This window comes from Macaca nemestrina, chromosome X (genome assembly GCF_043159975.1).
Source record: "Macaca nemestrina isolate mMacNem1 chromosome X, mMacNem.hap1, whole genome shotgun sequence".
Classification (NCBI taxonomy): domain Eukaryota; kingdom Metazoa; phylum Chordata; class Mammalia; order Primates; family Cercopithecidae; genus Macaca; species Macaca nemestrina.
This window is the reverse complement of record NC_092145.1, coordinates 147578384-147722562: the sequence shown is the minus strand read 5'-3', so window position 1 is coordinate 147722562 and position 144179 is coordinate 147578384. Positions and strand designations below refer to the sequence as shown.

General features: G+C 41.0%; 2 long non-coding RNA genes across 2 annotated transcripts; both read right to left on the bottom strand.

Moving 5' to 3' along the window:
* Window positions 1-34704: 34704 nt before the first annotated feature.
* On the bottom strand, window positions 34705-56351 carry LOC105478134 (uncharacterized). Its single transcript, XR_985174.2, has 4 exons — window positions 56173-56351; window positions 48944-49146; window positions 47375-47545; window positions 34705-36434 (listed from the first exon to the last, which is right to left on the bottom strand). It is a non-coding gene; the product is annotated as an uncharacterized lncRNA (long non-coding RNA).
* Window positions 56352-86515: 30164 nt separating this feature from the next.
* Window positions 86516-137075, bottom strand: LOC105478133 (uncharacterized). Its single transcript, XR_985173.3, has 3 exons — window positions 136965-137075; window positions 131450-131539; window positions 86516-87472 (listed from the first exon to the last, which is right to left on the bottom strand). It is a non-coding gene; the product is annotated as an uncharacterized lncRNA (long non-coding RNA).
* Between the last annotated feature and the right edge of the window lie 7104 nt (window positions 137076-144179).

Below are 144179 nucleotides of genomic sequence, written 5' to 3'. Positions count from 1 at the left end.
TTAGTAGCAACTGCGTAGTAGAAAATAGCAACCCTGCTAATGAAAATACAGAGTTAATTTTCTGTAGTCTGAACTTCGACCCATTGTGAAGACAGAATTAGAAGTCCTTGGCAATTAGAGTAGGAACTTGCTGTGAAGGAAGTGAGCATTCATTTGAGACTGGGTGTGGTGGGAAGTAAGCAAAGGATGACTCACAGACAGATCAGTGGACAAGGCGAGGCTGGGCCTGGGAGGAGCGGGGAGATCTGAACGAAGCTAGCCAGGCGCTTCTCTGTTCAGACTCGCTAGGCATCACTGGCTCACTCTGGACACGGAATATCTTTACTTATAGCTGCACATCATTATTATTTCATTTTAAAAGTTACACAACTGGCATATTCCCACTGTAGAATAGTTTTAAAGTAGAGATGAATAATAAGAAAGTAAAGTGAAATCCATCCATCACCTTAAACATTCTTAGATACCCATATTAAGAGTTGGCATATTATTTTCACATTATTTTCCTACATACTTTAAAAACAAAGATGGGATTTTCACCACTCAACAATAAACATATAATTGCATCATTTTTCATATAATGGGATGCTATGTAGGCATTAGAAATGATAAAAATATGTTATTTGACCAAATAGTAATGGGCATTGTACCTACATAGTCTTAACTAGCCAGTAGCCATTTTTCCTTTGGTTCATGGAATTCGTGAATTCCACAAAGTTAATCTTATCTTGGGGTGATCTCATTGACTTTTAAGTGCTGCTGCAATTAAGTAAGAGTGGGGATGGGGTATGAACTTCAGGAGTAAAACAAAAACAAAAACAAAAACAAAACAAAACGCTTTATTACAATATCTTTTCCAAACTACTTTGGCTGGCCCAGAGGAGGTCAGGAAACGAGGAGAGCGATTATCATTAAATCTTATTCCTCTCTTTACAGCCATATTAACCTGAAAGAACAAAAATGTAGAATACTTTCCTCATCTTCTCACTTTTTCTCTAACTATCACATAGTAAGGAATCCAGAAGAATAAGGCTACAAAGCTACAGGCAAAACAGTAACAGGAATGGCAAGCGTGTCCTGTTTATGGACTAAAAACACAGAGCATTCCTTGGAAAGCCAACCTTTTGATAGTGAGATTAGAAAGAGGTTTTCTAGGGCAGCACAGGTCCAAATATTAAACACGAGTCAGATCTTATGAAAATCTAAGCAGGTCATAGAACAACCCAATGAGCTTAGAAGAGAGGAGAGCTATAGTTAGAATGCATGGACCCTTGATTATCTTATTTCCATGAGCTCTAATTAGCATAGTACAGAAGACATTAATGCAATCAGCCACAATATTTATTGAGTTTCTACTATGTGCCAGATGTTTTTGTGGGTGGTGGGTATGCAATGCTGAACAAAAGTATCATGGTGACTACCCTCACAGAACTTATAAATTAGCAGCAGGTTGGGGGGTGGGGGATGGTAAACAAGTGAACAGGTAGACAAATAAATCATTCTAAAGAGGGACAAGATTCTAAATAGACATTTTTCCAAATAAGCTATTCAAATGGCTAATACCCACATGGAAAGATCCTCAATTAGTCATTAGGGAAATACAAATCAAAATCACAATGAGATATTTCATCAAACATACAAGAAGGACTATTATAAAAAAAAAGACAAACAACAACAAATGTTGGTGAGGATGTGGAGAAATTAGAACTCTTTTATACTGCTGATGGGATTGTAAAATGGTAGAGCCACTTGGGAAAACAGATTGACAGTTCCTCAAAAGTTTAAACACAGAGTTACCATATTGTTTCCTTATGCAATAAAGAATTTGGGGCAAACCCATAGGGTAAAGTGAAAGAAAGCAAAGGAATAAAAGAATGGCTACTTCATAGGAGTAGGATCACTCCATAGCAGTGGCATGAGCTGCCCGACTGAGTATACTTATAGTTGTTTCTTGATCATATACTAAACAAAGGGTGGATTATTCATGAGGTTTCTGGGAAAGAGGTGGGCAATTCCTGGAAGTAAGGGCTCCTCCCGTTTTTAGATCATTTAGGGTAACTTCTGGACATCGCCATGGCATTTGTAAACTGTCGTGGTGCTGGTGGAAGTGCCTCTTAGCATGCCAATCCATTATAACTAGTGTATAATGATCAGTGAGGACAACCAGAGTTCACTTACGTTGCCACTTTGCTTTTGGTGGGTTTTGACAAGCTTCTTTACTGCAACCTGTTTTATCAGCAAGGTCTTATTGACCTGTATCTTTTGCTGACCTCCTATCTCACCCTGTGACTAAAAATGCCTAACCTACTGGGAATGCAGCCCAGCAGGTCTCAGCCTTATTTTACTCAGCCCCTATTCAAGATGGAGTCACTCTGGTTTGAACGTCTCTGACAAGATGACCCTGCAATTCCTGTCCTAAAGAAAACAAAAACATACATCCACACAAAAACCTGTACACAAATGTTCATAGCAGCATTATTGATAAAAGACAAGAAGCAGAAACAACCCAAATGCCCAGCAACAGATGAATGGATCAACAAAACGTGAATAAATAAAATATACATACGGTGGAATATTATTCAACCATAAAAAGGATTGAATTATTGATACATGCTACAACATGGATCAACCTTGAAAGCATCATGCTAAGTGAAAGAAATCAGTCACAAAATACCAGAAATTGTATAATTCCATTTATAAGAGATGTCCAAAATAGGCAAATCCATAGAGACAGAAAGTAGGTTAATGGTTGCCAGGGACTGAGGGTATGGGGGAATGGGGCGAGACTGCTAATGGATATGGGGTTTTCTTTGGAGGTGATAAAAATGTTCTAAAGTTGATCATGGTGACAGCTACACATCTTTGTGAACGTACTAACAGCCACTGAATTGTACACTTTAACAGGATCAATTGTACGATTTGTGAGTTATTCCTTAATGAAGCTCTAAAAAACAAAAGGTGATGAAGTGTGTTGAGGAAACAGAAAGAGGCCCTGAGGCACGAAAGCGCCTTGTGTGCTCCAGGAATGAAAGAGGAGGCCCATGTGATCAATGTTCTAGAAGACTTGGAGGGGACAGCGGATCTCGTGCTTAGGCACATGAAGTCAGTAATTATGGCACTTTGGGATTATGTTCAATGGGCAGTGGAAAGTCCTTGAAGGCTGTAACACCCAGCAGTTATGTGACTCAACTTTTATTTTTAATAGCTCTTTGTTCCTGAATTGTTAGGGCAGAATTAGATTGCTGTTATAGCTCCTAAAACCAGATAGAGATCCTTAACTTAAAAATTTGGTGTTAAAATTAGCAAGGGGCTATTTTCTTTTGATTTAGTACACATACTAGGAAAATGAGGATATCAAAATGCTTATTCCTTAATAGCACAAAAGAAGAGCCTTATTATAGTAAATAATGTAAGTTTTTCATTTTTTTAAACCTGAGCATATTCTGTTGCTTCTATAGGACACAAGTTGAGAATTAAACCATTTATTCACGCTCAGTATCACACTTATATTACACATAGGTTCAGGTTTAATTGCATTGAAGAGAAGGAGGGAGTAGAAGATGTCTAGCAAAAGTCATGGTGGAGCGAGCCAAGGCATTCCTGTATGTCAAATGTGGGATCATCAGTCTATCTGCACAGGGCACAGGGGACTGGGAATTCTTCTGGCTTCTTTTTTTTTTTTTTTTTTTTTTTTTGAGACGGAGTCTCGCTGTGTCGCCCAGGCTGGAGTGCAGTGGCCGGATCTCAGCTCACTGCAAGCTCTGCCTCCCGGGTTTTTACGCCATTCTCCGGCCTCAGCCTCCCGAGTAGCCGGGACTACAGGCGCCCGCCACCTCGCCCGGCTAGTTTTTTGTATTTTTTAGTAGAGACGGGGTTTCACTGTGTTAGCCAGGATGGTCTCGAACTCCTGACCTCGTGATCCGCCCGTCTCGGCCTCCCAAAGTGCTGGGATTACAGGCTTGAGCCACCGCGCCCGGCCTTTCTTCTGGCTTCTTGGTTGAAAATGTGAAGATGTTTTTGGGACTAATGATTGAATTGCACAGATTTGGAGACTAATACTCCCAGATGAAAAGAGATGGGCTTTGCCAACCTCAGGGAGGGCAAGTAAACAGCTCAGGAAAATGAGGAGCAGAACTGTGCTGGAAGGCAGCTGAAGGCAGTGTGCTCAGCCTGGGACAGCAACTCAGAGCCCAGCAGTGGGGAATGAACAAGCTCCACTGTGGCACCTGCCAGGGGTCCCAAAAATGCCCAGGTTTTTGTTTTTGTTTTTGTTTTTTTAATGGAGTCGCACTCCATTACCTAGGCTGGAGTGCAGTAGCACAATCTCGGCTCATTGCAACCTCTGCCTTCTGGGCTCAAGCGATTCTTGTGCCTCAGCCTCCCGAGTAGCTGAGACTACCGGCACATGCCACCACGGCCAGCTAATTCTTGTATTTTTAGTAGAGACGGGGTTTCACCATGTTGGCCAGTCTGGTCTTGAACTCCTGACCTAAAGTGATCTGCCCACCTCAGCCTCCCAAAATGCTGGGATTACAGGCGTGAGCCACCACGCCCGGCCAGATGCCCAGGTTTTTGTGAACCCTTCCCAAGTTCTTCAACAGCATGAGGCTTGTGAAACTTCCGGAAACAATTTCCCTTCACAGCTCCTGGTAATGACATGAGCAAGACAAGAAACAAAATATAGGAGGAGTGGCACTTAACAATTTTAGTAGAACATTCAGGTACACACATGTGCGCACGTGCACACACACGCAGGCCCCCCGCAAGCACCATGCTAGGGAATTCCAAATATGTTAAAACCTGGTGAAGAGAATCCATGGGGAGGAGAGAAGATTGGTGAGCCTGATTCTTCATAATTTAATTACCATTATCTTTGAATGCATTCCATTGCTTGATTGTATTATAATTTACTTAGTCTTGTAACTATAGACCTTCAGGTTTCTTTCAACTTTTTAGCATGACAATGTTGAAACATGTATCTATCTGTCTACCTCTCTGCTGGGACTACAATCATGTGCCATATAATCTTTAAAAGAAGTCACCAAATTGCTGTCCAAAAACATTGAAAAACTTTATTTGTCCATCAACAAGTGTATATAAATGTATGCTAACACCCTTGCCATTACTAGGTGTTATAAAATTTAAACTTTTTGGACAACCCATAGTTTAGTATAATATCTCATTGTTGTTTTGATTTTCGTTTTGATTTTTCTTTTTTTCTTTTTGAGACTGGGTCTTGCTTCATCACCCAGGCTGAAGTGCAGTGACACAATCAAAGCTCACCTCAGCCTCGACCTCCCAGGCTCAAGTGATCCTCCCACCTCAGCCTCCTGAGGAGCTGGGACCACAGGAACGTGCCACCACACCCAGCTTTTTATAATTTTTTTTTTTTTTTTTTGTAGAGACAGCATCTCACTATGTTCTCCCAGACTGGTCTCAAACTCCTGAGCTCAAGTGATCCCCCTGCCTCAGCCTCCCAAGATTTTTGATTCTTAAATTATAAGTCAGAATGAGTTCACTGGCCATTTGTTTTTTTCCCCTCCCTTCCCTTCCAGAAACTTCCTGCTTGCCTGTTTTCTATTGGATTATCCATCTGCTCTTAATGATTTGTGTGAGCTTACTGTCATATCTGTTGCAGTATTTGCTCCAGTCTTTTGGTTTAGAAATAACGTTTTCTGAAATAAAGAAGTTTATATTTTTTATGTAGTTAGATTTATAAATAATTCCCTTTATGGCTTCTGGATTTTATGTCTGGCCTAGAAGGCTGTTTTTTCCACCAAGATTAAAAATACATTCACTCCATAGAATTACCATATGATCCAGCAATTCCACTTTTAGGTACATGCCTTAAAAAATTGAAAACAGGAACTCAAACAGACACTTACACACCAATCTTCATAGCAGCACTGTTCACAATGTGCAAAAGGTAGAAATAATCCAAATGTCCACCAACAGATGAATGGATAAATAAAATGTGCTCTATATACACAATGGGATATTGTTAAGCCTTACAAAGGAAGAGAGTACTGATCATGCTACAATATGGATGAACCTCAAAAACATGCTGAGTGAAAGAAGCCAGACACTTCTGACAAATATTTTACAATTCCACTTGTATGAAGTTTCTTGAATAGGAAAATTTATAGAGACAAAAAGTAGAATAATGGTTGCCTGGGGCTAAGGAGTAGGGGAATGGGGAATTGGTGTTTAATGGGTTCAGAGTTTCTTTTTTTATTTTTATTTTTTTTGAGACAAGAGTCTCGCTCTGTTGCCCAAACTAGAGTACAGTGGCAGGATCTCAGCTCACTGCAACCTCTGCATCCTGGGTTCAAGTGATTCTCATGTCTCAGCCTCCAGAATAGCTGAGATTACAGGTGCATGCCATCACATCTGGCTAATCTTTGTATTTTTAGTAGAGACGGGGTTTCGTGTTGACTAGGCTGGTCCTGAACTCTGACCTCAAATGATTTGCCTGCTTTGGTCTCCCAAAGTGCTGGCGTGAACCACTGCGCCCAGCCTGAAAGTTTCTGTTGGATATGATGAAAAAGTTCTGGAGATGAATAGTGTTGAGAACAGATTTAATGCCACTGAATTGTACACTTAAAAACTGTTAAAACTGTAAATTTTATGTTATGCGTATTTTATCACAATAAAACAATGGAATTAATTTAAAAATACAATCACTCAAATTACTTTCTAGGCCTTTATATTTTATTTCCTATATTTAAATCTTCCCATTTCTGCATTTACTATTTTTATTTTCTATCTCTCCTTGACTCAATTAAGGTAACGTTTTCTCTTAGGAAAACATTCATTTCATTGAAATTTTAAAATTTATTTGCATGAAATTATGGTGAATAGCAATTTAAAAAATGTTCTCTTTGCTCAATTATCTATTTTCATTCTTAATTCTGCACCTTCCCCATTTGTCTTGATGGAGCTAGCTAGCACCTTGTTTTATTTTATTACTTTTAAAAAGAGCCAGCTCTTCTGTTTCTTAGTTCTATGGTTTTCCTGTTTTCTAACTTATTGGTTTCTGCTTTTACATTTATTAATTCCTTTCTTCTCTTTTCTTAAGTTAATTTTATGGTTCTTTTTATAAATTCTTGAGCTAAATGTGCAATTAACTAATTAAAATTTTTAGTAAAGTAAGTGTTTAAATTCATAGCTTAAAGGTATAGAACAGCCATATTCCACACATTTTGACATGTATTATTTTTGTTATCATTATTTTCTAGACATTCTAGTATTTTAGTTAATATTTTCATTTCAAGACAAATGTACTTAAAAGGAGAATTTTCTTTTAAATCTCAGTGTTGGATTTTTTTTCCTCTTTTTATAATTATTTTCTACTTTAATTTACCATGGGTACAGAATAGCCCTGTTTTCTTTTAATATTTGGGAAGCTGTTGAAGTTTACTTTTGTCACAGTGGGTGAAAAACATCCATTGTTTCCAAGAAGGTGTATTCCCTGTTACTGATTAACTCAGTGCACTCACTTTCTCTGCATTATCTGAGTTGAGAAAAGTGAATTAAAGTGTGGTTTCAAATTGATTATGTTATTTATTTTAGTATCTGATATGGTTTGGCTCTCTGTCTCCACCCAAATCTCATATTGAATTGTAATCTCTAGTGTTGGGGGAGGAAACTGGTGGGAGGTAATTGGATCGGGGGCAGACCTCCCACCTTACTGTTCTCATGATAGTGAGTGAGTTCTCATGAGATCTGGTTGTTTAAAAGTACGTAGCACTTTCCCGTTGGTTCGCTCTCCTGATCCACCATGTGAAGATGCGCCAGCTTCCCCTTTGCCTTCTGCCATGATTGTAAGTTTCCTGAGGCCACCCAGCCATGCTTCCTGTAAAGCCTGCAGAACCATCAGCCAAGAAACTGCTTGAGTCCTTGTTTTCAATTCTTTTGGGTATAGAGCTAGGTGTGGAATTGCTGTGTCATATGGTAATTCTATGTTTAACTTTTTGAGGATCTGAGTTTCATTTTAGTGGTTTTTCTCTTTTCTTTTTTTTTTTTTTTTTTTTTTGAGGTGGAGTCTTGCTCTATTGCCCAGACTAGAGTGCAATGGTGCAGTTGCGGCTCACTGCAGCCTCCACCTCCCAGGTTCAAGTGATTCTCGTGCCTCAGCCTCCCGAGTAGCTGGGACTACAGGCACCCGCCACCACGCCCAGCTGATTTTTGTTTTAGTAGACACAGGGGTTCACCATATTGGCCAGACTGGTCTTGAACTTCTGACCTTGTGAACCACCCACCTCAGCCTCCCAAAGTGCTGGGATTACAGGCTTGAGCCACCACGCCTGGCCGTGGTTTTTCTTTTCTCCCATTCTATCACACTATTTCACAATAAGAACAACTAAAATAATCAGATAATGGAGAAGTTTCTCACTATTTAATATCTCTACCTATCACCCCACTGAATGCCTTTAGTTCTACCAGGTATTTAAATTAATACATTTCATTTTATATCATTTATTTTCATTATATAACTCAACGTAGCAGTTTCTAAAGGGCCAGAGATTTGTCTTAAGTCAGCAAGCAGGAAAGTGGATGAGGGAAAACACAGGGCCTGGGTAACCTTCAAATTGCCTGTGAATAATCAAGAATCAGGGCTGGCTTCATGAGTGTGCAACTTACACCGTCACATAAGGCCCTGTGCTTAGAAGAGCCCTGCACTGAGAAGCGCCCTGTGCTCAGAAGGACTTGGTGCTGGGCTTAATGATCTGCTGTGACTGTTTTGAAAATCTTTTTTTTTTTTTTGAGACGGAGTCTCGCTCTGTCGCCCAGGCTGGAGTGCAGTGGCCGGATCTCACTGCAAGCTCCGCCTCCCGGGTTTACGCCATTCTCCTGCCTCAGCCTCGAGAGTAGCTGGGACTACAGGCGCCTGCCACCTCGCCCGGCTAGTTTTTTTGTATCTTTTAGTAGAGACGGGGTTTCATCGGGTTAGCCAGGATGGTCTCGATCTCCCGACCTCGTGATCCGCCTGTCTCGGCCTCCCAAAGTGCTGGAATTACAGGCTTGAGCCACCGTGCCCGGCCTGAAAATCTTAATAATTTTTGAACAGGAGGCCTCACATTGTTATTTTGCACTGGGGGCCTCAAAAATCATGTAAACAACTCTATTAAGAAGTGATGGCATCTATCTATGCCCATCCTGTATACTAAAAAACAAATTGTAAATTCTAAAAACATTCTAAAATGGGAATTAAAAAAAGATATGTCTACCACTCAAGGTGGAAGCATTCCAAATGTGGGTGGCTACTAAATAGAATGGTAATAGAATAACTCAAGTGTATTTAAAAACACAGATGACAGACCAAAGTCAGGCAGAGTTTTTACAAATGAATTTACTGTGTCTCCTATTGTTAGCCTGATAAAACAATTCAAAAAGTCATTGCAGGAAACTGAGCTCAAGTAAGAACAAATAGCAAACACATTCCTTCTACTCTCCAAGAAAAAGTGGGGAGGTTTCAGTTCTTATGCCTTCAAGTAGAACTGAAGGATGCTTCCCCCACCCCCGCCCCTCCACCCGTGCTTGGAAGGGCCTGGTAAAATCAAGAGTAAAATGCAATCCCAAGAGATGAACTATAAAGAAAACATAATACTTTTGCAATAGCCTGCTAGACTTTTCCATCATGTTTTGATTGCAGGAAAGATCAGGCTTTATGGGCTAAAGGAAAAATAAATGAGTTTGTGATAAGCCTAAATCCTGCCCTTCCCTTTCCAGTATCAGCAGAGAGTAGAGGTTCTGGGTTTTTCCTAAGATCAGAGGGAACAGGTCTTAAATTCAGGGTGGAATCACAACTGGCCAAAAACCTCATCAAGGCCTTCTTATCTGCTCCATCTGCTGGCTCTGAGTAATCTTTAGCAATTGCTCAATGGTGACGTCTTTCAAGAAATCCTGCCAAGAGCACCCTTTCCCTAGCCTTTCCTTAGTTACAACAATCTACAAAAGACCAAGGGTGAATGTCTGGGTGGAAGAGCTGGCCACCTCTGTATTTGTTCCTTGCTACAAGTGGGTATGAGAAGTATCCTAGGAGACAGATTTTCCAGGACAATGATTAGCCAAACAGCCCTATCCAGAGGCCTTCCAATAAACCAGATTAGCTATGATGTGATTATGTAATTATATGGCATGTTTCAAGGAGACACCGTAAACTACAATCAACAATTTGGCATCACGCAGCAACTTGGGGTGTAACCTATTTCAGGAAGAGCCAAATTGGATACCAAAAATGGAAGGACTTGCTCTCATAGGAAAGAAGAGTGAAGGGAAGTGTTTGGTGATGGTGAAAAATATAACATATTTGGAATTTTTAATAAAGAGTTTCTTAGAAGCATCTTATAACATCTGTCCACATCCCTGATTCCCCTTTACAGCTCATGGCCTGAGTTTAAAAAGAAAAAAAACAAAGACTTAGGGTAGAAATAGCAGGGACAGGCTTACCTATCGTCTATGATTTTGTTGAGTTTTGTGGGAGGAAGACTCTCTAATATTGTTTTCATCCACTCTCATTCTCTATGGTGCAAATCCTAGGTTGGCTTTTTGTGGGTTTTTTGTTGTTGTTTTGTTTTAGTTTTTTAAAATGTATAATTGACACATAAAAATGGTTTTCACATAATCCTTCCTGCAACACAAAAGGCCCCAAGGGCACTTACCTAGCTTGCCTTCAGGGGTCAATTAATTCATGATGTGCCGGGTAGTCAGGTATACTCTATGGAGAAAAGCCTGTATCTTTGCATATCTAATTTATTTCCCAAGTTTAAAAAACAGTATTGCTTTTGATCTGACTAGAATGGCTTGAACTGGATTCTGTTGGAAAGTAAAGTGGTATTATAATTGCTTTTTTACTTAACTGTCTACCCCAGTGGAATGTACTCCTTGAGGGCAGGTATTACATGACAGTATGTTGATCATTATGTTCCCAGGGTCCCAGGGTCAGGTATAATGCCTGGCACACAATAAGTGCTTCATAAGTATTTCTTGAGTGGTTGCTGGATGAGTGAAGCAGACAGAGACCCTTTCAAGACCTTTTATAGCTGAGGCGTCTGTGACCAAGTAAGAATAGTGGTTAGAGGCAGAGTTTACAGAACTGGACAACTTGGTCTTGAATCCTGGCTCTGCCTCTTTCTATTGTGGCTAAATTATTTAACCTCTTCATGCCTCAGTTTTACCATCTTTAAACTGGGTGTAATAATGAGATCTATCTTATAGTGCTGTGAAGATTAAAGGAGTTGAGATTGGAAACGGTAGGTGCTCAACTGTGTTAGCTTTATTTCTTTAAAAAGTGAACAGATGACCCTTTTCATGTTCTTGCAGCTTTGTTCCATGCCCATTGCTCCCCAAAAAATTAATCATTGGGCAAAATATTTTATCATAATAAATTATTATATATCAAATCATCTCCCTTGTAATTGTTCCGTTATACAGGGCAAAAATCCTACAGGAAAAAGTGTCTCCAATCCACACTCAGTATGGCATGCTTACTAAATATACAACTGGCAAAAAAAAGTTGGTGGGGGAAGAGTGGGAGAAAATTTTGGAGCCATTTGAAGCTCTAAGTGACCTAAGCATTTGCACCATCTAATAAAATTTGATGAATCATTTTCAGTTATTAAACATAAAAAGGATTTGCTTATGCATGGCTATGTTTGAGCAGATTTGGTTGATACTTCATACTTTCCATTAATTATAAACTATAAAATGGGAACAAAATGAGAACAGTGAGTTAAGGCTTTTTTTTTTTTTCTTTCTTTCTTTTTTTTTTTGAGATGGAGTCTTGCTCTGTTGTCCAGGCTGGAGTGCAGTGGCGTGATCTCGGCTCACTACAACCTCTGCCTCCCGGGTTCAAGCAATTCTCCTGCCTCAGCCTCCTGAGTAGCTGGGATTACAGGCACGTGCCACATTACCTGGCTAATTTTTTGTATTTTTAGTAGAGATGGGGTTTCACCACATTGGCCAGGCTGGTCTCGAACTCCTGACCTCAAGTGATCCACCCACCTTGGACTCCCAAAATGCTGGGATTATAGGTGTGAGCCATTGCACCCAGTCAGAGTTAAGGCTTTTTAAAAATAAAATTTCTGACATCTCTACCACTTAAGAAAATGTCTGCCACCATCTTTGTGGAAGGTTTGAAAAATCATAAATATGCCAAGTGGATCTTTATCCATTCCTCCAAGCGTTCCTCTTATGCTGCTGGGATGGTTTAACTCTAATTATACTGGAAGTTCAAGTTCAAAAAAAGTTTAAGGGGGAAAGGTGTGGCTGTAAGCTGACTTCTATGAAGCAACCTGGATTAGGATGCCAGTGAAAGAGGGCCTGGGGGTTGGTTGGTGAGTGTGGCTGAAACTTCTCTGATATAAATCTATTCATTTGTGTGCCCTGAGGTGTGGGCACTCCTGGGGGCTCTGAGATGCCAGGCAATGGTCTCTCCTGACTTCCAGTCACCAACACCAGCTTGTCCTCGTGGTTAATCACCTATTCCCTTTCTACATATGTCATCAGACTCCTCAAACAGTTCTTAAACAGCAATATAGTATTACCAAATGAGGAAAGAAAAGAAGAAGCAACATACACAAAATGGTCTCAATTGTTTAAAAAACACACATAGGCCAGGTGTGGTGGCTCCCGCCTGTAATCCCAGCACTTTGGAAGGCTGAGGTGAATTGCTTAAGTCCAGGAGTTCAAGACCATTGTGACAGCCTGGGCAACATATCAAGACACCTGTATTTACTAAAAATAAAACAAAACAAACAAAAAACACACACACTGGGGAATGAGATTGGAAGATTGGACACTAAATGTTAGCAAATGTTAGCAGAGTTTACACTGGGCTTTTAATTTGTAGCTGATTTATATTTTTTCCTTTATGCTAGTCTGTATTTTCTAAAATGTTTATAATAGACTCATGCTGCTATAATCATAGAACAAGGAATTAAGGGTTGGATGTGGCTGAGTAGCACCTGTAATCCCAGCACTTTGGGAGGCCGAGGTGGGCAGATCACCTGAGGTCAGGAGTGCAAAACCAGCCTGGCCAACATGGTGAAACCCTATCTCTACTGAACATACAAAAATCAGTTGGGCATGGTGGTGGGCGCCTGTAATCCCAACCACTCAAGAGACTGAGGCAGGAGAATCGCTTGAACCTGGGAGGTGGGGGTTGCAGTGAGCCAAGATCGTGCCACGGCACTCCAGCCTGGGCAACAGAGTAAGACTCCATCTCAAAAATAAAATAAAATAAAATAAGATCTATTTAGAAAAATATCCATACGACATGGTGAGAACTGGCTGGGCAAGTCCTCCACATGGCCAGTTTGCAGCCCCGTGTAAGGGGCGATATCTTGTGAAAGCTGATTATACAAATTGAGTCATTATTGTCATGCCCAACTAAATCAGCATCAAGGGCCAGGGGGAAAAAGCAGTGGGGGAACATAGCCCCTGCTCCAAGAGTTGAATTTTCTACAAGCCCAGCTGCTGAAGCAACCGGCTGTGACTCCAAGACTGGTTTTACCTACCGCAGTCACTCACTGTATTCGTCCATTTTGTGTTGGTAAAAAGGAATACCTGAGGCTGAGTAATTTATAAAGAAAAGTTTATTGGGCTCATGGTTTTGCAGGCTGCACAAGCATGGCACCAGCATCTGCTTGGCTTCTGGTGAGACCTCAGGAAGCTTTTACTCATGGCAGAAGACAAAGATGGAACACACATGTCACATGGCGAGAGAGAGAGAGAGAGAGAGAGAGAGAAGGAGGGCATACTCTAACAACCAGATGTTGCAGGAACTAACTGAGTGAGAACTTGCTCATCACCAAGGGGATGACACCAAGCCATTTATGAGGGATCTGCCCCCTATGACCCAAATACCTCCCACCAGACCCCACCTCCAACATTGGGGATCACAATTCAACACAAGATTTGGAGGAGACAAACATCCAAACACCCACTCACCAATCAGAGCTTGCCAGCTCCCAAAAGCTTCTCTAGTGCCAATAAGCTCTCTTTCAAAATGATAACATAACATCTCTCTTTCTAATAAAACTCACAACCTTCTCTTTGTTCTTCAGACATACCGAAGACCACCCAGTCTGTGTGTATGCCCCGAACTGCAATCCCTGCTTCCCAAAATAAAATGTTAAATTTAGAGATTCATCTCTATACTTTATTTTGGCTTCGACAATCTGATTGAGAGAAAACTCAGCTGCCTCTCAGACAAACCCAAAAGTATTACCAAATGAGGAAAGAAAAAGATAAAGAATTTCTTACAAGCTTCTTATAACATCTGTCCATATCACTGATTCCCCTTTACAGCTAATGGACTGAGTTAAAAACAACAACAGAAAAAGACTTGAGGTAGAAATAGCAGGGACAGGCTCACCTGCCGAAAAGTCCTTACATCACACCCTGCTCCTAAGAGTTCTGCCTATTTACTTACTGGTAGTTTCCTGAGAACATGACCCCAGTCCTCCTCCATAGGTAACAATTGGGCTGCGGTTGGAGCTCAGAGCAGAACAAACAGCAACCAGGAAGGAAGCAGTGTGTGTTTCACAGTCCACTGTTGAGCTAATTATTCCCAGAGGCCTACGGGACTACACAGGCTTATACTGACCATCGTCAGCAGTCAGTGCCTCCCTTTTTTGAATATTGCTGGTTAACTCTGTAAGTTAAGAAGGGAGAGTATCCATTTCTTCACCTGCTGAACTAGAGCAATTTCCTTTCTTCAAGAAAAGGGAGAAGGTTATGGTTTCATAAAAGCTGCCACTTCTCTTTGGATGGAAGACTAGATTTGCTATAGACATTTTCACCTTGTTATGAATTTGTCGTTTGTTTTTGCTTTGGGAAATGGTATTTAGTGGACAAAAGGATAGCATATTTTTGAAGTGCCATTGTGGAAAACAATAGTTAAAATATTAATATCTATTGAAGAATCTATCAAAGAGTATACCATTTATAAAAACGGTAATGCCTTCGGAAAATATGGCTTCAAAGGGATTGTTATTATTTGTTTATAACTTAAGGAAAACCCCTATCTAGCAAGAGGAATTCCAATTACTTCACAGATTTCTTTCTTTCTCTTTCTTTCTTTCTTTCTTTCTTTCTCTTTCTTTCTTTCTCTTTCTTTCTTTCTTTCTTTCTTTCTTTCTTTCTTTCTTTCTTTCTTTCTTTCTTTCTCTTTCTTCTTCTTCTTTTCTTTTTTTTGTTTTGTTTTGAGACAGGGTCTCTCTGTTCCCCAAGCTGGAGTGCAGTGGCACTATCACAGCTAACTACAGCCTCGACCTCACAGGCTCAAGCAATCCTCCCACCTCAGCCTCCCTAGTAGCTGGGACTACAGGCACACACCACCATGCCTGGCTAAATTTTTTTGTATTTTTTGTAGACGTGGGGTTTCACCATGTTGCCCAGGCTTGTCTCAAGCTCCTGGACTCAAGTGACCTACCGACCTCAGCCTCCCAAAGTGCTGGGATTATAGGTGTGAGTTCCATGCCTGGTCATACTCCATGGATTTCTGATCTGACTTAAGAGTCCTCTTCCCCATCTGCTCCGCTGTGCTCTACCATTATTTCTTGTCTAGGCTTATATCATGTGATCTCCAAGGTCTCCCTTTGACTAAAGCAATTTGTGTATGTGTCTTGATTCCCTACTCAATCAGAAGCTCATCAGGGGCAAGTGACCGTACTGTTCCATTTGTCTAAGGTCCACATTGCTTATCTCAGTTCCTGCCACATATTGGTAGCTCAATCAGTTCTTATCAAACAAATGAATCTTAAATATATCCATTGGTCATTTATTCATTCATTCAGTTAGTCACTCAACAGATAATGTTTGAGCACAACTATATGCCAGTCATGTTCAAGGCGCTGAAGATACAAAATTAAACAAATGAGACTGAGATCCCCATCTTTAGGAAACATATTCTATTAAGTTTGACCTGTTATTGTGAAAACCTTTAATTTCCGTGTTTAAGGGTCTAATTGCTGATTCCTAGTAGTTCATCTGAAAGGAGGTGGGAGTATATATTTTTTATGGCCTTTCCTTTTTCCAAGGATGTGTTCAGGATCAGGAAGCAAATAAAGCCTTTAAAGAAAACCTGAGTTCAAAAGTTTGCCCCAGAACATCGTGTGGCTAAAAGTACAGCCCCAGATAGATCCCTCCCTCACTGAGGAGTTGGGGCCCTGTGCATGATCTGAAATGGAGGGGGTGAAACAAAAGGATGTAACTCACCTGTGATAAAAAAAAACAAAACAAACAAACAAAAAAACACCCTTGAGTCACCCTTTCTCCTCTCCCTCCTCTTCCTAAAGTTAAGAATTTAGGAACTCTGTGGACTTAGAAAATGAGGAGCCAGGATAAAGGTGTCTGTGTGAATTGAATGGTAGCTGGTAATTCCAGAGGTGTTCAGAAGCCTAGATATGACCTAGGAGGAGGGAGACCCACAGTACCTGAGCCCAGTCTGGAGTTGGGAGCAAGAAGAGGCAGGCAACCTCTGGAAAGTGGAAAGTAATCCACTGGGAATTCTCAGAAATTTTAGGATGAGTGCAAGGCTTCCTAGAGCCTGTGTGATTGAGCCCTAAGCTGTTTTATCTAAACATGAAAGGAAAACCTGGACCTGGAAAGCTGGAATGCATGGAGAATTCAGACTATTCTTCAGTCTCAACCTTCTTTTCCACGCTAAGGAAAGCAGTTCATTGGCAGCTCTGTATAGGATGCCAAACGTGTTTATCTGGTGGGTCTTCATGTTCCCTCACTTCCAGAAAACCTAAGAACTTTAAAAGATCTCTAATAGTAGAAGGATCTCATTTTAAAAACTTTTACTCATAGTTGGGAACAATCTTTCCCTATATTAAAAGGAGACAGAACATCAATCTGAGTGTACACAATGCAAAATTCTGAACCAATTCCTGTTTTGTGGAACTGTTTTCTGGATATGTTATATGCGGTGGACTGGTAGGTCCTCGTAGCCCACGGTTTTCTTTGAGGGATCCAGAACTAATCCCGAGAAAAAGCAGAAAGGCTCTCAAGCTTGTGGTTTTGATGCCTCCTTTGCCCATGAAGAAGACACTGTTTTCCATCAACAATCTATTTGCGCAAGCCACTTTGTACGTACAAACTGAAAATGAACAACATTGACCAAAACTCTCAGCAGTGGGGGCAATGTGACAAATGGATGATGACTCTTTCTCTCTCCCAGCCTCATCACCAAACCCCTCCATGTCAACGCTCAAAAAAGTAACTAAAATGAAGGAAACCTAAGGTTTCACAAAAATGACAAATTCAATTTGATTAGAACAAACTGCCGCTTTCCTCAAAGGTATACACTCCTGCACTGTTCTGGCTTTGAAATTGAACTTTGGGAATAAAGGTTCGAAAGATCACCTTGGTTTTGGGGGGACCCATGTGGCAAATTACCTCTCCTCTATTTCTGTAAAAAGTGAGGATTCAGAGAAAACTTGGAACCCCAAAACTTCCCTCTAAAAATGTAAACTTCTGCTGAAGAGGATGTCATGTTTACAACAATAACAACAACCAAAGCAGGTCATCACGATGACAGGCGGGTTAGTCACATGCCTGTTCACATTCCATCTGCAGCTCAGACTCTAAAACCCTTTGGCTTAACCTCTCCCCTTTGGAGGCTGAAAAGCAAATAGAATAATGGAGAACATTTAGCTCCAGAGGATTTAGTAATCTTTTCATCCATTTGATTTATAAAACTGATTGGAAGGAATGGAGAAGCTTCTCTTGTTGTTACCATTTAGCTCTTTACCGTGATGCTCTATTTTGCTCCCTTAAAGCTTTTAATGCTCCCAGATAAATCAGAGCTTTCACATCACCCTGCCACTTTCTACAGTCTGAATACTCTGTCCTAATCTAGGATCGAACAAATTTAAAAGATCATTTGCTTTTGAACGGGGTTTGCTGAGTCTTTCTACCCTCTATGGAGATCTTCTGAAAAATTCACAATTCTGGTTCAGCATGAACTTGGGTTTTCCAAAAGTTTCCCACTGGACTCCTTAAGGATGAAAAAGGGAAAGTCTTAGAGACAAGACAGAAGACAGGCGCTAAGGCCAGCCAGAGTGAAAAAGATTTCTAGGAGTTAGCAGCCAAATAAAACAACGCCAAACAAAACAAACCCAGGCTGCCCTTTCCTCTGCTCTGCAGGCTCTTATCTGCTGGTAAACTCAGCCTCCTCAGTCTAGAATACGCAGCTCCAGAGTCACTGAGAAGGCTGAGTTTGTGCCTGTCCGTCCCAGGTACCTCTCAGCACCCTGCACAGTCTTTGTTCCAGCACATTCCTCATAGTTTTATAACTATTTGTCCACTTGTCTCTCACCACTAACATCTAGCATCCTCTCCTCTAGTCTGTGTTACTTGTGTATATTCTTAACTAGCACTAGTGTGTTAACTAGTAGATAAATTCTATCAGAATTTAAATTCTTATTCTCATAGAACATGGATTTTCGACCTCAGTTCTTTTGACATTTGAGGCCAGATCATTCTTTAGGTGTGGGCTGTCTTATGTATTGTGGGATGTTTAGCAGCAGCCCTGGCCTCGGCCCACTGGACGCCAGGAGCACCCCCCACCCCCCAAATCACTGCAGTGGAAAATGTTTTCAGGCATTGCCAAATGTCCCCTGTGGAGCAAAATCTGCGCCGTTCCCCCAAACCTCTTGAGAACCACTGCTGCAGAGTAATACGAAAAACATGGGTTGAATGATTTAGTCCACATGGTCTCTAATCACAGGGACTCTCCAAAGCTATCAAAATTGTCCCTTATTTTTATTTTTTAGAAGAAAGCATCAACATTTTACTAATGTAACAACCAGATTCTACTTTAGACACGTATTTTAAAATCACATTAAAACCAAAGTTTTTTGTTTGTTTGTTTTTGTTTTTGTTTTGTTTTTTTTAAAGTATCCCTGAATCCCTGAGAGGTAGGTTTACTTAGCAGGGTCTCTGGGGTAGTAGTTAAGAGCATAGAGTGTGGAACCAACTGCTTCAGTTTAAAATCCTGTTCTACCATAAACCACCTGTGTGATCTTGGGGAAGTTACCTAACCTCTCTGTGCACCCTCAGCTATGTAATGATCCAAGTAATCTAAATTGGAATGTAGAATAATAATAATACTGCCTGCTGAATAGGGTTGTTGAGAGGGTTAATATTTGAGTTAATATTTGAAAAGCTCTTAGAACAGTTCCCAGCACAAAGTAAGCAAGATATAAACATTAGCTCCAAGCCAAGAAGTACAGGATTTTCAAAAAGTCTCTAAATTCAAGCACATTTGTTTAGAACTATTTGGATGCCTTATGTTTCTGCTGCCAAAGGGATCAGAGTAGATCTTGCAATATGTACAAAACATCTCTATACTTCCAACATTTTGGAACTGAATTATAAGTTTCCAGTCAGCTCTGTAACCTTCTACTCTTAAGACTTTACCTTCCTTCAGTTGTGACTTCAAGTACTCAATGTAGAAGTAAGAAATACAATGAGTCTCAGAAATAAAATGGGAAATCTCATTGCCTATTGAATGTGCTAGTCAGTGTTTCATACTTAACTACTAGAGGCAAACACAATGGAAACTTGTTGGCTGCCATTTTGATAACACATTCAAGTTGATTTGTGTTCTCTGGGCCATTCATCTCTAGGGAATTTCTCTTTGTTTATTCTTCTTCCCTTTTTGTGTACAAAAACAGAGTTTAAAATATGTCATGCCTTTGTCCTCACTGCGCAGTGGTGTTTAGACTGTCATCTGTGATAATAACAGTATTTGTTGCCATTCTTCAATATTGTATTTTGGAGGCAGCATGGTGCGGGGGTGAGGATATGGCTTTGGGGCTCAATTTCCAGTTTCACAACTAACTAGATATGTCACCTTGGGTGAGACACTTAATTTCTCAATGGCTGTTTCTCCACGTATATGGTAAAACTGATGTTACTACTATCATCAGAGAGTTTTAGTGACTGAAAGGAAAGTTCATCTTCAGAAGTCGGCACAGAGCAAGACTCATGGTTGAGGTTCTGTAGATATTAGTCATTACTATTCCTAATATCTCACAACCACAGTGGAGGTAATACTTTTTCAAGCAGTTTTATGCTTATTGTCTCATTTGACAATGAGAGTATTGTTCAAAACGTAGGAGAAGGTGATTTTAATGAACTGAATATTTACGTCCCTCCCAAATTAACATATTGAAATCCTAACATCCAATGTGATGGTATTAGCAGGTAGGGCCTTTGGGAGGAAATTAGGTCACGAGGGTAGAGTCCTCATGAGTGAGACACATGCCCTTATAAAAGAAACCCCAGGAAGCTGTCTCACCCTCTTTCCTCCTGAAGAAGGATCTCACCAGAATCCAATCATGTTGGCACCCTGATCTTGGACTTACAGCCTCCAGAACGATGAGAAATAACTTTTTGTTGTTGTTGTTTAAGAAGCCCGTTCTATAGTATTTTGTTATGGCAGCCTGAACTAAGACAGTGAATTTAGCAGCACATTAAAGAGAAGATGACCAAGGCAAAAAGATGGTGAAAAATTTGCCCAAGGTCACCAGTGAATTAGCATCAGTTCAATCTGGAACTGGATCCCCAAGACCCCAAGTCTCATGCACTTTTTTCCACCAGTGCTTCTGAAAAATTAATGTATACTCAGACAATCTGGGAATCCTGTTAAAACACAGATTCTGATTCAGCAAGTTTGGGGGAGGTGCCGAAATTCTGAATTTCTAACAAGCTCTGAGAAGGCGCCAATGCTGCTCGTTCATGGATCCCACTTGGAACAGCGAGGGTCTATGACTGGTTTCATCAACCTCTGGCACTTATGATGCCTTGAAGCTAATCTTTCATCAGAGTTCAAAGAAAAAAAAAAGTGTGCCAAAAAAAAAAAAATCACAAAACACATAATGAGATAACTCCCAAAGGTATCATAATCTCACTACTGTGAAGGGAGTTTATTACCAAAAGACCCATCGAACTTCAAAGTGTCAGTACAAACAGGCAACCCTCAATTTTGCCAAGACCCACAATCAATGAAAAGTTTCTATTCTGTTGCCTGATTGGAGGTCCTGCTGGGAGACACAAAAGTCCCTTCCCTCCTTCCCTTCATTTAGCACCAGGGAGTTCATTACCAATGGGGGCTCCATGCAAAAGAACATTTCTCTATGTTCTGAAAATTGATTGCTCCCTCTCTCTGTACATTTGTTTTTCATTTACACAGATATTTCAGCTATTTTTGATTTGTGGTGTAACCTAGGTAACCTAAATCAGCTAAAATTATCAACTAATTCCAACCTCCAGACCCCAAATGGCAAACCACACCTGAGCTTTGCACAGATCAAGTAGCAGAAAGAATAGCGAGGTTTTTGTGAGGAGGGCTGCCTTCTTTGATCTGATGTGGCTGGGACAGCATGGGAGCCAGTGCAGATGTGTAAGAGAGGCTCAAGTGCCACTTCGGAAGATTCACCACGAAGAGTGCATTCTTCCCTCTTCTGGTTTCTCCATAGTGTTCTTTTGAGTGTTCACTTTCAGATTAAGCTGGCCTTTGCATATTAGAGAAGGGGTTGGCAAACTTTGTCTGTAAAGGGCCAGACAGTAAATATTTTCGGCTTTGAAGGCCACATACACAGTCTCTGTCACAACTACTCAACTCTGCCCTTTGAGCTCAAAAGCAACCACAGACAATATGTAAACCATTGGGCGTGGCTACGTTCCAAATCAACTTTATTCATGGACACTGAAATCCTAATTTCAATTAATTTTCACTTGTCATGAAATATTATTTTTCTTTTGATTTTTTTCACCATTTAAAAATGTGAAAAACACTCTGCTTGCAGGCTGTATAAAACCAGGCGGCAGGCAGAAGGACTTGGCTCACAGGCCATAGTTTGTCTACCTTTATACATATTAGAGTCATACAAGTACAGCCAAATGCAACATTCTCATAAAACATAATGTTAAAAATCAGATGGAGAATAGACCTCCAGATTTCCTGCGTTTATGATGACAGCTTTACAGGAAACCAAAACTGTGTGCTGGGGACTGTTCTGGGTATTCTGTAAATGCTTTTTCGTGTTTGTCTTTGGTATATAATACATTCTCATTTCCTAGGGCTGTTTAGTTTGTGAATGTGAAACCGTCAACTTCCTGTGTCAACTTCAAGTAGCTAAGTTTTCCTATTTGTTTGAATTCCTTTAGTGGACCCTCATCTTATATTTATTTCTTTTGGCTCCAAAGACTGACCATATTCATAGTAAGAGTTTGGCAATGTGAGTAGTCATTTTCTGCAAAGAAATAGATTCTGACCGAATCATTTCACTGAAACCTCCTAAACCATGAACTTTTATTCTAGAACTATTAAATGTTTGTGGCGAAGTTCTTTAGCCCTTTGGCTTGTACATTTTATGGCTACAAAAAGGTAGTTGGATTTTTTTTTTTTCATGGAGGAATTTCATGCATAGCCCAGGAACTGTTTTAAGTGTAGAATTTATCTTTGCAACATGCATCTTCAATACGCATGTATGCTTTCTGAGTATGTGCAATTATGCTACTTTTCTGTTAGATGTTCTAAGCTTTTGTATCTTTCTTGTCACATCATATACAGATTTCTTTCAACCATTACCTTACACATGCCCTTTAACTTCAATAGCTTTAGCTGTAGGAATGTCTGCAAAGTCACAAAATTAATTTTCTCCAAACACCACATTCATTTATCCCTCCCCTTAGTGACACGAACTTAAGGCACATGAGCTTTCAGACTTGAGATTCTTTTTTTATGACTTCTGTAAACCATCACCTAATTGTTGATCTGACAGATTGCATACTCAGAGTAAGTTTATTAACCAAAGCATCTTTTTTGATACCATAAAATTAATTTATTTCTGCCCCAAGAGTGTGTTTTGGGAGTGGGTTAGTAAGAAACATCTGAATCATAATCATTTTTGGAACATCCCTTGTACTCCATAAAAATAACATTGTTTCAGAACCACTCCCAATTCTCTGCTCCTTCAGGAGAGAGGATAGTGGAATTGACTAGCACTCAGCTGCTGAATGCGAAGGACGCCCACAGACCTGGAAAAGACTTGGTCAGGCCTCTGCCAATGGAAGAAGGGAACATTGGTCGTCTCCTCTTCAGATAATGTGCTTGGGTTTTGCTGTACCTTTGAAAAGACATTGAGACATAAAGGCTTTGTCAGAAGAGGAGGAGGATGTAGGAGGGTGAAGGCTGCAGCCTTGGCCCAGCTGAAGTGCCCCACACAAATTTTCAGATCTCCGACATCTGTGTTTCCTCTGGCCTGACCTTTTCCTAGTCCTTCCCTGGCTAAGGGGTAGCACTCCCAAGAATGCAAGCCTATGTCACAACACCCTGAATGATCAAGGACGTCCCTGGGTGGCCTAACAATAAAAGGACAGCATTCCGGAGGAAAGAACAAAAAATGGACAAGAAGAATGCCAAATAAGCAAATCTGCAATGTCATAAGGGTCAAGCTAGTTAATGTCTGTTTTATTGAAAATTCACAGAACAGAAAAAAATGTAGTTTTAAAACTATAACAACAACAATAAAAGCATATCCACTGGCACATCTTCCTTGTTTTCAGTGATTAATGCTTTGAAGAAAGTTGATTGGAAGAGAAACACAGTCATCTTAAAATACAGAGAAGTGCTTTTTTGCTTATAAGCAACTGTAGCTCAGAACTCCTGTCACTTCAGGTTTGTCCTTCAAATTTCCACCCATGGTGGACATATCAAGAAGGAACATCCCCATTATTCTCAATTAGCTACCCTCCTGGAGGAGGTAGGTACACACGTGATGTCATTTCTGTTTGACTCAAGATTAATTATTATTGTTATTATTATTATTATTATTATTATTATTATTATTATTTTGACACAGAGTCTCGCTCTGTTGCCTAGGCTGGAGTGCAGTGGCACAATCTTGGCTTTACTGCAACTTCTGCCTCCTGAGTTCAAGTGATTCTCCTGCCGTAGCCTCCTAAGTAGCTGAGATTACAGACATGCCACCATGAATTTTTAGTAGAGACGGGGTTTGCCATGTTGGCCAGGCTAGTCTCGAACTCCTGGCCTCCTGCTATCTTTCTGTGTCGGCCTTCCAAAGTGCTGGGATTACAGGCGTGAGCCACTGCACCTGGCCAGCTCAAGATTAATTACATGGTATCAGTTGCACCAGATGTACCCTTCTGATCTTTGAATGATGCTTGCGTTAGACTAATGTTAGGTGCACTGCTATTCCCTGAGCACACCTTCTGATGAAATGTACCCAAACACAAAGTTCCCAGAGCTGTCCCATTGCAGCTTGAGGAACTTTTCATTGCTATGACCAGAGGAGCAGCAAGATTTCTTCTCTAAAGACCGTGCCCAGGAATCATGCGCTTTCCCATTTGCTTTTTTTGTAGTAACAACCCCTTATTCACACAATGTGTCAACTGAAGCAGAAATCAGTGGACAAGTCTGGTCATCTGTCGAAAGTGCACAAAGCCCTTTATTCTAGTGCAGGATTCTCGGCACTATTGACATCTTGGGCTGGAGCATTTTTTGCTGGGGCCGGGGGACTGTCCTGTGTGCTGTAGGATGTTTAGTAGCATCCCTGGCCTTCACCCACTAGATACCAGAAGCACTTTCCGCCCCTGCCCCTGCCCCTGCCATTTATGACAACTGAAATTGTCATGGAACTTTGCCCAATGTCCCCTGGGGGCAAAATTGCTCCTGATTGACCACCACTGCTCTGGTATGAGAGAATTGTGGGGGTACACAGGGCAGCCAATCTTATTTCTTGCAGTTTGGCTCAGTTTGAATCACCAGTCATTCTTTTCCAGACCTTTGAAGTATAGGACAGGCAGTCATGCAACTTAAACTGCCATCCCCATGAAGAAAGTGACCCTCCCTTATATCTAGCTCCTAGCCTGGTGATTAGTTGAATTACATTGTTTTTTGTTTTTTGTTTGTTTGTTTGTTTTTTCCTGTGCATTTTCTCTTTCCACTGTGCACTTAAAGTCTAGAAACTGTTGACTCACTTTTCTTGGTAACCGGGACCTTCGCTTCAGATTCCCAGTCCTGGCTCAGTTTCAGATGCCAATTTCCATTTCATACACAAATATCTTAACTCAAGGGTGCCTCCAGAATCTTGCTCACAGTATATGCTTGAAGGAACTTTTCTGTCCTGGGGAAGGTTTATCTCTGTACATTTTCTTCCTCATAGTGTTTCTTCAACTTTCTCTGTGAGCCTAGCTTTTCACAGTCCTTGTTGGCCATCAGTGATCTCCAAGTCTCTGTTGCCGGTCACCACATTCTCACTACTCAGGAAGCCCCCTTCTGGGACCTCAGTCCTGGGCATTGTCTCTTCACAGACAATCACTCATCCACAGTAGAGAGAAGAGGGTAAATCTTGGAATTATTGGCTGACTCTTTGTGGGCATCTAAACCTCCCTCAGCAGAATGTCCGCAGCTTTCACTGCATATCCAGAGGGATTTAGTATACACACAAATCTCCAGGCCCTAGCCCATCAGAGGTTAACTGCACTTCGAGATCCTTGGAATAGTGGCTCATACTGTATTAATGATCTTTATGGGAAGGCATTAATTTCATTATTTCAAAAATGCACATTGAGCACTACTGTGTACTAGGTACTGCGCTAAGTATTAGGGATTCAGCATTAGCAGGAGAAGCAGTCCCTACTCTCGTGGAGGTTATAATATTGGAATGAGCTGGCTCAAGGAGACGAGGGTCTGGCACACAACCCTGAATGTGGTCCGTGTCTCCGGTCATTTTAGAAAAATTAAAAAACAACAGCAACAACAACAAAAACTTGTGCAAGTTTCACAATGGAAGGATCCTTCCATGCATCCATATAGATCCAAAGCATTGCTAAGTTAAAGCAAATATCATGAGAAACATGGAGTCAAAGAAAGCAAACAGACAGAAAGGCACATGAACCTTTTGTATCAGGGAAAACTCATAAAGGACTTTTGGTCTAGGTTTTTGAAAGAGGAGTGTTAAGCTCAAATACTTCTTCAGAAAACTTAAAGAAAACCTGAAGAATTCATCGAAGTACAAATTGAACTAGAGAAACCTTCAATGATGATGTGAGGTGTTTTATCTTGGTTTTACCCCTTCATCTTACAGTGCTAGAAAAGAAAAGCTGCTAGATTTGGGGGAGTGGACAGGTCTCCTCAAACAACCTTGTTCCTTGATCATTTTGATCTCTTAGCCTTTGGTGACTTTATTCTGCATGGAGAATGGCTGTGGGAAAGGACATAGACCATTATTTCTCTTGATTGAGTCAAGTAAACATGCTATTGCAAAATATCAGAAGTTATGAGTCAGAAGTTATGCCAGAGACTATTATATAATAGGTTCCCCTATTTTAAGAAAAAAATATGGTCAAATCCCATTTTAAAAACTAGATTTTGATTTTTTGGCATACTATGCCTTGGGGGATCTGTAGCAAGACACAAAGCCATCATGCCCCACTCATGAACTGTTAAAGAAACTACTGTCCAGGAAAAGAAAATTGAGAGCACGATGATTGTATTTTAGATCAGAGAGACAAGCAATAGAACTAACATGGTTATTTCAGTAAAAACACCTAAGAAATAAGGTGTTTTTATTTCTTACATCACTAGACAAGAGAAGGAAGCTTTTTGACAGGGATATATGGAAATAACACCTTAAAAGACAGATGAGAGAGTTTCGGTTTTGGTGAGAATTATTTGACATACTTCAGAGTAGTCTCATTTTTTTCAAATATTTCCAAAATGTATGCATGCTAATATATTGTAAATATTTTTGAGTCTCCTTATTGGGATAAGAGACATGTTCAGGCACTGAGAAAGCTTAACCTGAGCCCTCTTACCCATCATCAAAGACTCAAAGAGAAGGGAATGGGCACTGGATGACTGAAGAATTGGGATTCTAATGGATAAGAGTCTAACATGATCACCAAAGGTTTGGTTTCTGAACTCCTAATAGAAAAAGCAATTATGATCAGAATTGAGTGAGGGTTCTCTGGGAGGAGTAATGTCAGACCAACCTAATATCTTTAAAAATATAAAGTTATTACATTGGTGGGACAGTGATAGGATAAACTCAGGGAGAAGACAATGAACCCATTGCTTTACAACAGACACGATTCAAAGATTTTCCAACACATTTATGATTTCCTACTGGTTGGTATCTAGGAATATGACAAAATACATAAAATATTATTTTTAGTGAGAGAGATGAAAGGCCCTATATTAAACACCACCAATGTTATTTTAAAAAGTCTTGTGATTATATGTATGGTTCTTGCTATTTTTCTTGGAATGACAGGCAAATTGTTTGAGGGCCCATGAAGCGACAGATAGTAAATAGATTGCAGACAGAAATAAAATATTATCATGTTAACTTACTATTTATAGGCATTTGGAAATTGCACGAAGCATGCATAACAGAAATTTGACATGGATTATCCCCAGAGCTCTTTCCTGTGACCCATCTGGTGGAAATCATCCCAGATATCCTAGAGGTTAGGTGTTTTTGCTGGGAGGAATAACACTACTGGAGTTAAACAAACCAACTATTTGGACACTCCCAGTCTCCCCACATGCAATTGCCTCAGCAGTGGAAACATGTGGCCAAAGATCAGAGGAACTCATGTGAAGATGCCTCTAAGTGGTTACTATTCTTGGAACAAATTTACCAACAAAACACATGGATCTTCAATTATCTCTGTTTAAATTTAAGGAGAAGTGCCAACACTGAAGGGTAACCTCAAATAGGAGCCCTCTTTTACACACACATGTGCACATGTACACACACACGATACACACATGATAAATAGCAGGACATAATTTGTTTATTTCTCTAACACTTCTCACTCACCAAACTGTCAGATCCATTACCAAGATGGTTGAAATAAATAAACACAATTGTAATCCTTTGTCACTAGATCACAGAGAAACCATTTCTAGAACCTGAAACCAGACGAGTCCCTGTTAGTGGACAGGGGCATCAAATGGGAGAAATAAAGACTGTTTAAGGCTTGTATTCATTTGAGATGGCACTGGCTTCTGGATCCTTACAATGTGTCTCCCCTCTCCTGAAGGAGAAAATGACTGCTGTGGAGATTAGGATAAAATGCACTTGATTCAGCTTGTTTTTCCTTTGCACCAGAAATTCCATCAAATGCACATGGCCTTGAAAATAGATGCTGGGCTTGGAAAGAAAAAGTAAGTACCTGCAGAGAGACAGAATTCAGAAGCAAGAAGGATCTTCTCTGGGTGGCCACCACTACCAGATTCCATTTTATTTCTAAAATTATGATTTCTGTGTTCATCCATTTGTTCGCATTGGGCTTTCTCATTTTGCATTGTTTTGTTTATTTTGATTTTGTTCTGTAGTCCAATACCAACACACTGAGGAATAGCTTGTAGGCAGTGTTTATGAACAGCTGAAGGCAAGGATCAAGTTAAATAGCACATATACTCCCAGTGAGATTTTCCTCTTTGCACTTTATAATCTTCACATTGCTAAATTCCTTAAACTACAATTGATTCTCTCTACAAGAATTGCCAAGACACTGTCAAAGTCAACTTCAAAAAGCTAGAAACATGACTTTTAAACAAATATATGGTGAGCATGTATCAAAGACATATTTAATTCATTAATGAGGAAACCAGCATGTAGGAGAAGCATAAACACACACACACACACTCAGTGGGAAAAAAGTTAAAATGTGATTGCAAAGATAGATACAAAACTTTTGTGTCCTACACGGCAATAAAACTGTAACCTTTGGGTTTTGGGGGGTTTTTATTTTGTTTTGTTTTGTTTTGTTTTTTACCAAATAGAAAGGAGCTGCAACTCTACTTTGCAAAAGTCATTTGTAACTTATCAAACTACCAGTTACAATCTACCTTCATAGAGTAGATGCTTCAGATCCTAGTCAGTGATAAATAGGTAAGTCAAGCCAAGATACATTTCCCTAGAGAATGAAATATTCTTGGATGGTTTTGGTAGACAGTGCTTCACTATGAGTTGGCAAGGACGTGCAGTCATCCTTCTGCTTATTTCCAAGTATTGTATGACTTTTCTTCACAGAGCCACACAAAGGCATTCTGTCTACAGTTTAGTGGATGGCGTTTTATGGGTCTTGGTCACTGAAATACCCTTGTAACTTCCCTCAAAGTCCTACATCATAAAAAGCTTCAGCAACCAAAGGAAAATGCTAATGTTTCAAAATGGAACTCTTGAAGGATTTGTCTTTCTAAAAACAAGCTTTTGTCATGCACCCAAGGCAAAGGTGGCCCCCCCCTCCACCCAGCACCTCACTTGACTCTAGGGCTGCAATCTGCCGTGGACTGTTGGTCAATGCTCCATTGTGTGCTGAGGTTCTGAGGGGTGTGACCGCCCACAGCTGGCCACAGCTCCTCCATCTACATTTGCTAGCCCACGCTTGCAGCCAGAAAGCCTTTTAGAATGTTGCAACAAACAAAACCAAAAGCCCACAGGCCATCTCAGGCAGAGGAAACCACAGACAGACATACTGTCTTCCACAGGCTCCCAACTCTAGTTGACCCTGTTTGTGTCTAGTATTTTAAGTCTATGACCTTAGCAAAGGTTCAACATGCAGTGCCAACTGAGCAGGCAGAACCAGAAATACAGTTCTTGCCGCAGGATTTGGAGGCACAAGAATTCGATTTGAGTTCTGTGTCCACCATGTACACATTATGTAGCTGTACCTGCCCTGAGTCTTGGTTTTTTCATCTGTACAGTGGGAATGATAAGACTTAACTTACTACTCTATAGAATTGGTTTAAGATCAAACAAAAATATGTGTTCAAAGGGCTTGCTGTAGTAAACATAGTTATCCTTATTGTTAAAAGCTATCCCATTCTGGATGCCAACTGTAAAGGGTGCTTTTTATACATTAACTGGGATCACATAAAGAGCCCCACAGCTGTTGGTTATTAGGAGCATGTATGACAAATACTGTCACTTGCATACAATATCTCTTGATCCCTTTCTTCCATGCTAACATAACCTCAATTCTCTTTGCAGTAGCAGTATGCCCAGCTCTGTTCCCTAGACCTTTTTGTAGCTAGGAGAAGCCATGTGACCTGATTCTGGGCAATGAGACCTAAACAGAAATCTTCCACGAAGCCTTTGCCTCTGTGATAATAATGGCAGCAGCCACTCCAGATGGCCTGCTGCTACCATCACATTGCCTGCAGCAGGGAGGTGCAGGTGAGGCTGCAGCTCTGTGGAGCCAGTGGGACCCCACCCCTTTTGAGTTGGGGCAGGAGCTCCTTGGGTGCTGCAGCAGCCACCCAAACCTTGGCTGCCGACCCAGGCCTCCCACTTCAAGGAGCAGGTGGGAGCCCTGCCCTCCTAGGCACAGCTGCATCTGCCCAAACCGCAGCTGCAGACCCAGGCATCCCTGCACTCTTGGGGGCCTGGGAAGGCCCCCGCCCTGCTCTCACAGGCTTGGAAGTGCCCGGTCCCACTGCCTGGTTTCTCCCTGCTGTTGGCACCTGCTCCAATTTTGGATCAAAGTTGGGCCGAGCCCAGGCACCATGAGCAACAGTGGGAGGCAGACAGGTTCCTGGGCAGAAGGGGGTGGGTCCCCAATGAAGCCCCACCTTCAGGCTGGGGAAGACCTGAAGCCTGGGGACCCAGCTTCCAGTCCTGTGGACCAGAGTAGGGGGGTTGTGGTGCTTTTTCCTGGGCCCGCCCATGGCTGCACATGAAGCAATCAGCACACACTTTCCCCTCTGAGGCCCATAAAAGCCCCAGGCGCAGACAGGGCAGAGCAGACGAGGGGACTACCATCTGCAGAGAGGACCTATCCTCTCACCCTCTCTGCTAGTAGCAGGAGACATCAGGATGACCAGCTGCATAGAGGAGCTACCCACTCTAGGGCCTCCTCTCTGGTAAGAGCTTCAGAGACGTCCAGAGATGATGGGATGAACTGCCTGCAGAAAGGAGCTTCCCACTCCAGGGTCTCCCCTCTGCTAAGAGCTGAACACTCAATGGGACACTTTGGCTGTGAAAGGAGCTGCTCCTGCAGGTCTTCTGTGAGCTGTTCTATTGCTTAATAAAGTTCCTCTTCATCTTGTTCACCCTCCACTTATCTGCGTACCTCATTCTTCTTGGTTGCAGGATAAGGACTCAGGACCTACCAAATGGCAGAACTAAAAGAGCTATAACATAAACAGGGCTGAAATGTGCCCCATGCTCACCACGCTGTGGGTGAAGAGAAGGAGAGAAGAGATGCAGCCACTCAGGGAACCCAGACCCGGGAGCTCCCCGAGCCTGGGCTGTGACTTCCTCTTGGAGGTCCTGTGGTTTCTGGTGTCGCTGAGCTTCTGAATGCCACCACATTCCCTGGTGCCAGCTGGGGAAGCTGCTTGCCATGCACCTGATCAAGCCACAGCCTCGCAGACAGCCAGTGTCTGTTTCAGCACCGGGAGCTGCCTGCCCCACTGCAGCACCCAGCGTGCCTGACTGTGTGCAGTGGCCAGACCCCAGGCTTGCTCATTCACACACCCCCGCCACTCCCTGCCTGGCTCACCCTTGGCAGGTGTGGAATCCAGGCTGGTAGTGTGAGCCAAGCACAGCCTGCCAGGCCAAGTGAGCAGAACGAGCTGAGCAGGCCTGAGCAAAAGTCAGGCAAAGGCACCACCAGCCACAGAGGTTTCTGGCCAGAAAAGCGACACCCCTAAGATCCCATGACAATAAAAGGAGACTGAGCCAGCTGGTGTGGCCTTTCCCTTTTCTCTTCCTATTTTCCTCCTGCTTGAATACAGAAGGGATGCTTGTTACCATGAAAATGAGGGAAAGACTAAGAGAACTGCACAGACATGGACCCAGCCAGAATGGGGCACAGCTTTGATCTGAACATTGACAACTGCCTATCTTCAAAATTCTTGTTACATAAGAAAAAAAAAACCTGTAGGTTTAAGTCATTCAAGTTGGGTTTTCAATTATTTGCAGCTGAACACAACACTAAGCATACAATGTGCATGAAGCAATAAAAGAGCTGTGTCTATGGAAGTTTGATTAGTCAACTAATGCCACCTTCTCTGTGAAATCCCAGAGACTTTGAGTTCTGGTCTCTGGCTTTTCTTTTTTTCTTTTTTTAAATGTTTTTTGTTTTTGAGACAGGGTCTCACTCTGTCACCCAGGTTGGAGTGCAGTGGTGTGTATGATCACGGCTCATTGCAGCCTCGAATGAGCAGGTGATCCTGTACCCTAGGAGCAGGTAATCCTCCCACCTCAGTTTCCCAAGCAGCTGGAACTAGAGGCATGCACCACCACGCCCAGCTAATTTTTTATTGTTTGTAGAGACAGGGTTTCACTACGTTGTCCAGGCTGGTCTCAAACTCCTGGGCTCAGGGGGTCCTCCTGCCTTAGCCTCCCAAAACGCTGGGATTACAGGCGTGAGCCACCATGCCTGGCTGGTCTCTGGCTTTTCTTATGGAACCACAACAGCCTCTATAACCTTCTCCCCACCAAAGACTTTAAAAGTTATCTTCTAATGGCCAATTCTTCAAAATTAAGCATGTATTTAGTTCCCAAAACTAAGATTGGCTCTTGACATGAAGCAACTGTTTCTAAGCACATTATCCATTATTTCTATAAATCATATAAATACTGTGGAATTTAAAATATTCTGCCATTCAAACTTAATTGATTTATTACATCAAACATTCATTGGATATTTGCTAAGTGACAGGCTTTTTGGAAAGATAGGCATAAAACAAATGGCATTCACAGTCCAAGGAAAAAGATAAACTTAAAAATAAATAATGTCAAAAAGACTGAAAGGAAAACCACTGAAATATTCTTTGTGGTTATCTTGAATAAGAAGGACCCATGGGTGATTTTAATTTTCTTTTTCTGTAATTATCTTTCTTTTTCTGTTATCACATTACTGTGAGAATTAAATTTATTAACACATATATTGTGTTATGGTTAGTGCTTAGTACAAATTAGCTATTAATAACATATTTATATGCTCAATTGTATTAACACATGCTTTTATTAACACATTAATACAGAAATATCCTTTCATTACTCAGGAGTTTTTCAATCAATGAATGAATATATATTTAAATTAATTTTTTTTAAATTTGGTATATATACACAATGGAGTACTCTTCAGCCTTAAAAAGGGGGGAATGTTGCCATCTGAAATAATATGGGTGAATTTGGAGGACATTATGCTAAGTGAAATAAACCAGGTACAGAAAGACGAATGTTGCATGAACTCACTTTTATATATGGAATCTAATAAACTGGAACTCAAAAAAGTAGAAAGTGAAATGATGATTCCCTGAGACTCGGGATGGTGGAGACGAATAGGGAGTTGTTGATCAAAGAGTACAAAGTTTCAGGTAGACAGGATAAGTAGGTTTTGAGATTTATTGCACAGTAGGGTGACTATAGTAAACAATCACGTGTATTTCAAAATAACTAAGAGTATATTTCAAACGTTTTACCCGAAAAAAATGATAGATAAGTGAGGTAATTGGTATGTTAGTTAACTTGACTTAATCATTCCATGTTATAAACATATATCAAAACATCACATTGTACCAGGTATGGGGTTTCTTCATGGGGTGATGAAAATATTCTGGAATTAGAAACTGGTAATGATTGAACAACTTTGTGAACCTACTAAAAACTGCTGAATTATATATTTTAACACCATGAATTTTATGATATGTGAATTATATCTCAATTTAAAAATGGATTCTTAGACTGGTTATCTTTTAAATTATATATTATAGGACTAGAGCCCTATAGCAAAGTCAACTCTGTATTTTACAAAATTGTAAGGGTTCCTTTTTCACCATAGTTCTCACTTAGATGTTAATAGTCCCTTAAATGGAAATGACATCGTATTTATATCCACCATGGTTTTTACTGACCTCTGTCTCATGAGTTGTGTTCCCTTCCTTTCACAGTGACATTTGGTGAGCATTTTTACAACTTTCTTCTGGAAGTTCAATAAAGGCCAGGAAATATAAAGCCTAAGATACCTGGTGAAAAATGGTCTCCTAAAATATAGTAATTATTTTGTATTTTTGATTTTGAAGTTGTATAAGTTTTATGGTTTGGGTTTTTTTTTTTGAAAGGGCTAATCCAGCTTCTTTCTTTTTATAGTTATAGGCCCAGAGATTGTAGTGAGGGCAGTAAAACACTCCCACTGCCGGCTGCTGCTGCTGCGAGGCACCTCCCAGGCACAGAGGCAGGTAGAGTAAACAGACTGCCTTATCAAAAGATAAAGCCAGAGGTTTGGCCCAGAGGGAGGCTGAGAAGGGCAGTGCCCGGAAGGTGAGGGTTTGCCCATGATAAACCATATCCTGGGGCCTCTCCCACTCCCCACAAGGGAGGGCCAATTTCATCATGACCACAGCTCCAAAGAATCTTCTTCTATTAGCAAGGCATCTCCAGGGTGAGAGCCAATACTGGAGGCCTGTGCTCCCCTCTGCTGTGTGGTTTTTAGACAACATGTCTTGAGGATCTCAAACATTCAAATACTGGTTTGTCATGTCAAGAAGTTTGCCCCAAGTGCCTTCATTGATGGACAGAGAAGGCATTTACTTCCGGGTTCTTGGGCGGGTAGGGGAGGGAGAGGTTACTTTTCTCCTTGAGCCGTGCGTGGAAAGTTCAATAAGGAATCAGACTCACTTTGCATGAGGGAGTTTGGGGACTCTCTGTCAGGAATTTTTAATTGTCCCAAGCCCTCTGTAAAGCAGGGATGGCCCTTCACCCAGGGTGGGACAGGGCCACACCTACAGTCCAGGAATGGCACATTGTGAGGGACATTTGACTCACTTCATGTAGCAACCTTGTTCTTGAAAAGTTCTGTTTAAATCAAATTGTTCTGGAAGGACTAGCTGCTTAGAAGAATCCAGAACTGTATTCCTTCATAATTGGAAAAACCATGGAGACCCCTATAAATCAGCAATTTGGAAAATTAGAATTATTTTCAGATGTGCTATCACTGAAGTCTGTCTGTCTGTATGGGGAGAACGATGAGGGGGATTGAATATCTTTTTTCCTCAATAAACTTGAAGTTGTGTGAGGTCAAAACACTGAGTCTTCCATCATTTCACCTCCAGTCCCCAGCCTAGTGCCTGGGGTATAGTAGAGGTTCCCAGATATGTGCTAAATGAACGAATACATAAAGATTACATTATTTTCCTTAATAGTCAAAATAACCTTTGAGGTATGTGTCATTATCTGTTTACAGGCGAGGAAGCTTTGGCTGTTGTGAATTAGCTAATTTGCTCAAGATCATCCAGTAGATGAGAACTAAGGATGGGATTAAACTCAAGTCTATGAGTTCTGAATCAATGCAAAAAAATGAGGTGTGGAGAGAAGATACTATGCACCCCACCTCCATAATCCTACCACTCAAAGATAACTAAGTTAACCACCGTTCAACTTTTGACATATTGTTATTAATTCACAAAATAGGTTTAAAGTACTTTTTGTCACATAAATTATCTTTTAAGGGTAATAATATAAAGAGATTATGTCATCACATATTCCTGTATAGCAGTGCTTCCTGAAGTGTGGTCCAAATATCAGCAGCATCACCATCCCCTGGGAACTTGATAGAAATACAAATTCCTAGACCCCATCCTAGATTTACTGAATCAGAAACTCTGAGGGGGTGGGGAGGAACAGCAATCTGTGTTTTATTTAACAAGCTTTCTGGTTTGAGCCCCACTGATGTATAGTATTTTATCATATACGTCTTAGCTCTGACTACTATAACAAAATACTACAGACTGGACGGCTTGAACAACAGATATTTATTTCTCACAATTCTGGAGGCTAGGAAGTCCAAAATCAAGGTTCCTGGTGAGGACACTCTCCTGGCTTGCAGATGTTTCTTGCTGTATCTTCCCACCTCATATTACAGAAAGAGGAAGAGAGGGAGATGAGGGCTCCACCCTCATTACATCATCTAAACCTAGTTACCTCCCAAAGGCTCCCACTTCTGAACACTATCACATTGGGGGTTAGGGCTTTAACATATGAATGTGGGGGAAACAAAAACAGGCCACTGAGCAGCCCTTAAACAATATTTTTTTTCTTGTAAAAATTGTGGTCATAAACATCCTTATAACCAAACCTTTGGGCATATCTACAATTATTTCTCTAGGATAGATGTAAGAGATATAATTGCTAGGTCAAAGGGTATGGACAATTGTAAACACCCATGATTTTTTTTGCTACAAGATTACAGGGTCAGTGCAAGGTGGACTGTGGTCTGGAACTAATATCGTCTCACTCCACAACTTCCTGATGCCTTTGTGCAGGTGACCTCATCAAAGATATGAACATTTCACAGCAGAATTTGGAGCAGGCTGTGGATATCCAGATGCCTGTGCAGGAAACCATTAGGTCATAAGGAAGGTTTTGAGGCTGAAGAGAATGGAGGAGAAAGATAAGATGAAAATCAGAGAGAGCACCCCATAAATAAGCAATAAGCCGAGGAAGTTATAGCAAATTCAGCTCGCTTGAGGATCAACTGTGATTAAATTTAAATGCAAGGAAAACCTAAAGCAAAATTTAAACCCCACAGTGATGAGGAATTTCATATTAGCACTTGCATTAAAATTCCTTACTTCATACAGATAAGGAAATTATTAAAACACAACATTCCAAACATTATAAATGTTTCCAGAGACATTTGAGTCATTTTATAAAAATAGACTTTTTTTCTTATTACTAAGAGTGGGTATCAAAAGTTAGAAATGGAAACCAGAAACCCCACTCCAGGGCTGGTGATACATGACAAGGGACTTACGTGTTCCTCGAGCAAGTCCCTGTTCAGATGAGGGTCATTGTTTGAGGCTCAAATGACAAAGCGAATGAGAGACAGAACAAAACCAAATTGACAATGAGCTTGTGCCCAGCAGATACTAAGAGCTAGACTGTGCTCTCTCTTAGATATCACTTCTGACCTGTAAAAAGTGCTGTTATCCCACAGAACAAAGTTCTATTCACAACTATGTTGCTTCCAGGTGCATGACCTTGGGCCAGATCACTCTCTTAGCCCCCATGTCCTCATTCATGAAGTGAGAACACAGATATCTGCCCTTGTTTATCTCCCAGGATTATGGTGGGCATGAAATAGTAGCTCTGAAAATGCTTCATAAAGAATGGCATACTGGTAGGTATTGCCATTGTAAAAAGTAGACTTGACAAGGCAGTGCCAAGGCTGAGAGATGGGTTTTAGTCTCGATTGTGCCACTAACTAATTTGTGGCTTTGGGTAAGCAACTAAAGTAGATCCTGGTGGTGCCCCCTACTCACCTTCTCTTTATTGGGCTCCTCCCCCAAATGCTAGGTGCTCACAGCTGTCCCCTTCTCCAGAGAATTGCTTCTGGTCAAAGGGAGTTGCCTTGTTTCCTCCCTACCTCCCTGCAGCCCACAGCTGAGGGGATGCTGAAAGCAGACCCTCCTGCCTCAAGACATGACTCTACAGTGCTTTTTATACACCAGAGCTCTCCATGCTGATCACACACTCACAGTTCCAGAGGCTGGGAAGTCCAAAAGCAAGGTTGAAACTAAGCTTAGCCCCCGCCCTTGGCTTGTTCCTTCCCCTGCTCTGCTGGCTTCCTTGCTCCTTTTCTCCTGAGAATATCCGGAGTGTCAACTCAATAATTCTCATGCACCTAAATCCTGATATCAGGGTCTGCTTCTAGAAAACCCAATGTAAGACATTACACTTTCTTAGCTTCCTTCTGCTTATTTCTATGGTTTTGCTTCAGAGCAATTCCTCAATTCAAAGAGTTTGAAAGTTCTGGTCACTATTGTGCTCTGTGATTCCTATACCAAGACAAGCATCATCAGTCTCCTGGTTAAACACTCATTTTTATACCAAATGTTGCTCTTTAAAATTACCTTGGTGCTTCTCATATTACTTGCATCTTGATTAGATTCTACTTTTCATACAAAATGGCCCCAAGAAATGACTGGAAAATGACTCTCTCTATATAGGTTATGGGGATTCAATCAGGATGGTGGAAGAAATTGTAAAATTATAAGGAAATAAACACAAACCCTCTTGGAATGCCTGGGGGTTTGCATAGCATTTGGCTGAAGGCAGCTGAATTCTCTTAAAAGCTTAGGGCCTAGATACAAAGAAATGTAAAGTAGTTTACCTAAATAACTTGTTTACAAATGTGGTCCTAAAACCAACCTTTGATGAACTGTGGGTGCATAATTGCTCTCTACTGGGGGGTTGGGGGGTGGCAACCAGGTCAATTACCCTCTAGTGGTGTTTACTCAAGACCTTTGTCATTTAATCTATACTGAATAAATGCAAGCTTCACTGGCTGAACGGGGCCATGGCTGCTACTCTTTACTATACCTTCCTTTGTGTCTGTGAGGGGCCCAGACCCTTAACTGGACTGACAGGCAGAATATCTGTGTCAATGTATTTTATTCATCCATCATTGGGTCAGGGCCTGTGGGACGGACCCCACAATAGGTGAAACACAAGTACAAATGATCCTCAATTTACAATGGGATTACATCCCAATAAACTCACTGTAAATTGAAAATATTGTAAGTTGATAATGCATTTAATACACTGAACACCATACCTTAGCCCAGGCTACCCTAAACATGTTCAGAACATTTACATTAGCCTACAGTTGAGCAACATCATCTGACACAAAGCCTATTTTATAATCTTTAGAATCTGATATTTATAATAATGTAATACTACAAGAATATCTCATATAATTTATTGAATACAGTACTGAAAGTGAAAACACAATGGTTTTGCACCATTGTAAAGTCAAAAATCATAGGTTCACCATCGTAAGTCAGGGACCATCTATAATCCTTAGCAAATTAACTCAAAAGTCAGTCAGTTTTGTTGAGCCAACCAAGTCATAGCCCTTATTGATTCTTTCCCCAGGAGTGTAAATGAACACCCTGTTCTTTTAGTTTTGTTTATAAAATGCTCTTTCCCCAACCAGGCAGTCTTCTATAGCTTGGATGAAATCCCAGAGGGCCATGTCTGTGAGCACAATAGTGTTGTTACTGGAACCTCCCAGGCTGCAGACATGACTACTGTTTCAGTAGGGAGAGTTTCCCATAGTAACCTTCACATGGGACCTGTTGACAGGAGAAGGCAGGAAAATGGTCTAGTCTGTGGCATTTAATAGAAGTCTTCCCATAATTACCTCTCAGTGGCCTATGATAAACACAATAATCATATCTGAAATGTTAGCACATCACATCATACTTCTAAGGAATTGTTAATACCTAGAAAATATAATTCACTAGCAAGTGTTTCTCTGCGCCTTCAAAAATGGACAACATAAGGCTATGAGCTTAGAAGCCTCACTAGATGGCTGTCAGGCAAGTGAATTCCCAAAGTCTCCGAGCTTCCCTGGAGTTTCCCTAGCTGCACAAACATTGGTGCTATACTCTATCCTTAAGCTAAGAAAATACAAAATAGAAGAAAATGGCAAAAAACAATTCTGATTTTTACATTTCTCCTGAACCCCAGAATCATCCCTTTGTTCCCTTCATTCTTCTAACAGGTAACTTGAAATAGACCAAATGGGCAAAGAAAGAGATGATTTTAAAAGCAAAGAAAACCCAGTCTTTGCTTTTAAGTTAGTAATAGTTAAGTTAGAGCAATAAGACAAGGCTAAGATGGACATCATTATGCACATTTCTCAGATATAGAAGTGGAGGCTGGAAGAACTTGACTGATTGGTATGGGGTCACCCAGCTGCCCGAGATACAGCTGAGACTCAAACCCAGACATCCCATTTTTGAAAAATACATTTTATTGTGTATATTTAAGGTTTATAACATGATGTTAAGAGATAGATATATACAGCCAAATGTTTACTATAATGAAGCAAATTAACATATCATCATCTCACATAGTTACTTTTTAAATGACAAAAGCAGCTATAATCTACTTATTTAACAAAAATCCTTAATACAATTTGTTAACTATAGTCCTTATAGTTGTACATTAGATCTCTAGCCTTGTTCATCCTACCTAACTGCTATTATTCAGCCATTAAAAAAGAGATCCTGCCATTTGCCACAAGATGTACAGACCTGGAGGACATTTTGCTAAATGAAATAAGCCAGGCACAGAAAAACAAATACTGCATGATCTCACTTATGTGTGGAATCTATAAAAAGCAACAAAGGTGAAATATACAGAGTTAGAGAATAAAACAGTGGTTGGTGAAGGGAGGGAGGAGAGGAAATGGGGAGTTCTGGTTCAATGGATATAAAGTAACAAGACTAGATCTCTGATTCTGGGTCAACCCTCTTTCTACTGACTCTAATTGACTGTACAGGAGTGAGGTGTATACTGGCTGTATTCTATGGCTATAGAATAAACTAGATAGAAAAGAGAGACAATCAAAGTCACAAGAAAAATCTAGGGATGACATGGTGGAAGTCTAGAATATGGTTGCTGTGAAGCTATTAAACATCTATATTCGAGGCACCATTTTCTGATCAGTGAGCAAACCAATTCTACCATCCAGGGATTCTATTGTGTATTTCTTTGGGGGAAAAAAAAGAAATGTACTATGTGTTCAACACTGTGCTAAGTGCTGTAAGTAGCTAAAGTATATAAGAGTGTGACCTCAAATAACTTACACTTTTCTTGGAAAGAAGTTTTATAAAACAACTGTAGTTACTAGGAAGAATTCCCACAATAGCCATGCCATCAGCTGCATGATCACATCATTCACAGTAGTATAGAAGACACTTAAGGAAGTTTAGTCCTATTGCAAGGATGGGGGCAAGGAGGGAGCTTGTCAGTTGGCCCAAGTTAAGTAAACTCTTGGAAGAATTTTTAAATTATACGTTACAGATGCTTACCAGGCACATTGTGCCCATGTTATGTGTGCCTGTCAGTGAATACATGCTGAGCTTTTTTCCTGAAGAAATAGGAGCTTCTTGCCTGTTACATCTGTTCAAGAAAATGATCTAAGTTAAAGCAGGCAACCCAAAGTGAAATATCTGAATAATTGGTGAAAGCAGCTCTAGGGAGGATCAGCTATAGAGGTCTGTATCTGTGCTGTAAGATGTCTGGTTTATGAAGTAACCAGAGGGAACGGATCAACTCCTCCACTCCATTCCACCAACTGAATATTCTACGAGCAATTGTTCTACCAGGTCCTCCATGAAATGGCATCTAAGGACATATTTTTTGCCAAGACATCAGTACATTGGATTTCATTCCTTAGGAATTTATGCCCCAAGATTTTTATTTGAAATGCTTCTGTTATTATTTAGACTTAGTTCTGGGGGAAAATAAAAAGAATACAGGAATAGATATTGGCAGACTAGCACTGACATTGTCTGGAACTTTTTGTGAAGTTTCCTCAGGCTTCTCCCAAGCATCTCTGTGCAAAAGTCACTTTTCTTTTCCTATTGTATCTCCCTCCCCCACTTCTTTAGGTGATAAATAAATGCAGTGAGTGGTTAATAAATATTACCTAAGATGAGTTGGGTCATGGTTCCCATAACCATCACCATAGCTTGCTGATTCCTCCCCCGGAACTTGCTACTGCTCATTCTGACCCAAACAGAATGCCAGTGTCTTCCTCTAGCTTACTCCAAATCCCACTCACTATAAGAGCCCAATCCCAGGCTCATCTTTCAGAAGCATCATGAGACCTAGAGCTAGACAGAAGGGTCTAGACTGTAGAGGATCCCTGGTTTACTACATATGAAGTGGGGCCCTGGTATTTATTAAATATTTTCCAGGTGATTCTGATGACCAGCCAGAGTTGGTAATGACTAGTTTAGCTTTTCCTCGGTGGTTCTCAGTGTGTGATGAGCCATCACCTTCACTGGGAACTTGTTAGAGATGGAAAATTTCAGGTCTCCCCCTTAGACCTACTGAATCAGAAACTATAGAAATGGGAACCAGCAATCTGAGTATTCGCAAGTCCCAGGGGGTTCAAGTCTGTGAACTACTGGTTCATTTCCAAGGTGCCGTCTCTCCAGCCATAGGGGAGTCTATGTTTTAAATGTTCCACAGACATTTGTGATGCCAGCTCAGTCTGGGGAAGCACTTAGCGAAGAAAGCCAAGACCCAGGAAGTTACATGGCATGGCCAAGTTCATAGTCATGTAGTGACCTAACCAAGGTCTAGACAGTTCTGACTCCTGATTCTCAGTTAGAACTCAGGCCTAGTCTGTGCTTTCAGCCTGCGAGGCATCCAGCTTCTGAGAGCTCTTCCATCTCTAAACTCTCATTAATATTTACTATGCTCTTTATCACTCCTTTGAACTCCAAACCAAATTCTGCCTTGCCTTTCTCATTAACTTTTCTTAAGATTCAAGCTGGGGCAGGGTGTGGCCTCCTAGTACAAGGCATGCTGTCAATATTTGTCTTCTATGAGCTCTTTGGGCAAAGCAGCTATCCCAACTCCCACTTTCCCACCCCTGCTCCTGTCCTTATCACAGCAGTGAGCAGTCTGTTTGCCTATCTCTCCCCCTCTAGTTGAGAACAGAAGGCTTAATATTAACAGAATGAATTGAATACACCTGTCTATCAGTCGGCTTTAATTATATAGTGTTATCAGTACTGCTTTACTTTTTATGGCTGAATAATTTTCCATTGTATGGATAGACCATATTTTGTTTATCCATTCATCCACTGATGAATATTTGGGTTGTTTCTACCTCTTGGCTATGGCGAATGGTGCTACTATGCACATGCATGTACAAGTATTTGTTTCTGTCCCTACTTTCAATTCTTTTGGTAGCCTACACAATTTTAAACATAGGGTGGATACATGTTTTGGTGGGTGATAAGGGACAGTAGGCACCTATTTCACCAGAGGGGTGGCCCCCAATGGACAATGCAGTGTCATGCTTACCTTCACAAACATAGTCACATACTTTGTCCTCTTTTGGGGTCTCACATCATTATTCTTTTGTAAAAACCCAAATAGCTATAGTGGAGAAGTTGCGGGGACTCTAACTCAAAGGTGGGGACCCAGAGCAGCTTTCAATTTACATGAGTGACTCATTCCTGATGAAGGACTTCCACAAAACTAGCACAGTGTCAAGGGAAGGGTTTTTTGCTTCCTCTACTTAATTATAACTTCCAGTTTTTTAGGAAGGAGAAAAAGATTATTATTAGTGTGAAAAAGCCCCAGATATTAGACAGCAGCTCAGAAAATATGTTCTGAGAATAGTTTTCATGACTGAGAAAATGAATTTCCATTTAACATGACTGTTAACTGAAGAATTCCAGTCTTAGGCCCATGTACCCAGCTGTGGTAAATAAAAATTTCCCTAGTTTTGGGGTGTGTAAAGAAAACACGGCTTATCTCCAGTGGCTACCAAAAGGAAACAAACACAAAAAGAAATGGAAGCTGTGAAATGCTAACATCTCTTCAGAGACTTGGAGCCATTTCCAGAAGCCTGGGCTTCTCTTTGTAGTCTGGTTGCTATGGCTCTGTCTTCGTTACTGCAAAATACCGTCTGATAGACTCTGGTAAGTGGTTACATGAAAGAGTCGATAACCACAGAGGTGCTGGCAGATCCCTATCTTTCAGGTTCTCCTCTCAGCCTGAAGCTTTCTGACAAAATCTTTCCTCCCAGCTTCTTATTGCTTCTGGAGCTCCCAGTAATTAAAGAGACACAGGAAGAAATCAAAGAAAATGCCACTCAGAAGGAATCAAAGAAAATAACACTCAGAACACATCAGCCAGTTCTCTGCTGAAGCTGTCAGGGGTTGTGTGTGGCAGGAATACCAAGCTGAAGGTGGGCTGAATTTTGATTTAAAAGAAGTTTAGACCTTGCAAATATTCTGTCTGGATAGCACACATTGTGGGTTAAGATGTGTGAGAGTCTCCAGTCTTCAGATGCAAGTTGAGCTCATTATGATCGATGTGAATCTGCATGTTAAAAGGAGACTCGTTGCTGTGGGCAGTAATGCAGGGAGCTTCTTGAAATTGCCTTTGCGAAAATTGTATCAGTGAGAAAAGTTTTAACAGTGAGCTGAGCTAACCCACCCCACATTTTGCCTTTCTCTTAATTACTCCTGGGCTTTTGGACCAAGCTGATTTTGAGAGACATTTAGGCTATAGTTTAAATGATGAAAAGCCTCCCATAAAACTGAATCGCTTTTGTAATGCTAATGGAAGGCCATCAGGCTGCAGGGAGGAGAGGAGCCTGAGTTCTGCTACGACGCAAACATGAACCATAGACAGCCATTATTCCAGAGGTTATAAGATATGCAATTTCCCCAGTTACTCCTGCAAATAACATCACTATTGTAGAACTTAAGATTGGCCTTTTGAGATATCTTTTCAGGCTTTTTGTATGTCTGACACCCATGGCTCCACCTGGACCCTCCAACCCTGCTCCTGTGGTCCCACCCAGAAGCGATTCAGCACACAGGAGAACAGCTGCAACTGGCTATGATTTCATCTCTGCTCCAACCAACCAGCTGCAAGCCTAGCCACCCCCACCCCTTCCCCCAAAGTTGCCTTTGAGGAACCCCTAACTTGTGAGCTTTGGAGAATGATTGGAGTACTGACTCCATCTCCCATGTGGTATGGCCAGCCTGTCTATTAAACTCTTTGCTACAATACCATGGTCTTTCTTTGTGCAGGGGCAGGAAAGAACCCCTTGGGCCATTACATCCTAAGAAAACATTAAGAGTATCGTGGCTAACCACTGTCTTCTCTCTGAAGCCTCTTCTCATCTATGAATGGATCTGTGACCATTTCTGCTTTGGCCTCCTTCTGAAACCGCCTTTGCAAACATCATGACAGTGAGAGAAGTCTAGCATGGCTGATTCCATCTTGCTTCTAGCCTCACAATCTGGCTATTCTTGCTCATTCCTGGGCATAGGCCAAGCTAACCGTGGGAGGAATTTAGTTTACAGTTTAACTTTGAAGCAAGGATGATAATAGTCCCTCCCAGACCCCCTCCTTGTTCAGGGACTAAAACTACTTTTGTAAAACTAATACAGGGCCACAAGATTAGGATTATGGGAGAGGCCTGAATTCTGCTGAGATATAGATATAAACGATAACCAGCCATTGTTCCCTAACTTGCTATTTTATTTTTATTTTTTAAAGAGACAGGGTCTCACTATATTGCTCAGGCTGGCCTTGAACTGCTGAGCTCAAGAGATTCTCACACCTCAGCCTCCCAAAGTGTTGGAATTACAGATGCAAGCCACCATGCCCAGCCTCCTAGCTTGCTTTTCTGTAATCCCTTACTACTCAGGAGTCATGTGGCAGAAATTACAAGATTTGTGACTTCCCCCAATTGCTCCTGTAGATAACATCACTGTTGTAGAATCTAAGATTGGTCTTTTGAGATGGTTTTCAGATTTTTTTATTCTGACAACCAACTGACTCTACCCCAACCCATGACTCATGACTCAATCAGTCCTGTGGCCCCCACCCAGAGGCTGAGTCAGCAGATAAGGATTGTTTTCCACACCCCTACAATCTCTTTCCTAACCAATCTGCATGCCCAATCCTTAGCCCCCTGCCTGCCAAACTATCCTTGAAAAACCCTACCCTCCAAGCTTTTGGGGAAGCTGATTTGAGTACTAAACTCTTGTTCTTCCACTTAGCTGGCCCTGTGATTATTAAAGTCTTTCTCTACTGCAATACCACTCTCTCAGTGAATTGGTTTTATCTGTGCAGTAGGCCAGAAGAACCCATCAGGTGATGTACTTTCCTTCTTTCCCAGTGGAAAAGGGGTTCCTCATCCAGTCCTTGGGCCCCCAAGAAGCTTCCCTCTTTTTGTAAATCAGTTTTATTGTAGTATAATTTATGTACAGTAAATGGTATCCATTTATATTATACAATTTGCTGAGTTTTGACATCCGTGAAACCACTGCCATGATCAAGATACAATATTTCCATCACCTCCAAAAGTTTCCTTGTGCCTCTTTGCTGTTCATTCCTTTCTCTCTGCTTCTAACCTTAGGCAACCACTGATCTCCTTTCTGTCACTATAAGTTAGTTCACATTTTCTAGAATTTCATGTAAGTGTACTTATGTAGTACGTACTCTTTTATGTCTGACTTTTTTACTCAGCATAATGATTTTACAAGTCATCCATTTTGTGGGTAGTGGCAGTTGATTGTGCCTTTTCATTACTGAGTTGTATTGCATTGTATGGATGCACCAGTTTTTGTTTAAGCATTTTCATGATGGTCGAGCTGTTTCTAGTTTGTGACTATTGTTTCTCCTCTATCTTTAATTGCTTTCCCTCTTCTGCCTCTACCCCTTAATACAGAGATATGCTCAAGTCTCTTTCATTTAAAAAAATATTTTCTTGACCCAGCAACTTTAGGTGCTCAGTCTCAGGACAGTTTGGGATTTTCTAGTGTATTCTGGGGATTTCTAGGCATAAATTCTGAATAAACCTGGCAGGTAAATTCAAGTGGTCTGTTGCAGTCATGGGACAAGATTATCTTTCCAGATATAGTCTATCTAATCTGGACATTTCTCAGAGCTGGCCCACAGTCTCTGGAAGTGGCTGCCTCAGACTGGCATCCCCCTGGGTTATTTTTCTTCCTCTTTCTGGACCGAATAACCATTCTGTGCCCCAGTTTATCCCCTGGAAATCAGGAAGGATCTTTACTTATAATTATTTAAAATTCTAACTAAGTTAAAATTAGTGAACCAGGTAAAAATCAAAGAATATTGTCATGGATGGTTTATTACTCCATTCTCACACTGCTATAAAGAAGTAGCTGAGACTGACTAATTTATAAAGGAAAGAGGTTTAATTGACTCACAGTTACACATGACTGAGGAGGCCTCAGGAAACTTACAATCATGATGGAAGGTGAAGAAGCAAGTACCTCTTCACAAGGCAGCAGAAGAGAGAAAAGTTTAGGGGAAACTGCCAGATCTCCTGAGAACTCACTATCATGAGAACAGTGTCAGGCCTCTGAGCCCAAGCCAAGCCATTGCATCCCCTGTGACTTGCACGTCCGCCCGCCCAGATGGCCTGAAGTAACTGAAGAATCACAAAAGAAGTGCAAATGCCCTGCCCTGCCTTAACTGATGACATTCCACCACAAAAGAAGTGAAAATGGCCGGTCCCTGACTTGAGTGATGACATTACCTTGTGAAAGTCCTTTTCCTGGCTCATCTTGGCTCAAAAAGCTCCCCCACTGAGCACCTTTTGACCTCCACTCCTGCCCACCAGAGGACAACCCCGTTTGACTGTAATTTTCCTCCCGAATAGCTGAGATTACAGGCATGCACCACCAAGCCCAGCCAATGTTCTAATTTTTTTTAGTAGAGACAGGGTTTCTCCATGTTGGTCAGGTTAGTCTCAAACTCCTGACCTCAGGTGATCCACCCACCTTGGCCTCCAAAAGTACTGGGATTACAGGTGTGAGCCACTGCACATGGCCAGGGCAGTCAAATCCTAAAGCTCCAAAATGATCTCCTTTGATTCCATGATGATGATGATGATGATGATGATGATGATGGTGATGATCACTAGTCAAGGAGTCTTCCTCTTTGTTGTGTCTCTGTGGTAGAATAAAGGCCTCCCAAAATGACCATATCTTAATCTCTGAAACCTGTGAATATGTTGCTTTACCTGAGAAATTGGACTTCACAGATGTGGTTAAGGTTCTTGAGATGGGAACATTATCCTGGATTACCTTGGCGGTGGGCCTGATGTACCACAAGGATCCTTATAAAAAGTGGGGATTGAAAGATGTTATGCTTTGCAGATGGAGGAAGGGGCCACAAACCAAGGAATGCCAGCAGCCTTTAGAAACTGAAAAGGGCAAGGAAATGGATTATCTCCTAGAGCCTCCGGAAGGAACCAGACCTGCTGACACTTTTATTTTAGCCTAGTGAAAGCCATTTCAGGTTTGACCTCCAGAACCGTAAGATAACAAATGTATTCTGTTGTAAGCCACTAAGTATGTGGTAATTTGTTATGGCAAAAAGAGGAAACTGAGTCTCTAAGTCAAAGCCAGTGCAATTGGCTAGGATTCCAATTTCTGAATCCTTGGTCACAACTATTATGAGTTCCCAGAGGAGATACAAAGAGAGGACACTCCAAGCAAATCAATGATGTTTTTACTAACTACAACCATGGTCCCATGTTTGTAGGTGGACACTGTGGCTTTTGGTGAGCTTTGGTGAGCCTTTTAACTGTGGGCTGAGTAACCTTGAAAATGAGGGTATAAAGCAATCTGTGGAAAACTGGCCTTTCAAGGGTCCTGCTTTGCCTATAGTTTTGACTTTTTATTTTCACCTGCTGAGAATTAGGTAATTCAAATAGAGACACTTGGGCGACAAATGGTGTTTGACTGCGCTCCCCCAAAGTCAAGCCTTAGAGTAATTTAATATATTGCTGCCACTTTACTCTGAATAGTATTCCTGGGTAGAAAGTCTTTTGGGGCCCTAGATTACTATTAATGTACTTTAACCCTTGTGTTGACAACATTTACTTGGATATAATTCATGGATGGATCATGGATGCTCTCCAGAGAAAATGCTAAACACAAACAGAATTGTATTGGTTTCCATATACTTAATTTCTTGCTGACCTAATCAATATGGGTTGAATATAGACCCATGATATACAGTTTGAAGTGTATTTTTTGATATTTTTCAAGAACCCATGTGCCAAATATAAGCATTTAGAAAAACTCTTAGCAAATGGAATGTAGAGTACCACATGCTTAGTATGCAGCAAGCTGACAGCCACACTAGCATGGTCATTTATTGCTTATTGAATTTACTCAGATCATCTTTGAGTCCAATGCCATGCACACAGTAGGTTCTTCATCAATAGTTGTTCAAGTAAATTTAAATTTAAAATTTAAAAAATAAATTTAAAAAATATACATGACTCCATTATATTTTGGGTTTATACATGGGGAAGCTGCAAAATAAGCATAACTAAATACCTTAATTTCCAGGCACTCTGCAGATCAGAAGGCCCATGTCCATTTGATCAAAGTCCGGGGGATACACAATGGTAAGTGCAAGATGTATCAATTCACCAGTGAAACTCCAGATGGCTTTCCTTCCCACTTCATCATGTCACATCAATATGGTAGCTTGTGAGTTGCTTGATATATTCACAGTTGACATCCTATAGTCTTCAGCTCTAGTAATTTAAATTATTGTACTTTATTTTGACTACTCAGAATTGTCTCCTGAATTAAATCAACAAACACAAGCATATTTATACACACACACACACATATATGAAAGTATGAGTTGGCCGGGCACGGTGGCTCACGCCTGTAATCCCAGCACTTTGGGAGGCCAAGGCGGGCGGATCATGAGGTCAGGAGATTGAGACCATCCTGGCGAACACGGTGAAACCCCGTCTCTACTAAAAATACAAAAAAAAAAAAAAATTAGCTGGGCGTGGTGGCAGGTGCCTGTAGTCCCAGCTACTCGGAAGGCTGAGGCAGGAGAATGGCATGAACCCGGGAGGCAGAGCTTGCAGTGAGCCCAGATCGCGCCACTGCACTCCAGCCTGGGTGACAGAGCAAGACTCTATCTCAAAACAACAACAACAACAAAAGTATGAGTTTACAATGTAGTTGGAAAATTAAAATATAGGCAGAAAAATATTACAGAGTAAAATATAATGTCAAGTGAGTAAAACAGATAATGTAGTTATAAAATAAAGATAATATTTTTAAAGGTCAAATTACAATGATTTGGCCACAAGCCTTTTAAAAATATATATTGAGCTTTAATACATATGCCATACAATTCACTTAAAGTTGCAATTCAATAATTTTTAGTGTATTCAGAGGGTTGTGCAACCATCACCACTATCAATTTTCAAATAGTTCATCAACCTTAAAAGAAACCTTCTACTCATTAGCAGTCACTCCTATTTTCTCTTGACCCTTCACTCCCACCCCAGCCCATCACAAATCTACTTTCAAGTTCTATAGATTTTCCTGTTCTGGGCATTTCATAGTAATAGGATCATATGACATGTGGGGATTTGTGTCTGACATCTTTTCCTTAGCATGTTTTCAAGGTCCATCCATATTATAGGATGTATCAAACCTTCATTCCATTTTTCTTTATTTTTTCTTTGAGATGGAGTCTTGCTCTGTTGCCCAGGCTAGAGTGCAGCAGCATGAATTTGGCTCACTGCAACCTCCGCCTCCCGGGTTCAAGCAATTCTCCTGCCTCAGCCTCCTGAGTAGCTAGGATTACAGGTGCATGCCACCACGCACAGCTAATTTTTTGTATTTTTAGTAGAGATAGGGTTTCACCGTGTTAGCCAGGATGGTGTTGATCTCCTGACCTCGTGATCAACCCAGCTCGGCCTCCCAAAGTGCTGGGATTACAGGTGTGAGCCACCGTGCCCAGCTCTGTTTTTTGCCCTAATATTATCTCATTGTATAAATAGACCACGTTTTGTTTATCCATTCATCAGTTGTCAGACATTTGGGATGTTTTTACTTTTTGGCTATTGTGAATAATGCTATTAATATTTGTGTACAGGTTTTTGTGTGGACATATGTTTTCATTTTGCTAGTGTGTATCTAGGAGTGGAATTGTTGAGTCACATGGTAACTCTATGTTTAACATTTTGAGGAACTGCCAGATTGTTTTTCCAAAGCAGTTGTATTATTTTACATTTCAACTAACAGCATAGGAGGGTTCCGATTTTCCACATTCTTGTCAACACTTGTTATTGTCAGTCTTTTTATGATAGTCACCCTAGTATAAGTAAAGTGGTATCTCAGTATGGTTGGTCATGAACTTTTTGATAGGTCCAGGGGTGCAGGAAAAGGATTTAATGGAGGAAAAGATCAAGAACAAAGGCATAGAGGTAGGAACTCCCTGCCTGCTCCCAGCATGTTAATTTCACCTGTTGAAGGCAAGTCATTTTGGTTTGCACAGAAAATGTGTGTCAGAAAATAGTGGAGAATGAAACTAGAAAACTCCCTCAGAGGCAAAACTGCATATATATAAATGCAGGGTGCTGCAGGCTGGGTTACTGTATGCAGGAAACAGTAGAGACCTTGAAGGGTGTTCTTTAATAAAAATCTTGCTTTAGGAAAATTAATTTGGATATGCAGAACTTTGAGGACAGGAGAGAGAGAGACAGATGCTGGATGCATTGCATTGGGGTACTGGTTTTGCACAAGGGATGACAAATGGAAACCAAGGAAACCCTTGGAGTTCCAGCTGGGACTCTGGGAGAATTCTGGTCTCCTAAGACAAAGAAGTCAAGAAAAACAGCTGTTTCGTGGGGTGGATAAAAGACAGAGCAATTTTCATATTAGAAACTTCAAGTCTGAGGGTGTTTTTGACAGCAGGATGCCTGGAACTTGGAGAACGGTATCGGTCAGAACAGAGGTTGACTGCCTGCTTTACTAAGGCCCATGAGCTAGAGAATAGTTTTCACATTGTCAAGTGGTTGGGGAAAAAAATCCAAAGAATAATATATTGTGACAAGTGAAAATTACATGAAATTGGAATTTCAGTGTTCATAAAGTTTATTGGAACACAGCCATGTCCATTCATTGACGTATGGTCTTTGGCTGATTTCATGCTGCAATAGGAGAGTTGAGTGGTTGCAATAGACTGCATGGCCTGCAAAGCCTGACAAATTTACTCTCTGGTCTTTTACAGAGAGAGTTTGTTGGCCCCTGGATTAGAGACAAACTTTGGAGGTACGGCCTCCCAATTGTGATTCTTAAACCTGAAAGAGTGAGAGTGATCCAAATTAATAGTGTATAGAAAAAAGGAGCCAGGGCCAGTCTTTGGGGCTGCTTATGTTTGGGGACCAGAGAGAGGTAAAAGAATCAGTGAAGATAGTAAATAAGTTGAAATAAACCTCAATTTAGTTAAACATGTCAATTCCCAGACTATTTTATTGCTTGGTACTTAAAACACACTCCCAAGAGGAAGATTAATTAATAAAGCTGCAACGTGGGATAGCTATCCAGCTGGAAGCAGCACAGGCCCCTAACAAGGTTTTTGGAAAATTCCTACCTCCAGTCTTCTTTTCTCCCACAATAGGGTGAAGCATCCCATTCCTGCCTTATCCCCGGAAGGCCCGGCTTCCAGACATTTGTATCAGAAAGAGGTATGAGGCAGAATGTTCCACTAGGTAAACTGTTGATAAAAGATCAAGTGCAATTCCTGCCCTAGGATTTGGACTTGAATAAGGGGACTCTCAAGACACTGAGGAATGACTCTCAATTCTGGAAAGTGTAGGCACTTGGAAAGGGGCAGAGAGTTGTGTGAGAATATGGAGGAGGATGATTCTTGGACGGTCCCTCCAATCAGGCCAGTTGTATGTGCTACGTATGTAGGGGTTGGACCCACACCGTTGTCCAGTGATCTTGGATAAGTTACTTAAATGTTCTCTTTTGGTAACTTATCTGGAATTAAGGAATAAATTCTAAGCAACTTTTAAATAAGAAGCATAAAAGCATTTGAGTCTTCAGATTTGCTTAATTGATCACTGCAGACTGGCTGTGTCAATAACAATGACGTTTAGAGGAAAAGGTGAAATTAGTTTCTTTTTCTTTTCTTGGACTTAGCTCCAGGAGTAGGGAACAGGAAGCCATTCCCAGAAGTTGCTTTCCCCTCCCACCCCTGAGTACGCGGCAGGGCCAACAGATGTGGCTGAATGCCCAGGCCCAGGGCCATGAGTACTAACCTATGCCCTGGAAAGCAGGAAACACATTGTCTTCATGTACTCTGCAATTTGGGAGCAAACACCAGCAGCTCTTGCAGGGGGCCTTTGTGGGCCCAAATTCAGTGGACTGCCTGCTCTCTCTCACCACTGCTCCACCTTTCGTTTGTCTGAACGTGGGGAAAACGAAAACACACACACACACACACACACACACACTCCAAGCACTTTTACTTTTCCTCACTCAACAACAATGCAGAAAACTTCTGTGACCAAATATGTGTGGGGGAGTGGGTGCGGGGGGGGGGTGGGGGTGGGGAGGCGTTCCTGTACACATCAAGGAGCAGATACCAGCTGCATGTCCTCTAATTCAGTTCTGACACTCTCTACCCAGAGCGTGTCAGATCCCACAGGTTGAGGACTCAGTCCCCAAGACTGCCCCCACCCCCACTTACGATACCAATTAAAAGCTGCAGGTTATTTTTCCTGTGCTTCTGACCGACTGACTATAATCAGGTTGCCCACAATCCCCCTTTCTTGGGTTCAATTAATTTGCTGGAGTTGCTCACAGAACTCAGAAAAACACTTACGTTTACTCATGTATTATAAAAGACATTACAAAGGATACAGATGAAGAGATGTCTAGGGCATGGTATGAGGGAAGGGGTGCAGAGCTTTGATATCCTCCCTGGGCACCACCCTCCAGGAACCTCTACATGGTCAGCTATCTGGAAGCTCTCTGAATCCTGTCTTTTTTGGGTTTTTCTAGAAGCTTTATTACTTAGGCATGATTGATCAAACCATTGGCCATTGGTGATACACTCAACATCTCCTCTCCCTTCCCTGGAGATTGGGAGTGGTGCTAAAAGTTAGTCTTTCTGGGTGACAAACCCCCATCCTGAAGCTGCCTAGGGGCTGCCTGCTATCAGTCAACTCATTAGGGTACAAAAAGACAACGTTTTAGAATTTCTAAGTAATTTAGGATTTGTATGCCAGGAAACAGGGTCAAAGACCAAATAGATACCACAATATCACAATTTGCTTGTTTTTTGTTTCAGCTTGGGATCAGCCTTATTTTTAATACGCAGATGCTCTCCTACACAGGAGCTCCTTTCTTATTAGGGACCTTTGGGCTTCCTTTTCAGATCCCCCTAATGCCATGGAATTGTAGCTGGAACATCCACTCCACTTCCTACTGACTGGCTCCTGACATTTCTCAGTCCCCAAATATCTCACCTTCTCCCAAAAGCCCGAATTTTTGTTTTCTTCACTCAATTTCTGTTTATAATGGCGTTTGTCAGATTTTCATATATCAACATCCTTCTTAATAATGAGAACATTTTAGGCATTCACATTCTAATATAGATCCACTCAATCAGATTGCTTTCCACTTAGCTGAAACAATCGTATAGAGAAAAGGAAGTTTCTATTGCAGGAGACAGAAGACAAGATGATTCTAGAACATGAAATATTGGTAATGGCTCATCAGGATGGGGTGCTTGTGGGAGTGATAGGAAAGCCTGGGAGCCCTGGGAAACCTGATAATCCCAAAAGAAAGGCAAAAGAACATGGCAAAGGAGCATAGGAAAGGAACTTGTTGACCCACACCTGTGCTGCACTATCTGTAAGAGTAGTTCTGCGACAGCACCATGCAGAGGAAACTCCTTTAATCCACTTCTTCACCTGCTCCTCTTGCCCTTGTTTTCTTATTTTCCCTCTGCCTCAGTAGAGTGAGTCAAAGCGGAGTCCTTTGAAATGTACTTTGGCCCTAGAGTCCTATAGATTCGTGTTCACATTTTGAACAAGTTACTAAATCACTCTGAACCCTAGTTTGTACATCTACAAAACGGGGGATCTACCCTGATGGGGTGCTGTGAGAATTAAGTGGAATAATACACGTAAAGGCATCTGCACAAGTTATTTTCTTCTCTGAAAGCACTGACTGGAGCTGGTCAGGAAGTACCAACTGGTGCCAGTTCCCCCATGAAGTATGTGTGTGATAAATTATCCTGCATATCTATATGCACACACCCATACTCACTTAGCTTATCCAAAAAACTAGAAGAAGCATAGAGGAAAAACATTAGCAGACTTTGCTTGGGGGAAATCAGACCTTGGATTCCCCTGCCCCCCACCCCCAACCTCACCAAATTAGTATATCCTCAGGTTTCATCTAAGTGTGCACCCATGGCAAATCTACTGTTTACTGGTAGTTAATGGAAATAATGCCTCAATGCCCATCCAATATGGGGCCACCAAAACTTTCATAATACAATGCAGTTGCTGACCTGGAAATGATCTCAGCAAGCATCTGGTCTGCTAACCATCAAACCCTCCCACTTCCTTCTATGTATAGGAAAATGGAGGCACAGAGAATTTAAGTGCTTATAGAAGGTAATAGTTGAGAAAAAACTAGGACTAGAACTGAAGGCACCTTGACTCATGATCCAAACTATCTTTCTACCACTCCTGGTTGAGTTCATGAATGTAAAAAGAGACTTTGTTAAAAAAAAAAAAAATTAAATATATAACACCTTGCAAGATGTTAACCACCATTACTTATTGTTCTAATTATAAATTATCCATCCTTCTAGATACTTCTGCAGGGATCTTGGCAAGTCATTTCTGATCCTGTCCTATCAAATAATCTCTCAGAGACTCAAGGAAGCTCCAGAGGCTACATCTGGAGAGATATAAGGGGGAAACTGAGCAAAGAGGAGGCAGTGGAACGTAATTTTGCAGGCAGAAATTTAAAAATATATATTTAGTGCAAACTCTACTTCTGTGTGATTTTCTGTTTGTTTTAAACCAAGAAAAAACATCATATTCTTGATTGCAAGGAATTTTTTAACAGAATAGGAGGCCATGAATTCCCATGAGCCACCCTGCCTAACAAAGCCAGAAAACCCCCTGGGTTAAAGGATGCAAGTTAAAGATTACAGGTCAAAACATTTTAAAAGCAGTGACAATGCAAACTTTATATAACAAATGACAAAGGTATATAACTATATAACAATAAAGAAATAGCTATATAAAAAGAGCTAGGTAGATGATGGATAAATGGATGCGAAAGAAGGAAGGAAAGAGGGGAGGAAGGAGGGAGGGAAGGAAGAAAGGAAAGAAGGTAAGGAAGAAAAAGGCCTAAATGCTGTAGTTGATCTCTGATGGCAAGCAATTTTAGTTTTCTAACTTTTGCTTCTCTGCATTTTACAAATTCTCGTACTTTCTTAAACAACAACAAGAATAACACCCACCCTAATCATCAATGTTATTTGCTAAAAGGGTTGACAATGACAAAAACAAACCCCTTGAAATTTCCAGTTCTCCTTTCCAGTAAATCTGCTTTCGCTTGGGCCCCTCCACATTCCTCATCCACATCAAGGATTCAAGAAATTCCACTCAATTGAAGTCCAGATCACATCTAAGACTGATCGTTCCACATTTAAACCTTTCTCTGATCCCTTCAGTGACTTTGCCTTGCTTGCGAGAAAATGACAACCGACTCACTGTTTCATTTTCCCTTCCATTCAGCCACAGCAATCCAGGGCCCTATTCGGTCGTTTGCTTTTCATCGATAGTGCGTCCAATTCACCCAGGTGAAAACATCTTTGCAATTACAGCCTTCACTCAGTGTCCCCAGGTTAACTTCAGGACCCTGATTGAAGAATCTGAAACCACTTGACAAACTAATTTGAATTGCAAACAGCTACCAACACAAATCCAAACCGTTTCTTTTAGCTCTGGGAAACTAGCTGTTTTGATGTGTTAATCATTTAGCTAGCAAGATAACTTAGCTCATCGTTTTATCTACGAATTACTTAACAAAATTCCTTTTAGTACTCTTAAGGCTAAAATACTGTTTGTGATATATATCTCAGCTACTACAAATGTCATGAAATAAAAATAAGCTTTGAATCCAAAGATTGTGAAAACAGGAAAATAAAGGTTTTAGTGATATTGGGATCTAGTTTATTTTAAAATCCAGATCTAAGAAGGCTACTTACGCTGGGAAAAATGTGTTACCCAGCATGTTCTGGAAAATTCCTTTTAGGGCCTTGGAAACATTTAGGTGGGATTGTAGGAATCTCTGAGAAGTATGAACTGTATTTTTTTAAACTTCTCTAGAGTTTATGACATTTGTGTTTAATTTTGTTTGGTTTCAGAGAGCGAAACATCAGCTATTTAAAATTTTTAAACATGTCTTTTTATCTCTGATATGTGCTAGGAACTGTGCTGTTATTACAGGGAAATTAACATTGAGTAAGACTTGGCACAGTGAATGGCACATTGTAGAGAGAAAATAAATATTCAATTAATGAATCACAGAAATCTGATATTATTCATGTACAACTGAAAGTGTTTCCTAGCCGTATTTAGTAGTAAGATTTTAAGATTTATGCACCAGGTTCCTGGAGGCCTAATGAGCCACATATATTCCTTGTAGAGAGTATTCTAACTACAGCCTTTGCTCTATCTGTGAGAAGAGCTCTTAATGTTATAATGACAATATAAACAATAATATCATCTGACATTTATCAAATGCTTACTTCTTGCAAGATGTTTCCCACTTATTATTTCACTTCATCCTCACCATCAGTATTTTTGTTGTTGTTACAGATGAGGAAACTGTGGAACAGGTAGGTTAAGTGACTTCCCGGCACCCAGAGCTAGCAAGTATTGAGGGCAGGAATCAAAACCGGGATTCAGATTTCGCAGCCAGGCCTCTAAGCTACTTTGTCTCTATTGTGTTTTTCTCATAACAATGCAAGGGAGTTTGATTTGAAAGGCAAATGTCCTGTGTGTCCCACTAGTCTGCAGCGCCCTGTCTTTCTCCTATCACACGCTGCTCTCAATTGCTTAACTACGTGCAAATGTCTGCTTTATCCACTAGACAAGGCCGTGCAGGCCTTGTATCTGTCGCTTCTTCTCTATATGCCACCCCTACCACTGGACCTGACACATTGAAGATGCTCAGCGTATATTTATGAATTTGTTTAAAAATCCATTAAATGGGAAAAACAATACCATGTGCTATTGTACTGTCTCTCTCATTGGGTTGTGAGCGTCAAGGAGAAAAATATCCATAATCCATATAGTAACATTTATTGAGGGTGGGCTCTGTGCCAATTATCATGTGGCCTGCTTTACACATTAGCCTCAATTTAGACTTTTTGAGTATATGATTTAGATGACAAATCATGAAATCAGTGTCATGTGGAAAAGAACCCAGAGTCTCAAGCAGCCTGGGGACTGGTTGACCAGAAATGTGGCCATTATAGTAATGCAAGGAACGGAAGATACGACCTAAGGAAGAATGTGGAGAGAAGGGGGCTCATTCAAGCAATAATTCTGGAAGAATTTGGTGAATCCATTGAAAAGGGGAAGAGGAAAGTAACATTACTTCAAGGTCTCTAGAGGGACACCTGGGTTAATGGTGGGCCATTTTCCTGAGAAGTTTAGAAATAGGGTGAGAGGAGGGAGTTTGGGGATGGTGGGCACAGGCTGGCAGATGAGGAGCTTGGGAGGTGTGTCTCTGGGAGTGATTCTCCACTGAAGAGGTGGAATGGCCAGAGGGCTGGGGATTAAGGGCACATAGGCTATAGTTTTAAAATTCTCCATCCCCAAACAGCACATATGTCAGAAAGTAAAAGGGCATGTCTATTAAATCTTAGGATTTCCTTTGGGATTTATTTTATTTTATTTTATTTTTTTGAGACAGAGTCTCGCTCTGTCACCCAGGCTCGAGTGCAGTGGTGCAATCTCGGCTCAATGCAACCCCTGCCTCCCAGGTTCAAGTGATTCTCCTGCCTCAGCCGGAGTAGCCGGAGTAGCTGGGGTTACAGGTGTAAGCCACCATGCCTGGCTAATGTTTTGTATTTTTAGTAGAGACAGGGTTTTGCCACGTTGGCCAGGCTGGTCTCAAACTCCTGACGTCAGGTGATCTGCCTGTCTCGCCTCACAAAGTGCTGGGATTACAGGTGTGGGCCACTGCTCCCAGGCCCTTTGAGTTTTAACTCTCAATGACGCTAGGTAGGAAGCCAAACTAGATGCTAGAAGTCAGTGTACTTTTACCAATTTTTGTTCAGAATGAGCTGCTTTCCATTCGCTCACCAAGCCACGCAAAAGCCTTCCCTGGCTTTGCCTGGCAAGTTTATGCAACTGCTTGAAAACATCCACTCTCCCAGATTTAAATAAAATTTCTCTCCCTGAGGGAAGGTAGAATTTTAACATCCTGAGGCTTGCCTGCTGGCTACTGTGTGTCCCTAGTAGGAGAAAGCCCCTTTGTTGCTGGGTTATGCTAGCTTGTAATTTGGACTTAAATTTAAAATTACAGTGTAGGTTGCAGCTGCAGCCTGGGGCTTTGTGCAAAGTCTGCTGCTTGGCCCTTTCCTCCATGACATCATCGCCTTTCTAATTACAGACAGCTTCGCTTTTACTTAAGAGAAGTGACACAACAGAACAATGGGTACTGGCATCAGTGAGGCCTTAGCGTGAAGAAATCAACAGCTAGCCTTGGGTGAGCAGACTTCCTTATCCCACTGGAAACTCACAGGAAAAAAAAAAGGTGTCCTTGTAGTTTAAAGGCAAAAAGTAGTTTTGACCGTCTCTGTGTATCATGGTACATTCTGGCTTCCACTGGGGCAGAAACTTCCCCGACCTTTGCAAGGGCAGACAGCTGCTTTTCATTATGAAGAATATATCCCTGATGAAGGTGATAATGTTTCCAGTGGAGCCTGTTCTGAACATCCTTCTGCATTGAACTTGTGAACCCTTCCGCTTCCTGTTCTCAGAGGAAGTCTGCCCTCTGAAATGCTCTTATATTTCTCCTTTCTTTACCCAAACTTTTAGTTGACTGTGGAGACTTTCCAGAGTTTACATTCTGGTCTCCACCTATCCTGCCCTCTCGGCAACCTGGAATGAGAGCGTAGGGAAAATCCACTAGTTTCCATGGTTTTTATATGAATTGTTAAAGCATACTTCCACACAGAATAATGAGAGTTAGTTTAGGAAATATTTGCTTCTCCATTCTGACTTGAAAATCTATTATTCACCCAACAAGGATTTCAAATTATATCAATAGGAAAGCGAAGGAGATGTTTGAAATTAAATAAACACTTTGGTGTTACGTGTTAGGCAACTGGACTCCGGTACCATTGTGTAAGGCTTTTGGGAAGAGAGCAATTCGATTTTGTAATTTAGTCATAACAATATTGAAAATTTAAGTTAATTCTTCTAAAGTTTAGCATAGACATGACTATCTCCCTAGGATTTCTTTCTCTTACACTTTTTTGTCAGATCCCCTGAATCACTGATCCCATATGCAGTGGTTTTAAAACATAGTTGTGTATTAATCTGTTCTCGCATTGCTATAAGGAACTACCTGAATCTGGGTAATTTATGAAGAAAAGAGGTTTAATTGACTCACAGTTCCACAGGCTGTACAGGAAGCATGGCTGGGGAGGCCTCAGGAAACTTACAAACATGGCAGAAGGTGAAGGATTCATGTGTACGGAGAAGAAGGGAGAGAGTGAAGGGGAAAGTGCTACACACTTTTAAGCAACCAGATCTTGTGAGAACTCACTATCACAAGAGCAGCAAGGAGGAAGTCTGCCCCCATGATCTAATCACCTCCCACCAGGCCCCTCCTCCAACATTGAAGATTGCAATTTGACATGAAATTTGGGCGAGGACACAGAGCCAAACCATATTAGGTTGCAAATTCTGTGACAATTTTTCCATCAATAATGGTATCTGTGTCCTGTCCTCTTGAATCAGGTGGGCTTGTGACAGCTTTAAACAATAGAGGAGACAGAAGTGATGTTATGTAAATTCTGAGGCTAGGTAATAAAAAGCTCTGAAGCTCTGTCTTGTTAATTGGGAACATTTGCTCTGAGAGACCTAAGCTACCATGTAAGAAGTCCAATTACCCTGAGATCACCATGTTGGAAGAACACATGTATAACATATGCCAATGTTCCAGTAGAGTTCCAGTAGACAGTCCAGTAGACAGTCCCACAATGTTCCAATAGACAGTCCCAGTAGACAGTTTCAGTAAACAGCAGACAGTTCCAGTAGACAGTAGACAGTTCCAGTAGACAGCCTCTTCAGCCATGGTGATCCAGGTGTCATATATGTGGATAAAGAACCCATTACAGAAATAGATTCTCTGGCTCCAGCTATTTCAGCCTCCAGCCATTTGAGTTACTGCTGGTCATTTGGATTATCCCAACTGAGACCCAAGATATCATGAAGGAGAAAAGAGCCATCCTTGCTCTGCTGTTTTTGGATCCCCGACCACATAATAATTTTTTTCATGCCCCTACTTATTGGGATATATAACCAACAAATCACATTTTTCTTCATTCTTTTGTCCTTTTTATTTGCATGTTTATTCTCTTGTTTTGGTAGAACATTTCCATCAGTGTTTTTCTGAGAAAGAATATATGAGAGGTAAATTTTTATGTATTTTTCTGACTGATAATGTTATTATTTTAACCACTCATTTGGTTGATGCTTTGGTTGGATATAGAATTATTTTAACATTTTAAGTCATTGTCCCTTTCACTTGTAGCATCCTATGTCTCTATTAAGAAGTACAAGGTAATCTGATTTCCAATCCATTATATGTTATCTTCACACTTCCACCCCTCCTACAGGAAGCTTTATGCATTTTTTCAAAAAAAAATTTCTGGTGGTATGAAATTTCACAATGCCCTGATGTCACTCAGGTCTTATCTATCTGTTTATCTACCTATGTATCTACTTACTATCTACTATCTATTATCTATTTATGCTAGGCTCTCAGTGAGTTTTAGTCTGGAGACCCTTCTGTTTTAGAACATATTAATATATTATTTTATGAGTTTTTTCCTCTGCTTTCCCCATTCCCTATTTCTAGAGCTTTTATTTATTAGATAGTGGACTTGCCAGACAGATTTTTTTTCTTTCTTTTTTTCTTTTTTTGTAAACTGGGTCACACTCTGTCACCCGGGCTGGTGTAATCATGTAATCATGACTCCCTGCAGCTTCAACCCTCCAGGCTCAAGCAATCCTCCCATCTCAGCCTCCCAAATAGATGAGACTACAGGTATGCACCACCGCGCCCATTCTTTCTTTCTTTTTTTTTTGTAGAGATGTGGTCTCACCATGTTGCCCAGGCTGGTCTCGAACTTTTGGGCTCAAGTGATCCTCCTTTCTTGGCTTCCCAAAGTGCTGGGATTACAGGTGTAAGTCACTGTGCCCAGCCACTGTGCCCAGACAGATTTTTCTTATCCTTTCTCTCACATTTTCCATCCATTTTGATTTTGGATTTTCTTACCCTATGGATTATTTAGTTGTACAATTTCATGGGACACCAGATAATGGCAGTGGTTTTCCAATGGTAATGAGTTTGTTCAATAGAGCAGTATGGCTGGGAGATCACCTTGACTTTATCTTCTAAAATTTTCACTGAATATTTTCCTTTGGGCTAAGGAACATTTTTCTGTTTCTTTTTTTTAACATGTTATCCTAGTTTTGTTTCATGTATAAAGTACCGTTCATAACTTATGGTTCTATGAATATTAATTTAATTTCTTTAAACTTTGTATTCCTCCTGATTTGTCTCCATCTCCTTCAGCTTCCTTTATTTGTGTGTGTTTTGTTTTCTGTCTGTCATGTTGCAGGCTTTTCTCAGTTGTATGTTCATATTTAAGACTAAAGCACAGAAAATAAAATTCAAAGCTTTGTGAGCAGAGGTGGAACTTGATGACAGTTGACTTTCATCGTGGGGTGTGGGGTGATTTTTTGTTGAGTTATATTTAATGTTGGTGGACCTCTAGATATTAATATCTATAAAATCTTTCTGTGAGACATTTACTTTCTCCAGTTACCACTCCACAATTTATATTGGTGAGCTATTTCTATAGCCACAAATGCCGCCCAAATCTCCATGGCTTACGACAGCACTGATCTTTTGTTTAAGTTACATGAGAGCTGTGGCTCCTCTAGGCTCCACTGGGCTTGGCTCCACGTGACTTTGCATTCTGGCTCTCTAGCTTGAGAGCAGACACCGTCTGGGGAATTTTATTCTCCTGGTAAAGGACAGAGGCACAATGAAAAGAACTGAACCACAGAAGTGCATTAATCCTTCTGCGCAGGCATATCTTATGTATTATTTGCTCACACTCCATTGGCCAAAGCAAGTCAAATGGCCATGCCCAAAGTACATGGGGTGGAGAAGTAATTCTACCTATAGGAAAGCAGAACAAGTATAGGCAGGGAGGAAACGATTATGAACAAATAATAAAATCTCTCATGGTATCTCATGCTACTGGTTTCATTTCTCCTGTTCTCTCTATCTTGTGAAGTTACGCTGTTTTCATTTTTTAATAGAATTTTCGTGGGTTTATTGGAGGAGGATCAGAAATCAATGTGGGTGTTCAGTCTTTAATGTTTAACTAAAAGTCTGCTGTTAACTTAAATTCTAGGTGATAGATTGTTGGGCCAAACTTAGCATTTGCCAGAAATAACTCTTGTATAAAAAAGGAAGAGGTAAGAATCAACACTGATTTGTTTGCTCAAAATTCAGAAAAAAAAAAGATGCATGTGAAACTAAGGAGAGTACTTACCTGAGGATGGAGGTGGGTGGTAGGAACCAGGATATGGCATACAGGAATGCCAGGAAGATTTGTACTCTATAATAGTTACACATTCTTTTTTGTGTAATATGCAAATATATTACCAAAAAGTTACATTCACCAGTAAATTTTAGCTATGGTAAACCTTAGAAGAATTAACTTCATTTTTAAAATATTGTTGGGAAATCCAAGCCAAGAGAAACAAATCTTTCCGAAACTAACTCTCATTACTCTGTCTGGAAGTATGCTTGAAAAATTAATATATTTCCATTTTTCAAAAAAAGAAACTCAGGAAAAGGAAAAATAAAAACCTGCTTTGTTCTTTTTAGTACATTAGCAGAAAGCACTGGAACACAAAGGGAAGTTGGTAAAAGATTCACTTCAAATGTCACATTTCTGGAGATCTTAACCCACCCCTACCCACTCCTGCCCCAGGAGAACTAATATTTTGTGTCTCTGTGTCAGACAAAGCTTTGTTTGTGTTTTCACCATGGCACTCATAAATCTGTAATGCAATCATTGATCTATGTGTCTCTCTCCTCCACTAGACTGGGTTTCCTATGGCTTTGTAATCTTAGGACCTACCTTGATGCCTGGCACTTAGTCAAGTGTCAATGAATTGTTAATGAATTAATGTACACTATTTTTCTTCAGAATCTAGTGTAGTAACATGAGTAAAATACTACCAAAAGAAACTATTCTCTTTTTATTTCAGGACACTCTAAATTCCAGTACTGATATTTGTGAACATTTCATTTCATTTATCTTACTTATTTTCTTTCTTCTTCCTTAACTGTTTTTGTCTTCCCTGAATAACCACAAGAAATAAATGTCATTGATGCATTAGTGTTTTCCAAGAAGAAAACTTCTTTTTAGAATGTAAAAATAATATGTGTTTATTGAATAACACAAAACAAAATGTTAAAACAGGAGAAAGTATATGAAGTGGAATGTGAATAATCATGCAATAACATATCCCAGGGATAAAAGCTATTAACAGATATAAAGACAACTGCAATTAACACACACACACTCACACAATCACACAGTAAAAATTAGGAAATAAAAATATAGCCATTAACATAAACAGTTGATAGATATACTGACCTTCTGATTAAATGGGATAGATTGAACACCCACATTTATGTCTACTCCTCACAAAATCCTGCTAAGGTGAAACACAAAAGATTATTTGTGGCCGGGCGCGGTGGCTCAAGCCTGTAATCCCAGCACTTTGGGAGGCCGAGACGGGTGGATCACGAGGTCAGGAGATCGAGACCATCCTGGCTAACACAGTGAAACCCCGTCTCTACTAAAAATACAAAAAACTAGCCGGGCGAGGTGGCGGGTGCCTGTAGTCCCAGCTACTCAGGAGGCTGAGGCAGGAGAATGGCTTAAACCCGGGAGGCAGAGTTTGCAGTGAGCTGAGATCCGGCCACTGCACTCCAGCCTGGGCGACAGAGCGAGACTCCGTCTCAAAAAAAAAAAAAAAAAAAAAAAGATTATTTGTTTAAAGGTATAGCTCTATAAGATAGAATGGGAAAAAAAGATGAGAGTAAATTAAAAGATGATAGTAAATTTGGGAAAGGGGACAATGTTACATGAGTGGAAACTGACCTAAAAGACTTGAAAGCTGAAATCTAAGTTAGTGGTGGTAGAAATCTCCAAGGAACATGATTCCCACGCGAAACTCCAGACAGGCTCTCACTGATTGGTGAAGCTGCCCATTCCTTGAGAGACGGCTTTGATCCTCAGGTTAAATTTACAAACCGTGTATTTCATTAATTACTGAAACATGAGAACATTCTCATTTTGGATAATAAACGCCACCATTTCATTATGCTAAAGAATTTTCAAAGTTTTCTGAAGCACTAATGAGTCTAAAATGATGACAGATAAAACCTTTTGAATGTTTTGAATGTTAAGATGTTACTTCTGTCTGTATAAAAAGTTGGTCACGGTCAACTTCTCTTCAGCCACTTTCCCCTTACCCAACTGGTTTCCCTCTGTCCTCATCAGTTTTTGAATTATCTATAAGCTAGGTGCAAATTTAGAATTACTACTGAATAAATTCCATAAGGAAGTATTATATCCAGTCTATTTTACATTCTAGTATATTTCCATCTGGTTGGGCCCAGACCATAGCCCATTCTGTTTTTAGAAAGTGGAATTCTCTCATTCCCTTAATTGTGGATCCAGCCTCATTCATTAGATAACCGTTTTTCATTTTTTGCCTATTTCTTCCTTTGGATTAGAAGCCTGCATTTCTCAGTTCATAATTTTCTGTGAGGAACAGGCAGACTTTAGGAATTTCTGTCTGTAATTGACAATTGTTATAGCCCTAGCACTTTGAGAGAAATGTGTGAAGAAAAACATTCATTTGTCTGCAGCTTTCTTTGGTCATTTCTCAGCCTTTGCTTCTATGGATGGAAATCAGTTAAGTGCTAAATTATACTGACTACTCATGCAAAACCTATATTTGTGTAATCTTGAAGGTCAAGCTCGGCGCAAAAAGTTCCCTAAAAGAACAAATAATACTTATCTTGTAGGGTTGCCCTGAACACTAAGTGGCCCATATTTGAGGTTTTGGCTATTCATTTATCTGTACTTCAGAATAGTCCAGAACTGTTTCTTGAGGGAGCTACTGATCCGTTTCCATGGATGTGGTAGTTAATTTTATGTATCAACTTGACCGGGTTAAGGATGCCCAGAAATGCTGGCAAAACATTATTTCTGACTGTGTCTGTGAGGAAGATTCTGGAAAAGCTTAGCATTTGAATCAGTAGGCTGAGCAAAGAAGATCCACCCTCACCAATGTGGGTGGGCACCACCCAATTCATTAAGGGCTTGGATAGTACCAAAAGGCAGAGGAAGGTCTAGTTTGCTCTCAATTCTTGAGCTAAGGCATCCATCTATTTGTGTCCCTGGTTCTCAGGATCTCAGATTCCAGGACTTACACCAGTGCACCACTCCCCCAACTCCCACCCTACTCCCCACTCCACCCCTTGTTCTCAGGCCTTTAGACTCAACTGAATCGCACCACTGGCTTTCCTAGTTCTCCAGCTTACAGACAGCAGATCATAGGACTTCTTAACCTCCATTGTCATGTGAGCTGATTCCCAGAATACATTTCCTCTTATGTGTCCATATACATCCTACTTGGTTTGTCTTCCGCATGTGATGGCTGTGTGGACCTTCATCCAAACGCCTGTCTTGGATTGGCATTTTAAATTTCCTAAGATTAACTTAACATTACCTGTCTTAATCAGTTTTCTGTTGCTTATAACAGAATACCTGAAACTGGATAGTTGATAAAGAAAAGGAATTTATTTCTTACAGTTAAAGAAGCTGAGAAGTTCAAGGTAGAGGGGTCACATCTGGTGAGAGGCTTCTTGCTGGTATAGACTCTGCGGAGTTCTGAGGTGGTTCAAGACATCACATGGCAAGGGGGCTGAGCATGCTAGCTCAGGTCTCTCTGCCTCTTCTTATAAAGCCACCACTCCCCACTGCCATAACCCATTAATCCATTAACCCATTAATGAATTAATCCATGAATCAGCTCTGTGCCCTCTGACCAAATCACCACTTAAATGCCCCCACCTCTCAATACTGCCACATTGAAGATTAAATTTCAACATGGGTTTTGGAGGGGACAAATATTCAAACCATAGCACTACCCTATCTTTTTGATGGTTGAAACATATGGATCTTTCCCTAATTGGCAACAGAAAATGTCTGGCACTGTGTTCACAATCTGCTCTGCAAATCTTATCAAAAGCACATTTTACAAGAAATAATATTTTTGGAGCATTGCTTAAGAGAAGTGAAGTCCAATCCCAGCATTTTGGGAGGCCAAGACAGGAGGATTGCTTGAAGCCAGGAGTTCGAGACCAACCTGGACAACATACGACATAGCAAGACTCTGTCTCTATCTTAAAAAAAAAGAAAGAAAGAAAGAAAGAAAGAAAGAAAGAAAGAAAGAAAGAAAGAAAGAAAGAAAGAAAGAAAGGAAAAGACATAAATGAAGTCCAACCTCAGATATTTAAAATTTTTTCCTTGGACCAAGTTAATCCATTAGCACGCTTTGTATTTGATCATCATTGTTTTGGCCCCACACAGATCACTTAGTGAATTTTCATCTGCCTTATACATTTACTCTATGGTGAACAGGCTTATTGAAGCTCATTTTTATGTGTTGCAGAAGAGTTGCCGAAGCTACCTTACATATTTGTTTTTCAAAATGTGATCCTGGGAACAGCAGTTTTGACATCACCTGGAAATTTGTTGGAAATAGAGAATCTTGGACCCTACTCCAGACCTGTTGAGTCAGAATCTGCTTTTTAACAAGACCCCCAGGTGATCTGTATGCACATTAAAGTTTGACAAACATTGCCTTAAACTATATTCTTCTTTGCCAGAAAGCATAGACAAAAATAATAACAAAAACCAAAAACCATACAAACAAAAAAACCCTCGTATTTCAGAAATAAAAAAAGCTTTGGTTCTCCCAAAACTCTTCTTATTGCTAGGTTTATTCCTTTCCTAGTTTTATTTTCCTTTTACCTTATTCTCATAACTATGGTATGAGTTTATAGTAGTGTTTCAGTTATCTAGTCTTGTATACCAAACTATCCCAAAACATAGTGACTTAAAACAACGTCCACATTTATTTTGTTCACAAATATACACTTTGGGCAGAGCTTGGCAGGACAGCTTGTCTATGCTCCACATGGCATCAGCTGGGGCCGCTCAAAGGCTGGAAGCTGGAATCATCTGAAGGTTTGCTCACTGATATGGTTTGGCTGTGTCCCCACCCAAATCTCAACTTGAATTGTATCTCCCAGAATTCCCACTTGTTGTGGGAGGGACCCAGGGAGAGGTAATTGAATCATGGGGGCTGGTAATTCCCATACTATTCTCGTGATAGTGAATAAGTCTCACGAGATCTGATGCGTTTATCAGGGATTTCCACTTTTGTTTCTTCCTCATTTTTCTCTTGCTGCTACCAGGTAAGAAGTGCCTTTCACCTCCCGCCACGATTCGGAGGCCTGCCCAGCCATGTGGAACTGTAAGTCCAATTAAACCTTTCTTCCCAGTCTCAGGTATGTCTTTATCAGCAGCGTGAAAATGGACTAATATATTCACTTATATGCTGTTTGACGACAAGACCAAAACAACTGGGGCTATGGCCAGAACACCTGCATGTTACCTGTCCATATGACTGACATAGTGGCTGGGTACCCACTGGGTACCACAAGATTCTATCCCAAGATAGAATGAGCTGGGCAGGAGCTACATTGCCTTTTATGACCTAGCTTTGGAAGTTAGGTAGCATTACTGCTACCACATTTTTTCCTCAGGGTGGAAACGCAGTCCTTCCCAGGGAAGGAAAATAGAGCCCATCCTTCAATCGAGAAATGAGAAGATTCTGGAAGGGATGGGAAATACTGCTGTGGCTATTTTGGAAAATAAAAGCTGCTACAACTCTACTCATACTTTTAAAAACAGTTTTAATTTTTTTGTGGAGAGAGTTGGGCATGAATTAATAATTAACAAATTAATAAGGATATTTATTAGAAGTAAATGGCTTTGGGCCAGGCATGGTGGCTCATGCCTGTAATCTTAGCACTTTGAGAGGCCGAGGTGGGCGAATTGCCTGAGCTCAGCAGTTCGAGACCAGCCTGGCCAATGTGGTGAAACCCCATCTCTACTAAAATACACACACACGCACAAAAATTAGCTGGATGTGGTGGCACATGCCTGTAGTCCCAGCGACTCCGGAGGCTGAGGCACAAGAATTGCTGGAACCCAGGAGGTAGAGGCTGCAGTGAGCCGAGATTGAGCCACTGCACTCCAGCCTGGGTGACAGAGCAAGACTCCATCGCAAAGAAAAAAATAAATAAATAAATAAATAACTTTTTTTTCTTTCTAAACCTGTTGTACATCTTTACTTTCTAGTAAAGCAAGTAACGTGGGATGACCAGGAAAATCATTAAAATTTATGAAAATTTATCTCTTGCTTCTGATGTTGGCAGCTGATCTAATCCCAACAGGTTCTAGCCCATGTATTATTTTGAATACATATTAAGGTCGGAGTGTCTGCTTTAAAGTCTCAAATTAAATGTGCACAGAGGTCACCTAGGGGAGTCTTATTAAAATGCAGATTTTAATCCAGTCTGAGGTACCCCTGAGATTCTGCATTTCTAATAAGCTCCCAGGCGATGCTAATGCTGCTGGTCCATGGACTACACTATGAGTAACAAGGTGTCAGATAGAAGTAGCTCTAAGATGTGTGCCCTGGGAATCTTATTTGCTGGGACCTCTCCCATGTTCCTGGATGATAATCACAAGATTGAGGTTAATTCCTTCCTTCAGTTCTGAGGGCAAACCAGAGTCCCATTGGAGATGGCTGATTTTACCCTAAGTCTACCCAGAAGATGAGTCTTTAATTTCCTCTGCTGAACCTAAAGCCTCCTCTGTGGATCTGAAGGACTCAGGCCTAGGTGATGTGGAGCAGCAAGAAAACCACATTCACCAGTTTGCTCGAAGCTCTCTTTGACCAGCTGCAGGCCCTTCTTGCATCTTTTCTGCCAGGGTGAATCTTGCCAAGTTTGGTTTTTCTGATCCTAGGCTCTGCGAGCTGGACCAGCAGCTGTGCAAACACTGGCCTTTTCAATAATGCCATTTTCCCCTTCTACACTCTCCAACCACACTGACTCTACCTTGAAAGATTTCATCTCTGTTCGGGGCTGTGCTACTGAATTGTCATATTGCATGCCTCCTATATATAAGCTAGAGCAGCTTCTGATTTAGTCCTGAGTCATTCTGGTCCTCAAAGACCCAGGAGATTTGGGTAGGATTACTAGATCCTACACATTTTCAATTTTTTTTTTTTTTTGCACAAATATCTGATGTAATAGGGCGAGAGCACTGACATTGTGCTCAGAAGGTCTCAGTGCTGTGAGCTCAGCTGTTGATTACTCCACATGAAGTGTTGTGAACCTCAATTAAAAGTGATTATAAAAATTCCTACCTCAGAACATGGTTGAAAAGAAAATTAGGGCAAATAGTACAAGTTATTTTAAGATTAAAAATATGAAACAAATGAAAAAGGCCAGGTTGGAGGTCAAGCTACCCCAGTAGCAGTTATAGATACGATAGCAGAGAAGACATAATTTTATCTTATGTCCAGTCTTTGCAAAAGCATAATTCAGGGACCAGTGCATCAGAATCACCTGAAATGTTTTTAAAAAAGTAAATCTTCAAGTCCCATTTTAGCTGTAACTGAATCTGAATCCCTGAAGAGGAAGGTGGGTGTCTAGTAATTTGCATTGTAAGCAAGCCCCTCAAATGATTCTTATGCACACTGAAGTTTTGAGAACCAGACTGCAGTCCCTACCATGGGGGTGGTTGGTTGACCTCTGCTGGGTTAGGCTTCAGGGCGACCTCATAGACAATTTGGACTTTTTTTCTACTCATTCCCAAACCCCAAACCCCAAATCCTGCTCTTCTCAGCTCCAGTCCTAGCTCGATTTCCGCAGTCTCCCATTTGTAAGTTTCAATCCTTACTCTAGTTTCTCTCTATCTGGCTGTCATTCTAGACCTCCTGGGTGCCCTTCCCTGAAGCCTCAGCTTTTAGTCTTCCTTCAGGTTTTCCTCCTAAAGTGTGCCCTCAGGATCCCCATACTAAATTCTCAGGCAAGCTTCTCCTGCCCCCTGGGGAGTAATTATCACAGCCTTCTCTTTTTGAGCTAGCTCTTAGGGTGTCTGGGCTACAATGCATCCCATGAGTCAGCCCAGTTAGGGGAAAAGAAGGCTCACCAACAAGTCAGGTCCTGTGGGGATCATCTCTTCACGCTGAAAGAAGGTACAGTGACAAACCATCCCCACCCCATTGCTTGCTGGGAAGCCAGAAGGACTCTGGCAATGAGCACAGAAGTGGCCCATAAGCACTCTTCTCCTAACTCATTGCAGAGGACAATTCAGACCTCTAGGGAGTTCTGAAATTGATCCAATGCAGAGTCGTTCCCATTTATTTTCACCATCCTAGAACCAGTGGAAACTAGGGACCACTCAGGTCACATCTGGATGTTTCATCCATACCAGGCCTCAGCAGTGTTCTCTGTTCTTAGCTTTCACAGACAGAAATATATGTTAATAAAGTGAGCCTTTGTCTCATAGATAAGTACCAATACAGCTTCTGCTGGCTTTGCTAGCAGATGTATATAAGTCAAGTTCTAGTTAGTCTAGCTACGAATCTGAGCCTTAAGACAATCCTACTTGGCTTATTGTCCTGGAATCTTTTCCTGGCACATATATGTGTTCCTGAGGATGTGGGAATATTTGAGGATGCAGATTTTATTCCAAATAACATTCATTCCTCTTGTCAGTGGCTCTGTAGGGTACTATCGATTACTATAGTCCTCTTTATTCTTCACCAAGTGAAATGATAGTTGCTTAATGTAGAAATCTATATTAAAAAGAAAAATTTTTAATCGACAATAAAACACAATAATGATTACATTTTAATCTACAATAAAAGAAAATATTCTGTTAGTTGGCATTAAAATGCTGACCTGCTGGATTTGTGTAGGGGATGGTAGCTCAGTGTGCATGCTTACTTTTGTAAATAGTTTTATTGGAACACAGCCACATATATATGTATTTTTACATATGGTCTATAGCTGCTTTCTCACTACAGTAGCAAGAAGGGAATAGTTGTGACAGGATCATATGACCCTCAAAGCCTAAAATATTTACTATCTGGCTTTTTACAGGAAAAAATTTGTAACCCCCCTATAGACTATAAGCATCTAGAGATCATAGAACAGGTTTAGTTTGATTATTTTGTAAAGAAATCAGCACAACTCTATACACCTAATAAGTACATCTTGATGTGTTTGGTGATTTCCAGAGGTTAAGTAAATAGGGCTTTTAAACTTCTATATGGAAGGGGAAAAAAATTGAAAGACACAAAACATGTTAATCATGGTTATCTTTGAATAGTAGGATTATGGAGCAGTTTAATTTTCTTCTTTTTCATTTCTGGATTTGCTAGATGTCCTTCAATGAATATTTATTACACACACACACACACACACACACATCCCAAAAACTCCCCCTACTCCCAGGATATTTGGTGGGTCTAATTCTTTAAACAAAAACAACAATATGGAAATTATTTTTTCTAAGTCAATGTGGAGATGAGAATAGAGGGAAAGCGTCTTTCATAATCAAATCATAATTAAATTAAAACAGTATTATTCAAAAACCTCTTTTAGCATTTTGCTCCTTTTATAAATATTCGTGAAGGTCTGTCAGTCTAAAGAAAAATGATGGATTAGGATTATTCTATGACGTATTTTACAACCCTAAACCCAGGTCATAATCCTTAGTAGGTAACAGGCAGTCATATTTTCTAGATTACTATTACTGAACTGTGTGTTAGTCAGGACATGGTGGTTGCAGTTGACAGAAAGCTGACTCAACCTGTGCCAAAAAGAGGAGGCATTCATTGGCACACACACTCAAACCACAGGAAGGATGTAGGAGCAACTGGAACCAGCTCAAACACCATCAGCTTTCCATATCTCTCCCCCTACTTCTTTCTGTGGCGTGGGAATCATTCTCACAAGCCAGCACACTAGATCTAGTTTGAAAAATGGCAGGAGGATTCTGATAGGTCTGGCTTGAGTCATGTGCTCATTCCTGCTTGGGGGAGGGGAGGTAGAAATATGTTCTGCTGGAAAGTGTGGGTCCGGGTAAAGAGAAAGTGAGTTTTGGCTGGGTACAGTGGTGCACGCCTGTAAACCCAGCTACTCAGGAGGCTGAGGCAGAAGAATTGCTTGAGAGATCTGGCAAGATGGCCTAATAGGAACAGCTCCCAGTGAGACCAATGCAGAAGGTGGGTGATTTCTGCATTTCCAACTGAGGTACCTGGTTCATCTCATTGGGACTGGTTAGACAGTGGGTATAGCCAATGAAGGGCAAGCAGAAGCAGGGTGGGGCATCGCCTCATCTGGGAAGTGCAAAAGGCCGGGGACCTCCCTCCCTAGCCAAGGGAAGCCATGAGGGACTGTGCTATCTGGCCCAGATGCTTTTCCCATGGTTTTTGCAACCCGCAGACCAGGAGATCCCCTTGTGTGCCTACACCACCAGGGTCCTGGGTTTCAAGCACAAAACTGGGCAGCTATTTGGGTAGACACTGAGCTAGCTGCAGCAGTTGTTTTGTTTTTTTTTTTTGTACCCCAGTGATGCCTGGAACCCTGGTGAGACAGAACCATTCGCTCCACTGGAAAGGGGGCTGAAGCCAGGGAGCCAAGTGGTCTCACTTACGGGTCCCACTCCCATGGAGCACAGCAAGCTAAGAACCACTAGCTTGACATTTTTGCTGCCAGCACAGCAGTCTGAAGTCGACCTGGGATGATCAAGCTTGGTGGTGGGAGGGGTGTCCACCATTACTGAGGCTTGAGTAGGCAGTTTTCCCCTGACAGTGTTGAGGAAGCTGGGAAGTTCAGATTGGGCAGATCTCACTGCAGTGCGACAAAGTGGCTGTGGCCAGACTGCCTCCCTATATTCCTCCTCACTGGGCAGGGCATCTCTGAAAGAAAGGCTGCAGCATCAGTCAGGGGCTTATAGATAAAACTCCCATCCCCCTGGGTCAGAGCACCTGGGGGAAGGGGCAGCTGTGGGCACAGCTTCAGCAGGCTTAAACATTCCTGCCGGCTGGCTCTGAAGAGAGCAGCAAATCTCCCAGCACAGCACTAGAGCTCTGCTAAGGGACAGACTGCCTCCTTAAGTGGGTCTCTGATGCCCATGCCTCCTGACTGGGAGACAACTCCCAACAGGGGTTGACAGACACCTCATACAGGAGAGCTCTGGCTGACATCAGGTGGGTGCCCCTCTGGGACAAAGCTTCCAGAGGAAGGAGCAGGCAGCAATTTTTGCTGTTCTGGGGCCTCCACTGGTAATACCCAGCAAACAGGGTCTAGAGTGGAGCTCCAGCAAACTCCAGCAGACCTGCAGAAGAGGGGCCTGACAGCAGAAAAACTAACAAACAGAAAGCACTAACATCAACATCAACAAAAAGGACACCCACACAAAATCCCTATCCAAAGGTCACCAGCATCAAAGACCAAAGGTAGATAAATTCACGAAGATGAGGCAAAACCAGCACAAAAATGCTGAAAATTCCAAAAACCAGAATGCCTTTTCTCCTCCAAATGATCACAACTCCTGTCCAGCAAGAGCACAAAACCGGACAGAGAGTGAGTTTGACAAATTGACAGAAGTAGGCTTCAGAAGGTGGGTAATTACGAATCCTCTGAGCTAACGAAGCATATTCTAACCTAATGCGAGGAAGCTAAGAACCTTGATAAAAGGTTACAGGAACTGCTAACTAGAATAACCAGTTTAGAGAAAAACATAAATGACCTAATGGAGCTGAAAAACACAGCACAGGAACTTCGTGAAGCATACAAAAGTATCAATAACCGAATCGATCAAGTGGAAGAAAGGATATCAGAGATTGAAGATCAGCTTAATGAAATAAGGCATAAAGACAAGATTAGAGAAAAAAGAATGAAAAGGAACAAACAAAGCCACCAAGAAATATGGGACTATATGAAAAGACCAAACCTAAGATTGACTGGTGTCCCTGAAAGTGACAGGGAAAATGGAACCAAGTTGGAAACACACTTCAGGATATTATCCAGGAGAACTTCCCCAACCTAGCAAGACAAGCCAACATTCAAATTCAGGAAATACAGAGAACACCACTAAGATACTCCTCGAGAAGAGCAACCCAAAGACACATAATTTTCAGATTCTCCAAGGTTGAAATGAAGGAAAAAATGGTAAGGGCAGCCAGAGAGAAAGGTCAGGTTACCTACAAAGGGAAGCTCATCAGACCAACAGTGGATCTTTCTGCAGAACCCCCTACAAGCCAGAAGCCCCTACAAGCCCACTCAGAGGGCAGATGGGCAATATTCAAAATTCTTAAAGAAAAGAATTTTCAACCCAGAATTTCATATCCAGCCAAACTAAGCTTCATAAGCGAAGGAAAAACAAAATCCTTTCCAGACAAGCAAATGCTAAGGGATTTTGTTACCACTAGGCCTGCCTTACAAGAGCTCCTGAAGGAAACACTAAATATGGAAAGGAAAAACTGGTACCAGCCACTGCAAAAACATACCAAATTGTAAAGACCATCAACACTATGAATAAACTGCATCAACTAATGTGCAAAATAAACAACTAGCATCATGATGCCAGGATCAAATTCACACATAACAATATTAGCCTTAAATGTAAATGGGCTAAATGCCCCAATTACAAGACACAGACTGGCAAATTAGAAAAAGAGTCAAGACCCATAGGTGTGCTGTATTCAGGAGATCCATCTCTTGTGCGAAGACACACATAGGCTCAAAATAAAGGGATGGAGGAATATTTACTAAGCAAATGGAAAGCAAAAAAATAAAAATAAAATAAAAAAAGCAGGGGCTGCAATCCTAGTCTGATAACACAGGTTTTAAACCAACAAAGATCCAAAAAAACAAAGAAGGGCATTACATAATGGTAAAGGGATCAATGCAACAAGAAGAGCTAACTATCCTAAATATATATGTGCACCCAATACAGGAGCACCCAGATTCATAAAGCAAGATCTTAGAGACCTGTAAAGAGACTTAGACTCCCACACAATAGTAGTGAAATACTTTAACACCCCACTGTCAATATTAGACGGATCAATGAGATAGAAAAGGATATTCAGAACTTGAACTCAGCTCTGGACCAAGTGGACCTAATAGACATCTATAGAACTCTCCACCCCAAATCAACAGAATACACATTCCTCTCAGTACCACACAGCACTTATTCTAAAAATCAACCACATAACTGGAAGTAAAACACTCCTCAGCAAATGCAAAAGAATGGAAATCATAACAAACACCCTCTCAGACCACAGTGCAATCAAATTAGAACTCAGGATTAAGAAACTCACTCAAAACCACACAACTACATGGAAACTGAACTACCTTCTCCTGAATGACTAGTAGGTAAATAACTAAATTAAGGCAGAAATAAGTAAGTTATTTGAAACAAATGAGAACAAGAGACAGCACACCAGAATCTCTGGGACATGGCTAAAGCAGTGTTAAGAGGGAAATTTATAGCACTAAATGGCCACATCAGAAAGTGGGAAAGATCTAAAATTGAAACCCTAACATCACAATTAAAAGAACTAGAGAAGCAAGAGCAAACAAATTCAAAAGCTAGCAGAAGACAAGAAATAACTAGGATCAGAGGAGAACTGAAGGAGATAGAGACATAAAAACCCTTCAAAAAAAATCAGTGAATCCAGGAGCTAGTTTTTTCAAAAGATTAACAAAATAAATAGACCACTAGCCAGACTAATAAAGAAGAAAAGAGAGAAGAATCAAATAGACACAATAAAAAATGATAAAGGGGATATGACCATTGATCCCACAGAAATACAAACTACCATCAGAGAATACCATAAACATCTCTACACACACACACACACACACACACACACACACACACACACCCCCTAGAAAATCTAGAAGAAATGGATACATTCCTGGACACATACACCCTCCCAAGACTAAACCAGGAAGAAGTTGAATCCCTGAATAGACCAATAACAACTTCTGAAATTGAGGCAGTCATAGCCTACCACCAAAAAAAAGCCCAGGACCAGATGGAGTCACAGCTGAATTCTACCAGAATTACAAAGAAGAGCTGGTACCATTCCTTCTGGAAGGATTGCAAACAACAGAAAAAGAGGGACTCCTCCCTAACTCATTTTATGTGGCCAGCATCATCCTGATACCAAAACCTGGCAGAGACACAACAAAAAAAGAAAATTTCAGGCCAATATCCCTAATGAACATCGATGTGAAAATCCTCAATAAAATACTGGCAAACCAAATCCAGCAGCACATCAAAAAGCTGATCCACCATGATCAAGTTGGCTTCATCCCTGTGATGCAAGGTTGGTTCAACATATGCAAATCAATAAATGTAATCCATCACATAAACAGAACAAATGACAAAAACCGCATGATTATCTCAATAGATGCAGAAAAGGCCTTCAATAAAATTCAACATCTCTTAATGATAAAAGCTCTCAATAAACTAGGTATTCAGGGAACGTATCTCAAATTAATAAAAGTGGTTTATGACAAATCCTTAGCCAATATCATACTGAATGGGCAAAAGCTGGAAGCATTCACTTTGAAAACCAGCACAAGACAAGGATGCCCTCTCTCACCACTCCTATTCAACATAATATTGGAATTTCTTGCTAGAGCAATCAGGCAAGAGAAAGAAATAAAGAGTATTCAAATAGTAAGAGAGGAAGTCAAATCGTCCCTGTTTGCAGACAACATGATTGTATATTTAGAAAACTCCATCGTCTCAGTCCCAAAACTCCTTAAGCTGATAAGCAACTTCAGCAAAGTCTCAGGATACAAAATCAATGTGCAAAAATCACAAGCATTCCTATACACCAATAATAGACAGAGAGCCAAATCATGAGTGAATTCCTATTCATAATTGCTACAAAGAGAATAAAATACCTAGGAACACAACTTACAAGGATGAGAAGGACCTTTTCAAGGAGAACTACAAACCACTGCTCAAGAAAATAAGAGAGGACACAAAGGGAAAAAGAAATTCCATGCTCATGGATAGAAAGAATCAATATTGTGAAAATGACCATATTGCCCAAAGTAATTTATAGATTCAATGCTATTCCCATCAATCTACCACTGATTTTCTTCACAGAATTAGAAAAAGCTACTTTAAATTTCATATGGAACCCAAAATAAGCCTGTATAGCCAAGACAATCTTAAGGAAAAAGAACAAAGCTGGAGGCATCACACTACCTGACTTCAAACTATACTATAAGGCTACAGTAACCAAAACAGCATGGTACTGGTACCAAAACAGATACATAGACCAATGGAACAGAACAGAGGCCTCAGAAATACCACCACACATCTACAACCATCTGATCTTTGACAAACCTGACGAAAACAAGCAATGAGGAAAGGATTCCCTATTTAATAAATAGTGCTGGGAAAACTGGCTAGCCATATGCAAAAAACTGAAACTGGACCCCTTCCTTACACCTTATACAAAAATTAACTGAAGATGGATTAAAGACTTAAATGTAAGACCTAAAACCATAAAAACCCTAGAAGAAAACCTAGGCAATATCCCTCAGGACATAGGCATGGGAAAAGACTTCATGTCTAAAACACCAAAAGCAATGGCAACAAAAGCTAAAATTGGCAAATGGGATCTAATGAAACTAAAGAGCTTCTGCACAGCAAAAGAAACTACCATCAGAGTGAACAGGCAACCTACAGAATGGGAGAAAATTTTTGCAATCTATCCATCTGACAAAGGTCTAAGATCCAGAATCTACAAGGAACTTAAACAAATTTACAAGAGAAAAACAAACAGCCCCATCAAAAAGTGGGTGAAGGATATGAACAAACACTTCTCAAAAGAAGATATCTATGCAGCCACCAGACATATGAAAAAAAGCTCATCATCACTGGTCATGAGAGAAATGCAAATCAAAACCACAATGAGATACCATCTCACACCAGTTAGAATGGTGATCATTAAAAAGTCAGGAAACAACAGATGCTGGAGAGGATGTGGAGAAATAGGAATGCTTTTATACTGTTGGTGGGAGTGTAAATTAGTTCAGCCATTGTGGAAGACAGTGTGGCAATTCCTCAAGGATCTAGAACCAGAAATACCATTTGACCCAGCAATCCCATTACTGGGTATATATCCAAAGGATTATAAATCATTCTACTATAAAGACACATGCACATGTATGTTTATTGCAGCACTATTTACAATAGCAAAGACTTGGAACCAACCCAAATGCCCATCAATGATAGACTGGATGAAGAAAATGTGGCATATATACACCACAGAATACTATGCAGCCATAACAAAGAATGAGTTAATGTCCTTTGCAGAGACATGGATGAAGCTGGAAAACATCGTTCTCAGCAAACTAACAGAAAAACCAAACACCACGTGTTCTCACTCTTAAGTGGGAGTTGAACAACGAGAACACATGGACACAGGGAAGGGAATATCACATACCAGGGCCTGTTGGGGGGTAGGGGGCTAGGGGAGGGAGAGCATTATGACAAATACCTAATGCATGCAGGGCTTAATACCTAGATGATGGGTTGATAGGTGCAGCAAACCACCATGGCACATGTATACCTATGTAACAAACCTGCACATTCTGCACATGCATCCCAGAACTTAAAGTAAAAAGAAAAAAGGTGGCCAGGCGCGGTGGCTCAAGCCTGTAATCCCAGAACTTTGGGAGGCCGAGACGGGCGGATCAGGAGGTCAGGAGATCGAGACCATCCTGGCTAACACGGTGAAACCCCGTCTCTACTAAAAAATACAAAAAACTAGCCGGGCGAGGTGGCGGGCGCCTGTAGTCCCAGCTACTCGGGAGGCTGAGGCAGGAGAATGGCGGGAACCCGGGAGGCGGAGCTTGCAGTGAGCTGAGATCCGGCCACAGCACTCCAGCCTGGGCGACAGAGCGAGACTCTGTCTCAAAAAAAAAAAAAAAAAAAAAAAAGAAAAGAAAAAAGGAAAGAAAAGAATCGCTTGAATGCAGGAGGCAGAGGCTGCAGTGAGCCGAGATTGTGCCACTGCACTCCAGCCTGGGTGACAGAGCAAGACTCCGTCTCAAAAAAATAGAATGTAAGTTTCTATCAGCAGAAGCAGAGGAAGTGAAGAGTTGCAGTCATGCGTGGGGCTTTATTTTGGAGTGGCAGTCACTGTGATTAGCATCAACTCACTATAGATACATGGCCCAAATGTATGAAGAGAGCCTGGATTCTATATGTAGCCCCCCTATACGGGAGGTGCCGATTTCCGAGGTGTCAGTTACCCACTGTCAATCAACCACGGTTCAAAAATAGGTAAGTACAGTACAATAAGATATTTTGAGAGGAAGAGTGAAACCACATTCACGTGACTTTTATTACAATTTATTCTCATAATTGTTCTCTTTTATTACTATTTATTGTTGTTAATCTCTTACTATGCCTAATTTATGAATGAAACTTTATCATGGGTATGTATGTATAAGAAAAAACCAACGTGTATATATACGTGTGTGTGTATGTATACGTATATATATGTGTGTATATATATGTGGGTGTGTGTATACATATATGTATATATATGTATGGTTTGGTACTATCCGTGGTTTCAGACATCCACTGGGGGTCTTGGTACCTATCCCCCTACAGATAAGGGGACTACTGTACACACGTAAGTGGTGAATAAAGTTCATCTCCGGAACCCCATGTTATTTAAAATCCTTAAAGGTCATTCATCAAATGCCACTAAAATCAGGCCTCCACTCCCTTCTTCCCCTTCTCATGGATGAAAAACCAAGTGGAACCCTGTTTCTTCTCTTCCCCCAGCATTTTGCTCTCCAACCTGCCTGTCAGAATCCTGATCACTCCCATTATCTTCACCTCCGTTCAAGAGGGAAGAACTTAAACTGCTCTCCGAAGAATCAACTCCAATGCCACTAAGACTTCAGTGAGCCTCAGAGTCACCCGGAGGTCTTGCTAAAACACCGGTTCTTGGGTCCCATCCCCACAGAGTCTGAGTCAGTAGGTACAGGGTGAGTGCAGCCCATGCCCAAATAATGCCGGTGCTGTTGGTCTAGGGACCACACTTTGAGTAGCACTGATACCATCCAGGCCTCAAAACTCGTGTTTGCATAGTTATCTCGAAACATCAGTGGTTTTAGCCCAGGGGTGATTTTGCCCCCTAGGAGATACTTGGCAATGTCTGGAGACATTTTTGATTGCCACTAATTGGAGAGGTGGGAGTGAGTCCTACTGGGAGGTAGGAAGCAGAAGCTAGGGATGTTGCTAAACATCTTATAATGTACAACACAGCCCCCAAAAGAAAAAATTATCTGGCTCAAGATATCAATAGTGCAGAAACCTTACTTTAGTTCTTAGGGTCACGAGATGGTAACCCACGGGCCAAAGATGAACTTTGCAAGTGGTAACGTTTGTCCTCTACCTTGTTCTAATAGGCCAAACCAAAAAGCAGATTATAGCACAATTAGCTTAACATCTGTCCATTGTCTTACACAATGCTTAGTTATTGTATTATTAGCATGGCCCCTGGAGGCATCTGAGTTTGCAACCTTCCGATCTCATCTAACCTCTTTATTTTATAGATGAGGAAGGAGCTATGATATGGGCCAAAAGATTTGCCTAAGGTTTAATAGGGAAACCAGATCTAGAATCTAAGCCTGTGACAGTGATCACAATGTCAGTTTGAATCAATATACACACACAGGTACCTCTAGTACTTTCAGGTGTAGCTATATTATTCATTCATTTATTTATTCTTTCAGCATTAATTCCCCTGTATACAGTGTTCTTATTTGCATACACAAGATCACATAGTTATACACATAAATCAAAGGTTCTCATGTATTACCTAACAATAGCATTGGACACACAACATATTTGGCCCGTGATTTATTTAGCATCCCCTCCAAATGTTTAAAGATAGAGATGTTCCAGCAACAAGTTCTATTTTTGAAATACCAAATTGAAGCCTGGAACTTGTTATGAGACCGGATGGCTCTTTCAGCTAGCGATGCAGAGTGAAAACAGCTGGCCCTTTAAATTGTGTGCACTGTGGCCAAACCGTTTCTCTACCCTTCAAAGATGCTTTGCACTGTCTGGGATATTTTTTATCCTCATCACTTTAGCATTTAAAAACTTGTTTTTTTAAAAAAAGTAGGAAGGATAGCATTAGGAGAAACACCTAACGTAGGTGACAGGTTGATGGGTGCAGCAAACCACAATGGCACGTGTATACCTATGTAACAAAACTGCACATTCTGCACATGTGCCCCAGAACTTAAAGTATAATTAAAAAAAGAAAAAAAGAAAAAAAGAAAAACAATAAGACCACAAAACAAAAAAACAATCAAAATATTGAAGAGCAAAGAAAAATACTAAATTACACTTGAGTACTGCCTCTAGATCAGGGACTGCCCGACTATGGCCTGTTCAGCCCACTGCCCATTTTTATAAATAAAGTTTTATTGGAACACAGCCATGCCCATGCATGTACATATTTTCCACGGTTACTTTCATAGAATTGAGTAGTGCGACAGAGACCTTTTGACTGGCAAAGCGTAAAGTATTTACTGTCTGGTCCTTTGCAGGGAAATTTTGCTGACCCTGCTCTTGATTATGTATTAGGTTGTACCATATGAAATTGCCACCATTTGGCAATTTTGACCTACACTTTCATAAATTCATTCTAAAAAGCAAAGGATAGTGATTCCACTAAAAAAATGGCATTTCTTTTCTTGCAGGTTAAAATTTGCAGTGGCTCTTATGACTCAAAACAGAATTTCACAATAGCTACGCTTATCTGTAAAATCACTTTCTCATATACCAAAAAATAAAAAGATTAAAAAAAAACTTCTTGCCTTTTCACAGGAAATGGACAAAGACTAGACTGGCTCACTGGTCCTGAAACAGAAATTTCTATTGAAAGATTTTGCAGCTCTCTGTGGACATAGATCCGCCCTGCTCCATCTATAACATCTCTCTCAACTGCAGTTACTCATTCACGAGAACTTTTTATTAGTTCCTTCTGCACATGCCATCTTCTGCAGACACAAATGTTTATGCTTCACTTAAGAGGTGGCATGAATATGTTTGTATAATGTGGGTCATTGCAGGTCATTGCTAATATAATAGAGTAAACCTCTGCTCAGCTGGCCTCAAGTTACACCACACCCATAGCTGTCAATTTCTATCTTCCTCTAGACATATACAACATGGTGAGAGGGAAAAAGCGTAGGGGTGGGACTTAAGCCAACCTACTTTGGATTTTTGGCACTACCTCTTACGAGCCGTGTGAACTTGGGCGAGTTTTGTAGCTTTGATGAGCCTCACTTTCCTTAGCTATAAAATGGGGACGATGCCTATTTTGTAGAGGTTTGAGAGGATTAATAATTGTTTGAGCAAAGTGCCTGACAATTAGTAAATTAGTAAATAAATATTAAGTTGAATCATATGGAACTGCCAATAAATGGCAATAACTAGTCATTTTACCTAAAGTTGTCAGCCCTGGGATTGTTACCATGATTGTGTGTACATAGGCTGAGCCCTGGTACCTAGGGTGCAACGTTTAACGGGGTCTTCATTCTCAGGTGCCAACTCCATACTTGCATGACTCTGAGAGCAAATATTTCCTTAAATTTTGTTTCCAAGGCATCTGTCTTGGTTCTTCTCAGTCCCAGACCTGTTGCCAGGTTCCCCTTATCCAGCTGAGAAATTCCTCCTCTCCTCTCAGGTGCCTGGTGCCTCTGTTTAACCTGAAAACCGTCTCTTGGATGCCGCTTTAATAACTATGGGATAGATGACTCATAACACTACATGCTTCTAAAGATGCTTGCTTTAAAAGAGGATTAAAATCTTAATTAAAAAAGCACTAAAGCAGGATTTCAGGCATGACTTAGTAGAACAGAGTATCGTGGGGGTCAGCAACCTCTGGGGATCCCGAAAACTGTATCAGTAGGCAGGCAGCGTCTCATGTCACTCTGCATGTGTAAGCACATAAACGTGGAACCGCGGGGAAACTGATGCACTGGGGACTTGAATTGAATTTTGAAGAATGGCTAATTAGTCAGACGAGAAGGGAAGACATTTTAGCATGATTGAAAGCACATCCCAAAGGATTTTTCCTCACCGTTTCCTTTTCTTTTTTCTTCTTCAAAAATGACTTGGTATAACTGACTCGTGTGGTAGCCAGCCTCCAAGATTGCCCCCGTGATGGTTAATATTAGGTGTCAACTGGACTGGATTGAGGGATACCTAAATGGTTGGTGAAGCATTGTTTCTCAGTGTGTTTGTGAAGGTGTTTCCAGAGGAGATTGATGCATGAGTCAGTAGACTGAGAGAGGAAGACCTACCTTCAATGCAGGGTGCGGGGCCCTGCTAGCTCAAAGCAGGTGGAAGAAGGGGGATACTCGACTGGCTCTTGCTTCCTCTCTCCCTTCTGGAGCAGGACGCCATTTTTTCTTCTTGCCCTTGGACATCAGACTCCAGGTTCTTTGCCTTTTGGACTCTGGGACTTGCCCCAGGAGCCTCCTGGGGCCTCTCAGACCTTCAGCCTCAGAGTGGGGGCTACACTGTTGGCTTCCCTGGCTCTGAGGCTTTCAGACTTGGACTGAGCCACACTACTAGGCTTCTCTCATTCTCCAGCTTGCAGACGGTCTATCATGGAACTTCACCTTTGTGATCATATGAACCAATTCGCCCTAATCATCTCCTTTTCATATATATATAACTTGTTCTGTCCCCCTAGAGAACAATGACTAATACGGCTTCCAAGGATTCTCCCCTCATGGTATTTGTGCTTATGTGTAGTGCCACATTGAATCAGGGCTGGTCTGTGTGACCAATGGAATATGGCAGAGGTGAGGGTATATGACTTCCTAGTCTAACACACAAAGGGAATTATGCCTATTGCCTTGCCCTCTTAGATTTCTTACCCTTAGGGAAGCCAACCACTATGTCATGAGGACACTTAAGCAGCCCTGTGAAGAGAACCACACAGGAAAGGAATTGAGGCCTCCTACCAGACAGCACCAACTTATAAGCCATGTGAGTGTACTATCTTGGAAGTAGATCTATCAGCCCCAGTCAAGCCTTTAGATGACTATAGCCCCCGCTGACATCTGACAATCTCCTGAGAGATCACAAGCCAGAACTAGCCCAATCAAACTGTTCCCCAATTCCTGACCTACAGAAAATGTGAGAGAGAATACATGTTTATTGTTACGCTATTGTTTTAAGCAACCTGTTACACAGCAATACAACTAGAATTCAGAAAAAGAAATCTTAAAATCGGCATGAAAAAGACAAACAACACAATAGGGACATGGGCAAAAGACCTAAAGAGACACTTTACAGAATAATAATAATAACCAAATGGCCAATAAGCTCAATGAAAATTGCTCAACTTCATTAACTATTAGGGAAATGAATAAAAACATCAATGAGATGCCACTGCACACCCACCTGAATGTCTATAATGAGAAAGATGAAAAATACCACTTAGAAAAGATGTGGAGAAAATGGAACTCTCACATACCACAGTGGGGTATACCACTTGAGCAAACTACTTTTGAAAACGGTGTGTAGAAAGCAGTCTACTAAACCTACCCCAGCAGTGCCACTGCACTCTTAGATACGGACCTAACAATATTTGTACACATAGCCATGCCCTGCATTATGATGTTTTGGTCAGTGACAGGTCACATATACAACAGTGATCTCATAAGATTATAATACCATATTTTACTGTACATTTTCTATGCTTAAGTATGTTTAGATACACAAGTACTTACCACTGTGTTACAATTGCCTACAGCATTCAGTACAGGAATATGCTGTGCAGGTTTGTAGCCTGGGAGCAACAGGTTCTAGCATATGGCCTAGGTGTATAGTAGGGTGTACCATCTAGGTTTGTGTCAGTCTGCTCTGTGATGTTCTTACAGCGATGAAATTGCCTAACAATGCATTTCTCAGAACATATCCCTATCATTAAGTGACACATGACTGTATATTTTCTGAAAGACATGGATTAGAGTTTTTATAGCAGAACTATTCATAATAGTAAAAAAACTGGAAACTACCTAACGTCCATTGCAGTAGAATGGATAAATACAATATTGACACAGTGGAGCACTATACAGAAATAGCATTGAATGAGTTCCAACTCATTTCAACTGTGCAACAGGGATGTGTCTCGCAGACATAATGTTGGACTTCTGAGGGGCTGGTGATGATCTTTCTGTGTTTTGAAATCTGACTGCTTGTTACATGGGTGTGTTCAGTTTGTGGAAATCTGCTTACGTGTAAAAAAAAAAAAAAAAAAAAAAAGATTTTGAAAACGTCTACTTTCTGTGATGTGTTGAGAGGGCAAAAAAACATCCCAGGTCAGATCATGACATCTGTAGTTTTAATGTTCAAGCTCAAGATGAAGTCATGTGTGGACGTCTATTCCTCTAACTCAGTGGTAATCAAATTATAGTCTGCAGGCAAAATTCAGCCAGCTGTCTCTTCTCGTAAATAAAGTTTTATTGGGGCACAGCCACACCCATTTGTTTATACATTATCTATGATTGCTTTCTCCTGGCACCAGCAGAGTTCAATAGTGAAATAGTTTGTGTGGTCCCCAAAACCATCTGCTCTGATTGATTGAGAAGCTTCTGATGTTGTTGCATTACTTCTTTGTCCTCTTCACTCCTTGTCCCCTCTTGCCCTAGCTCAGGCCTGTATATCAAGGCCTTTTCCAAATACAGACAAGCTCTGTGACTTTCTGAATAAAGGACAAATTGGGCCAGTGCCATGCTCACCATTGCCCCACCTTTGTCATATGTCTGATTATTGGGACACAACCCAGGTGCTCCCATGATGTGCACCATGAAATGGAATGATCAGATTGTTCGTTTGGCTCATTTCTAACCTGCTTCTGAAGATAAGATTGAATTTGACAACAACGGCAGCTCAGGTCTTGCAGAACACCTGCACACACTCAAGCTATTTAAGTGGAAAGAGATCTGTAAGTGTAAGTGCATAGTTTTTGGAAAAGAACATCTAGACAGACTCGTTTTGATTATTAACTTCAGCCCTTCTCCAGTACATGATCACAGATGGGCTCTCGATTCCCATGGCTCTGTTTTTAGCTAAGAGTATGTGACACATGCCAGGTGTTTGGCAATTACATCTTGTTGAACGTGGTCACTCATGTGGAAATACAAAAATCACTCACTGTTTGAATCAAGAAAATTGTCACTGCCAAACATGTTTCAGATATTCTTTTTCCTGAAGTGTTTTCTCCCTGCCCATTTATAACCAGCTGTCTTTAAGGCATTATTTTTCCTGAAGAAAGGACTTATTAAAATGAAAGAAAATAACTTTGGCAGGGATTGTTCAATAGTTAAACTCTAAGTTTCAAGTGAAAACTTTGGCTTTCTTTTCTGCATTCTTTCAAGGCTTTGCTCTGTGACCCTGGTTTAGCTTATCTGGTCTTTCATCTGTAAAAAAAAAAAAAGAAAAGTTTAAGTTTATATTCACTCATTCCTCAAGTGATCTAGTGAATGATTGTTGTCCATGAAGTTTTTAGATACCTTGCTGAAAGAGATGATGGAATTTCAAAATTAACCCCCGTGACAACAAAAGCCAGTACATTTCCACTGCCAGTACTTTGTGATAAAGAGTGATTTATGTCCATACATGCTCCCGACTTGCAGAGTATTTTGGAGTGATACAATCATTGTATAATTTTATGCATCTTTAGCTAAAGGGAATGAGAAGGAATCTGGCTAAAGAGAAGAATTTTCTATGGGGAAGGAGAAATTGTACAGAAATTCAAAAGGAAAGACTTTAAAAACTTATTTGTTAATTTTTTTTTTTTTTTTTTTTTTGCTTGTGTTGGTTGAAATTTCAATTAAGTCACCAGAAACACATATTGAATACATGTTACATTCAAGGCACTATTGTGGATACAAAGACATTTTAGAAATCCTCTTTTTGAAATACAAAACGTTTTTTGGAGTAAAAACATCACAAGTTCAAATCCTGGCTACACCTTTTACTGGATGTGTTACCTTGGAGAGCTTACTTAATTTATCTGAGTCTTAATTTTCTCATCCAAAATTGGAGGGAATCATTATATACCCATCCCTTACTGTTGGAGTGAGGAGGAGGAAATGAAGTAAAGTATATAAAGTGCTCAACAGAGTGCCTGGAAAGGAACCAGTAGTAAATACTAGCCATGTGATTGTGGTTGTCATATTATAAAGTATTTCACAATTGAATCTGCTGTTGTTAAGAAAAACTTTCCAAAACTTAGATCATAGAAAGATTACAGTGTGCCCTTTCCGTGTCATCTAGAACGTTATCTTCATGCCCACCTAAGGTGCAGCGAATGTAGGCAACTTTGATTTCTTATTTACTTGATTAAACCCAAGACTTTATAAAATTAGATGACAACTTGTAAAAAAATTGATAAACTGAAAGAGATGGGAAGGAGATTTTGTCAGATAGAGATGTAGATGATTTCTTTCCATTAGAAAAGTATTATGGGTTTTTTCCCCCATCTGACATTAAGCATTTTTTGTCTCTCGCTTGGAGATCTTGTTTCAGCATTCTTTCAGAGACTATAAATGCTTAAGGAACAAGCATTCTCCTTTGGACCAGCTATACCATCCTGCTGGCTCCTTCATTTGTGAGTTAAATAAATCTTCAAAATATGTTCATTTATTGTATGTATAACTATGCTTTTAACTTCTTGAAAATTATAATTTGATAGTTTATAGCCTCATCTTTTCCCTCTCCTCTTTGAACTTATTAGGAGAGAATAATATTTGAATCTTCCAGGATGCTCACTGAAAGAGCTGAAATTGTCTTGGTATTAGAGGGTTAGGATCTTTCATACAAAAGAGCTATAGTTAAGACCAAAAAAAAAAAATCATCGTACCTCAGTGCCCAACACACAGTAGATTAAATGTACTCATCCACAATCAGCACAGACTCCAGTCCTTAGACATGAACATACCCTTACAATTTTGAAACCTAAGTGTGTCTACTGTGGACAGCATATAGTTAGATCTTGTTTTCTTTATCCAGTCTGATAATCGCTGTCTTTTGATTGGATTGTCTAATCTATTTACTTTACAGTTATTGATACAGTTGGATTTATGTCTGCCATTTTGTTTTATTTGCTTTCTACATGTCTCAGGTATTTTTTGTTCCTGTCTTCCTTCTTTACAATTCTCTTTTGTAGTAAGTAGACATTTTCTAGTGTATCCTTTTAATTCCTTTAATTACATTTTAACTTTTTAAGGTTTTTTTTTTTTTTTTTTTTTTTTTTTTTAGTGGTTGCTCTACAGCTTACAGTATACATCTTAATTTATTATAATTCACTCCTAATATTCTAACCTAATTCTGGTAAGATATTAAAACTTTATTCCTATATAGCTCCATTCCCTACCCCTATTTTGTGCTATTACTGCTATATATGCGGTGTCTGTATATGTTAGAAACCTAAAAATACATTGTTATAATTATTGCTTTACATAATCTTATGTCTTTTAAAGCGGCTGAGAGAAGAAAGGAGAGCAAGTATATATTTACAGAGTTTGTTATATATTAACCTTCATATTTATTACTTCTGGTTCTCGTCACTTCTTGTGGATTGGAGTTAGCATCTGATGTCATTTCCTTATACCATATCCTCACAATTTAACTTCTTCTTTAGAAGTAGACTTTACAATTTTTATGAGATGTGATAAGAAGTATTAGACTCTTTCTTGTGTGTGGGGGGGGTGGTTCTAGAGAAATATCCATGCCTTACCTAATTCAGTTTAAGACTCTTGTCAAAAAGTTTTAACTTTACATCCAAAATAAGAACAAGATATTCTTATATATCTTCCACATACAGAAGCACTTCCACATACAGAAGCTCTTCCACATACAGAAGGACAAACACAAATATTTCATTATTACTTAATCCCACCCTGAATCTTTTCTTCCTTAGAAATACTTTTAAAACATGAAGAAATCAGAGGGTTTTTTTTGTTGTTGTTGTTGACACTAATTTATTCAACAAACTTCAAGGGTTTTGGTAATCTAATGGAATAGCCTTTGACTCTTTGACCTAAAATGTTTTCCTGGGAAAAGACAACTTTGGGCTGGGCACGGTGGCTCACGCCTGTAATCCCAGCACTTTGGGAGGCCGAGGTGGGTGGATCATGAGGTCAGGAGTTCGAGACCAGCCTGGCACACATGGTGAAACCCTGTGTCTACTAAAAAATACAAAAAAATTAGCTGGGCGTGGTGGCACGCACCTGTCATCCCAGCTACTTGGGAAGCCGAGGCAGGAAAATCGCTTGAACCCGGGAGGTGGAGCTTGCAGTGAGCAGGGATCGTGCCATTGCACTCCAGCCTGGGTGACAGAGTGAGACTCCATCTCGGAAAAAAAAAAAAAAGACAACTTTGTTTTTTGGTGGGAGTGGCTTTTGCTTTCGGTTTTCTTTTCTCCTTAAGTTTTTGGGAATTCTGATAAGCAACTGAACTGTTCATGACCACACTATGCATTTTAATTTTTAAAAGTCTAGCTCTGGTGACTAATTGCTCCGTTTCTCCAAGAGAAGAAGGCCTGAGCTTTCACCTCTAGCAATGTTTACAGTCAGATAATGAGGTGAAGGCAGGGAGAAGAGATCTCTTCTTCGGGTGGCAAAATGGGAAATAATCCTCGTGTTTCTCCTCTTCACAAAGAGACCACACTGAACCAATTGTTTAGTAGTGCTTCCCAAACTTCAAGGCGCATGCTAATTACCTGGAGCTTCGTTGAAATGCAGATTCTGATTCCAAAGGTGGAGGGTGCAGCCCAGTGCTCTGCAATTCTAACAAGCTCCTGTGTGCCGCGGATGTTGCCAGTGACTGGGGAACCAGACTTTAAGTAGCAAGGGTTAGCGCACTCATTCTCAAACTTCCTGTACATTACAATCGCCTGGGGGATTTTTAAAAATTACTGATTCCTGGGGCCCATGCCCAGAGATTCTGATTTAATAGACTGTGGTTGTCATAGTAATGTGCAGGCAGGCTGGAGAGTTACTGAGAATTACAAGTTAAAAGTGCAAGAGACTATGATCAAGTCAGGAATATCATAGCTCAGTCTATGCATCACCAGAACCCAGGTTCTGTGTCAGCGTTTGAGTGTCTTCATGGCCAGGATGTCCTGAATATGGCTACCAGATAAATCAGATTTCTCTTTTTTACATTGTAAACCAAAAATAAATTCTAAGCCCCCAACCAACTGAATGGACCTCCCTTTCAGCCAAGGGAATTCCAAAGTAAACCTGAAAAACTAGTTCAGGCCATGATGGGAAGTGGGAGGGTCGGATGTGCCTCATGATACCCTCCTCCCTTTGGAGTTTAGGCACAACTGACCAGCATTAACATTAAAATGGAGCTCTTAAGACTGACAAAGCAGACTCTTTGTAGCAAATAAGAAACTAAATTCCAACTTGACTCTAGTATAGCATCACATTGACAAATAGCAGGCCGTGAAAGAAAGCAAAGTATTTTATCCCCAAACATATTTCTTTGACATATTTTGAAATGGCCCTGCAAAGCTGCCTATTGTGAGGAAAATCTACTTTCTGTAGCGAATCCCCTTCTCTTTCCAGGTCTTTTCTTGATCCAGGAACTTAATTAACTAAGACTATAGCACTTTTTTAAGTTTGGTAAGAGACATTTACCATCTAATTTGTCTGAAGCCTGCTACCTGGAGGCTTCATCTGCATAATAAGAACCTTGGTCTCTACAACCCTTTACCCTAACCCAGATGCTCCTTTCTACTGATACTGGGTCTTTAGATAACAACTTAACTCTTTCAACCAATTTGCAATCAGAAAACCTATGAATCCATCTATGGATTCCTTGGGCACATGTTCTCAGGACCTCTTGAGACTGTGCCTTGGGCCTTGGTCACTCATATTTGGCTCAGAATAAATCTCTTCAAATATTTTACAGAGTTTGACTCTTTTGTCAACATCATTGATCCATATTCAGTACAACTTTAATACAACTAATAAAGGAGGAGACCACCCCTCATATTGTCTTATGCCCAATTTCTGCCTCCAAAGAAAGAAAAAGTAAAAACTAAAAGGCAGAAATGAAATCCACAAGCAGACAGCCCGGCACCACACCCTGGGCCTGGTAGTTAAAGATCAACCCCGACCTAATCAGTTATGTTATCTATAGATTACAGACATTGTATAGAAATGCACTGTGAAAATCCCTATCCTGTTTTGTTCCGATCTAATTACCAGTGCATGCAGCCCCCAGTCACGTACCTCCTGCTTGCTCAATCAATCATGACCCTCTCACACGTACCCCCTTAGAGTTGTGAGCCCTTAAAAGGGACAGGAATTGCTTACTCAGAGAGCTCGGCTCTTGAGACAGGAGTCTTGCCGATGCCCCCAGCCGAATAAACCCCTTCCTTCTTTAATTCGGTGTCTGAGGAGTTTTGTCTGCAGCTCGTCCTGCTACACTACAATTAGATCTCTATATAGTTGCAGCATACCAAGAGAGCCATCTGCTAAGGTGCAGGCAATAAAGGAATGCAAGTAGAATATTTAGAAACAATTGAGATACTGACGGACAATGGCCATATCTTATACAAATGGACAGTGGTCCGATCATATAGGACAACAGAATCCTGACCCACAATCTCTGCCAAGAATGGTCAGGACTTGGTCAGTGACTGCCAGCCTCCCTAGTTTTTGCCTCCACTTTCAACTCAGGACCAACCAGAGAAAGGCAAATATGCTCCCCAAATCAATCACGTAAGATGCCCCATTTCTAATTGTCCCACCTCCAGCTTCCCCATGCTGGCAACCTCTAATCAGAGCATACTCGGAGCCTTTTTTATCCTACCATAAATCTTTCCTACTCCTCTGCCCACCTTGGAGTCTCTGCAAGTGATGGTGGCTGACTCCCTTGCTCTGAATAAAGAGCTTCTGTTTGTTTTCTTTTGGGTGGACTTTGTTTATTTCCACACAACAATGAAACTAAGAGTCAGTTTGCTTTTCATTATCACCATCCACCAGAATTTCTGAAAAAAATTACAGAGATACAATGCTCTGCCTAGGTAAGGGTGGACTGCTCCCATCACCTTGTCTCCCTTGGCAATGTCACCACTTGTAACACTTTTTCAGCTAGCTCTTACAACACAGCTTGATATCCAGGCTGCCCTGGAACTCCACACATATTTTCTGTTTCTGAATCTGCTGCTCCTTGTGACCCCATCTCTATACCCAGGGGCTTTCCTCCACTTCTAGAGACCTTTGTTCAGCTTCCGTTCTAACTGTTCTAGGCCACGATGCTTCTAGGAGGTCACAACCTCTAACTCCTCTCCTTTCCTTGTCCCAGCACTTTCCCCCACCCTGAGCTTGGCTCCAAACCTCAGTTTTTCACTTTGGTTTCTATTGTTCTATTTCCTGCAAATTGGTCCCTAGCCCATTACAAATTAACATTTATAGAATTGCATAATTAACATGAGATAAATCAAGAGGCTCTTATCTATGAAAAAATGAGCATGTGCATTCTCCATGTGTTATTCAGTCAAAATGCAGTTGATAAACTGCTTCCCAAAGTAGTTTATCAGATTATGACAAGGCACATTAAACCTAGAGGTATAGTCAGTTTAAAAAGAAAAAAAAAAAAAAAGCCACTGTATCTGTCGGTTAGTTTTGCCTCAGTCCCCCTCTCCTATTCCATCTACCCCAACTCCAAAATGCATCTCAATTCTCTGAATTTCTGGTATGTGTTGAAAACTACTTGCCAGCACATTCTTCTGACCATCTTCATAATGGATGGAAATAGAACAGGGAAGGATTAAGAAGAAAAGTGCTAAGAAAAATTATCTAGAACTTGGAAATAAGGCCAGGAGAGTTCAGGATATCCTTTCAATGTCATAATAGTATGTTGGTTTATAAGCCCACCCCAGGGCCTTCCATAGGAAGATACCTTTGAATAACTTGCTATATACCATTTGTTAAAGATCCCAGACTTTGTGAAGTGACTTGTTAAGTTGTATAACGTCTAGTAGAGATGCAAATCATTTTCCCAAAGATTATAGTTTTATTGCCCTGTAGGACATTAAGCAGTTTTGTATCCAACCTAGCAATCTCATTCAAACACTCTTCTTTTTTAATGTCTATAAATTTCCAATGCTCTTTGAGATACCTTTATTATCTCATTGGTTCCATCATTAATTAATTGAATTAAACCTTTGACCTGACCGTGATTTTAACTTTTTGAAAATGATACTTTGAAAAGAGTCATGAACAGTCGACATGGGAGCCAGTCATGGCAGATGTGATGAATGAAAAAGAGAGGCCAGATTTATCAATGTAGCTATTCTAATCCTTTCACAGATTCCTGCTTCTAGTTATTTTTTTTGTAACACATACTATTAACTTCCCTTTAGGAACCATAGCCTCAGAAAAGCTTTTCCACAACATTAATTACAAGAGGAATCTGGAAAGGTACATAACATCTGCGGCCTCTAACCTGTGTGGTAATGGGCTGGTGGGAGTCTTGGGGATTACGCGAGTAACTAGCACACAATGGAAGCAGCCCTCCCATCCTCATCCCATGGGGAACCCACGGGACAGAGGACTGAACCAGCCCACCATTCCCCAGAGCCAAACTAGGAAAGAAAACTGGCTTTTCCAAAATGATAATGAAGCAGCATTGTTGTATGGGGTAAATACCTGAGATTCATTGTCTCACGGTCACAGAAAACTAGAATACGGATACACAAGGAGTGAGCTTAAGAGCAGAAGTTTAATAGGTGAAAGAAAGAGAAGAGCTCTCTCCCGCAGAGAGAGGGGTCCTGAATGGGTTTCTGCTTCTGAGGTGAAATGTAGTGTTTTGTTTTGTTTTGTTTTGTTTTGTTTGAGACGGAGTCTAGCTCTGTCGCCCAGGCTGGAGTGCAGTGGCACGATCTCCGCTCACTGCAAGCTCCACCGCCTCCCGGGTTCACGCCATTCTCCTGCCTCAGCCTCCCTAGAAGCTGGGACTACAGGCGCCCGCCACCACGCCCGGCTAATTTTTGTGTGAAACGTAGTGTGTTTTATAGATGAACTTGAGAAAGTGGTGTCTGATTTATATAGGGGACGAAAGATTGGTCGGGCCAGGTGTGCCATTTGCATAAGGCACGAAAAACTGGTTAGGACTAGGTGTGCCATTTGCACAGGGCACGAAAAGCTGGCCACCCACACCCTGATCTTTTTATTACGCAGATGGGTCCGCTACCTGTCTGGCGCCATGTTGCCTGTTCCTTTACTGTACACATGGTGACAAAGAAAAGGGAAGATGGAGCCTCCATGTTGAACATACCTGGCCCCCAGGTAGCCCTTTTCTTTTGGCACCACTGCTGGCATTCACCTGTGCAAGCTTCCACCTTGCTTATCTATGTCTGCAGCTCGATTTTTCAGGCTGCTCTTTGTTCAAAGAGAATAATTTCTTGGCTGCTTTTTGTTAGAAGGAAAGCCTTGCCGAGGCCTCTTTTACCCTATCTGCCTAAATAATTTATTTCTACCTCCTGCATCAATGAGGCAGCTTAACTTGTGCCTAAAAGTCAATCACAAAGACCCATGTTGGAGCAGTAGCTATTTCATAACAACCTGAAAAAGCCCAAACACCCTGCAAGTTCTAATATCCAACCAAGGAGAAACCTTAGCCTCCATGAGGGAGAGAAGTACTTGTCTGTGAAATTTGTTGGCAATAAAATATTTAAACAGCTAGGTCCCTTGATATAGTTCTGACATTGGGGTGTGTATGTGTGTGTTTACAAAGGAATCTTTTTGTTTTTTTCTGCTCAAAAAAGGAAGAAAGATCTTTTCATGTTTTTATTTTAAAAGAAGCCATTAGGTCCTACAAGGTCAGCGGCCTGCTTCTTTTCTGGTTTCTTATCTCACAAAACTCCTTGTCATTAACTATGTGTTTTCAATCACCTAGTGTGTATTTAAGTGGCTTTTTCTGATTTAAAAGGTATTTCATTTTTTGAAGATATTATAAGGCACGTTCATCTCTTTATTGTAGTATAGGCATTCAGGCTGCTGTTTGCACTGTGGTCTGCTATTTTATGTGCTATTTTGTATTTATCTGGCTCTGAAGCGTGTAGTCTGAAATGTTGATCTAAAGCATTCGTATCTCAAACCTTATGGAGGTTTATTTAGTTAGGCATGGCTTGAAATACTAAGGTGACTGAGTGAGAACATAAATGAAAATCTTATTTTTAAAAAATCTCCTTAACTAAAAATACCTAGAGTCGTTCCATATTTTGAGAACTCTTTAACAAAGCTGTTTGGCAGTTATTAGCTAGAAATGCAAAGGGGTGAGCCAGTTGCCTAGAATGATGCCCTTTTAATTATTGGATGAACTTTCTTAAATATTGAAAACAACTTAAGGTTGTGTACATTTTGTTTTGCTTCAGTCTAAGAATTTATCTATCCCTGAGTAATCTAGAAAGCAGATCTGAGGGATCGAGCAGGTGCAGGGTTTTGCTATTACAGTTCTGCAAGACCAAACAATACTTCCTTCTGTGCTTTCACCCTGAAAAAGATATCCTGAACAGGGGTCTCCCAATGCTTGAGGTCAGTCTCCAGATCAGAGCTGTGTTCTCTGGACACTCACTTGTTTTCTGAACCAGTGAGAGGTGAACAGTCTCTGTTGTCCCCTTGCTTTTCCTGGCTCCCCTTCCTCCCACATACCTTTGCTATTTGTCCGGAAACACAGGCAGGAATATAAATAACTTAAATATACAGTGTTTTCCTTAAGTGGCTGGTTATTTTGCAATAGATTGTTCGAGAAAATCTCCCCGAAAAATTGCTGCTTCCTTTTGGTGATGTTAGCTCAGGCTTTCCCCTTGTGTTTTCCAGAAAATTCCATGTTCAAGAAGCTGAACTTTCGTGCTCCACATAAAAGCTTCGGGGTATGCTTAACCTTCTCCCTCTTCTGAACTGCGTCTGACATTCGAATGTTCCCTGTCCTGCTATAGGAAGATCTTCACTTACTGCTTCTAATTGGATTTGTAAGGATGAACTTGTCTATTTTCCCCTTTAGTCCTGCCATGAGGCTAAGATGAATGGCCTCTCATAAATTGCTGGCCTGGTCATTTATATGCAACACCTGCGTGTTATTATCCCATAATAACACGGATAATGAAACTGAGTGGTATAAAACCAGCATCGAGTGGGGAGGCTCATTAAAAGAACGGCTTTGTTACATGGCACCCCTGTTAGTGGCAGTCTTTTCTTCTGGCATGGCCTTCCTTTTTCGTAAACCTGGGGCCTTTTAGGCGGGACCTGGCTTTTTTTTTTTTTTCCTTGCCCCAAGGTATAGAAGGAGGAGTTGGCCTTCTCCCAGTCTACTCAGTCTCTAGACTGTGCTGTCCAATATGGTGGATGTGAGCTGCATGTGGCTTTGAAATACATTTGAAATGTGGCTAGTCCAAATTGAGATGAACAGTAAGTGCAAAATTCATACCAAATTCCAAAGTCTTCATACAGAAAGGTAAAAGAATATCAAATACCTTGATTTTTTCATATTGATTATATTGAAATGATAATATTTCACATATTATCACTTGAACATTGACGGGGTTAGGGGCACCAACTGCTGCACAGTAGAAAATTCAAGTATAACTTTTGATTCCCCAAAAACTTTGCTAATAGCATACTGTTGATCGGAAGCCTTACCAATAACATAAACAGTCAATTAAAACATATTTTGTGGCCGGGCTCGGTGGCACACGCCTGTAATCCCAGCACTTTGGGAGGCCGAGGAGGGCAGATCACAAGGTCAGGAGATTGAGACCATCCTGGCTAACACGGTGAAACCCCATCTCTACAACAAATACAAAAAATTAGCCGGGCGTGGTGGCGGGTGCCTGTAGTCCCAGCTACTCAGGAGGCTGAGGCAGGAGAATGGCATGAACCCAGGAGGCGGAGCTTGCAGTGAGCCGAGATCACGCCACTGCACTCCAGCCTGCGCCACAGAGCGAGACTCCATCTCAAAAAAAAAAAAAATTTTGTACGCTATATACTGCATTCTTACAATAAAGTAAGCTAGAGAAAGAAAAATGTTATTAAGAAAATCATAAGAGAACATACATTTCCTATTCATTAAGCGGGAATGGATCATCATAAAGGTCTTCATCTTCATCATCTTCGTGTTGAGTAGACTGAGGAAGAGGAGGGGTGGGTCTTGCTGTCTCAGGGGTGGCAAAGGTGGAAGAAAATCTACATATAAGTGGACCCACACAAGTCAAACTTGTGTTGTTTAAGGGTCAACTGCATTAGGTGAAATAAAATACATTATTAAAATTAACTCTACCAATTTTTTTTACTTTTTTTTTTTTTTTTGAGACAGAGTCTCGCTCTGTTGCCCAGGCTGGAGCGCAGTGGCGCGATCTCGGCTCACTGCAAGCTCCGCCTCCCAGGTTCACGCCATTCTCCTGTCTCAGCCTCCCGAGAAGCTGGGACTACAGGCGCCCGCCACCACGCCCAGCTAATTTTTTGTATTTTTCGTAGAGACGGGGTTTCACCGTGTTAACCAGGATGGTCTCGATCTCCTGACCTCGTGATCCACCCACCTCAGCCTCCCAAAGTGCTGGGATTACAGGCGTGAGCCATTTTTTACTATTTTTTAAAATGTGGTCACTAGAAATTTAAAATTCCATTTGGCTTGTATTTGTGGCTCACATTCTGTTGCCATTGGGTACTGCCATGCTGGACAATCGTCCACCATCTTCACCAACAGCTGTCCACCTTTGCAGACCACACCATTCCATTGTGATGGCCTCTTTCCACCTATATGGGCTCCCCAGAAACTCCTTAGTTGTCCTCAAAGTTGGGCTTACCATTTTCCTCCACCCAACTCCAAACTATCAACCAAGACAACTTTAACATGTATTGAAATCAAACCAATAAGCATTAATGAGTTGCTTACTGGCTCTGGATTTATATTTTTTATGAGTAAAAACTAGATTGCAAAGAACATATAGTTTATTAAGGGAGAAAGGACTACAAGCAAATAATTATAATAAAGTGAGAAAAGTTCTAGAATACACAGTATGTATAAAGTACTACTACTGGACTCAAGAAAAGCAAGATTGATTCTGCCTGTGATTATCAGAGGAAGTGAGATGCTGCGGGTGAAGGAGTTCATGGAGGTGGAAAGTGCCCGTTAGATGACAGAGCTGCAGGAGACCATAGGAGGCAAGGCTGCAGAGGTGTTGTGGGACCATATGATGGCTCTGGTGGGTGCCCAGGGGGCCAGGCTGCATAGGACCAGATGGTGCTATGTAGATAAGGATGCACAGATGATGGAGCTGCATGGAGCTGTGGGAGACAAGGCTGCTGTCCTGCCAACTTCAGAAGCATAAGAGGAGAGTTTTGGTGGTAAAGCTGGAGCAGGGTAGGGCGCAGAAGTTGTTACGGGAGGAGGATAGGGTGCTTAGTGGTCTCAGCTGTCAAGCTGTGTTGGTCCCCATCCTGTGCACACACTTCTTTTCGTGCATACCTGCTAGGAACTATCAGAAGGAAGGAGCTGGAGAATGTGCCAATGTGTCACTCAGCTTCTGCAAAGATGTGCAGATCTGCTCTCTAACAGGAGAACTGCTTTTGCACTGAAAAGTTTAGCAGAAACAATGACCTAGTTCACTTGCCTCAAAGCTGGCTGACTTGCCCAGGCAATAGGCTGGATGTTTATTAAAAGTGAAAACTCACTCTCCAATAAATGCCTTACTTGTCAGAACCTTCTCTCTACCTCTCCATGACACAGGATCCAGGGTAATGAGCAGTTACAGAATGCATGCACTTTCTTTGCTCTTGAAACCCAAAGACAGAACGTAGGAGGACCCCCTCCGCCTTAGTGTGTTACAGATCATTTTCTGGTGCAGCCAGGATGGGATATTAGAGAGCAGTCAGTCAGCTCCACAGCTGTGTGCCCGGAACTGACACACAGCCCCATCTCTGCCTTCATGGTCACACATGGAGAGGGCACACATGATGTGGGGTGGAGGGTGCTGGGAGAGAGAAATGCCTTACTCCAAAAAAAGCCAATGTTGAGGTTAGGTTTATTTTACTAAAAAAAAAAAAAAAATTGAGGGCAGAGTCTCTCTACCAAGCCAGAAGCAGAGTGTTGATTCTCTGGAAGATTGTTGGCCCATGGGATTACCTGCAGAACTAAAAAACAAACAAGCAAAAAGCCACATCCCCGGAGATTATAATTTAATTGGTGTGAAGCTTTTTTTGTTTTGTTTTTGAGAGCTCCCTAGGTGCTTCCAATATGCAGCCAAGGTTGAAAAACCACTGGCTAGATTTTGAAAGTCCATCTTTTTGTTTGTTTGAGATGGAGTCTCACTCTGTGGCCTAGGCTGGAATGCATTGGCGCGATCTTGGTTCACTGCAACCTCCGCCTCCTGAGTTCAAGCGATTCTCATGCCTCAGCCTCCCGAGTAGCTGGGACTACAGGCGTGTGCCACCACGCCTGGCTAATTTTTGTATTTTTAGTAGAGATGGGGCTTCACTATGTTGGTCAGGCTATGCTCAAACTCCTGAACTCAGGTGATCCGCCCACCTTGGCCTCCCAAAGTGCTGGGACTACAGCATGAGCCACTGCTCCCCCGGCTGTCTTTTTTTTTTTTTTTTTTTTTTAGCTTACTGATTGCCACTGATTTTCACTTAAATTGGGAGGAGGTAAAATTGAGGTCATTGATTCAGGGTTTGGGAAACTGCATGGGCAAGTACAAAGTAGCTGAGAAAGTCTAGGCTGTGTCCAGGGGTGAGAAATCAGGGCTAGCGCCTGAAACCTCACAGCATTAGCCCTGAAAGGGCAAGAAGAAGTGCAGATCTTATCTTTCTCTAAGACCTGTGATTCTCAAATAGAATCACCTGAAGGGCTTGTTAAGCCACAGATTGTGGGGTCCCATCCACCCCCTCACTTTCCAGATTCAGTGATAGGGTGGAGGCAAAAAATGTGCATTTCTAACATGCTCCCAGGTGATGCCAATGTTGCTAGCCCCAGAAATACAAGGGAGAACAGGATTACTTAAAATGAAAATGCAGCAAAAAGCCCCAGGCATTTTTCCTGAGCACCTACTACGTACCTGGTACCACAATGTACCTGGGGATACACAGGAGGAGCCACAGTTCCTGCTGTCCATAGCTTGGCAGTGTCTTGATGCAGAGACCTATAGACAAACACTTCCATTTTGTTAGGTTCTATGGAGGAGACTTCCAGTTCCCTCTCCGAGATGTGGGAGTTAGAAATAGCGTGGCTCTAGGCCGGGGGCAGTGGCTCACGCCTGTAATCCCAGCACTTTGGGAGGCCGAGGCAGACGGATCACCTGAGGTCAGGAGTTCGAGACCAGCTTTGCCAACATGGTAAACTCTGTGTCTTCTAAAAATTTAAAAATTAGCTGGGCACGGTGGTGCACACCTGTAATCCCAGTTACTTGGGAGGCTGAGGCACGAGAATCACTTGAACCTGGGAGGTGGAGGTTGCAGTGATCTGAGATATCATACCACTGCGGTCCAGCCTGGGCGACAGAGCAAGACTTCATCTCAAAAAAAAAAAAAAAAAAAAAGGAATAGCGTGGCTCCCACCCTTATAACATCAAAAAGCCAGATGGTCTGGGCTTAAAATGATTAAAGAAAGAAAAAAAAAAGCCAGACAAACTGCAAGTTCAAACCTTTCTTGAATCCATCAGAAAGCTGAGGTCACAGGGCAAACAACTAAGCCAACATCAAAGGACAGACAGACAGTGGCAGGGGCAGATGAGACCTGAGCCCTTGTTTACCTGAGTCAGAGGCAGCTGGACATGAGTAAGAAGAATTCACTAGAATTTTTTTAGCTTGTTTTAAAAATTATTTTTTGAAGTCTCATGTGGGTTTTGAGCCACAGTTTGAAATTCATTTTGAAACAAGACTCCCAGCTGTGCCACCTCTAGCTTCCCCACAATGACAGCTGGGCCATAGCAGAGGAGTGAGGGAGGAATATGGAAAGAACCCAAAACTTCTATTGTATCAAGATCCTTCAAGCCAGGAATGAAAGTGGATGAGTTTGTACTGTTGGGGAAAGCCCTTGGCAGCTCTGAACCTTAGTGTTTTGGGTACCCAAAGGGCAGCAGGAGGAAACTCAGTCAACAGCACCCACACTAACTGCCGCAAATGGTATTTCTTCCCACAGGACGTCTGCAGTCCAAGGATTGAGTCAACCACAAGGATCAATAAGGATTCACTTTGGTAGCAATTTCTACCACTGATGGGCTTGTCCCTTTGCAGATCTGGAGACACCCCCAGAGCTCTTCTCTCCGACAGTGTTTCCATTCTAGGGCCATCCCAGCACAGCCTCCCAATAAACTCACCCTAAGTTTCCTTGTAATAAAATAAGCCAAGTGAAGGCAGGCAAAATCTTTAATTGCCAATAGTTAGGCAACTCCTGTAACCTTTTCTGCACATAAAAGTTATGGCCCTGTAGGTTTGAGATAAAACTGGATTGTTATTGGAAGAGCTGAGATCTGGAAATAGTTTTGCTGGACTTTCTGAAGTCTTTAATCCCATAAATATATATCATTTTTATTTTATGTGGACTTTTGGATAACATAAAAGAATTTAATGGAAAAAATGTTCATCTTCCAGGAAAACACTAATAACTAAGATTTCCTTCTTAATGAGAGGCCAACAGGGGTCAGGCTAACTAGAGAAGAGAAAGATAATTCCTCATATATTTTATGTTCCTTATTCTTTGTACCTTATTTTTCATAGCTCTTATGAGCCCTGAACCATATGAGTCTGTGAACCATACTGACTGGGAAAATACTCAACTCGGTCCTTCCCCTCAGAATTGGTGTGGATTATTTTTACTTACTGTGAATCCAGATTTACTTCCAGACCACCCCTTCTTTACCGTTGCCCACAAACCAGGAACTCAAGGAGAGATGTAGCTGAATAAGAAATGTTCTTTTATCTTAAACAATTTTATAAGAAAAAACCAAACAACTCCATCAAAAAGTGGGCAAAGGATATGAACAGACACTTCTCAAAAGACGACATTTATGGAGCCAACAGACATATGAAAAAATGCTCATCATCACTGGTCATTGGAGAAATGCAAATCAAAACCACAATGAGATACCATTTCATGCCAGTTAGAATACTGATCATTAAAAAGTCAGGAAACAACAGATGCTGGAGAGGATGTGGAGAAATAGGAATGCTTTCACATTGTTGGTGGAAGTGTAAATTAGTTCAACCATTGTGGAAGACAGTGTGGCGATTCCTCAAGGATCTAGAACTAGAAATACCATTTGACCCAGCAATCCCATTACTGGGTATATACCCAAAGGATTAGAAATCATGCTACTATAAAGACATGTGTGTGTATGTTTATTGCACCACTATTCACAATAGCAAAGACTTGGAACCAACCCAAATGTCCATCAATAATAGACTGGATAAATAAAATGTAGCACATACACACCATGGAACACTATGCAGCCATAAAAAAGATGAGTTCATGTCCTTTGCAGGGACATGGATGAAGGTGGAAACCATTGTTCTCAGCAAAATATCATAAGGACAGAAAACCGAACACTGCACGTTCTTACTCATAAGTGGGAGTTGAACAGTGAGAACACATGGACACAGGGAGGGGAACATCATACACCAGGGCCTGTTGGGAGGTGGTGGGCTGGGGGAGGGATAGTGTTAGGAGAAATACCTAATGTAAATGACGGGTCGATAGGTGCAGCAAACCAACATGGCACATGTATACCTATGTAACAAACCTGCACGTTGTGCACATGTACCCTAGAACTTAAAGTATAATTAAAAAAATTAAAAACCACTAGCAAAAAAAAAATGTTGTTTTTTTGGTTACCAACATAAAATAAACTTTCTAGATTTTCCAAAAATTTAATCAGATATCTCAAATTTCCCGAAGTCCTGTTTGTTGGTGAATCCTTGGTATTTCTTTGAATCGTTCACTTTCAGTAATCCCCTCAAGCTAATTTTATCGTGCAGAGAAGAATCAAATCTAGTTTCCAAATATTCAGAGTTGTGAGTCTAATTTTATCCCCAAACTGAAATATTAGCTAGTTGTCCCATAGATTGCCCCTGGTCTCACCAACCTTGTTTTGGATCTGCTGAGGAAGTCTCACATCTAGAATCTTTAAAATGAAGTTTTGATCCTGATTCCCAGTTCCATATTCTGGTCTCTATATAAATTTCCCACCACATTAATTGATAGTTAATTATAGGACTCTCTTGGAACTGGCCAACTTCTCCCCATCAGTAATTGACTCAGGCCCAAACTGGATGTCCTGAACTGGCACTGGACGCAAGGTGCCCCTTTGTGTCTACTCTCATCTGAACCCTAGAGCTGAAGCTTGACCATTCTAAATTGGTATGCAAGACTGGAGTCCACTGAAACGGGGCTGGGTGAGAGCACCTGGATTAAAATCCCCCCACATTTTCCCTGGCAGTTGTGTTACCATTTAGGTTGAAAGAGGCGATCTTTGTGAGTGGAAATCCTCCAATACACTCATGATTTCACCAAAGACAAGTGTGACATATACTTCCATTCACTTGAACATTCACATGGATTTTCTAGAAATTTCTAAATACTACCAGAATTAAACACCTCATGTCCTAGGAGAATAAATACAAAATAATCTGGGGTTTCACTTTCCACGATTTCAGTTACTCATGTTCAACCAAGTTTGGAAAATAAGTATGAGTATAGTATAATAAGATATTTTGAGGCTGGGCACAGTGGCTCACACCTGTAACCCAGAACTTTGGGAGGCCAAGGTGGGCTGATCATTTGAGATCAGGAGTTGGAGACCAGCCTGGCCAACATAGTGAAACCCCGTCTCTACTAAAAATACATAAACTAGCCAGGAGTGGTGGCCCACACCTGTAGTCCCAGCTACTTGGGAGACTGAAGCAGGAGAATTGTTTGAACCCAGGAGGCAGAGGTTGCACTGAGCCAAGGTCACACCACTGCACCACTGCACCACTGCACCACTGCACCACTGCACTCCAGCCTGGGTGACAGAGTGAGACTCCATCTCAAAAGAGAGAAAAAAAAAAGATATTTTGAAAGAGAGAGACACCACATTTATTTAACTTTATTACAGTACATTATAATTGTTCTATTTTATTTTTAGTTATTGTTCATCTCTTGCCATGCTTAATTTATAAATTACACTTTATCATAGGTATGTATGTGTAGGAAAACACAGTTCATATAGGGTTCGGTGTTATCCAGGGTTTCAGGCATCCACTGGGGGTCTTGCAATGTATCCCCCATGGATAAAGGGGGACTACTCTATATCTTCACACACATACTCACACAAATAGGTCACAGAAGAGTTTCACTGCATGGGAAAGGGATTATGCTGGTGAAATGCTAAGCCAAGTATCGGTGTCCATTTGCTCATTCTCATTAGGATTAAACTGAAAGCTGTTTATCTGCTGCTAGTTGCACAGGGATATATCTTGGCTTTACTTTCCAAATGGTTTCTTGGCACAGTTTCATTGTTAGGGATATGGGATCCAAGACAAAACAAAAACCAAAAAAAAAACATTGTGCTTAAGGAGTATACAAGAATTATGATTCCTAGATCTTTATCTACCTTGATGTTTTGAAAACTTGCTTTAAGAGAAATAACATGGGTCTGGAGTAGAAGGACAGGAAGGAAGGGGAAGCTGAGAGAACAGCCAGGAAGCCGGGACTAACAGCTATTCTATTTTTCTGAACAGGGGGAATAAAATTAGACAAGAGTCACAAACGCATGAGTGTAAAATAACAGCATGTCTAAGCAGGGCAGGGGTGTGGTGAGTCCTTATTGCTTGTGGGTAAAGGACAATTAAAATTAGTTTATGAAAAGTTCATAAAGATGAATAAAGTTAAAGTACTCAGTGTGGTATTCCTCTCTCTCTAACACAGGCTTTTCCTGCTGTAGATGTGTGAAGGGCGTGCTGAGATTCGATTTGCTCACCACCTCAGTGGATTTCTACTATACTTACAGATTCAATACCAATTTCTTTACATTTCTGCCTTTCAACATTAAACCAAGGTGTGCCTAATGACGACAACAGCTTTCAACCAAAGGTCACAAGGACAGCTTCACAGGTCTGAGTGACGTATCCACCTGATTTATCTCTATGCAAAAGTCTTCATTTATGCCTTCTTTCTTTGTTCTTTCTCCAAACCAACCACTGTAAACTACACAACATGGCTCTCTGCTTATTCATTTTTTAAATTTTTGTTTATTTATTATACAGAGATGGGGGTCTCACTATGTTACCCAGGCTGATCTCAAACTCCTGGCCTCAAGCAATCCTCCTGCCTCAGCCTCCCAAAGTGCTGGGATTACAGGCATGAGCCACCATGCTCAGTCCATGGCTCTCTGTTTATACCTCAGTTTTAAAAATCAGAGTAAATGGTCATCTTGGGCATTTGTTTTTCTGATAAAAGCTTCATAAATGTGCACACTCTTTTGCATCTGCCTGCTCTCCCCACAGGCCTGTTGCTGTCCAAACCAGTGTGAAGAGTATGACTTAATGGAGAAAACTACTGCTAAAAACAGTCCATTAGCCCATTGGATGAATTTCTTGGACTGCATTAAAATCAGTTCAATCATTTAAAACAATTATTAAGTGCATAATATATAGCGGACCATTTTAGGCATGGAACACAGCACAGCAAATAAAACAGACACAAATCCCTGCCCTTGTGGAATTTAGACCCTAGTGGTGATATAGAAAAAAAAAAAAAAAAAAAATGAATAAAGGGAAGAGGGTTGGGAATGCCCAGGGTGGTGGTGGTGGAGCAGCTTTATATCGGTTGATCCAGGGATGTAATGTTTGTGGAGATGTTTCAGCAAAGAAGGAGAAGAAGGGAACCAAGCAGATGTTTGGGAGAGAACATTCCACGAAGGTGAAATAACAAATGTGAAGGTCGTGGGGTGAGACTGCCCTGCTGATGGCAAGGCTACACTGACGCCAGGGTGGCTGCAGGGAGCAAGGGAGGAGGGGAAGCATAGTTTGGAATTATAATTAAAATTTTTTAAAAAGCCTTCTTTCTCAGCCTGATTCCTACTACAATAATATTTCTGATTTTTCCTTCTTACTTTAGACAAGATAAATGATTTGAGGTATGTTATTACCAGAAATCATTAAAAAAAAAATAAGGCCATGCTCTCTGATGTAGTTTCAATTATTACATTATTATCATATATGAACATATTCAGACTAAAAAAAAGATTATCATAGTCATGATAGTCACCACTATGACCACTAATGATACAGTTACATCACAGTTTACATAATCTCATTTGACCTTGTGATAATGCCTGGATAAGGGCTGCTTTCCCTTTCTGCAGATAAGGAAAATTGTCCAATGCATTATGTGACTTGTCCAAAATTGCTCAGCTAGTAAATGTTGGAGGAGGGGTATGGACTAGAATTCCAGTATTATTTTTGCTAAATTACATGACTTTCAGTGCCAACACCTGCTCAGAACATCTCTACTCTCTATAATTTGCCCCTTTAAGAGAGAAAAGACCTGTAACTAAGAAAGATTGGTTTACCTAATAAGGAAAAAGTAAAATGAACAATGACATTTATTATAAAATTGTATATCATACTAAAAATGAGATACCTAAAATCTCAATAATAAGACAGCACAACCTAAAAGCTCAATAATGAGAGACAGATAAGTGTGGAATACTTACAGATGTGTGGAACACTATCATTCTATAATAATAGAACAAGAGCCACCCAGAGATGTCTACAACCTAATTTCCAGATTCTGTGTATATGTTACTTGGCAGGGAGAAGGGGAAGTAAGGTTGCAGATGGAATTCGGTTGCTAATCAGGGAGATTATTGAATGGGCCTATATTAGACCGTTCTCACATTGCTATAAAGAAACACCTGAGACAAAGTCATTTATTTATTTATTATTATTATTTTAGATGGAGTCTCGCTCTGTCGCCCAGGCTGGAGTGCAGTGGTGCGATCTTGGCTCACTGCAACCTCCTCCTCCCAGGTTCAAGTGATTCTCCTGCCTCAGTGTCCTGAGTAGCTGGGACTATAGGCACACACCACCACACCCAGCTAATTTTAGTATTTTTATTAGAGATGGGGTTTTACCATATTGGCCAGGCTGGTCTCAAACTCTTAATCTAAAGTTATCCTCTTGCCTTGGCCTCCCAAAGTGCTGGGATTACAGGTGTGAGCTACCTCAACCAGCCGAGACCAAGTCATTTATAAGAAAAGAGATCTCACTGGCTTATGGTTCTGCAGGCGCTACAGGAAGCCTGGTGGAGGAGGCCTCAGGAGGCTTTGACTGGTGGTGGAAGGCAAAGTGGGAGCAGGCACCTCACATGGCAAGAGCAGGAGAGAAAGATGGGAGAGGTGCCACACACTTTTAAACGACCAGATCTCATGAGAACTCACAAACGCAAGGACAATACCAAGAGAGATGGTGCTAAACCATTCATGAGATATCCACCCCTATGACCCAATCACCTCCCACGAGGCCCCACCTCTAATAGTGGGGATTACATTTCAATGTGAGATTTGGGTGGGACACACATCCAAACTATATATTTTAAGGCCCAGGGGCCCTTAAAAGTGAAAGAGGAAGATGTGACTATGGGAGAAAGGCACAGAGAGATGCAATGTTGTTGACTTCAAAGATGTATGAAGGGGCCCCGAGTCAAGGAATGCAGGAGGCCTCTAGCAGCTGTAAAGGACAAGGGAACGATTCTCCCCTGGGCCACCAGAAAGGAGTACAGCCCTGTTGACACCTTGATTTCAGCTCAGTGAGACCCATGCTGGAATGCTGACCTCTATAATTGTCAGATAACAAATTTGTGTTGTTTTTCAGCTGTTGTGTTTGTGGCAATTTGTTACAGCAGCAATAGGAAACTAATACAATAAGCCAAAATGAACTACATACTTGAGGCTTGGTCATGTAAATATTTAAATGATACTGTGAGATCTATGGAATAACATGGAAAATATTTAGGTTCTATATTTAAAAAGCAATATACAGACATGTATATACAGTGTGGATAGAAGTAGGTTTGATAAACAAAGAAACAGAAATCTTAGCTAAGTGAATATAAAATCTGGGAGAAAAGCCAGAAAAATGTGAACCGTGAGTAATGTGAGGGGTGGAATGATGCTGATTCATTTTTCTTTTCTTTCAACTTTTATGAATTTTTCAAATTTCCTTTAATGGGCCTGCATGGAGAAAACACTAAAATTAAGTTTCAACTTGATCTGAGAAAGTAAAAATCCTATTTAGAGAGCTGCAGTGATATATATTGCCAGAGAGGACACCATCAGTCATGACTTCTGTGGTAAAATAGCAGTATTCTTCTTCATTTTATCTAGGTAGCCAGATGGAGAAACAGTTACCATTTTAGCAACTGGTACTAACATTCCTATGTCGGGAGAGACCTATCTTAGTTGAAAAGCTGAAAAGGAGCTTTGTCAAGTTCACTAGGAGAAGGAAGTCCCCAGGCTCAGTGCTCAGTGCTCAGATTTCACTTTAAGGAAGGGAGAGGGAGGAGGAATGGGACTGAGGCTGCTTAGGCCTGGAGTCAGGAGAGGGCTGGAGTCAGGAGAGGGCTGGAGTCAGGGGAGGCTGCTTAGGGCTGGAGTCAGGAGAGGGTAGAGAAGGAAGTCCCCAGGCTCAGTACACCAGTACTCAGATTTCACTTCAAGGAAGGGAGAGGGAGGAGCAATGGGGCTGAGGCTGCTTAGGGTTGGAGTCAGGAGAGGGTAGAGAAGTGGCAGCTGGGGCTGGAAGAAAACTTTCGAAGGAAAACACAAACCTATAGCACATTTTCAAAGGAATTCAGTGTGTGGTAGATGCGATGCCTCCCTGTTACTCCCGATCTTCACTCAAACTGTAACTTGTCCATGTTTGATTTGATTTCACAGGGAAACTGAGAAAGGCGGTGAGATTTGCATCAAGGTCAACCCTGTTGAAAATTGGGCTAGCCTGTGTGGATGGGGAGAGTATGAGATCTAAAATCACGTCTCGTGGTGTGCTTACCACGTGTCTTCAACTTTGCTGGGTGTTCACTGCCTGTTCAACATCTCCTCTTCCTAGGGTACCTCCTAACCCAAGTGTAATGTGTGGCCCATTGCAAATTAACATGTGTTTGCAAAGCTATTTCACTACCTTGAGTTGCATTTCATACACAAGAAGCCAGCCCTTGGATTCCCTGGGATTTGGGCCAGTTTGTTGCAAAGCAACCACTCAACTGCTGCTCCCCTGAGAACCCATGGGGGCTCCTCACTGCTGATGTTCCCCAGGGACTGAGAAGCTACTCGCTCTCCAGTGTGAGATGGTTTTAGAGGTAGGGGCCTAAAGTCATTCAAAGGAGCCATGGTGCTTGCGCTGCCCTTAAAAGCCCAGAAGATGCTGGGAAGTGGTGTTTGTTAGAGGACCCATTGGGGATTCTATATCCTCCATGGGGTCCTTGAGAGTCAAAAGAATTTCACTCCACCAGACATCCCAGAAACAGAGCTCCTGAGGTGCCCATGATTGAAAATGAGGAATGTTCCCCAGAGACCTTCTGGACCAAATCCCGCCATTGCTCACAGGGGTCTCTCCACAGTGGCAATAGTTTCTTTGGTTTTCTCCAGTTCTGTCTTGAGGGCTCAATGAACCAGAGCTCCCTTGGGGTCAGGTGATATTCCAGAGGCCTAATGTCTGCCTCTGTGGGTGGCAAAACTCACTACCAAAACTGTGGGGGAGTAGTAATGATGTAAGTGTGTGTGTGTGTGTGTGTGTGTGTGTGTGTGTGTGTGTGTATGCCTGTGCCTACATCAAGGGGGAGAGGGAAGGAAGCAGAGATTCCAGATTTTGTGGGCTTGAAGCTTATATGATTTTGAGGGTCCTCTTCAAGAAAAAAATACTACATTACAAATTCAAAATTAGGTACAAAAAATACAAATATGTATTTTACAATGAGGAAAAAAATAACAACAAATTACAACTATTAAAAAAGCTGGCAAATAACCCAAAGCATCACAAAATCTAGAACATAGCATATTAATTCCCTAACACATCTCTATACTATTTTTCCTACATTTTTTAGCTAAATCTTCCTTGATAACCTCTTCAAATGACAGTGATTTTTTTTTTTTTTTTTGTAACAGGAATAGATTCATTCTTTCCTCTATCTAGCATGACTGATGAAATGTTTTAAAAAATTATTGATAGTTTAGAAGTTGGCTTTCTGGCTGGGCACAGTGGCTCATGCCTGTAATCCCAGCACTTTGGGAGGCCAAGGTGGGCGGGTCACCGGACGTTAGGAGTTCGACACCAGCCTGGCTAACATGGCGAAACCCTGTCTCTACTAAAAATAGAAAAATTAGCTGGGCATGGTGCTGTGCGCCTGTAATCCCAGCTACTTGGGAGACTGAGGCAGGAGAATCGCTTAAACCCAGGAGGCAGAGGTTGCAGTGAGTGGAGATCACGCCATTGCACTCCCACCTGGGCAACAAAAGTGAAACTCCGTCTCAAAAAAAAAAAAAAAAAGAAAAGAAATTGGTTTTCAGCTTCCTAATTCATTTTTGGCCATGTGGTAAATTTGTAGAATTTGTTGTCGAATTTGGAGAACCTATCAAGTTTTTTTCATGTATAAGCTGTCAAATTTCAAGGTATTTTAAATTTCCTTACACAATGACTAATCACAATCTTTGAACTAATGACATCCATTACAGAATTTGTCATTGATGTCCTTGTTTAGTGGTGTATTATGATTTTTATGTTAATCATTGTCAGTATTAGTATTTCTTGTCAAATTGGCAAGAAATTTAATTTTCTTCAAATAAATTTATAAATTTATTTTTATTAGTTGGATTAGTAAGCAATCCAAGAGTCTCTATTCAAAATTTATTTCTTCCTCTTCAAATATTATTAATTTTGTTATGGTCTAAAAGAATCTTTCAATTACAATTTATTTCTCCATGTCAGAATAATTTCTCATGATTTCATTAAAAAATAGACATATATTAGTGTATATAATTTATAACAGTTTTACTGTGTAATGAGTTTATAATTGGATATGTTGAGTATCACAGTCTATTCCTGATGGGAAAGAACTTCTATTTTGACTTGAGGTCATGGAGAACTAAATCTTCTGCTTACAATTCCATATAGCTCATGCTTGGGAGAGGTTTTTCACAAAGTAGCTTTTGGCCGTCTATATTTCAAATCTTGTTTCTCTTCTACCACCCCATACTGCTAGTGCTGCTAGGCACAATGATACACATTACAATTTATGGCCTCTGGCCCTACGCCTTTTCCTTGTGATTCCAAGTGAGACATCACAGTAGATGGTAGCGGTGTTCCTGAAAGCCATTCCTACATCAGGATGGCTGGTAATAACTTAAATATGAAATACAAATATATCCCACTAAACCCAAACTGTTCTTAATTCAACTTCACCTTAGGCATATTTCAAAAATGCCATGGCCATCTTCAACGCCACTCAATACAAGGAAGGGAAGTCATAGTGGGAAGAGACAGTAGTCTTACCTAATTGTGGGTGAGACTGAGTAGTTTTACAAATGTTATAAAAAATATGACCATGTGAACACGTTGCCTTAGAAGGGCCCAGTATGCCATGGAGCATTTATGCTTCCTGATCAATCCACTTCAGGGGCAGGAGTTGGTACTGGATGATATACTACTAGAACCTTCTCTATTGCTAACTCCACCTATTTTTTTTTAAGACAGGGTCTCATTTTGTCACCCAGGCTGGAGTGCAGTGGCATGATCCTGGCTCACTGCAGCCTCGACCTCCTGGGCTCAAGCAATCCTCCCACTTTAGCCTCCCAAGTAGCTGGGACCACAGGCACATGCCACCATGCCTGACTAGTTCATTTTTATTTCTTGTAGAGACAGGCTCTTTCTATGTTGCCCTGTTGCCCAGGCTAGTCTCAAACTTCTGGGCTCAAGCGACTCTCCCGCCTCAGCCTCCCAAAGTGCTGGGATTACAGGCTTGAGCCACTGTACCCAGCCCAGAAACAACTATTTAGCAGAGTTTTTCTCCCCCCACCAAATAAAGCAAGAGTTTTGCTTTTCGGGTTGACAAAGAACTTATTTGACTACTTCACTAAAGCTAATACTTTGCCAGGAATATAGGAGAAGTTAAGGGGAATAGAATTATTTCTACACTATTACGATGATAAAAGTTTCAACTTACTATGAGAACAAGAGTTCAAATAAAGTATTTTTTAAAAAGCCACCAGAAGGTGGTTTAAAAAGGCTTTATTCTCTTGAATAACAATGCTTGCCAGTTTGAATAAGATTAGCTTTTCTTTTAAAATATAATCTAAAAAGCTTTTATAATTGATTTATTAATCATTTTTATGTCTTTCATCAGTGGTCTGAAAAATCTTAATAAAGACTCTGTTGACGTTAGTAGATCCATCTCAACAACCGTAAAGACTCTTTGTGTAAATACATACTGGGAAAAAAATCTGAGTCCTGGTGTTTGGCCACTTGTTTCTGGTCCGTGTATGTATGTGTGTGCGTGTGTGTGTGTGTGTGTGTGTGTGTGTGTGTGTGTGCCCTTCTCTTACATACAACCCAACCAGACACTTTCTTTTCAAAATATTATGATCATCACTATGTCTGTTGCACCAGGGGAATTTTCAGTATTCTAAAAATAACTTCAATTCTATGGAGTCAGAGTGTTTTTAGTTACAGATGCCCAAACAGTAGGGTTTCACATCAGATCCATCTTAAAATACCATAAAAGACATAGAGAATAATGGAAGCATGAAAAATGATTTGGAAATTAGGATAACTAAATCTGATTAAAATTAACTTTTATAATGGCCAAAGGATAAAATACTGGTGTTAATGACTAATCTGAGAGGCTTGAGAGAAACCTAATTTTTTTCCTCTTCCTTGTCTTCTATTTGCCTTGCTTCCTGCTGCCTTTTTCTCTGTAATATTTTGGCATCAGCTAGAACTGGTTTGAGCCCCGTGCTTCTGTCAGCCTTCATGAAAAATCCTAAGCCTAGGAGTAGGAAGCTAGGTAGACTTTAGGCAAAAGGCATGACTAAAGCAAGTTTTTCCCTTCTTGTTTTCTTTCTGGGTCACCTGCTTTTGATTTAAAATTTTTGTATAACTGGATTAAAATTTTTCCTCTTTCTCGTACATATATTGTGATAGATATAAGCAATTGGTTTTATTCCTGTCTTCAACCATGGGAAATGAATTGTTTGAACCTGCTTATAAAAGGATGCTTATAAAAGGCACAATGAAGACTACTTACTGAATTCTAATAACTGCACAATTCTTACGAAAAGCTTGGTGGTAAGAATGAATATTCATGAGACCACCTAAGGAATGTAAAATCCATTGCTTACTATGGATATTCTGGGACTCCACGTTAGGGGTGCATTGAAACTGAACGTGTTAATTAGTCATTGCTGTTTAACAAACGATCTCCAGTTCTCAGGAGCTTATAGTCATGTTTCCACGCACAGGTCTATGGGTCAGCTGTAGTTTGGCTGAAATCATCCAGGATTAGGAGAGCTTGCCTCCAGGCTGCACGTTGGTTTTAGGCCCGCTTCATGTGTTTCCTCATTCTCTCTGGACCAGCAGCTACTCAGGGTATATTCTCCCCATGGGGAATCACAGGTGCATAAGATGTCATGCCCAATCACACACATGTGCCTCTTCACCTTTAAAGTTCCGGTCAACTTTGCAGAGTTTCCACTGGCTAAGCCCAAAGTCAAGGGGTGGGGACACACACTGTGTACTATTGCAATGCTAGGTGATACGACAAAGGGAGGGAGAGAAGAATTAATAACAATAATCCATCTGCCACACTGACCAAATTTTTCTGTGATTGATTTCCTCATTTGTAAAATGAAACAAAACACACACACACACACACACACACACACACACACACAAACGCTATCTCCGAGAGTTGTAAGGGTTAAAGAACTTAGAACAGTGCTTGGCACGCACAAAAATTAATATAGTTACTATTATTGCTGTTGTCATCATTGTTGTGGTTTTTATTGTTTTGCTTCTGTCTTTGCCACAGCTGTTTTAAAACTTAGAGACAAACTTTCTGCCCTCTTCTGGCAAGCACGTAGGGAAATGGTTTGCACACCAAATTTACCCCTATGCTTTGTCTTACTTTCTAATGTTATTTCTCCTTCTTTGATTCTTTCGTAAATTAATTTTTGCATCCTGTTAATTGAATACACTGATGTAAGCAGTCTGTAACTGTTTCCCTGTATTATTAGTTGTAGTATGGTGAATAAATAAACAAATGAGCACTATTGGCTTGTTGCTTTTCTTTTTTATTTTATTTTTGAGACAGGGTCTTGCTCTGTTACCCAGGCTGGAGTGCAGTGGTACAATCACAGCTCACTGCAGCTTTGACCTCCCTGGCTCAAGCAATCCTACCATCTTAGCCTCCTGTGTAGCTGGGACCACAGGCATGCGCTACCACATCCAGCCGATTTTTTAAAAATTGTTTGTAGAGACGGGGTTTCACTGTATTACCCAGGCTGGTCTCAAACTCCTGGGCTCAAGTGATTCTCCTGCCTCAGCCTCCCAAAGTGCCGGGATTACAGGCATGAGCCACTGCTTCCGGCCTCTTTTTTTCTCTAAACCTTGACTTCCCATGTGTTTGCCATCTCTGTCAATGCTGCAGTAGCCCTTCTTCTGTATCGACACTAGGCAAAATCGACTTTGTTGCTCTTGTTATCACCAAACATCAGGTTATGAGTTTCTTTGTTTATTGCCTACTCCCCTGCTCTCAACTATATTTTTTACATGTCTCTTTTGTCATTGGCAAGTATAAAATAGGCATGCAAGAAATATTTGAATGAAGGAATAAATAAATAAATCAGTGTGTTTGTCATTACTTCTACATGCATTCTAGCCTAGATTTTGTGTTGTGGTGTAGATAGTAACTATAGGCGTGGATTGGCTGTAGGATCCCCTTTCTTTCCACAATCTCTAGAGTCTAGTTCTGCTCCTTCCATTGCACTGAAACTGGGTTTGGTAAGGTCATTGAATACTGTCCTATTTGCAATCCAATGGTCTTTTCTCTGACATAACTACTTTGTAAGGTATGCCATGGTCAATCACTGTTTTCTTCTTAAAAATCTTTCCTTCTGTAGCTTTTGCAACTCCAGCTTGTCACCTCTCTGGGCAGTAGTCCTTTACCTGCAGGTTAATTCACATCAGGGACACAAGAAATCAGATTCTCCCTGGGATAGAGGCACATGTCCTCTGATGATTCCTAGGGGCATTGCAAGCTGAACTTATTAAAAATTGAATTTACTTCTTCACCCTTTACTCCCAAACCCTCACTGGCTTCCTCATGCTGGTTAACTGTGACGAGAGCCACCTCATTTTTAAGCTGTCCATCTTTTTATCGTTCTTGATTCTTTATCCATGCCCCTCCCCACCCCTCTCTCAACTATAATCAGTCCCTAAAATATTGACTTTGTGTGTGTTTGTTTTCTCAAAGCATCCTCTTTCCTTCTCTCAGAAAATTGTCTTGGTACAGGACCTCCAGATTCTTGACTTAACTACTTCAATAACTTTCTAAGGCATCTCTCAGCCTCCAGCCTCTTCCTACTTCCAACTTACTTTTCACCCTACTGCATGATAATTCTTCTAAAATGCAGATTGGTGGCTTTCCTTTGCCTTCATTGTGAAGTCCAAACCTTTTGGCATGGCATGCAAAACACTGCCTTTCTCTCCTCTTCCATTACCTCCCAACCTCCACCATGCATAGTGTGCTAAACTTGAGCTACTTAGTGTTTCTTGCAATGACCAGGGCATTCTCTTCTCTTCTCTCCTTTCCTTTCTTCTCTCCTCTCCTTTCCTTCTCTTCTTCTCTTTCTTTCTCTCAACATTTTATATAGTAATCTTTAAGAATGCCCACTTCTCTTCCTTTGCCCTCTGGGATAATTTCTGCCCTTTCTCCAAGGCTCACTTCTAAAGTTCCCTCCACTGGGAAAGTCCTCTATCCTACTGCCTTTACTTACTTCCTGCTATTGAGTGTTCTTCCCTGGTGTTTCTATCACACGTTATAAGTAACTTCAATAACAGTTCCTTTCAGGTTTAGTAATAATTATTAATTTCTCCACTAGATTGTGAGATTCTTTAGAGTAGAAACTTTTTACATTATGTCTGTATTCATAGTAAATAAGTCTTAGCACATAGAAAACAGTAAAAAAAAAAAAAGTGTGGGATTGAGATAAATTGAATTGAGTTAATTAAAAACAGTATTCATTCTAGCTCTCAACTCTGGGGGGTTACGTCAGTTTTTAGTTCATCAGAAATGGTCATTTCTTTGTTTAAATGGAAATTTAACAAAATAGTGTCTAGTTGATGTTGACCTGAATCAGAATATAAAAAGTGTGTTTTTTTTTACGGGCATTTTGGCTTGTGGTTGTAAGCTGGCACCAAAATTCGTTTCAGTATGTTTAATGACATCTGAGTATGAAAACCACACGGTCATCTGGCATGGGGACAATTGGGGCTAGGGTAGAAGCAGTTACACAAATGAGACCCTGATTTGTTCTCTTCTTCTCTCGTCTTTTTTACTTCCATTGTCATAGGAGTTCTTTGTTCCTACCAGATTGAAATAGGAATGCTACTTTTTTTTTTTTTTTAAGTGGATGGTGTTAATATAGCTCTGGGGAGAAAACAGTGTCACAAAAAGCACTGGAAATGATCTCACCAACCAACCATCCATATGACCTGTATTCTGGGCTATGTTCCAGTAATGGAAATAAGTTTGCTTTGTTCCGGATGCATTTCCTCACCCAGGATCCTTTGTCAGCTCTCCTTCCCCATACATCCCACAGTGGTTATTACAGACTTATTGTTCTGGTGCTACTGCACCTCCAGAGTCACCCAGTGGCCAAGGGCACTGGTTTCAGGGGAAGTATAAACTCAGGTTTGCACCCAGTTGCTGCTCAACTCTCTAGTTGTCGATGAATGACTGAACCTCGGTCCTCAGTTTTCTCATTTATGAGATGTGGATAATAAAACCGACTCCACTGGGGTAGGTGAAGCCAATCATATAAAGTTCTTCATCCAGTCAGTACCCTGCACATAGTAATTCTGTACCATCTATTTCCATTTTATATATAAAAGTCATATAGTTTCAACCAGATTGTTAGCTCCCCAGATCCACTTACAAAATATTACTTTCAGAAAGTTATTTCTATAGTTGAATATTTCATTTATAAACTGACTTCATCCTGAGGAATTATTCTTGTTATCTGCCACCTAGAACCCCCTTCTTAGTCTCCTAAGGCAGCTGTAACAAAGTACCACAGACTAGGTGGCTTAGAACAACACAAATTTATTCTCTCACAGTTCTTGAGGACAGACATCTGAAGTCAAGGTGTCCTCAGAGCCATGCTCCCTCTAATACTCTGGGTAGTATCCGTTTGTGCCTCTACCTAGCATCTAGCAGTAGCCATTAATTGTTGGCATTTATTGGTTTGCAGCCCTATCACTCCAGTCTCTGCCTCTGCGTTCACATGGCCATCTCCTCCCTGTGTGTCCCTGTCTTCACATGGCATTTTCTTCTTTTTGTGGGGGACACCAGTCATATCAGGTTAGGGCTTACTCTAATGACTTCATCTTAATCTGATTACATCTATAGAGACACTGTTTTCAAATAAAGTCACTATCACAGGTTATAACTTCAGTGCTTTTAGATTATCTTCTTGAAGACACAATTCAACCCAAAAAACCATTTAATGAAGAACTTTCTATCCCCAGCTATAGGAAGGGGTAATGAGAGATGAGCTTCAGGGACTATTCAGCTATAGAGTCCAGCCCTATCACCCAAGGTCAAGCTCCTTCCTGAGGTGACCCACATTCAATGACAGATTAATACAGGGTTATAGAGGCCTGGCCATCTCTCCAACCTAGAGTGACTTTGAAGGGCCCTTCCAACTCCAAAGCCCTGTGGCGTCAGTGGGGGCTGTTATTGTGCTTGGGTTGAGGTTGACTTCTCTCTCTGCCTAGTCCTGCTTCTGTCCCTAAACATTCACAGGTGTTGATCCCAACAAATGTCCTCATAATAATCTCTAGCTCAAAGTCTACTTCCTGGAGAGGCAACCTGTGATAGTACTTGAAAGGAGAGCATGCCTCCTGCAATATTTTATTCACCAGGGTTGCTACTTCCTGGACACATAGTAAATAATCAATAAATCCTAACTGGACTTATTGGGTCACATTTATCTGAATAATTGGGCAAAATTGAGTGTGCAATTTATTTGATAGTTGCCTGAGACATGAATGAATCCCCATGTAGATTGAATCCATGATGCATCACACATTCAAATGGACCACCCACCATTTAGCCCAAGCTCCTTGTTGTCACAACCACCAACAAAACATTCTCTGTAGTCTTATGTGGCATGACAGTCAGATGCTTGCCATACCTGATAATAAGATAATCGCTCAGCATGAATTCAATATAACTAGCCATAGAAATAACCAACCTAAGGCAACGGTTTGGAAACTGATGACTAAGGAGTTAAGAAATACATGTATTTCAATTCAGGGACCAGGTGCAGGGTCAGGAAAACATGGTGGTCCAAACACATTGAAAGCAACTTGCTCCAGGTAGGTATTTTTTATAATGGAGCTTAGCAAAAGGGAGCCTAAAGGGAAAGAAAGTCATTATGTCTTTAACACTAACCAGTAGGGGCAGGTATCTTTGGGCCCTTGGCAAACTCATTCCTGTAGATAAAGTGGAAACATCAATGGCACTGGTTATTAGTTCCAGATGACTCTCCTTGCTTTTCCTTCTTGCACTTCCAGGGAGTACATTGTGGTAACAGCTGACATGAAGACTGTGATCTAGTTGGCCGGAGTAGTTCTCAGTGTTAAATGAAAAAGTTGAGATTCTGCTGTATGTACCAGTCTACTGTATGTTTGGTTTGCTTGGGTCATCCCTGAGAAAGTACTCAATTATGGGTGACCTAACCTAGTTAGACAGTACTTTGGAACATGACTAGGGATATATAATCACTTGATCTAGAAGCCAGCTTGTCTCTTCAGCTGACATCTCTGCCTCCCTACTTTCTGTAACTGTATTTTGTTTTTATGGTCTACTGAAAATGAGCCAGAAAACCCAAGTGAACTGATCTTAACTACATTAAGAAATATTTATATGTATCATTTATTCATTGAATAAACATTTGTTGAGAGTCTACTATGTGCCAGGAACTGTCATGTCCAAGGGGGTTGATATGGGTTGAATTGTGTCCCCCCAAAATTTATATGTTGAAGTCCTTACCCCCGCTACCTCAGAATGTGACCTTATTTGGAAACAGGGTCATTGCAGATGTCATTTGTTAAGATGAGGTCCTACTGGAGTAGAGTGGGCCCCTAATCCAATATGACTGGTATCCTCATAACTTGATCTCCGACTTCTGGCCTTCAGAACTGTGAGATAATAAATTTCTGTTGTTTAAGCCACCCAGATTGTGGTAACTTGTTATGTAGCCCTAGCAAACCAATACAGGGATTCAATAGTGTTTACATTTGAAACCACTCCTGCCTTCATAAAGCTTACAGTCTTCATATATGTATGTGTTTGTGTGAGTGTGCCCAAATGTTCCAGCCAAGACCACCTGGAGATAGATGTGGTCAGTCAATCTCCTATTCTATGTGAAACCCAGTATCCTTGTGGACATTTCTGCAAGTTCCTGGGAACTCAAGTGCTCCAGGCCACTTCTGGCCCTACATTCTTGCTTCATCACAACTCCTATCTCCCCATCTATGGCTGATCTCTTATCTCTGCTTTTCTCATCCAACCCAGGCACTGTTTTCTTTTTTTTTTTTTTTTTTTTTTTCCTTCCAGGTCTTCTCACACACAGCTAATGTGTATATAGATGACTTCTCTGAAAGTTTGGAAAGATTAGAAAAAGGGATAATGTAATCATGTAAATTACTTAAAATTGAGGTAAAACATGCCATCTTCCTAAATATTTTAAGAGCTTCCCTGCACTGGGCAGTTTCTCTTGGGGGAATGGTTTCCACAAGCCCGACTTGGTTGCCATTTTGACCTGCCATTTTCTCCCTCTTCACCTTCTTCTGTTCTTTTCCAGCCCCGAATTTGCTGGTCAACTTTTATGTTACAAAATTTAGCTTTTTCTTTGTTTTTAAGTATTCTTATAGATAATGACTCATTTTTCTACCATATGAAAATGCTGATATTTGATCATCTTTGACCTACAAAAATAATACTTTCATTTTAATTAATCCAAGATTTTTCTAAACAATGACAGCTTTCTTTCTGAGTGACGGCTGCTAAAATAATAATATATCTGAAGATATATGTAGGATCATATATCTTATATCCATGCACATGCATAGAAAATATAGTAAAAAGAAAAAAAGGCCATTAGCCCTAGAGGAATGGAAAAGGATTTTCTTTCTTTTGCACGTTTCTTTATACTTTTCTATATTTTTCCACATTCTACAGTGAACATACACTGCTTTTTATTATCAGAAAAAGTGTTCCTGCTGGGCATAGTGGTTCACACCTGTAATCCCAGCACTTTGGGAGGCCAAGATGAACGGATCACCTGAGGTCAGGAGTTTGAGAACAGCCTAGCCAATGTGGTGAAACCTGTCTCTACTGAAAATACAAAAATTAGCTGGGTGTGGTGGCGGGGCACCTGTAATCCCAGCTCCTCGGGAGGCTGAGGCAGGAGAATTGCTTGAACTGGAAAGGTGGAGGTTGCAGTGAGCTGAGATTGCACCACTACACTCCAGCCTGGTGACAGAGTGATACTGTCTCAAGAAAAAAGATAAAAAAAGGAAAAGTGTTCCTTTTTAAAGTAGTGCCTGTACAACAATGACACCAATACAACTAAGATATTTGTAAGTTGAGCTCTTCCAGTAGACTTTCCACACTGTTTGATGGATGTAACAGAACTAGAGAAAAGTCAGTGTGGCAGGAATTGTCATAGCAGTGGGAAATCATCATATTTTTAAGAATGAACGTTTATTAATACGGACTTTGAATTTTAGTTTTAATGTTGTCTGATTTAAAATCTTAATGTTTTTCCTGATTATAAGAGCCATACATGTAGTTCTTAAGTTAGTTAAAACTGCACACATGTAAAAAGTCAAAATTGGATGTCCCTCCCCCGATAATTCCCATCTCCATAACTTAAGGTAAAGCCTTCCCCATAATATGAGTTGTGCAATGTATACTACATTACAATCTGGTTTGTTCACTTAAAATATATACCTTGGGTATCTTTCTCTGAAAGTATTTGTAGATTTATAAACACATTTTATTTTTCCTTTCTGCCAGCTCTAAAGGAACGCAAAAATATGGTGGGATAAGAAAACGCAGTCTTTCTCTCTCTGTTTCTTTCTCATCATACAATGTCATCAGCTGTATTGAACACAATCGAATTGGTGTTTTTTCTCAATCAGCCTAAAAGGCCTCTGACCTGTCCCTAGACACTTTGATGTGAATGTGAGTGGAAGAGGAGGATGAAATCTTGGGATATTGAACCCAGTTGCTTGGTTTCTGACATTTGCATTTTGCCTCATAAACACCTTGTATCACATGAACATATAAAACATGAATTTATGTCTATTTAAATATGGATTCTGTTCAGAGATACAAAGATCCAAGTTTAAAAAGATCAAGCAGGTAATTTCAAGAAAGTGCATTTTTATCTTGAGGCACCAGATGACTATGGCATTCAAAAAATGTGTTTAGGTTTTAGTGAAAACGTTTAGAGAAAGAAGATACAATTATTTCAAGTTTAAGGTAATTTGACCTTATTGAAGACATGGATGGTTTGTGGTCTTATGTAAAAATAACTTAAAATTTCCCCTAACTTTTGAACCAGTAATTCTACTGCATAGAAACTGGCCTAGGAAAATGCATTCAAGCTCATAACAAGCTTTGTACCCAAAGACAAGCATTGCAGCACTATTAATGACAATAAACAAATTAAAAATAGAAATACCGCAATCATCCAATAAAAGAGAGGTGTTCAGTATCATGGACAACCATACCTTAAACCATTACACAAACATTAAAAACAGCTATAAAGACCTGCAATAATTTGGGGAAATGTTTCTCCTTATTAGTAAGTGAGTGAAGCAGGATAAACAAGAATATGTGGACAGGGTGGTTCCAACAATGTAAAAAATATTTGTGAACCAGAGATGTAAAGGAAATATACCAGTCATTAAAGTGGCTGATTCTGAGTGGTGATTGTTTTCTTCTTTCTACTTTTCTATATGCCCAAACTTCCTGGTGAGCATGTATTTCTTTAATAACAATAAGTTTTTTAAAAACATTGTTAAAAACTGTTGGGCACGGTGGCTCACACCTGTAATCCTGGCACTTTTGGAGGCCAAGGTAAGCGCATTATTTGAGGTCAGAAGTTCAAGAACAGCCTGGCCAACATGGTAAAATCCTGTCTCTACTAAAAATACAAAAATTAGCTGGGTGTGGTGGCGCACATCTGCAATCCCAGCTACTTGGGAAGCTGAGGCACGAGAATCGCTTGAACCTGGGAGGCAGAGGTTGCAGTGAGCCGAGATCACACCATTGCACTCCAGCCTGGGTGACAGAGTAAGACTCTGTCTCAAAACAAACAAACAAACAAACACCGTTTTTAAAAACCAGAAGATACCCAAGCCTTGAGCACAGAATCCAAACATCCGATCCCAGTCATCAATTCTTTGTTTCGTGTTTGGGATACTTCTTAACCTCTATGCTTGTTTTCTCATCTTCTTATTAGGGTATGATAGAATCAGTTTGGCTGTTTGGTTTTTTAAATATCCAGGTTCTTTCCTCTTACATCTGGCTTTGAATTATGTCAAAGGTTGAATGAGGTGCTTTCCATGATTGGAAAAATACAAAACAGGGGTTGACGGTGCTGGTGCTGTAAGCTTGAGAATACAAAGAGATGGCACCGTAGGCATCAACACAATCCATAAACCCGGTAAAGCAAGCAAGAGAGATATCTACAGATATTAATAGATTATATTTACATTATTTTTCTCTCTCAATAATTTGTCTTACCCTTGAGTCTTTTTGAATAGTGGTACTGACTATGAACCAGACCTTTAAAGAAAAATGTTACAGTATGGTAATTATATGTTAGAGACACAATATTATTTGAATAGGCATCTCATCTCAATATTATCCAGACATATAATATTACCAGGACTCAAAGTATTTGAATGATGCAAATTTTCCTAACATTACTTATCACATTTAGTGTAGGCAAGTTGATTGTGGCCATATTGTCAGTTCCTATAGGTAAGTCAAATTGGACTGCTTTTTTATGTTCTTGGGCTTCTACGGCAATAGTATTTTCTGAACTCCAAAGTCTGCTCATGTGATAGCTTGAAACTATATTCACAGAATCTTTCATATTGCTTCCTATAAAAGGTGGAGTCTTATTCCTCTCCCATTGATTGTGGGCTGTAGTTAGTGACTCACTTCTAATAAATATAATGTGGCAGAAGCAACTGATGGTATGTGACTTCCTAAACTAGGACACAAAAGGCATTGTAGACTCCTCCTTGGTGTCTTTCTTAGATCATTCACTGTCAGAGAAGCCAGCTATCATATAGTGGGAACGGTTAAGCAGTTTCATGGAGAAGCCCCTATGGCAAGGAACAGAGGCCTCCTGCCAGCAATCACATAAGGGAACCATCTTGGAGGCAGATCCTCCAGCCTCAGTCAAACTTTCAGATGGCTGCAGTCCCACTGATGTCCTAACTACAACCTCATGAGAGACCCTGAGTCAGAATTACAAAGTTGCTCCCAAATTCCTAACCCACAGAAACTGTGAAATAATAATGCTGATTGTCCTGAACCCACCAAGTTTTAGGGTAATTTGTTAGTCAGCAACAGCTAGCACAGAACTTTATTGCTGGAAAACTGTATTGAAAGGTTTCATATTCTGATCTTGTAGTATCAACCAGATGACAAGAGTCTGGACTATATGGTAGGCACACAATGGGGAGGAAAACAGACACAGAATCTGCCTTCAGGTACTTTGCAATCAAATTCCACGAATGAACGAGAGGAGTGCTTGAAATTGAGGAAATTACTTAAGCTTGCTTAGCTTGCATTTTTGAAATGGAATAAACTTGGATTTTTGAAGTGGAGAATAATAAGCTTTGATTTTTGAAATGGAGAGTAAATGGAGTCTACTTCAAGAGTTGTTATGAGATTGTAAAATAATATTAAATAAAGTAGCTGGCACTGAGAGTTATTACTCCATAAACACTTGCTATTATCATTACAGAGGTGGATTTTCATCATTGGATTTTTTTCTGACCTCAAGCCAGAACCCCTGCCTAATGACAAAAATGTATAAGCATGGCACTTGTGTGAAAGGTGGCATTTTTCACTGATAGTTTTGAAAAATTAGATACTTTACTAGAAACAGCTCTCTATTGTTTTTCTCAAAACTATCTGTGTGAAAATCTTTTAGGGAAATTAAGGGGCCATGGTTTCAATTTGATTCGGTGCCTATCATAAGTTGCTTGTGAGCATGTATTTTCATTACTAATCATTTAGAATAATAAATAAGCTAAGCACCCACACTGATGTGCCAACATACTAAATGCCATCAGCTGTTTTGTTGAAAGGTAGAGTAATATTTCTTATGCTGGATCATGCATGTAATATTTTATTCCAAAGCTATCCTCAGAGCATTTAGATAAATAATTATCCATTATCACATCATTTAATTCAAAACTATGACTTCCCCCTTTCCCTAATTGAAGCATTTGCTTCAACTCCATCTCATCAGTTATGCTGAGTTCTTAAGTCATTGAGAAAAGGGGGCCTGACTCACATTTACTGTGTTTATCTTCTTTTGCTCTAGTATTCCAGGACTGATCAAGAGAAATGGCTCAGAATCTACAACTTGGATAGATGATCAGCAATTTTCAGAGTCCAAATCTAGAAAATTGATGTGAAGGTGAAATACTAGGTGACTATGGGAAAGATAGTTATTTCCAACCAGAGGCTGTTCTACTTCACTGACAGTTTTCTTATATGCATAATTGAGGCCTTGGATGACTGTGTTGTTATGGTAACCATCACTGTATATCACACTAAAATCTGGTGTTTAAATGTACTAGAAGCATGAAGCATACATTTTTCATATTTTTCCAAGTTCATTTTTCATGATTTCATATAGCAGTCCAACATGAAACATTTATTTGAGTTTAAAAAATCATAAGTATATATTCTCCCACTTTGAGATTTACTACCTTCTGTGACTGACTGCAATAGCAATTCACCTTGAAATGGATTTAATACATTTCAAACAATTAGACTTTCTTTCAAAGAAAGAAGATGGAGAGGGATTGTACTTGGTGGTCTTCTATGGGGCTAATGTGCAGCCCTTGCTCCCTGATATAATCAGAATTAGCCTTCAGATTCCAAATTATGGTGAGACAATGTGCAGGGCTTTCAAATGAGGTGTGACATTTTTGCTTCAATAAGGATAGACAAATGTCAACATTTGCATGCCACTCTGTTTAATTTATATGACAAAGTCAGGGGCTTCTTGACTTGGGTACTGGTTGCTCCTCCCTTCCTCTTTTTATAGCAGCTACTACCGGATGGGTTTGGCACACGGATGAGACACAGTGTTCTCATTATTGGAATTGCTGGGATTCAAATAATGGGGAGAAAGCTGTAGATTATAGTTAAATGCAGAACACTAATACGGATTTTTAAAAAATCGTTCAATAACCTAATTAGGCAACTACCAAGGATGTCCTGAAAATAATTTTGTGTGAAGTGTTTATATCAAGAGAAAGATTCATATCCATTTAACTGACACATTTAATTCACGTTATTCATCTTTCTCTAGGAAAAGATTATATAACTGGAAATATCATCACAAATGGAAATAGAACACAGAAAATCCTGATGTTGAATAAATTGCTGATCTAGTGTGAATTTTTGCAAACATTCCTTAGATAAAACTTAGTTTTTTTAATATTAATATTACAATACTCATTGCTGATACTAGAATATAATTTTAAGAATTTGTAAAGCTCAAAGATTTCGAGGTTTAAACCCGTTTTTTTCAATATGGAAAATAACTCACTGATTGCATCCTTTTCTTATTTTCATTTTTTAAATGAAAAGACTATTCCAATCAAGTGGACAACCTTGTTAGAATATATCTTGAGAGAAAAAAAAAAGATTTTCTTTTAATAACTGCAAAGTTTTAGGATTAAATTTATGACTTTTAGAAATGGAAACAAAAAAAAGATTAAACGAATTAAAATGTCCTTGAGCCAGAAAGTAAGATAGGATGGACAGGTGTATCAGTCTGTTTTCACACTGCTATATACTACCAAGACTGGGTAATACAAAGGAAAGAGTTTTAATTGACTCACAGTTTCACATGGCTGGGGAGGCCTTAGGAAACTCACAATCATGATGGAAGGCGAAGGGGAAGCAAGCACCTTCTTCACAAAGTGGCAGGAAGGAAAAGAGAGAGCGAAAGGGTAAGAACCCCTTATAAAACCATCAGATCTCCTGAGAACTCACTCACTATCGCGAAAACAACATGAGGAAAACTGCCCCCATGATCCAATCACCTCTCTCCCTTGACATACAGGGATTACAATTCGAGATGAGATTTGGGTGGGGATACAGAGCCAAACCATATCAACAGGTGAACGTCATCTAATTTATTTTGCTTCAACTCAAATACCACAAGCAAAACCCCAGTTATTCAGTGATCTCACTAAATAAATATCCCACACTTGAGGCCATAGGGAACGGAACTAGGCCAAAGCAATTTCCAGTCCATCCACTACTGAGGAAACTGCTGACTTGCAGTGAATTTCTGGAATGGGTGTGTGGTGTAGTCAGAGAAAATTGCCCTATGCCTAGAGAACTAGCATCTGACTTTCCTCACTAGGAGTCGCATCCATCACAGCTCCTGATCAAACAGGTTCTGCATTCCTGCTCAGCCTACGAAACCAGGGACTATGTTCTTGGTACAGAGCACCCAATCATGACGCCAAATTAGAGCAGATCACGGTCCACACTAGACTGTGTATATTAGAACATTTTAATCATAGCCAATAATTCTATTGGACATCACTGTTTTAGATGTAAAACAAGTGATAAAAACTAATCAAGATTAAAGGTATGTCTGTAGACAAATTTCTTGACATAACATACAAGCTGTGAGTGTTTCAAATTTTATGTCTTAGAAATGAAATAGAAACATGTTTTGGTGACTAAGAGAAAGTAAATAAGGAAATAAAGCCTGCATCTAAAATAGTAAAAACATAAAATTTAACCAAACTTTAAAACTGTATTCAGCAAAAATGTATAGCTCTTCCTCATACCAGACACCGTGCTAGGTGTGGATTCAAAAATAAAGAGACATAGATCCTAGCCTCGCAGTGTATTCTAAAGTTCAAAGAAAGTCAGGCGCAGTGGCTCACAGCTGTAATTCCGGCACTTCGGGAGGCTGAGGCGGGTGGATCACTTGATGCCAGGAGTTCAAGACCAGCCTGGCCAACATGGCGAAACCCTTGTCTCTACTAAAAGTACAAAAATTAGCCAGGTAAGGTGGCGGGCGCCTGTAATCACAGCTATTCAGGAGGCTGAGGCAGGAGAATCACTTGAGCCTGGGAGGCGGAGGTTGCCGTGAGCCAAGATTGCGCCACTCTACTCCAGCCTGGGCAACAGAGCAAGACTCTGTCTCCAAAAAAAAAAAAAAAAAAAGCAAGTGCAGAGTGATACAAATGAGTGATGCAAGCAATCAATACCAGAGAGACCTTCCCCCAGGTGCACAGAGGTTCTCTGGAACATCTGTGAGAACTCCTTCAGGAAAGGGCATTCATTTCCCCAGCTGGTGGCCTATTGCCACTGACTGCTCACAGCCATTGCCCTTCTTAGCAAGGGAGCAATCCAGCTCAAAGTTATGCCTCATCTCTGGGGGCAGCCCACATCTGGTGATTGGCTGATGTGGGATTATAAAGGCAGGGCCCCCTGTTGGAGGCGAGACAATTCTGAAGAGCCATCGCAGCTCCAGAGCTCGCCAGAGGCTATGGCCTCTGTTACAAATGCCTTGCAGTTGAACTCCACCCTAATTACAGGTGCTAGTCCCAGTGGGCTTCCTGCATGCAAATCCCCATCTCAGAGTGGTATTCACAACGTGGGGGAAATAAAAGTGGTCCAGGGTCTAATTACTAGTCTCAGGATCAAAAGTCTGACACGGTCAGCACACTATGGGTGGGACTGTCTTTGAAAGGTGCATTGATATTGGCCAAAAATGATACTGATAGGTAAAACGAGGATGTCAGTGTGTTCATTAATAATGAGAAATGTGAGCATCAGAAAGAGCAATATACTCTCCCTGTAGCCCACTATATGTAGAAAACCAAATTGTCATCACCAGCATGGAGTCAGAGTAAAGGCTCTCCCTAGATGACTTAAATGTGTGTTGGAAATAGGCCAAAACAGGAGAGAGGTCTTGATAGTGGCAGTGAAATGACTTTGAGGAGGAAGTTAAGTAGAAATTACTGTAACAGCCCAGGCAGCATATGGCGAGGGGCTGATTAGGGAAACGTCAGTGGAATGGGAAAGATGGAAACAGATATAAGACTCATCTAGGACTAATTGTGATAATGATGTAGACATAACCTGCTATTCAGAACACCTGAAAAACCAGTACTATTTTAAACTTCTCATTAAACGGTTTGAATGTATCAAAACTTAATAATTAAAAAAAATTATTACCATATTCATTGTCACTGTCAAATGCTTTATCAGATTTGGGAGTTCCAAATTTTGAGTTCCTCATGAAATTAAAATTTAGACTTGCAACTTTATTTTATTTTCCTTTTATGATAATTTGTCAGCGGGAATTGTGAAAAGTGGTTATAATATTCCCTGTTGTAGGTGGAAAATGGAAAAGGAGTTGATCATTATAGATGCAAAGCAAAATTTGGAAAGCAAGAATTAGCAAATGCTTCAATTTATTTTATTTTTTACAGTCGTTTATGACGGCTTTATTCATAATTGCCAAAATTGGTAGCAATCAAGATGTCCTTCAGTGGGTGAATAGATAAATTGATACATCCAGGCAATGAAATATTATTCAGTGCTAGTGAATACCTCAATTCAAAGCATCACATAAATATTAGTGTTAAATTGGGTAAGTAATAATTCAGATATAAAAATGTGATCTCTAAAAGCAAAAGTAGAAAAAAATCAAAATAAAACAGGAAAAAAATGTGATCTAGGGAAATTAGCTTATTAATAAACATTCATTAAGTGCCTACCAGGGATGTCTAAGGCACTGCACCAAGTCAAAAGAGAAAACAAAGGTTAATTACACCTGATTCCCAACTGCCAGGCACTTAACTAACACCCAGGAGTAATGAACTAGGAACCTCCCCTGAGACGGGCAACAAAATGTCCTATGAGTGACTAGCCCTAAACTACCTCTCTTATCTTCATCTTATATTTTTGGGCCTCAGAATAGCATGCTGGATTAGCCATGTTTTCATATTGCAATCTACCCAAACATAAAATGACGGCTTTCTCCTCTTCCCTACGATCTCGCAGAATTACCAGTAGACACAAGACAGTGGGCAGCCATTTAAGCAAAGAGAAAATTCAAAGTGAATAGTGATTAATGTCCAAAAGAGGGAGGTCATAGTAAAATCAGATTTGTGTTATTTACTAGGCCTAATTTTGCAAAGTTTTGGGCTTGGGGTTGCAAAGGAAACAGAGCTTTTAGAGATACAGCAAGTCCACAAAGAAAATCCAGCACTGGCTGGAAAAATATCAGCTGAAGTGCATAGGACAAGGCCCCCTTATCTCTGCAAGAGAGAAAGGGCTTTCTTGGGGGAAAATATCATATGGATGCTGGCTCTGTTGGCTTCATGTGACAGTGAGGAGGACAAGTCAAACCAGGTCACACCAAGCCAAGCACATTTCTCAGCATACCTGGGAATCACACTGCAAGTGACATACTGCCAATTTGACTGTTACTCCTCTGTACTGAAGTGAATAATAGACTTGAACTTGGAACTCCATGGAGCTGCATGTTCTTTGGGGCCCAGGAATTATTTCATTACAGAAAACCAGCTGGTTGCATATGCTATTTCAGAGAGAAGATGAACTGATAGGGTCACTCCCAGAGAAAGGATGGAGTGAGGCTGTGAATCCCAGAAAATGAGGTCTTTGCAAAAAAAAAAAACCTCCACTTTCTGAGGGCAATGCTGAACTCAACAGAATTTTCTGTTTGAAGCAACTGCATCTCTTGCTTTTGGTGTTTTTTTTTTTTTTTAATTGTATTATTGCTTATCGCAGACCTTTTCGGTTGAATTCGAGGTTTTCTGGTTTCAGCCGGTTCTGCAGTTAAATTTTGGAATATGCTCTCTGCTGCCTTCTCCCACCTCCATCTGCATGTGAAGAATAGTACCCACAGATAAGCCAACAGTATTCCAATTAGAGGGCAAGATCATCCAATTCCTTGCTACTCAAAGTGTGGTCTTGGACCAGCGGTATCAGCATCATCTGGAAGTTTGTGGAAAATGCACAGTTTCATGCCATACCCCGTGCCTGCTGAATCAGAATCTGCATTTTAACAAGATCCCCAGGTGATTTATGTGCATGTGGAAGTCTGAAAGCAATGGTCTGACTCAGTGATTCTTACAGCTGAACATTCACCAGGATCACCTGAGGGGGTGACTTGTATACCGTATAGATTAGGGAGGGGGTGCACCTCCGAAGTTTCTCACTGAATACATCTGAGATGTGGCCCGAGAATTTGCAATTCCAACACGTTCTCAGGTGATGCTGACGCCACTGGACTGGGGATTCCATTCTGAGAGGCACTCATTTTATTCATTCTCCACTTACTGAGGACCCAAATACTCCGGAGTTCAGATTCCAGCTGTGTGACATCAGGCATTATCCTGACCTCTCTGAGTCCACAATTCTTTCTGTATCACATGCAGATAATACCAGCCTTGCTGGATGTTGTGAGAATTCCAGGAGGTTTTGAAAAGCCAAGCGCCTCACCCATGCCTGGCCACAGAATGTGCTCTTCAAAGCATGGGCCACAGACTAGCAGCATCAGCATCCTCTGGCAGCTGTGAGCAGCGTGTGATAAATGCTGATTCTTGGGCCTCACCCAAGTCCGGTGGTATCAGAATCTGCCTTTTCACAAGACCCCCAGGTGAGAATGATGTGCATTAAACGCTGAGAAGAGAAGATCTATAAACTCATGGTCCCCATTTCCCAGTTCCAGCTCAGGATATTGACGCTTAGGAAACGGAGGTTTCTCACCTCAGAGCAGGAATTACAAGCTGGAGCCCCTAAATCCCGCCTCAGTGTGCTCACTTTCTCAAATTCCAGCCATGGAATGAGGACTGGAGCCCCCAGTTCAGACCTGGACACTCACCACGATCTACCCACAGGTTTGCAGAGTACAGTGAGGCAATAAAGGCATGAGACGTGCGTTCAGATGAGCTTCCCTCCTAGCCCAGAGTACACTAAGACGCAGATTCAGCCAGAGAGGAGGGAAGGTATTTCTAGACCTTGGGATTTGCTTATTTGACTTTTTGATCGCAGTTGTTTTTTCGTTTTTTTGTTTGTTGTTTTTGATATTTACAAGGAGGCTCTACTTGAAAACTTGTGGGCAGGAGAGGAGTGAGAAAGAGAAGGGATGGAAGCAGAGGCCCCACAGGATCTCAAGATTCTAACATAGAAAGAACGGAGACTCTCTGGGCTGCCAAGGAGAATGACTCGTTCACAGGGAGAGCTGGTTTCTGTCCGAACAAATGGCGCGGCTGAGTTCCCACCACAGAAGTCAGCCCCCTCAATGTTCTGGTGTGTGATTCTTTGGGAACAAAGTACTGTTTGAGAGGCATTACCATTGGTAGCTATTTTATTGTACAAACCAAATAAAAATGAATCTGTCCTGAACAGTCTAATGAACAAAAACGACACAGAAGTGACTTCAGCAGGGGTGGGGAGGCAGCACTGCTTTTTGCATATTTATGAATAATGACAGCTGAAAAACGATCTGACAGGAAATAGAAATAACATGATTTATTTCATGATGAATAAAATTCTGGAACATTTTGGAGACTATCACCAGCACTGCCCCCCGCCCCCCAGACAACCCTGCCAATGAAGTGGCCCTTAACTTTACGGTGAATTTTGTCATTGAACTTTCTCTTGGACACCTTTTGCGCTGTGATAGAAGGAGTTTGCTCTCATTTTGTTAAACATCTTGGGCCAGGATCACTTTCTTTTCTTGAGGCTGAAGAAGGCTGAACAAACATAAACAAGCCATCACCCCAAATACCCTAGCTACCAGATTTATAGTGGAAATCAATACAGTGGTATTCACTTTATAGCTGGAAGAAGTTCAGAGATGGAAAGTAATTTATCCAAGGTCATAGCCAGTCCACGCTTGGGCTAGGCTTAAAATTTAGATCCCCTGTCTGCAGCCTCTTGATATATAAAACATAAACATAAAAATGATGACTTCCAAGCAAAAGCCAGCTTTTAAACTTTTGAGTCTTGATGTTGATACTTAGCTTTTTTTTTTTTTTTTTCCTTCCCTATTCCTTAAGCACTGACATCTCCTGAATACAGCACGAGGGTGATGTCCGGGAAAGCAGAAGCAACTCTGGGGAAAACAGATTTCAGCTAGCCCTTAATCAAAAGCCCACTTCTGAAAATTTGGCCTCCATTTTGAGACTGAGCAGAGCCCCTTTGGATTAACCCACTGTTCAACTCCTTTAACGAATAAGAACTCTGAGAAATTTGCATCCTACCTCCCCAGTTCCCAAATACAGTTCAAAATTCAAAAAGATGGAAAAATCAGGCAGTGGTTGCCTCTAAAGGGGAGTGGGGCTGTGATTTTTTTTTTGCTGGGAAGGAAGGGACAAGAGGAAACTTTTTGGAGTGAAGGTAACGACTCATTTTCACAGAGGTCTGAGTTAGGTGGTGGGGTATGTATGCATTTGTCAAAACACATTGAACGGTATGTTTAAGATTTGTGTCTTTCATTATATGTTAATTTTCCCTAAAATAAAATCCTGCATAATAAAACAGACACCCTAAGAAAATATTTGGGACAGTAATAAGGTTAAAAGCTAAAAGTGCTAAAGTGGCATTTTTATCAGCTCCTGTCATTATCTTCACCAACCACAAAATATAAAAGTTTTTTGACCATCTCTGTAGGAGGGAAGTGGGTAGAAGTTCTCAGAAGCCAAAGCCTGTATCTAAAGTAGAGAGTGTGTGTTCTGGGGCCATTGTCTTTCTGCTGGCATTGCCAGGAAACCAGATCTTTGCCCCTGGAGGGAGCAGGCTTCCTTTGCCAGTCAATTCTTAGGTAAAAATAGTTGCTGGGGTAGGGACATGTGTGGAGGGAGCGGCGGGGCTGTAGGCTTGAAGGAACTGTGCAGTGAATTCCCTGGAAGGGCCCCACGCAGAGTGCTGGGAACTTGGCATCTAAGGTTCTCTGATGTCTTCTCCTGCTCGAGCATAAGATCAAGTAGGCCATTACGGTTTTGGAAAAAATTATAAAAGCATGTGAGTAAAGAAGAAATGTTATTACAATCAAATTGTTTGAGGCCAGGCACACTCATGCCTGTAATCCCAGCACTTCGGGAGACCGAGGGGGGCAGATCATTTGAGGCCAGGAGTTCGAGACCAGCCTGGCCAACATGGTGAAACCCCATCTCTACTAAAAATACAAAAATTAGCCAGGCATAGTGGCACACACCTGGAGTCCTAACTACTCAGGAAGCTGAGGCGGGAGAACTGCTTGAACCCGGAAGGCAGAGGTTGAAGTGAGCCGAGACGGCGCCACTGCACTCCAGCCTGGGTGACAGAGTGAGACTCTGCCTAAAAAAAACAAAATTAATTAATTAAAACAAAAAATGGTTTGAGAGTCTTCTTTACCCTTCTATTTCTACTTTGATGAGATCAGGCACATTCAGGGTGGTATGGCTGTAGTCTGTTGCCACTTTGAATATTATTCCGTTCCCCAATTTACCAACGCCATTTGCTTATTTTGTTATATTTTCATGAAATATTTCAAGCATAGAAAACACACAGAATAACATACTAGAGTGAAACCACCTTTGCAAAAATTGTAACGGAGGAAATTATGACAGTGAAAGAGATCAGACCTAACCTCCTCCATTTTGCTTCTAACCTTTAAGCTGTCCTCGTTCATTCCTGGACATAGGCTGAACTAAATTTGGGAAGGAATTCAGTTCATGGTTTGACTCTGGAACAAAACCGATAATAGCCCTTTCCCAGAAAGACCCCCTTCTTGCCTAGAGACCAGTCTGCCTTTGCAGGACTAACAAATTAGCTACAAGATTAGAAACTACAGTTTAAGGGTCATGCAGCCCCTGGCTCCAAGAGTCTGAACCTCCCCAAATTGCTCCCAGGAATAATATCACTATTAGAAAACCTAAGATCAGCGCTTGAGATATTTTGCAGACCCTGTACTCCATGGATCAGCTGACACCACCCAGACCAGATATCTGGCTCAACCATTTCTGCCATCCCACCCAGGAACAGAAGACATCAATAAAACCTCACTTCGACCCCCTGTTATTCCATCTCTTACCCCACCAATCAGCAACTCCCCACTTCCCAAGACCCTACCTGCCAAATAGCTTCACAAACTCCGATCCTGGAATGCTCAGGGAGACTGATTTGAGTACTAATAAAACTCTAGTCTCCTGCACAGCCGGCTCTGTGTGAATTACTCTTTCTCCACTGCAATTCACCCGTCTTGATAAATTGACTCTGTCTAGGCAGCAGGCAAGGTGAAGGAACCTGCTGGGCAGTTACAAGAGTAGCACATCCCTGAGCCAGTCTTGTCAGGTCACTTTTTTCCAAGAGTGAAAATGTGTTTGAACTAGTGATTAGTAATTACAGACTAGTAATCAAACAGTTCAAACGAATCAGAGTTGTCCTTCTACTAACATTTATGCTTTTGACATTTTCCCCTCACCTATATGTTACGCATACTTGGAAACAGGCATTTGGACATGGTAATTGGTCATTGGATACTACTCCTATGTTTGTAAATAGGTGCATATGAGTGACTCTGTTCTCAGCTTTTTTGCTTTAGAATTTATACAGTCAGATTTTTTTACTTAAGAGAGTTGTTACTAAAATAAGTGAGGACCGGGCATGGTGGCACATACCTATAATCCCAACACTTTGGGAGGCCGAGGCAGGTAGATCACTTGAGCCCAGGAGTACAAGATCAGCCTTGGCAACATGGCATAAACCCATCTCTACAAAAAATACAAAAATTAGCCAGGGGCGGTGGTGTGGTGCCTGTAGTCCCAGCTACTTGGGAGGCTGAGGTGGGAGGCGGAGGTTGCAGTGAGCCAAGTTTGTGCCACTGCGCTCCAGCCTGGGCAATAGAGCCAGACCTTGTCTCGAAAATAAAATAAAGTGAGGAATATCTGCTTTCCCACCTCTACAAATTCTACAATTTGGTTACTTTATATTTGTATTCTTTCTAATACTATCGGCAATTTCAAAAATGTTAAAATGGAAATCTTTATAATGAAAGTCAGCAATTCTCAAACATTTTGGCCTCAGGAATCATTTACGGTCTTAAGAATCACGGAGGATGGCAAAGAGTTTGTGTTTATGTGGATTATATCAATTGGTGCTCACTGTATTAGAAATTAAAACAGAAAAAAATTTAAATATTTATTACTTAAAAATCACAATAATTAACCTAATGTGTGTCAATATAAAAATGTGTTTTATGAAAATAACTATTTTCTAGATTAAAAAATAAATGTATTGAGAAGAATGGCATTGTCTTACCTTTTGCTGTCTCTTCAGTGCCTGCCTAAATAGAAGCAGTTGGATTCTCATATTTGCTTCTGCAGGGGCCAAAGGAAAACTTCCACTTCACTTTCTGATGGTTCACTGAAAATCAACCGACAAAAGGTAGATTAATAGGAGAAAAGGCATACAAACTTATCAATGTGCACATGGGAGTCATACAAAACATGAAAACTCAAAGAAAGGGCTAGATGGGTGATGCTTTAATACCATCTTGAGGTTACAGAAAGGAAGGAGGCTTGGAGCACAGCAAGAGTGGTTGTGGAGGGGAGAGAAAAGGAGAGGCTTGGCTAGCAAAGGCAGTCCTGTTATGCAGATGAAACCTCACAGGTAGCAGCTCTCAGAAAAAAATGTTTCTGTCAGGCCCCCAAAGCTGTCAGACTCCCAGTCTCTCTAGCCAATCCTTCCTAGATCTGGACAAGGGGCATGGGGGTAGAGAAAGCCTGGCTGTGTATTTCACCAATGCAGATTTTTCTCCACAGATGCAAATCTCCCCTCACAAAAAGGAACTTTTTAGCTATCTGCGTGTTTCCAGTCCCTCTGAATAGCCACCTTGAAATATATCAAAGAAACATATTTTGGGGACAGGTGCGATAGCTCACGCCTGTAATCCCGGCATTTTGGGAAGCTGAGGCCAGTGGATCACCAGAGGTTAGGAGTTCAAGACCGGCCTGACCAACATGGTGAAACCCCATCTCTACTAAAAACGCAAAAATTAGCCAGGTGCGGTGGTGTGTGCCCGTAGTCCCAGCTACTCGGGAGGCTGAGGCATAAGAATTGCTTGAACCTGGGAGGTGGAGGTTGCAGTGGGTCAAGATGGTGCCACTGCACTCCAGCCCGGGAAACAGAGTGAGATCCTGTTTCAGAAAGAAAGAAAGAGAGAGAGAGAGAGAGAGAGAGAGAGAGAGAGAAAGAAAAGAAAAGAAAGAAAAAGAAAGAAAGAAAGAAAGAAAGAAAGAAAGAAAGAAAGAAAGAAAGAAAGAAAGAAAGAAAGAAAGAAAGAAAAGAAAAGAAAAGAAAGAAAGAAAGAAAGAAAGAAAGGAAGGAAGGAAGGAAGGAAGGAAGGAAGGAAGGAAGGAAGGAAGGAAGGAAGGAAAGAAAGAAAAGAAAAGAAAGAAAGGAGAAGAAAGAAAGGAGAAGAAAGGAAGGAAAGAAAAAGAAAAGAAAGGAAAGAAAGGAAAGGAAAGAAAGAAAGGGTATTTTGAGTGAAATATTTTTGTTTCCTTTACTTCTGTATTCAATATATTGTGAAACATTATTTTGGTTGAGAAATATGAATATGGAGAAAATCCAGCCTCAAACAAATACGTATTTAGAAATGAGGAGAGTATCTTGATAGCCTTTTTAGATAGCCGTGGATACTCATCTTTGATACTATGCCAAATCACAAGTGATGGTTTCCTAAAAAAAAGATGCATTGTGAGATTTGAAACCATACTGTTGTACTTTTCCTAATCTGTTACATTAAAACCCACTGGCATATCTTGCATTTTGAACGTATCCTTTACCCATGCACAATTTTCTAACATCATGTTGGTTGTTAGGAATATATTGATTTGTTGAGCTGTGCAGATTTTCCTCATACAATATTTTAACATCACACTCATTAATACTACAGATCTCATCAGAGAAGTCTTTAAGTGTTGTAAAGCTATCAAGCTCCTGGGGGCAGATTCAAGCTTTCTTAAATTTTAATTGTCACTTGAAAACTCATTGTATTATTTGCATCAAATACTGTCAATCGTTTTCCTTAAAGTGACAGACTTGTATCATTCATTTTGAGAAAATGTCTGCCTAGCCCCCAAATCTGAATAATGACTAGTTGTCAGTTGTCCTTTCAAGTTAAAATAGTGTTACATGAAAACAGCAGCTAGTTTAGTTGGCAACTCATACAGTGGCACCTCACCTCAACCACCAGTCACTGAGGGCTTGTCCTTGAGACAATATATGAAGCTTGGTATGCAATTGAAATGATTCGGATGTACTTCTTGTTCTGTCACACAGAATTTAAAACTGTGTGCTCCGAAATTTAGTAAGAGTAATAACTTTGACTGGCATTTGTTTTGTCCTTCAAGTGTATAATGGTGAAGAACATCTTGGCTCACGCTCAGGTGCTAGCAGTTTTACTGTCCATTCCCTGGCAACATTAGTGCAAAATATCAACCCAGTGAAAAAGACAAATACCATCTTCGAGATACTATGAGAATAGTTTCAACTTCATGAAACACCTAAAAAGTTCTCACAGACCCTCAGGTGTCTGAGGACCACTCTTCGAGGTCTACTGATCTAAATCTCTCAACAATAGTTTTTCTTCTTTAGGTAAGTTTAGTGTCATATTTTTATCATGTTTAGCATTATATATGAATTTAGCATTCTTTCTTTCTGGAATTATATGTATGTATACACTGTAAGGCGCTGGCAATACAAAATAAAAAACAAAGCCAAAACAAAGCCCTTGCCCTCATGGAATTTCCATTCTACTGGGTGAGATCAACTATAATCCAGTAATCAGATAACTGTAAATGTATAATTGTGATAAGTGCTATGACTGTCTTGATAGAAGCAATTAATCTGTGGGTAGGAGGTTAAGATACAATGCTTCTGAGGACACCATGTTTGCCTTAAAACATCAAGGATTGTTGGGTGTTAGCAGGTGAAGAAGGTGGTGGTAGAGAGTGCTCCAAGTAGAGGGACCAGCCTGTACAAAGATCCTGAGGTCCGAGGGAGCTTGGCATGTTCAAGAATGGGAAACACCTCTGAAAGGGGGAGACGATGGCAGGCAATAATTCCAGAGTGGAAAGTATAGACCACATTACACAGTTGTCTCTGCTAACATTGAGTGCTTTTATGCAGAGGTGCCATCAAAGCATTTCTACAAGGGGTGGATTAATCAGATTGGTAGTATGAAAGGATCACCTGGACAGCAGTGTTGAGAATCATTAAATGATGTTGTGGGGGGCAGGTGGGCAGAAGAATGCCGGGGACCACTTAGGAGGAGGCTGTGGTAGTAACTTAGTAGAGAGAGCAAAGACAGTGGAAGAATTGTGTTAGGGAGCTGCCATGGTCAGGAAGTGATATGGACTCAATGAAAGGGTGGGCGTGAGTAGGAAAGAAAATGGTTTCACAGATAATACAGTGGTTCCTTGTTTGCCCAGTTGGATAGGTAGTGGTGCCCTGGGGTAGCCATTTCTCATTAAACTCAGACTATCTGGCAACAAGACTAAAAGGAAGGGAAAACAAAGGAAAGGGAAGGGGAGAAGAGGAGAGGAGATGAGATGGAAGGGGAGGGGAGGGGAAGAAAGGAGAGGTGAGGGGAGGAGAGGAGAGGAGAGGAGAGGAAAGGAGAGGAGAGGAAAGGAGGCTAGGGGAGGGGAGGTTAAGGGAGGGGAAGGGAGAAAGAAAACACATTAACACCCAAGGCCAGGGATTGAGGATAGTATCAAATTATTAGGAGAGGAATTTGAATTTATTAAATTCGTTTTATTAATTGTAGCCTAAAAAGATTTTTTTCAAGGAATTACTTAGACATTCTAAAAACATTAATTTCAGTTTGCGTTTTGTAAAACATGTCTACTCTTAGCAGTGTAAGAGTCTGTTTTGGTGTTCGATCTCCCCTACAGAAGATGAGTTGTTCAGGACACATTCAATAAAGGACAGGACTTTCAAACATCCAAAGGATGAGCTGATGCCCCCTCCACAGGGCAGTCTGCACTTCCTGAGCAGCCCCCTTGTGCCAGGCTCTCTTAGATGTATCCACAGGTGCAATTACGGTGAAGGTTTATGACAGCACAATGTGGTAGGTATTGTCACTGCTACCATTTTACAGATGAGGAGCTCAGAAATGTTGATGTTTGCCAGTGATCACACCACTCTCAAGCATCAATACCAGGATTGAAACCCTTTTCTTTCTTAAAGCAGCTGAATGATATTTCTAATGCAGAGGTCTCAGGTTCAGAGGGGCTCATGGAACTCTTTGAGATCCTACTAAAAACAACTAACCTTCTCAGTAAAGTTCACATTTGCACATGCACAAAATTGACACCCAATCTCTAGAGACTTTATGCTCTCTTGCAACTAATCCAGAGATTGTCCAAGAGCATTTGAAATCCAAGGTTAAGGAAGGTCTATTCTAGGGCCTTTTAGAAGCTATCACTGGCATTGTGTTCAAGTCTGGTCAACGTAAATTTTTAAATACTAATAGAATAAAAGCCAACCACCTTAGATTTACAGACTGCAAGTTGGTTACTCTCCGTAGAATTACCATATAACCCAGCAATTCCACTTCTAGATATATAAACAAAAGAATTAAAAATAGGTATTCAACCAAAAACTTGTACACGCATGTTCATAGCAGTATTATTCATAACAGCCAAAAGGTGAAAACAACCCAAATATCCATTAACTGATGAATGAATAAACACATGTGTGGTATACCCATACAATGGAATATTATTTGGCAATATAAAGGAATGAAGTCCTGAGCTGTGCTACAACGTGGATGAACACTAAAATCATGCTGAGTAAAAGAAGCAAGAAATAAAAGGCCATATTGAAAGGACACAAAGATAGATGTGTACCCGCCCCCCACCCGCTACACCCTTGTTCTGCTCTCTAATCTTTGCACATACCAGAGATTTCGTAAGTTCTGTGAGTACCTGGTTTTCTGCACGTACCAGAGATTTTGTTTTGCACATACCAGAGATTTTGTAAGTTCTGAGGCAAGGTCACAAGACGTGTTTAAGTAAGATAAACTCTTGCTGCCATAAACCTGCTCTCCCGCCTCAAAGTTTGAACCAAAATATCAGAAATGGCGGGAACCAATCATAGTTAGCCAAATCGCCTTGTTCAAACACTAGCCAATCATATATCTGATTTGTATAATAACTCTATGCCCACTTTTCTTAGACTATATAACACTGCTCGGAGCTCAGTGGGGGAGCTCTCCTGCCCGTCTCGTTTCACGAGCGAGGGAGAGTTCCAGGTTCGAACCTGTAATAAAGATCCTTGCTGCTTAGCTTTGACTCTGGACTCTGGTGGTCTTCTTCGGGGAATAAACGGTCTGGGCATAACAAATGGGGGCTCGTCCGGGATTTCCCCCAAGCCCACCAGACCCCCAAGTCAATGGATCTTAATCTGTAGGTAAGCCGGTTTTGTCACTGTCTCTGTCTTTGTCTCTGTCTGTCTCCCTGAAATTTCGCGAAATCCGTAATCTGTAATCTGTATTGGTCTGTTTTATAAGTGGCATGGTCTTGGCGGACGCGCTAAAAGACAGCCACTCGGGACTGGTGTGAGACGTCCCCCAGTGCCCATCTGGGGGCCTCCATCCTTGGTTGCCCCGTCTGACTCAGGTCGGAAGTCCGACACGTGCTCGCGAAGGCTCATCGTTTCTCACTGTCTGTCCGTTATTGTTAAGTGTTAAGTGTAAGTCCAAAACGAAACATAAAACCTTTTCTTCCCCTTCCAGGACCGGACCTGTCGGATACTCCCCTCTGCTTCACACTCATTTTCATCCCTCCTTCTCTTTGTAGGAGCAGTCCAAAGATGGGCAACAACCAGAGCACGCCGCTCTCACTCCTTGTTACCAATTTTAAGGATGTGAAGGCTCGGGGGCGTAACTTAAGCGTAGAACTAAAGAAAGGAAAGCTAGGGCCGGGCGCGGTGGCTCAAGCCTGTAATCCCAGCACTTTGGGAGGCCGAGGCGGGCGGATCACAAGGTCAGGAGATCGAGACCACAGTGAAACCCCGTCTCTACTAAAAATACAAAAAATTAGCCGGGCGCGGTGGCGGGCGCCTGTAGTCCCAGCTACTCAGGAGGCTGAGGCAGGAGAATGGCGGGAACCCGGGAGGCGGAGCTTGCAGTGAGCCGAGATCGCGCCACTGCACTCCAGCCTGGGCAACAGCGTGAGACTCCGTCTCAAAAAAAAAAAAAAAAAAAAAAAAGAAAGGAAAGCTAGTTACTTTCTGCCGTTCGGAGTGGCCCTCTTTCGGCGTAGGGTGGCCCTCCGAAGGAACTTTCTGTCTCTCTATTATTACTAAGGTAAAAACTAAGATTTTCCTGCCAGGGCAGTCAGGACATCCTGATCAAATTCCTTATATTCTAGTGTGGCAAAATCTTGTGGAAGACCCACCGCCCTGGATAACTCCATTCATCCTTGAGCCTTGCAAGGTCCTAGTAATGTGACCTACAAGACAAAGGACTCCCTCTGCTCCCTCGGCCCCTGTGCTGCCAGACAGCCAGGACCCCCTAACGTTAGAACCCACACTTCCCCCACCATATCCGCATCTTATCCCGTAGGACCCAGTCCCCCAGGGTGGTGCTTCTGTAGAGGGAAACCGAGAAGCGGAAGCAGCCGAGAGCGAAAGTAACCCGGGGGGGCCGGCCGGCCGAACGCGAGGCCGCGTACTGCGGGACCAAGCTTCCCGACTCCCTGACTCCACCGTAGCCCTGCCTCTCAGAGAAATAGGATCGCTCGATGATACCGGGCTCTCCCGTCTCATGTATTGGCCTTTTTCCACTAGTGATTTATACAATTGGAAGTCCCAAAATGCTCGGTTCTCCGATAATCCCAAAGATCTAACCTCGTTGTTAGACAGTGTCATGTTTACTCACCAGCCAACCTGGGATGACTGTCAACAGCTCCTCCGAATCCTGTTCACAATGGAGGAGCGGGAAAGAATCCAAGTTGAGGCCAGAAAGCTGGTTCCAGGAGATGACGGCCAGCCAACTGCAAATCCTGACCTCATTAACGCGGCTTTTCCTTTGACCTGGCCCAGATGGGACTACAACACGGCAGAAGGTAGGGGACGACTGCTCATTTATCGCCAGACTCTAATGGCGGGTCTCCGGGCTGCAGCTCGCAAGCCCACCAATTTGGCTAAAGTATATTCTGTGTTACAAGGTAAGACAGAAAGCCCCACTGTGTATTTAGAGAGATTAATGGAAGCTTTCAGACAGTATACCCCTATGGACCCGGAAGCACGGGAAAATCAGGCTGCGGTAGTAATGTCCTTTGTAAACCAGGCAGCATCAGATATTAGAAGAAAACTCCAGAAATTAGAAGGTTTAGAGGGAAAGCAGATTCCTCCTTCAGATGGCCCAGCGAGTTTATAATAATAGGGATACTCCAGAAGAAAAACAGTTCAAGGCAACCAAAGAAATGACCAAAGTTTTAGTAGCAGCTTTCCCCCAGGCAG